General features: G+C 45.1%; 1 protein-coding gene and 1 long non-coding RNA gene across 3 annotated transcripts; one reads left to right on the forward strand and one right to left on the reverse strand.

Annotated features, from left to right (window-relative positions):
• Nucleotides 1-4,475: 4,475 nt before the first annotated feature.
• Nucleotides 4,476-56,489, reverse strand: SLCO4A1 (solute carrier organic anion transporter family member 4A1). The gene is made up of 13 exons (XM_075011420.1): nt 56,061-56,489; nt 31,097-31,992; nt 28,326-28,416; nt 23,821-23,942; nt 22,257-22,368; nt 14,156-14,310; nt 12,842-13,037; nt 12,302-12,385; nt 11,988-12,132; nt 11,161-11,333; nt 10,533-10,597; nt 9,292-9,440; nt 4,476-5,573 (listed from the first exon to the last, which is right to left on the reverse strand). The coding sequence occupies exons 2-13, from the start codon at nt 31,833-31,835 to the stop codon at nt 5,424-5,426; spliced, it is 2,181 nt and encodes a 726-aa protein (XP_074867521.1). The 5' UTR covers nt 31,836-31,992; nt 56,061-56,489; the 3' UTR covers nt 4,476-5,423.
• A 1,146-nt stretch (nt 56,490-57,635) lies between these two features.
• LOC142022019 (uncharacterized) lies at nt 57,636-86,020 on the forward strand. Of its 2 annotated transcripts, XR_012647841.1 has the most exons (5): nt 57,636-57,736; nt 71,516-71,603; nt 74,392-74,483; nt 78,624-78,704; nt 79,004-86,020. It is a non-coding gene; the product is annotated as an uncharacterized LOC142022019 (long non-coding RNA). The 2 variants fall into 2 exon arrangements; XR_012647840.1 differs by lacking the exon at nt 79,004-86,020 and having other exon boundaries at nt 78,624-78,945.
• Nucleotides 86,021-119,167: the final 33,147 nt, after the last annotated feature.

Consider the following 119,167-nt stretch of genomic DNA (forward strand, 5'->3'; position numbering starts at 1 on the left):
TAACAAGTCTGCTCTTTGTCCTTGTAATCAAAATGAACACGAGGAACTACAAAAGCCAAAATCTGACCAAGCGAGTGGTAATTTTAACAAAGGGGGGATTCCTCAGTTGAATCAAAGCATGCTGAGCTTTACATTCGCACAGAGCACTACTGAAGTCAGTGCAGTTCCTCCTAGACCTAGGGCCCTGTGCATACAGCTCCAATTTCAAAAGTGGGCCCTAAAACAATTTATCGGGGGGGGATTACTTTATACCCCCCAAGTGATTAAGAATTCACAGCTTTAATTTAACAAGAGTTTTTTTAAATCTTCTGAAAGTTTCTAAAAAAGAAAAGTGAAATAATGCCTAAGTATAGCTATAGCTATCCCTTAGCTTGAAAAAGAGGGGATACACCTGGTCTGAACTGGAAAACATCGCCTAGGCCAGGGGACACTGGTGAATGGTCGTCAATGGGCTATGCTCCAAGATGTAGGAATGCAAGAGGCTTATGATTACTACTATCGCTATGGTCCAGCGCCTTTCTTCAGTAGATCTCAAAGTACTTTACAAAGGAGATTGGGGCAATCTGACTCAGGAGAAAACTGAGAACATAAGAACGGCCATACTGGGTCAGACCAAAGGTCCATCCAGCCCAGTATCCTGTCTGCCGACAGTGGCCAATGCCAGGTGCCCCAGAGAAGGAGAACAGAAGACAATGATCAAGTGATTTATCTCCTGCCATCCATCTCCTGCCCTTGTACTGAAGGCTAGGGCACCATACTTTACCCCTGGCTAATAGCCATTTATGGACCTAACCTGCAAAAATTTATCGAGCTCTTTTTTAAACCCTAATAGAGTCCTGGCCTTCACAGCTTCCTCCGGCAAGGAGTTCCACAGGTTGACTGTGGGCTGTGTGAAGATGAAGAGATGAAGCAGTGAGGTGACTTGCTCAAAGATTACCCAGCTGGCACAGGAGGAACAGGACATAGGATTTCTGAGTCTCAGGTCACAAAACCATGCTGCTTTGTTTGGCCCTTCACAACTAGTTCTTCCTCCTGTGATTTAACACCTGGTGGATTTTTATCTATATTATTTCATGCAGAGACTCAATTCCATTTGTACAGAGTACAGGATTCTGACACCCAGAGTAACTCCATTACCTTTGACTTGTTGGTCCACACAAGTGTGAGTGAGGTCCTAAACTTGTTCCTTGGATTCTCTTTTGATGAAGAGAGACCTCTTGTTTTGCCCTTGCAAGACAGTTCATCCCGTTTGTGCAGAATCAGGACCCAGCAAACAAAAAGTGCCACAGGTCCATTGTCACTGCTGGAACTCTCTCACCTTCTGACAGCAGAGGATCTGCCCCCCCATATTTGATAATACTGCACTTGAATGCATTAGAAAAATGCAATAATGCATTAGAAAAATTATTTGTTTTCTAAACATAACATTGCACTCCGGCTGGCACAGCACAGAAAAGAAAATGATATAAGTCCCAGCTGGGCTGAGCATAGATGAGAAATCTCTCCTCAAATCAGAAGCACATTGACCATCTGTTTCTTTTAGATGTGCTCACATTCTCCCTCCTCCTGCTGTCCCACCAAGGTCCAAGGAGAGGCTCTTATTTCCTATACCCATTCTTGACCAAATCCTGGTTTCTTAGGTTTCTGTGCACATTGTGATTTTGGGGGATTGCTGTTGTCCATCTACCTGCTGCCTTGACTAGTAATGATTGGTACCAAGTAGAAACCTAGTTGTGTTTGGAGCTCAGTACCGTAAGATGAACCCAAAGAAGTTCAGAAGGTCTAATTCCCATGCCACCACAGCAGGTCTTCGAAAAAGTCCAGTGATCCGAGCTGGTATCACAGTGTACCTTTTTTCTCCCAAAGGTATTAGATGGTAGAAGTCCAGTGTCAAGAAGGGACTTTCTCTGAAACAGAACCAGATAGCTCTTCTTAGCTGTCTGCTTACCCTGAGCCTGATCCAATGCCCAAGTCAGTCAATGGAAGGCTTTCCATTGTCTTCAATTTGTGTTGGATCACATTTCCTAGTCCTACCACTCTTCTAATTGCTGCTTGTGTGAGCTTTCTCCAGGAGGAAGAAAAGAATACAAAGGTGTGGTGCACTGCAACCTCAGCCAGGGGCACCAACAGCCTCTGCGTGCCCCTGGGCAAGGTGATGGTGGGCAGCTCTGTACTCCTGGAAGAGGTGGGGGTCTCGGGTGGAAGGGGCAAGGCCAGAGCAGCCAGGCTTGCATGCTGCCCAGAGTGTGGAACAACCCTACAAGGTATCCGGCCAGTGGCAGCAGCTTGGAGCCCCAAGCTCCTTTGAATCTCTGGACCTGAGACAACAGCCCCCTTTCCCTGCCCCGCCTGCTCACCCCCACGCCTCTAGAAACAGGACTGACTTCAATCACAACCACAAGCATTAGCTGGCACTACACACACATTGTACCCTGCCGTAGCTTGAGCACCCCAATTCTCGTTGGCTTCATTGAGAGCTGCAGGTATCTATACTCCACCTTTTCCAGTCGTGACTATCCTGTAGCTAGGGATAAGTTCATTCATTCAGAATGAACGGAAACTGATCAAGACACCCCATGTACCAGGCAAATAGTGCTTATATTTTTTGGCCGCATACAAACACAATATTTCGTATGAGACACAGGAATGTCCTTTCAAATACCACGTGCACATACATATTTTTAATATACAAATGTGGTCCTAATAGGAACACTGTTATTTTTGCTTTTGAATTAAAGTCAAGGATTTTCAACCCCCAGCAACATAATAAAACACTACTATTTTTGCTCTCGAAATAATACTTTCAAATAAATTTCATTTTAGAAATATTAGTAAAGGATCTGTGACATATATAAACACTTCTAATCTCATAAATACATTATACACAAAGTATGTTCTACACATTCATGCAACTCAGTGTTCTATTGCTTGTATCCCAAAGGTTTATTGTTTGTGATGTCCTGGAGTGGCAGACTCTGGTAGATAGTGGTTGTCATGCTTCCAAATGCCTGAGAAAACTGTTGATGGTCATGAAGAACCATTCACTACTCATGTGTGGTCAGGGTTAATATTTTTTGGGCCTAGTAATGCTCTTTAAATCACTATGGGTGTGTAACTAGTGTGTTTACACTATACGGGGGTCAAGCAGCAGAGTGGGGGAAGCCACACTTCAGAGGACTGCTCTGCAAGGCTCTGTATGCACCACCGAGGAAGGGTTACTCTAGACAAGCAGTGCCAATGTGTCCATGACTACACAGAGCCACTGACTAGGGATCATTCAGCAGCCTTCTATCTCCGCTAAAGAGATGGCCTTTCGGAAAGTCAATGTTCAGTCATAGCTACCATGCTACGATACCAGAGCTGTCACAGTGTTTCCAGGTACTAGTTCTTCTCTCCCACGTTAGGTGCACAAGGCCTTTGGGAACAAGTCTCTGAGTCCAGGTTGCCAGCTGTAAAAACTGCTGCAGAGACAGTGCTTTGAAATTGCAGCTCAGGTTGAAACTCTGGAGTTGTGGGCAGGGCTGAGGGGTGGGTCTCAGAATCCAAGCTCCAGCCTGCACCACAATTTCATGCTTGGAATATGACCATGTTTAATAGTGCTGGCTGGGCCTGGAAACATTTGATTCTTTGAGACATAACTAAAACCAGCTTTTCAACCTTTTACAAAACCATAAATATAAAAATATACAAAGCAGCTATAGAATCTCTTCAAATATTTTGTAGCAAACATTAAATATTGATGAAACAGCTCATTAGTGGCTTTCCTATAATGATTCGCTACAGTTTTATACAGTGCAAGGATGTCAGGGGCCTGCATCTTCACAGAGGCCTCAATCCAAGTGCTGAATTTTGACTTGTCATTTTTACCAGTGCAATCTTTTGAAGACCCACATAATATAATCTTGGCACCCATGTGATTTCATGGGTACAGGTGAGACCAGCACCCATAAATCTGGCAATCAGGCTGCAAATACATTGCTTGTCCTTGCCAGTGGTTTATGGTCAATCCCACAGGGTGTACTTAAGGGGCAATTTTGGCCCAGTTACTTGTAGACAATGGGTCAGATCATCATCTGGTACAAATCTGTGTCATCTGGTTCTAACGACATCACCAGCATTACAGCTATTTACACCACTATTTAATCTTTTCATTAGCTTTATACAATAAAATCAGTCACTATATTAGGTTTCTCTTTAAACTAGCAGTGTAAGAAAAATTAAGTTATTTCTGATTTTTCTGAGTACTTTTTAACAATGTCTTTATCATGCAGCCCAAACAAAACATTGCATAGATCCATATCTTAGATGTTTCTGTGCCGATCCAGCACAATAGCTGATGCACCAGCGCAGCAAACAGTCCATCTGCCTTTACAGCCCATTACAAAAAAGGTGTCCCTCTTAAAACAACGTAAGAAAAGAGGATTGTATCTATACTGCGAATCCAGAGGTGGTGACAGAAAATTGCTTGTGTAGTGTATTAAAAATAACCAGTGGTTTTCAAGTTTCAACACTGTGTTGTATGTGACCTACTGATGAACTCTCCAGGTAATCCCTGATCTCACGTCTTCCATTGCACACTAATACGAACGACTGTAATCAAATATTCGATAGCTGAACACAGATCAATGACAGTGCATGACAAGCAATGCTGCATGTACTAGTGCAACAAAATACGATCTCTTTTTGTTCCTTCCTTTGCGTATTGTAGCTGAAGTGCCCGTCTTCTTTGCAGTGCAAATTGTTAATGTGAAAATAGGAAGTTAATCAGACCTAACAAGTCTGAACTCAAGTGCTTTGCTAGTGATGACTATAATATGTGTGATACAGGCCAGCTTCTCAGTTGAAGTTAATGGAGGCAGTTTCAACCAGCTGAGAATTTGGTCTCACAGTGCTACTCTGGCTTTTTATTGTGTGGTTCAGGTTTATTACTACTATTCAGCTATGGGTAGCCCTTCTTTAGATTAAACAAAGTTAAGTGTCTGGCATCAATGTACTGATCCTCATACACAGAGCCCTGCTGCTCCACAGATATCCACTTTTTATACACAGGTATCTGTAGCCTCAATTTTGTGGACATGGCTGCAGATAAAAACTTTGTATCTAGAACCCTGCAAATTTGCAGCTATCAGCTTTATATCTGCAGGCATCTGGATCCACAGAGGTAGAAGTCCATGGATTGTTTTTTGCAAATGCAGATAAAAATTTTGTACCCGTGCAGGGCTCTACTCATATAGCAACAACGTACACATCCTCTCCTGATTTCTGCCATTCAGAAAATGTTTCACAAACCCAAATACTCTTCTTGAAATGGAACAACGAAAGTGTAAAGCAATAATAACAATTCTCATAAAACCAGAATAGAAAAATATCTCAACAAGGTACTTTGGAGGCTGGGAGACAGTCCCCTTGCAATATTTACAGGGCTATACAGCATCTTGGGTCTGGAGGGGAGACTTGTTCACCTGGAGGTCACAGTTGCCATTTTCTGATGCACCTGAACTCACTGGTTGGGATTCTGCAGGAGGTGGTGTGTAAAGGAAACAGGCCAAGAGAAAAAAGAATGTTCCAACCACCTGTAATCATCAAGACATCCTCTGTTACTCTTAATACCCAACATGACTCTAACATACTTAAAAACCCTGGGCCAGATCCTCAACTCATGTAAATCAGCAGAGCGATCACGACTACAGTGTTGTTGCTGGTGCCTATGGAACCATGCTGATGAACAGGAGCTGAGTTGCTCCCTCCTTGCTTCCCAGCTCCAGACAAAAAGAGCTTGAACATGTGATGAGGGTATTCATAAAGACAATTTGACATGCAGGTGCTCCCTGTGGGAGAATTTGGCTGGATTATAAAGATAAGGAAGAGATGGCAGGAAAATTTATTCCTCTGTGGCTCTCGGAATAGACTCTGGTTGGCAAGGAGCAGGCATGCATGCCTTCTTTGTTGGAAAGTGCATGAAATCCCAGCGAGCAGCGAAATAACCTGCATAGCTCCCTTGAATGTACAGAAGTAGCGAAGCAAGACTGCACTAGGGTGAGGCCCTAATGCCTTATTTTAGACGTGCTTGCTACCATGTGAGTAGTGCTTAGCATGACACAAATTATGAACAAAAGTAAAAAAGCAGTCCAGTGGCACTTTAAAGACGAACAAAATAATGTATTAGGTGATGAGCTTGCGTGGGACAGACCCACTAAAAGACCCACTGGACTGCTTTTTTGTCTTCATAGTCTATAGGCTAGCACACCTTTCTCTCTGTTACTACGAACCAAAGTTCGTATCATTACGCACACTGTTTAAAGCAGTGATGGGCAATCTGTGGCCCACTGGCTGCATGTGACTCATTGAGGCAGGTGGCCCATGGAGCCCCTGACTGTCCCTCTCCCCCACACACCTTTGTGCACAGAGACACTGGAGCCCCACACTTCTACTCTTTCCTCTCCTAGCACTTTTGGAGGAGTTGTGAATCATGCGCTCCTGCCTGTCTGTCTAAGAGCTGGAATGCCATGAATCAGCTGTTCACAGCATTTTAGCTCTGAGATGGAGAGGGAGAAGCAGGGATGGAGCTCCAATCAGGCGATCCGTGTGCTCCAAAAGTTCTGGGAGGGGGAGGCCCAAGTAAGTATGGGACTCTGGTGCCCCAGGGCGCAAGAGGGGCATATGGCGGGGGAGACAGGGTGGGGACTGCAGAGGAAGCCCTAGTGGGACACAGGCTGCGGTGGGCCACTGAGGTGAATGAGGGACATTCATGAGGCAGGCCCACCTGCTATCTTTGGTGGCCCATTCCTGGTTTATAGCCATATCCTGTCCATCCCATGCAGTGCTATGCTGGGGGTCTGGTGACTATCACACCCATTTGCATTAGGCAGGGGGATTCATCCAGACCAAACAATCTCTGACAATGATGAATAGATCTAGGTATCAACTTCACTCCTGGCCCCTGTAGTGAGGTTCAGTGGACTCCCTCTGATTCTGAGGCAGAGGAGGCTTCTCAGAGACATCAGTGCGAGGGCCCAGAACACCTGTGCTCTGCCCCACAGCAAGCAGCACCCGGGGCCGTAAATGCCAGAGATGGGGCTCATTGAAAGGCCAGCCTCTGAGCAGAGTGGAGGCTTCTGGCCAGGCTCCCGCAAGCAGGAGCCAAAAGGCCCATGCCACACAGCCAGACTGGCCAGAGCCACCTGCCAGCCACCCTGACCGAACAGGAGGGCCACAGCCAAGCCTGCCCTTGGCTTGGTACCCAGAGTTCTCAGATCTGCTAGGGCCCTCTGGCTATGGCAAGCCCCACATGCTGAAGACCGGCCTGAGACAGTGAACCTGCCTGCTGCCAGCTACCCTGAGAGCCCAGACCTGCCTGCACCAGTGGCTCCCCCTGCTCTTGGTTACTCCGAGGATCAGGACTGGCATGAGCCTGGGATTCTGCCTGCTGCCAGCACCCCCGAGCCCTCAGACCTGCCAGAGCCCACAATCCTGTGCTGCGCTGTGCCGTGCCCCCCCCCCGCCCCCGTCCACTATCTGAATGACGTGGAGACGCCCAAGTGCCTGGACTTGCCAGCTGCCATGTACCCGGAGGATGCCTGCTTTCCCGACCTCCCTGAGGACTCCGAGTGGGACCAGTCACCGATGTAGGTGGAGGTAGGAAGAGGCCTGGGGGACGCTCCACCACAGCCCATGGTGGTGTGTTGTGGTCTGGATTCCCACTGCCTGGCTTCTGGCGAGAGCTGTTGTTACGGCCTCCAAGTCGGGGTGCAGTGGAGCAGGTGGGCCTGTGCCCCACTACCCTTACCCCTGGAGAGGTCACCCCTTGCCACTCCTGGCCCTTACTGCCATGGTGGTGTGCTTACCACTCTTCCCCACTGTAGGGGAGACCCTGGTGTGCTGGGCTGCTCCACCCTGTTAAAGGGAGCTGAGCCCAATGACTGCCGCCCTGCCCTCCCCCAGAGCGAAGCTTTATAAACTGTTTTGCTCAGCCCTGCTTCAGGACTCTGAGGTCATTAGCTATTGACCCGCCCTGCCCCAGGGTCGGGGCTTATAAACTGTGCAGCCCAGCCCTGCAGAAAGGCTGTGGACCTTCAGCAGAGTGCCGTGACTGTTCTCGCCCCCAAGGTGGGTGGATGCCCTTCTTACACTGACCACTTACAACCCCCCACTGTCATCCTTCTAACCACTTGACTCAGACCCTCCATTTAAACTGCTATAGTTTCAGGAAAGTTCAGCTGTGAATGTGAACGTTGCAGTCATGACTTATCGCATAGCATCAAACCCTGCATGCAAAAAAGACCCTGGCTAGAACTGTGCGATTATCTTGGAAACAAAAATTTTGAGGAGGCAAGAATTTGTTTCCAAATTAAGGAGTGGATTTGCAGGGGGCAGGTCTAATTTTCACCCTGTTCTTGACAATTATATGATACACTTCTCAAGTTGACAACAGGAGAGATCCTGAATACACCAACGGGCAATTCCATGGCTTTGGAGGACTCACTGTCATATGTAGGTAAGTTTGGTGAGTCGCAGAGGGATAACTGGATTGTGGACTTTCAAATTCCTTATGCCAAGGAACTCCAAGCAGCTGTGGCTAGATTCTCTGATCTCCTCGCAGACGGACAGCAGAACACTGGGAACTGGGAGGGATGCTTCAGTCACTTAAAAAATACCTGGAGCCCGGATTTACATGGCTTTAGAGCCACTGAGGATCTGGCTTATATCCTGTTGCTGTGTGTAATTCCACGGCGACACACGTACCTTCTCCCTACAACCACTAATTCCTACTGTGGCCTGCCAGCTACGTGTCAATTTGGACTGAACTAAAATGATGCTTTTGGCTAATAAATACAGAAAACTCTGCCTGCTCACAACATTTTTCAGCAGTGCTCAAAGAATGGCCATTTACTTTTGTTTACAGCACAGTCAGAGGGGCCTGATCACTCTAGCTAACAGTCTGCATTTGTAGACTTCACTCCACTTCCAGTGAGTGATTTTAATAAAATATGGCCTTTGTGGCGCAAAAATTTTAGAGTACAAATCTTTAGCTTTGAAAGTCACAGGGAGTCAAGAGAACAATGGTGTCCAACAATGTGTTCAACCGTGAATCATAAATGGAATACTTGTATTGTGCGATGAACGTGTTACTGTGTTTTCACATCAACAGTGGCGTGAAGATGGGAACAGTGCTGTGGTCAGAACAACACAGCAGAAGTTTCCAAACTTCTGTTACAGTTGATGCTGCTAATCTAACCAGTATGAAGCAAAAAGCACAGGAGATGTGAAAGTGACACAGTGACTGAGCCTTACCTTGTAGACCACCCCAGAAACCAGAATGTATCGACTCATGGCAGAGTTCTGGTAAACGTAGCAAGACCCTTGTTCTCCACACTGGTTCTGCCACACTAGACACGACAGATCAATCATTGAGCCAAAGGCGATAGGACCAGGAACGCTTCCTGCATGACGACGGAATGGAACATGAGTACATATAAAACCTATCTATCATCTTCAAGGTAGCCCAAAACACTTTGGAAACAAGGAGGCAGGTTTTGTAGGTGCGGTGACTAAGCTAACATTGCAACCTTTACGGTAAGGATTTCCAAAAGAGCCTAGAGGAATTAGGGACCCAACCCCTTTGGGATTTCACAAGTTAGATGACTAATGCCCATCAGCGCCTTTGAAAATCCCAGCCTACAAAATCAGCACTAATTTATGTACTTAGCTAGGACTTGGGACAACACAGCCCATTTTCATATTGGAATAAGCCATTGCCTGCTACCATTCTTCACACCTTTGGAAACAAGTTATGGGAGTTTCAGAGATTGTCTACACTTATCTGGAAATTGATGCTCCAAAGATTGATCTATGGAGGGTCAATGTAGCAAGTCTAATAGCGACACATTAACTCAATCACTTGTCTCTCTCCTGCAGACCCTGGTATTCCATAGGGTTGCAAGGAGTGAGGGAAGTCAATGGGAGAGTTTCTCCTTCTGTAGGAATGCTGCAGAAATTCAGCCTAAGGTATGTCAACCCCAGCTATGCCATTCACATAGCTGGAATTGTCTATCTTAAGTCAAATTTCTCCCTAAGCATAGACCTGCCCTTAATTTTCCCTCCAACAGCCAGTATAGCAAAACAAGAGATCTCCCTTCAGCATATGACACTTGTAAGACTTCAAATTTCCATCCACACCAGGATCTGAAGGAACTTTTGGTGTTCGGAGGCCTGACTTTACTAAACTGAAGCTAATGCTATTGTATGAAGCTTTGCTGTTCTGCATTAAGTTCTCTCTAGAGCTGGGCGAGCTATTGGCAGCAAATCATCTAGCTGAAAATTGAGCTTTTTTTTTTCCTGCTTGCAAATGACATGCAAACAGGATGGAATGTTTTTGAATAGCACAGGTAGGTGAGTGAAGCCATCCTTCCCTCAAAGCCACATATCCCCATTCTTCTGCCTTTAAACTGTCTGTACTGGGTCCCTGGACATGCCTGTGGTAAGTATTTTATAAATACAATAGGAAAGAAAGGCACATTCCTGCCATACTATACCTAGAGTTCTTACTAATATCCACTGGATTCCAAGAGCAAAAGATCTCTGTCTGTCGGAGACACACCTAGAATGCACGAAGTTAGCATTTAAAATGTTGCCATAGAGTAAGTAGCAGCTTCTCAGCAGCACAGAGATGAGTGTCTGCACATCTCCATCAACCAATGGACTCTGGTGATAAAGATAGATCTTTTCAGCTAGAATGAGGCTCATTCTCCCTTTTAGTGGACATAATGTGAACCATCAACTTTTGGATCCACACCAGAGTTCCCTGTAACTTGTGTTTTTGGATGACCACCCAAGAGGGATTCAGGTACCACCAGCTGATTAGCAGAGCACCCACAGCCACCTACACATTTATTTTGGTGGTGCCCATCCACACATACCTTGGTGCACATAATAAAATTTATTCCGCTCATGGATGGAAATAATTAGAAGGACCGCTGGCCACACTTCTGGGAACGGAGTGCAAATCTGGGTATTTGCATATCTAACTGCATCCCCAAGGGCACAAATGAGCTACATGCAAGCACTCAGATTGTGCTCACAACTGGACACAATGAAGAATCTTCAGTTACTTCCCACTGAAACAGGGGCTTTGTATGGCAAAGAGAAGGTTTTGCTGCTTACCGTAAAGTTGCAGTCAGAGCAGGAATACTGCAGAGAAATGTAAAGAAAATCACAACAAATGTGAAACACAGAAGGAGATTCTTTCTTTTGCAGGAGGAAGTGCATTTCCCTGCTATCGCCTGAGCAGAATCAGTGGACCCATTCTCCAGTATACAGCTGCATTCATGGTAAACCTGAGGAACAAACAGCTACTAAATTTCCCAAAGAGGCAGCTTTTCTATACAGTCAGTCCTCGAGATAAACCGCTCCGATATAAATTGTTTCGCACTTATACGATGTAAAAATTCCTTGCATTTAAGTCATTATGTTGTTTAGAAAGTGGAAAATTAGTGTATCCTCCCAGCATCCTCTGCTACTCTCCTCTGTCTCATACTGCACAGAGGATAAAAATGTACTTTGAGTTAGGATCATTTCTTTAAATGTTGCTTAAAATGGCTTTGAATGCATGGTACAGGGAAAGAGTGGTACATTAAAGTTTAAATAGTCACAAAGGCAAAATTTATGCTCGCACAGTCCCTATCCCCCTCTATTTGCATTATTTTTTAATGGGGGGGGAAATTCCTCATTATACATCGTTTTGCTTTAAGTTGCACTTTATGGTGCCTATCCTCAACGCATATCAAGGACCCACCTGTAAACATAATTGGAGCCATAACTAGAATCGCGCATGGTGAATCCCAATATGCTTTACTTTGCATTTATCAACATTAAAATTCACTTGCCATTTTGTTGCCCAGTCACCTAATTTTGTGAGTTCTTTTTAGAACTCTACAGCCCGCTTTGGACTTCAGTATTTTTAGCAGTTTAGTATCCCCTTCACGCCATACCTTCTTGCCACTATCGAGGACTGATCGTTTTTTGCAACCTCCATGGCAGGGAGAGTAATACATGATGTTATCACTTCCGCAGACTGGACTGTAGGTCTCCCTTAGACAACCACATTCCGTGTTGCATGCTGCTGTCAGATTTAAGCTGCTTTCCAGGAAGATGGTAAAGAGAACAGTGGATTAGTCAGAAGTCTAGGTTGCCAACTTTGACCGAACAAAACCGTACATCTTCGCCCCACCACTTCTCCTATGCCCTGTTCCACTCCCACCCTCCCCACTCCCTCCATTTCTTTCTCTCCCCCACCCTCACTCACTCGCTCATTTTCATGGCACCAGGGAGTGCTGGAAAGTGGCCCTTTTCGACTGGGTGTTCGGATGAAAACTGGGCCTCTGGCAACCTGGTGGAATACGAGGATAAGGAGAGCACAGGAGTACATGAGAGGGGATGCGAAGATAGTCATACACTTGGAACATGTCTACAAGGTTGGCCTTGCAGCTAGGACATTATTCTGTATTGCATTAACATTAGCCTCAAAGTTGATGACACAGGCTTTGTCTACAGCACCATGGGCTGGCAACCCAACTGATGCAACTTCAGCTACATAAATAAATCCACAGCTGATGCTCTCCTGTTGAATCCTCTTACTCTTTCTCATTCTGGTGGAGTACAAGAGTTGATGGAAGAGTACTCAGTTGTTGATTCATCACATCTATATGAAACATAATAAATTGACCTCCGCTGGACTCATCACTGCCCCTCGACCTAACCGATGGTGAAGACATGCCCACAAATTTTACTTTGTGTTTCTGTCCCATCACAACAAATGACTGAGGAGAATGGAAATTGTAATTACCTTTGCTCGTACATCTGCGTTACTCCCGCCATGGGCATGTTAGGGCAGTGAATGAAAAATATGAAAATAGCCAGAAGACTAGTCACTGTACAAAGTAAACACAACTTGATGATTCCTGAACAGCGAAGCTTAAGCTTATTCACGATAAATCCTCCCAGGAATGTGCCTACTCCCCCTGCTGGCACAACAAGGTAACCTGGGGGGAAAAAACCAAGCCCATAAACATCCAGGAGTTTGTTTGTCTGAAAAAATAAAACAGCAAAATTAGCACAATTTTAACTCCTCCTGGGCCAGTGGCCCATGCTTGTTGCTGGATGGGAATTTACAGGATTTTATGGAAAAGAAAAGAAGAATGTCCATTTTGCCCTCAATAGCAGCTCTTAAAGCATAGCCCCTGTTCTGAGGAAAATAAGGAAATGTTTTCTGCACATAGTACAATTCTGCCCTGAAAAATGACTCTCCAAGAGCAGCATTAAGGCATTCCATGTTTATTGTATCCCACTGAATTCAGATCACATTTCCTCAGTTTCCAGTTCCTCAGCCTGCCTCTCTCTCCCTTTCTGTTTTAACCCCTAATCAGCAGGTCTGCAAACTCAGCCTGTGCGCTAAGACAGAGAGAGAAGCTGGGTGCTTTCCAGCTGCATATTGCCAATAATACAGGTTCTGCAGCTCAGATGCTCTTCTTTTTTGCATTTGAGTAATACTGGCTATGTCTACACTAGCCCCAAACTTCGAAATGGCCATGTAAATGGCCATTTCGAAGTTTACTAATGAAGCGCTGAAATACATATTCAGCGCCTCATTAGCATGTGGGCAGCCGCGGCACTTCGAAATTGGCGCGGCTCGCCGCCGCGCAGCTCATCCCAACAGGGCTCCTTTTTGAAAGGACCCTGCCTACTTTGAAGTCCCCTTATTCCTGTGAGCAGATGGCCATTTCGAAGTTTGGGGCTAGTGTAGACACGGCCACTTAGACACAATTGCTGCCAGTTCTCTTGATGGTGCCCAGAAAGTAAAAAAAAACAAACAAACAAGCAATGTCTCCCTCAGTGTTGGTTTGGTAGGACCAACGCATGGAAAAGCTGGAAAAACATTTCCCACTAAAGTTGGCTGATTGAAATCACAGTGTTCAGGTCTGAGTTTGATGGTGCTATTTATATTGAAGATTACAGCTATACTTTTTACATAATAAGCAAAGGAACCTCAGGAGCATCTCGATTGCATTTGATACTGATAAGAGAGATCATTTTCTTGCTCCAGAGATTTTAGACAATGTAAGATTGTCAAGGGAGCACTGCCAAGGATCTGTTTTCTTACCAAACAAGGTAGCAGCTTCAGAGGCACTTAAACTAAACTGTGACTCCAGGAACTTGGGTCCAAACGTGGACATTCCCGCAATGAGGGTGGCCTCCGTTGCTCCAGCTAAACAGAGGAAGATGAAAGTGGGATTCTTCAGGAGAAGCAAGAATGACCTGGGGAGTCCAAGAAGGATACAGAAAAGACAAACGTGAAATAGCACAAGGTAGTGAGCTTTTACTTCATCATTGTCTCTTGGAATCTTCAGGATTAGACAGGGTCCTTAGGCCCATCCTTGCATAAGGGTGGGGCTGTACCACCTTTCCTTGGAAGAATGAGAAAGGAAACAGCTGCTGCAGCTCTTTAAATAGTGTAGCATGCTGCTCCCATCATGCTGATTCAGTGATGGCATCATAGAGGCAGCACACCTTTCGGACCACTTCCTATCCAGAAAGTTAGGGCGGGAAGTGTGGGGTGAACATTGTTGGGTAGCAGCCTCCTTCCTGGGAGGTGGAAAATCTTTACTTTGCCCACTGAGTTTGATCAATGTTGTAAGGGCTTCTTGGTGTTTCTCCCCTCCACTTGCTTATTTCTCCACATTCCAAACTGAACACCTTACTTCCCCCTGACTTTGTGAATGCCCCTATTGTGTGCACGTAGCTGATGCTTACTTAAGCAAACAAGGACCAGCATATGTAAAATGGATGTTGCAAAGAGAATCATTGATCTCACAGGTACAGCATGAATTAGGGCTTATGCACATACATAAATGGTGGAATCAAAAATTGTGAGGGTGCAATTTAAATGGTGAGTTCTGCAAAATTCAGGGCTTGCCTCTGAAATGTATTGAGTGTCATCAGTTCTCATTCAGGGCCCTAAAATCTGAGGGTGTTCAGTGGCTTTCAGAATTGGGTCAGAATTGAAGGGCAACATATCTGTAAGGTCCTGCTAGCTGTGGAATACAGGCAGTGCTCATTACAGTTTATGGGAATTATACCACTAAACAGTGATTTTAATCTTTGTAACCCTGATCCTAACCACGTGAGTAGGGTCAGAAGCTAAAGCTGTGTCTCATTCTAGCACTCCGGTGTTTGTTCTTCTACAACTCACATCCAAGATGTGTCTTCCCTGCTTTAAGTACTTTCAGAAAGACCTTATTATCCTGCTGCAGAGCAGTAGTCAACCCAAGTCATACAAAGTGGGGCACCATTTAATTTTAACTAGAATGTTTTGCAAATACATTTTCTTTTTGACTGACTGAGATTTATTATGGGAAAGCAGACATTCCAGACAATATGCCATGTGCCATATTTATGCAGGAAGATAAATCAAGAAATGATCTTTCTCTTGGATATAGAAAAAGCCCCAGGTTTGCTGCACAGTCTCAGTTCTCCTCAGTCTTGGATATCGAATTAGGAAATAACTTTCCTTGAGATGTCTTTTGTAACTAGCTTAAAATTCTGGCATCTAATGCGGTATCAGCTGACCTCAATTTCTCCTCTTTCAACCTGTGATGTGTTATGAAAAGTCCTGCCAAAAGCAAACTGGTTATCTCTGGAATGATGCTGAGTGATGTACTCATCAGAGCTCTCCAGAGGACAGACAACTGATGTGAGCATGTGTTTTATGTCAAAAATCACTTGACATGTGCTTATTGTTTTTGTGGTGACGTAAAATGGGGGCAAATCTACTGACATGCAACTAGAGGTCACATGAATGTAGCTGGTCAAAAGTTGTCGGGTGGAAATCTTTTTCTTTGGAAAAGGCTGATTAAATGCAATCAAAGCTATTGATTCTGTCAAAAGTTTTGATGGAAACCAGGCAGGCGTGTCAGCTTCGATAAGTTTTCAGGCAGCTGCCTCCAACTCCCAAGGCAGCTAGTTCCCAGGGGTGTCTGCTCTGGTTCCCTAAGCAGCAGCCATTCCATTCTACAGGTTGAACCTTTCTAGTCTGGCACCCTCAGGAATTAACCAGTGCCAAATGAGAGAATTTGCTGGACAGAGGTGGTCAGTATTGTCTGGCAGCATTACCAATACTTCGACTGCTTACTGGGCTCTTAGAACACTTTTAGGGGTAAATTACAGGTAAATAACAACACAGAACACTGAGAGCCAGGACTGGTGGCTGTAAACAAACTTTATGGGACCACAGAAAACTTGGCCACACCCATAATAAATGATTGTCCATCTAACTAAAATCATGCTGGATTCCAGATGTTGCCGGACGAGGAAGTGCTGGATTAGAGACGTTCAGCCTGAACTTAAAAACTCTGCATTTATGTTAACATCATCTGGGTGCATGCAGCATAGGGTCTTTTTATTACCAAATGAAAAGCAATTAACTTCGTCTATCTCAAAAGCTGAAACAGTTTCAAAACTGCAACAAACACGTCTTGTCTTCACTATGCACTGGATCAACAGGCAGTGACTGATCCAGTGGGGGAAGGTCAAATTATTGCATCCAGTATAGATGAAATAAATTGATCACCAAGCACTCTCCTGTCGCCTCTGGTATACCACCAGAATAAGAAGAGCAAGTGGAGTCAATGGGAGCGCATCACCCATCAATCTACTGTGTTGAAGATCCTGCTGTAAGCAGACTTAAGGAGGGTGACAGAGACAGAACAGAGGCCTACAGGAGATTAGTAGAGGGGAAATGTATTAGCCCCAGATTAAAGAGGTCCCTTATTCCAGGGTAAACCTAACAGAAGTGCATCTAGAACTAGCAGTAACTTGCCAGAATCTGTCAGGGCCATGACACCAATTAAACCACCTGGAGCCAAATGGGAGTTTTCCAGAGTCAGATCAGTCAGATGAATCAGAACACCCAGGGCCAATTAAGAACCCATTGAGACAGGTTAAAAAGGGCTCCTTTTCTGTTGGCTCAGTGAACACATGGAGCTGAGGAGAGAAGGTGCTGTGGAGGATCTGGGAGGAGCAAGCACAAGCAGGAACCTGAAAGAAGAATCTGTAGGTAAGGAAGATGCTGGGGAGAGCCATGGGGAAGTGGCCCAGGGACTCATAGCTGTCACACGGCTATTACTGGAGACATTTGCACGCAGGTGCTTTCACAGGGTCCATGGGCTAGAACCCAGAGAAGAGGGTGGGCCTGGGTTCCACCCACCACCTCTCCCCATTCAAACATGGGGAAAGGATTGGCTTTGGTAAAGAGTTTTGTCCTGCCCTGCCCCACTTAGAAGGGCCACAGAGTCTGTGGAATTTAGTTTCCCCGCTGGCCAGTGATGACAGCAGCTCAACAAACAGCAAGCTGGTACCCTAGAGAAAGTGCCTATACAGAGGGCTGCTGTGAGCTTCTGAGGCAAGCAGTTCACCTAAAAGTGCAGGACCCACAAAAATGGAGAAGGAGCTTTGTCACGGTATGTTGACTTCAGCTATGTTATTCAGGTAGCTGAAGCTATGTAACTTAGGCGAACAGCCTGTGGTAGTATAGACAATGCCTCCTCTGTGCAAGTTATCCAAAGGGAGGACTGTAATGCTGACCTCAGCTCTTCATTCTGGAGCTCAGTGCATGTCTGACATAGCAGTGAGCAATCCTCATAAAACAAGAAGGCTGTCCAACTTGTATTAAAAGAATCCCTTTCTCTGATCAGCCCCAGCAAGTTATTTCTCAAGCATGTCTCTTGACTCTTATGTTTGAATCTCTATTAGACTGACACCAGAGGACTTTTTCACGTGCATGAACAAAATGGAACATGCAACTGAAATCTTCAGACGGAAGTAGAAAGAAAGGCTGCATTTATCAAGTATTTGTGAATTCAGAATCAAGCTTGAAGTCACTAACTGATTATGTCATCATACCGGCTTCATTCCTGGTTGTCACTGGCTGTGAGAACAGCATCCTTTTAGAAGAAGTACATGCTTTCTGAGGAGCAGGTGGGCAGGCTACTTGGACCCCATTGAGGGGTACCTTATTCTATAGGTAATGCCACTTATTCCAGTCATATAGTGGATTCACTCCAGATATCTGAAGAAGTGGGGCTTACCCACGAAAGCTCATTACCCATAAAAATTAATTTTAGTGTTCAAGGTGCTACAGGACTGCTTGTTTTTTGTTTACAGGTGCGATTCGTTTCTCTAGAACCGTATCCCATTAAGGCAGCAGTGGGCAAACTGATGCTTAGGGGCCACATGCCTCCCCATGAGACATTTTGGTTACTTTTGCCCACACGCAGGGTTGCAGGATTCCATTGGTTTCTTTCTAAATAATTTTTTTCCCCTACTGGTATTACAAAAATGACATGCACATAAAGCAAGGGCACGTGAAGTGAGGGCTCAGTGCCCCCTCGGCTGCCAAAGCTTTGCCAATTCTACCTGTGCATGCACAGTTACCAAGACTAAACTCTCCAGGGAGACCATTATGTTTACGACAATCTTGCCACCCACTGAGATAAAGGAGGCACACTCATGCAGCCCCCTCATTGCCCATAGCTGCTTTACAGCATTTCCCCAAACCAGCAAACACAGAAGCATGTAGAGTTGTTGTTTTTTGTTAATCAAAGGGACAACTTACTCAGTTTTTAACAGCAGAAAAATACATTCGGCTCTAGACTGACTTACATTATATGGCCTGGTCTGCTCACCTTTAACTATCTGACATGCGTTCTCTGGGAACTAGGCACGCTGCCAAATGTTCTGGGCCAATGAGCTGCTCCTGCTGCCCTCACTCAGGCAAAACTCCCTGAGGTTCATTGGAGTTTTGTTTCAGCGAGGCCTGCAGCGTGTGAAGCACTGGAGTTTAGATGCAGTGCCTGTCTCAATATTTAAATACAGTTTTTGAATTTAATTTCCGTGTGGTGAGTCATGACCTCTGAAAATGGCACTCAGTCAAGAATTTCAGTTAATAAGAAGGCTGAAATTGGTTCAATACACTGTTCTTCACAAAACCAACTTAACCCCTACTGAACTCCTCTGGTGTTCCCCTATATGATAAAAACTGGCTATCGTATGAGGTAAATTCTACTGCACAATTCTGTCTCAACTTTCTTTTTTCCACGTACAGAGGCAGTTAATGATTCTAAAATTCACAAATGATCCTTAGCATCAGTATGATGGTTCTGCAGCTGCTATTGTTTTTACTTGCATTGTGTTGGTGTAAACTGTCAACTGCAGTTGTACCTAAGAATGATTCTTGGAGAGGTTAAGGAAACAAAAGTACAATCGCTAGTGCTATACTCAGCTTCTATATATGTATATATATAAAAAAAAAAGTATCACAACTAACCCAGAGCATTTCTCCAAGATCCAAGTCTAATTAAAACGGAACTTCAAATATTATGTGCAATAACATCATCCCAGAACTCCCAAACATGAGGTATCTTGTAGTTTCACTACACTCCTCCAGTTCATTGAAGACAGCACTGAAAAATTCTAACTCTTGGTGGTAAGCTGCTACGTGTATCTTACTTAGGTCAATTGTTTGTTGACATTTCAGAAAATAACTGCCAATTAAATTGAATTTAGGCCTGCATGTGTAGCTAAATTTATACTACAAGGGGGCAATTCACTTATGAAGGTAGCGTGAATACAAACAGCAGGTTAGCTACAGTAACAGGGTATTTCTAAATTATAAAATTGGGCCAAGTTTGTTTTTAATTCAACTTGGTGGCTGTGGTCAACAGGGGCTGCATTGACTCGAGGAGTGATGCGCTGTGGGTATCCCAGAGTCCCTGCAGAAGACTGGAATTCTGGGCTAGAGTCCCAATGCTTCATTTGATGAAAACACTGTTGCAAGCAGTTATGAATGCACGTCAGCTTCCTCCCATGTCTGTGGCTCTGAACCAGCCTTGTTTGTGGTGTGCTTGCCTAACCTCCTCTGTTTTCACGTGCCATTGTGGTATGCCCCTGGTGTAGCCTTTATCTATGCCAGAATTGCACGGGGCATGCAATATCCGCACTTCATTGGTTCAGAACTCTGCCTGCACCTACTCTTTCTGCTCCTCCTCCCCCTGCCCCTGTCCCCCCCAGCAATCAGAACCAGTGTCTCCATTATATTCCATGCTGGACACATTTGTGACTCTGGGCATGTGTGAGCAGCTGTGCACATGAGCTCTTCACACTGCTCCAATGGGAAATGAACACACAACTTCCCCAGCTGGCAGCCTGTGTTTCTATTGGGGGTGCACATCCACACATGCCTTGGTGCACATAAAATGTATTCTGCTCAGGGATGGGAAAAAAACAGCAGGAGTACTGACTGGAGGTCAAAGTGCTCACCAATGCATTCACAGTGGAGAACTATGGATCACCACCTGGAGGCCAGTAACTCTGAATTACAATACAAAGTTTACACTGAGCTTAGTTTGAGGCATAAATGTTCCTTCTGACTTTCCTCCCCTAGTTCAGGTAGATTCTAACAGCCGTTTAGGTCAATGGACTGTGTAGACACGCTTATTACAACTTCAACCTAATGCATGGACCCAAGATTGTGGTCTAGATCAGCCCGTACGCAGTGCACAGACTGAGCCATGCTGAGCACCTATCAGCTGGCTTCTGTTGGGTTTGTGCTTCCCATGGCTCAGCCAGCCCTCCAATGCTGCCACCCAGGCTGTCTGACCACCCAGCTATAGTCACATTAGCAGGATGAGCTCTAGCATGAGTATAAGTGAGCAACAAACATGGGAGGTATATCAGTCAGCCACAGCTACTTTCATAGGTGATTCATGGTACCACTCAGGAAGCACAACACACCCCTGTGCTTCTCCCAAAATTCTAAGTGGGGTGCCCCCCTCATGTCCCTTCCCTGTTCCTCTAGGTGGCCCTCCCTGCAACTCCTCCCCGCAGTCACCTGTGGCTACTTTGCAGAAGGGCAGTACAGAGGAAAAAAAGCCACAAAGAAGCTGATTGGTGTGGGAGAAAGGAAATGGAATACAACAAAAAGGAAACAGAGAAACAAGGACAACAGGGAATAGATTCAAGCAAGAGAGCTGGTCTCAGTCATGCTTTGAGAAAGAAAAGGAAACAAAGATGAAAGTTAGAGAGAGGTGGAAGCCAACCTGCAGCTAAAATACGAAGAAAATAAGAAAAGATCAGAGACGAGAAAGATGAGGAAAGACTGGCCCATAACAAGTGAGTAGTGATACAGAACAAAGCAGCAGAAATGAGGCACTTTAAAGACTAACAAAATGATTTGATCCAGGATGAGCTTTTGTGGGACAGACCCACTTCTTCAGATCAATTTCATTTCCAAATGAAACTGATCTGAAGAAGTGGGTCTGTCCCACAAAAGCTCATCCCGGATCAAATCATTTTATTAGTCTTTAAAGTGTCGCATTTCTGCTGCTTTGTTTTGTTGGAGTACAGACCGACCCGGCTACCTCTCTGTTACTATTCAGTGATACAGAGTGAGCAGTTTATAAGCCATTAGGGGATGTACAATCCTGTTTCATTAGTTAACTGGTTAACCACTTAAACCGGGGAGGTACAGAACTCTGCTGGGGGCTGCTGGAGCAGGATGGAGCATCCTTCATCTGAAAAAATGAGAAGTCCTGTGGCACCTTATAGACTGACAGATTTTTCTGGAGCATAAGCTTTCCTGGGCAAAGACCCGCTTTTTCAGATTTTGCAGATACAGACAAACCCTCTGATCCCTTCATCTGAAGCGCTCCTTGGGTCTTACGGTACGTTGTTCTCGACAGGCACAAAACTGTGCTTATGAAAACACTCACGGGTAACAGTTGCTGGAACACACAATGATGCTGGATGAACGACACTATTATCGATCCAGATTTTATTTCAAAGGCTGACACAGGCACAGTTCCACGAATATAAAATGTCCTCATGTTAGTTGTGGAGCTGCATAGGGTGAATAAATTCCTAGGTTTAGTGCTGGCTCTACAACTGAATCTGTAAAATGGGGCAGATGATAAAGGAGCAATATAATATTAATGTCTCTCAAGTGCTTTCGGGACAATTGACTTGATTTTGTGTGGTGCAGTGTCATCGACCCAAGCTGATTTCAGTAGCATCCTTCAGGATCAAGCCCAAGTATTTGGATATTACTGCAGAAAGCCAGAAGACACTGGGGTGGTGGGGGGAGGGGGACAGGGCTTTCCTCTAATTTTGTAGGAGCTCTTGGAATGTCAGACACATCTAAAGCTTCTCACCGTGGAAGATCTTTAACAGTTTTCCCAAAGTCAGGATCCGATGCGGTCTCGTGGCTCCCATCTTTCAGTTGATGTGCTTCAGAGACTCTCATGACGATGTAACGCTGGGATCCTGAAAACAGCGACCACGGAAGTAGAGACTATATGAAAGGCAGGTTTATGTGCCACAGAAGTAGTAAATTCATGAGGGGGAAAAAGAAATCCATCCTAGTATAAACCTGGCGCTAGTAAAAAAAAAATGCTCGACAAAAATGTGTCTATTTTAAAGAAGGACTTTTTCCCTGAAATTTTTTCCCATTGAACATTTTTGAGCAAATGTTTTACAGGCGGAACCTGTCTAAGCTGGAACTCTCTCATCTGGCAAACTCCACAATCCAGCACGGGTGCAGCCAAGTTTCTAGTGGTCCCATAAAGTTTGTTTACAGCTCCCAGTCCTGGCTCTCAATGATCTGTGCTGTCATTTAACTTTAATTTACCCCTTAATGTCTTCTACGAGTTCAGTGAGGTATGGAAGTGTTGGTAATGTGCTTGAAAATCTACACCTCCCATCTGGTAAATTATCTCATCCAGCACCAGTCAGGTCCCGAAGGTGCTGGACAAGAGAGGTTCAACTTGTACCACTTTCCAACCAGCCCAACTCTCACTTAGGTACCCTACTCTCTTTGAAAGTTAATAAGAGTTGATGCCTGACTCCAATTTATACATGTGAAGCTCTCCCCCTCACCCCCGCAAATCCTGAAACTCCTCTGTCTCATTATTTATCCCCACTTTTCCCTCTACTTGTTCATCAGAAGCATAAAGGAGCAGAACAGAGAAAGCCAACAAAACACTTGGAAGACAGGTGGCTATGAAACAGGAGGCGAGAAATCAATGTATATATTACAACTTAAGAGACAAGAACTTTGTTCCCAGCGTGTTGGTTCCTCATTCACTGGCATCCATCCAGAAGAACAATATTTAGTCAGACATATCTCAAAATAGGAGAAGACAGCAAGTAGGCGTTAGTGACAATCAAAGTACTATGCACATGTGCAGGACAGACAGAAAATGTCACGTTATCTCAAGTGTTCAGCAAAGGAGAACAAAAGACAAAAGGACAGAGAAGGATGAACGGAAAGGGTAGAGAGATAAGCAAACAAAAGACCTTTATGGGGAAAAAATACATGGGTGAAATTGTATCCTGTTCCTTCCCCATGTAATGCTGATATGTACACCATGCAAGCTGAGGAAAAATCCCTGAATGCAAATGTCAGTGGCGTGAAAGACAGCATAAACAGCAGGCTAATAGCAACAAAACAAAGCATGGGGCAGAATCCTGTTGGAGTAATTAACATCTAATGACTAAGTTCTTTTCTGCTCGAGCATAAAGCAGGCAATTCGCATGGCCTCATCTATATATTTAACAAATCTACGACACTGAAATGAGAAACAAGGTTTGTACCACTGCAGCACAATGGCTCAGGCAATGGTGTGGCTGAAATAGGAACTAGCAAATCCCAGCCTCCCTTAAGAGGATCCCCATGTGCTCTGCCTGATGTTATTCAGGATTTCATTCTTCACATACCTGGCAGCCGTCGAGGGTAACCCAGAATGGGAATGGCAGTGAGGAGAGCAGCAGCTCCAGCACCCAGAAATCCTATCCACCAGGCCCCAACCCAGAGAGTATTATCTGGGGTTAGATCAATTCTGCAAAAGAACAAGGGGGAAAGGCTGTTACCTCACTGCAACTGAACATTAGAGCAGTGGTTCCCAACCTGGGGTCTGCAGACCTGTAGGGGCTGAGAGGATACGGCAGGAGGCCCATGAAAAAATAAAAGATAAATAAAAATAATAATAGAAAATAAGTTTTAAATAAACTGCAAAGTTACAATCAATTATTATTTTAAATTAAACTACTATTTTTGGTTCTCTGTGCCTTAAATATTGACTCTGTTCTGGTATGGCTATGATCTGCAGAAGTGGGTCTGTCCCACGAAAGCTCATCACCCAATAAATTATTTTGTTAGTCTTTAAAGTGCTACTGGACTGCTTTCTTGTTTTGATTGTTGGAAGATATTTAATTTAAAATAATAACTGATTGTAACTTTGCAGTTTATTTAAAACTGCTTTTTTGTTTTGATAGTATCTAGACTAGCACGGCTTTCTCTCTGTTACTATCTTCCAAAAATGTTATTAATGGCTGATCGAAAAAGCTATGCTGTGGTTTCCTTTTTCAATTAATGCAGTAGCTAGAATTGGCTGTGATGGGAGTCCGTGAATGATTTTGGAGGGTGACTGGACTGCAGCACTAGTGAAAAGGTTGGGAACCACCGCATTAGAGGCTTGGCCCTAACACTGCCATGGAGCAGGTGTAGCAGGTGAAATCAGCAGAGTTACACTGAAGAAAAACAGGCGCATGGCATAGAGCAATCTGACCCCCTAAGTCCATCATGCGCACGTGACAAACTGAAAACTTGGAGCTAAACTCTGTTCTTCCTGACTCTAGCCCACATCTGGAGGAGCTCCCCGGTGACCATGGAGATTGCAGATTTAAACCAGTGCACCTGAGAGCAGATTTCAGTCCTTGGCTTTTGCTTCTTACTGAAAAATAAAACCAGTGTCCACGGGGCTCTGTGCTGTAAGGAATTAGAGGGAATTTATCTTTATCATTCCAACATCATGATGGGCTACATTTGAACTTTACAGCCTCCCATGAGCAAAGGGTCAGGTAGAGCTGTAGTGTCCTAAGGGCAGACCCACGGAATGTACTGAGACCAGTGTTCCCCCAATGCTTTCTGACTGGGGCAGAATAAATTTTGTCATGTGCACCCAGAGATGTGCGGATGTGCACTGCCAATAGAAACACATGCTACCCACTGTGAGTGCTCTGCTAATCAGCTGGATAGCACCTGAATAACTCCTGGGTGGCTGCCCAAGCACTCTGCATAGAGGGAACAATGACTGAGACTTGGAGAGGCACGGCTCCACTATGCTCTACTTCTTTGTGGGAAGAGGTATAGTATTTCCTTCCTTTAAACGGACAGCTTTCGTCCATGTGCCCAGGGAGTGACTCAGGCTGGCAAATGAGGGAGACCCGGATTAACAGCTGAGTAGCCCCTGCTTTCCCCATGTGGCTGCAATAACAACCTGGCCATGGCTGAGCAGGGGAAATTACAGGGCTGTACTTCCCACATCCCCTTGGTCCCCTGTACAGCTGCGTAAGGACTGTGCCAATTCTGTAAAAACAAAATGACATGGCTGAGGGTTCCCAGCCTAGAGTCAGTGCTCAACACCATGGTGCAAACCACTACAGGTCAAACCTCTCTAATCCGGCACGCTCTCATCTGGCAAGATCCATAATCTGGCATGATTTTAGTTAGCCGGACGACCACTTATGAAGGGTGTGGCCAAATTTCCCACAGTCCCATTGTTTGTTTACAGCCATCAGTCCAGGCTCTTAATGTTCTGAGCTGTTATTTAGCTATAATTTACCTCTAAAAGAGCCCAGTAAGCAGTGGGAGTATTGGTAATGCTGCTAGATAATACTGACCTCCCATGTCCAGCAAATTCTCTCCTCCAGCACCGGTGAGGTCCCGAGAGAGCTGGACAAGAGTGGTTCAACCTGCATCAGCCCTTGTCATTTTCCTGTAAATCAGTCATAACAAACCCCAGTACAAAAGGCCGAACGAGCCTTTGTATTCAGAACCCTCAGAATTCTGGAATGGAAGCAAAGGCACCACTCAGGCTCTGCCAAAGGGCTCTTTAGTTCAGAAGGATTATTTGTGCAGTTTATTTGTGAATAAAGGCAAATTCAAAGACCGGGAAGGGTGAGTTCCGTCGGCAACACTACCCCTGGACAATTGCTTCAAAGCTCAGATGTTCCAAACAGTGTGTCTTATCACATGAGACAGCGGCAGAGTAAATTTAGCGCTGGTGTTTCATTGTTGGAAACAAAGGGGAAGGAACATTCTCCAGTTCCTTCCGTCCCTTTCCGCATGTCACCAAAGAGCTGCAACTGGCTCAGTGCACTTGGAAACAGCATGGAACTTAGCTGAGAAAATAACATCAGACAAACTCAAAAGCTCTCAGCATTTGATGCCAGATTTGCAGGACAGCCCAGTTCTGGTCTAGGCAGCTGAGCAAAACAAACTGAATTCCAAACATGCCCACCACTCTGCAGGTCCCATTGAGCCCTATGGAAAGAGCCTTGCAAATCCATGGATATCAGCTTCTTATCCGAGGATTTAGGTGCAGATATCTGCATCTCATTTTTGAGGATACTCATTCAAATTTTATATCTAGAACCCTACAGATTTGTGGCTGTCTACTTTATATCCACAGGTATCTGCATCCACGGCTGTGGATATCTGCAGCTCATTTTTGTGGATGCGGATACCAATTTTTTATCTGTGCAAGGCTCTACCTCTGAAGAGCCTGCCTCTGGCAACAATGTGAGCTGCTTGGAGCACTTCAGAAAATCTGCTTGTTTTGTTGAGGTGCCGAAATGGGAGCTGAGATCTGCTGCAAATCTGGCTACTTCTTTTCGGTGCAGAATGGGGAGATAAAGGGTGCTGATCCTATCTACTGCAACCGGTTCATTAATATTTGGTGCCCTATGATTTGTGCACCACAAGCAGACTTCTGGATGAGTAAGCAAGTTATTTTTACATGACTACCTGAGCCTATGCTCAGATGTGAACTAGCTACCCTAAACCACTCTGCTATATTGGCCAACAGTTTCTCACTAGTACTAATATGGCCCCTTTACTGTAAAATCACAGCTAGGGTGACCAAATAGCAGGTGTGAAAAATCAGGACAACTTTTTTTTTCTTAAGGGGAAGGGGAGTATAGATTTGGACAGTCCCAATAATACAGATTGAACCTCTTCAGTCTGGCACTTTCGGGATCTGAATTGTGCCAAACCAGAGAGTTTGCTGAACCGTAGGAAGTCAATATTGTCTAGCAGCATTACTGACACTTCCACTGTTTACTGAGCTCTTAGAAGATATTTTGGGTAAATTACAGCTAAATAACAGTACAGAACATTGAAAGCTGGGACTGGTGGCTGGAAACAAACTCTGTGGGACAGTGGGAAATTTGGCCACACCCATGAAAAGGAGAAATCCAGCTAACTAAAATCATGCTGGATTACACATGTTGGAAGACCAGAGAGGTCCAATCTGTATCTGGTCATCCAGATCATCATCTTTAATGTCTATATCCTAACCACTCCCCTGTCACATATGAGAATGAAGGTGGTAGTATTCCACAGGGAGGGAAGTGAGGCACAGAGATGACAGGACTTGCCCAAGGTCACACAGGAGGGCCAAGGCAGAGCAGGTAATTAAACCTAGTTTTCCCAAGTGACAGGCCAGCACCCTAACCACTAGACTAGCCTTCCTTGCAGACCTACAGCACGATTGGTGACTATAACAGATCATTCATGACAATGAGTCTGAAAATATGACTTGTTTAAAGCTGTATTTTTCTCTCATCAGTTCCACGTCCCATTTGCATTTCTATTTTGGTCACCCTGCCCTGTGCTGAATAGCAGATTGATTTTTTGCTACAAGGCGTTCTGCCAAAAGAAGCAGTAGCAGCAGTGACAACAAAATGCTCCAATCCACTAATTTACCAAACGTCACAGCAAAATAATGGGCCGAGCTTGCTCAGAAAATGCTTTTGCAGGGCTTATTCATCTGTTGTAAGTGAAAGAAGAAAAAGCCACAGTAAGTCAGAAGCTACAGGATCATTGTGAGGAAGAGTGGAGACGGTCACCAGGCTGCACAGACAGGGGAACTCATTCAAGAAATCCTCTGGCTCATCACAGCTCAGCCACAGCATGTGACCAACCACGAAGATGGTGGCTTCAGGCTTGTAAGTAATTCTTTTCCATTCATGAAAACTCACCATTCTGGCTTCAACTCCACCCCCACGCTGCTCACTTCCACATTCACTGCCAGACTCAATCTCTTTGAAGATGATGAGTATTTTTCCATATAAGGGATTAAAGGTTTCATTTGTGGCATTTTTCAAAGCCACGGCACAGCGTAAAGGAAAAGGAACACATTTTATTTTTACCAACTTACTGTTTGCCAATTTCAGTATAAATATTTAGAAATATTCCTCCTGCCAGATAACCTGCTGCAGGTCCAAGTATTGCAGCAGTGTAGAAAATAGCTGCAAGAGAAAACAAACAGGGTTACATTTTACTGAAATTCCTTTCCCTGCTCTTTCTTTAAGCCAACCCTCAGATGAAAAGCAGTGTCTACACTTGCATTCTCTTTTGAAAGAGCCATGCAAATGAAGGAAATAAAAATGCAAATGAGGCCTGATTTACATATCTGGCTCCTCATTTGCATATTCTCCTTTTAAAACAGCGTCTCTTGAAAGGGGGGGAAAAAAAAACAGTGTGGATGGGGCTCTGAAGCAAAATTGAAGAGCTATTCCAGAATAGCTTATTTTGAAATAAAGCTGCTACACACAAAAATACATTTTGAAATAGCATTTAACCATTTTGGAACACAGCGTCAACCCACTTGGAGCTGTCTTAACTGCCTGTATTTATTTCAAAGTAGCTATTTTGAAACAGGCACTATTTTTTGTAGAATGAGGTTTGCCAATTTTGAAATAAGCCAACTGCTATTATGAAATTATTTAGAAATAGCAGTTGCAACGTGTACATACAGCACAGTTATTTTGAAAAAACGTTGCTGTGTAGACCTACCCAAAGAGTGCAACAGATCTGAGGGTGTTAATAGGCACGGCACTGAGTGAGTGACTGGCATGAAAGTACAAAGATCCTAAGCCCAGCCCACCTGGGGCTGGAAGTCTGGTGGGGTGAGCAGGAGAGCTGGCCCAGATGCAAAGCCACAAGGGCAGAAAAAAATGGAGTGGAGGAACGCCAAAGAAAAAAGTAGCAGGAAATATGCTTGCTTGCCCTGGGAGCTAAAATGTGTAGTGACCGCTTTGGACTCTCACCCACAGCTCTGGTGTCTCAGCTCCCTTCTTCTGGGAGAGGACACAGGCTGCAGACAGCAAAGAGCCTCCTCCATTTTGTAAGGCAGGACTCTGGACTGTTGTGGGGGAGGGTGTGTTGGGATGGGGAGAGACAGAACAGCCTGGCTGGCTGTACTTTATAGCAGGCTCTCAGCTGTGCCATAAAATACTCAGATGAAAATATATTGGTTGTTAAATACACACTCTCTGGGTGGATCGGAAAAAAACAAAACAAAAACAAGATTCACCCTCTGCTTCTTCTGACTCAGGGAAGACAATTTCCTGCATATCCTTACCAGCAACACCACCACGCTCCCCCACACTGTCTCCATAGCAGCAGGATTGAGCAAAGTCTCTGCTTTCCCCCGCCCCTCCCTCCTCACATGCTCCAGCAAGGGAGTAAGCAGGCCTGGATTCCTCCAGCCTTGCATGGGTGTATGGTCCAAATCACACTTTTCCCTGTATTTATCCCATGGTTGTGATGTAGGGAGACGGACAAGTGTGTATCAAAGAGTAGTCCAAGTGCTCTTTAGAGGCAGCGCGTGCACACGTTTGGAAGAGAGGAGGCTACATTAGTTTCAGCAGAGAAAATATGTAATCTGAAGCAGACCTTTTCTCATATTTTTTTACCAGTCCAAGGCTCGATCCCATGAGTAGACTACCAGTCACAGTGCTCACTACTGTGCCGAGCTCTGTGGTCTCTCTGCCGGCCATGGTAACGAACAGGCATGGGACGGCCAGCAGGGCGGGGGCCTGTCTTTTCCTCCACCCCTCAGCACCATTGGAAGAGTGAGATGGGGTACTGACCTAACCAGAGCCTTGACGACTCATGATTGCTCTCTGTCTCTCTCTCTCCCCCACAGCCCTTTGGTATGAAAGTTAAGGCCCTGAGGTCTGATCCAAAGCCAACTGAACTCAACTGGTGTCCTCTGACTGATTCCCAATGAGACCCTTGGCAAACATGTTCCCTACAGCACCAATTCATATTAAAGGTAGGGATGTAAAACCCCGTTTAATTAACTGGCTAAACTTAACATTTAACCAATTAAATGGGGGGGGGAGCGGAAGGGCGGATGGGGAAGCAGCTCCAGCCCAGCTGCACTGGAGTTGCCACAGACAGGGGCTACTTTGGCCGGGCTAGAGTGCTCACGCCAGCAGCAGGCCTGGGACCACCGTGGACAACGGCTGCTCTGACCACTCTGGGGCACCCCCTGGCTGTGGCAGGTCACCTGGGGCTAGAGCAACCCTCTTTCTGTGGAGAGCAGGGGGCTCCTCCAACCCCCACCAATTACCGTAACCAGCAAGCCTCATCAGCTGGTTAGGGTGAGGGTTGGCAGTTAAATGTTGAAGTTGCTATATGACTCGATGTGTAGAAGAGGACCTTTATTATTATCAGTGCTCATTTCATGTAGCCCTGAATGGAGAAATGTGACTTTAAGGACAGCATGATTTGGTGTAAGGCAAACTACCAGTGGATTGTGTTCTAAGTACAGCAGCTGAGCTCAGACCCTTAAATTCATATACTTGGTCAAATTTCAGACTTCTGCACTGTTCAGACATATATGCGCAGGGAGGGAATGACCCTGAAAACAATGCATCTAGTTGCTGGAATATTCAGGCAACTCAAAAAATTCTTCCTGCCTGTAAATAACTGGAGGGAAAATTCAAGATCTTCCACCCTGTTGCTTCCCCTCTACTATTTTCCATCTCTTCTGATATTTGGAGTGAATTACTTGGATTACTCCTGGCGAGCTATACCAGCACTTTGCGCTCAGTGCCAACGCAGGTGCATTTGATTTCCCTTCAGCTAGCGTGACTGATCCAAACACAAGGCTCTTCCTCAGTCAACTACTCAACTTACCGATATACACTGGCGAGTAGTTCGACTTGACATTTTCATCTAAATAGGTCACTCCCAGAGTGTAGAGTGGCGTTGCTCCAATACCATGTAGGAACTGCCCAAGCATAAAGACAAATCTGTAGTTTGAGAGACTCGAGACACTTTCTGCACATTGCATGCTCTGGTTGGAAGAGCACATGCTGATATCTTCCATGACATGTACTTCATACAGGCCAGTGGTGAAATGGGGCAGAGCAAAGACAATGGAGCCGACACCCATAACAAGCACTCCCCATCCCAGCCAATGTGGTTTATGCCCACTGTCGCCAAAGTAACTGACAAAAGTCAAGCAGACACAAGCTGCTATGTCATAAGAGCTTGCAATCAGTCCGCTCTGGTAGCTACGCAGATCAAAGCGCCGTTCTATTGAGGTGATGACGGTATTAATGAAGCCATTCACGATCATGCCTTGCAGAAAAGAAGCCACGCAGAGGAAAAACAAGACTCCCTTCGGTGTGTTGAAGAACTGTAAACAAGCAGGTGTGAAAGCACCCCACCCACACTCAGGTTTCTCTCCATTGGAGGAAACACAACTAACTTTGTTGCCCTGGCTTTTCTTTTCAGACAGGGCATTGCAGAGAGGTTTCACGCAAGAATCTGAAGGGCTATTTGTGTTGGAACATAAAGTATCACTGCTCAGGGGTGTGTTACAAAGCTCCTTTGGGTTTGGTGGATCAAAAGGTAAGCTGTTTGAATCCATTTTCTCCTGTCAAATTGTGAGTCATTTCTATCAAAGGCTTGCTTGGCTGTTTCAGGCTGTTTAACAATGTAGTGATGTCTTGGTTACCAGCATGTTGCCTTTTTTGGCCACTTGTAAGCAAGCAGAGAGTGTATGTCAGGTTCTGGATCACTTCATTCTGTGACAAAAACATCAGAAGAAGTTAGCAAACATGACTTAACAAGCAGTTATCCATTGTCCCTGATTTCTGTACCAAACCATTGTACCAAACCATTTCCAAAACAATTCTTTCCAGGGTTACCAAAGCACTCAGCTGCACTGAGGACTTCACATTTTCCAAGGCCTAATGCTGCCAGTGGATTGAAATGTGTGGAGTCACCTTCAAAAAGGAATAAAAAAATCTCGATCTACACAAAATCATAGTCACGGGCCACACAACTTTCTTAAAAAAGGGGATTTCATGTTAATTCACCAGCAGTGCTGCCCTGTTCTTTTATTACTACAAAAACGTATGCTGAAAGTATCTCTCAGCATTGTCTCGTGCCAGGAGAAATTAGGGAGAATTCTCTTCTCGGATACATATGTGCAAATTCCATGGAGTCTTAGGGCAGAAGGCAGCTGCCAGCCATTACGACAATGTTCAGCACAGATGCTGGAATGTACAGAACTAAATTCAGACCATGCCCAGACTATTTCCCTATTTTTCCTGTAATGTCCAACTGTTTTGTCTTGTCTGCCATGTAGGTGGTGAAACCCTTCAGTCACAGATTGTCCTCCTCATTATTCCTCTGTACAGGACCAACCATGATGGGGCCTGGATCCTATCTTAGAGTCCCTGTGCACTATAATAGGAGATAATAAATAACAACCTTTATGTTACCCACCCTAACAATCCAACTCCCCTACCAAGATACAAGTATTACAGTTGCTCAGTGTTGTAGTATGCCAGATCTTTAAGACAGCGCACCAGGTGTACCACCACTTGGAGACAAATATGGAAGCTGCTTCAGCTGCTAGGCCACAGAAGCACTAACCAAGATGTCCCACTAATGACTAAGAGGCATGGCTAAAGTGAACAGGTATTATCCTACAGCTGGCAGAAACGGGGCGAGTGAAGATAATACAATGTGTATACAATAGTGTATAATACAGTGACTTACAATCAGGTAAAAACTAGCTATAAATTTGACAGTTCCTTCAGGCAGCAGATTTAATTGGCACGGTGACCCCATGCAACAGGTTGCAATTCCACTCTTTCAAATTTAACCCGGTCACTTCTCTGTCATGGTGGAGGGGCGACTGAGCCAAATATGCTGCCATAGGCCTGTGAAGGGGGACCAGCACACTAAAGTTTTGCCTTTGAGCACCAGATTGTCCTGAGCAGCCTGTGGTTACAATTTAAGGTAAAACAATAGCGGTTTCCATTTGGACCCTTGTGCGGCAGGCCAGTAACTAGAGTTAGGTTTTCTCAGGTCTAGTACCATTTCTCCTGGAGACAAATATGGTTTCCAGGTCAACAATGTCTCTCTTTCAGGAACATCTGCAGTAGCTGCAAATCACAGGATGGGATTCTACTTAACATAAATCTGGATTAACACCATTGGCTGCAGCAGAATTATTTTAAGGACTTGTTTACAGTGGGACAAATCTGAACTAACTAAAGCGTGCGACTTTAAAGTGGGTTAGTTAAACTGCATTAAACTTCTGGGTGGGTTCATTCAGAATTACAGTTCAGTTTAGTTTGAATGGAGGCTTAATGCAATTTAACTAAGCTACTTTAAAGCCATATATTTAATGAACTCAGATTAATTTTCCTCCATGTTTCCATGTAGACAAACCCTAAATTTACAGCTAGCTTTAGTCAAATCAGCATCTGGCCCGGGTTGCTAGCCCTTGATAGACAACGTACAGGAAAAGAACAAGAATGACAGAGTAGCAGCAAAGGGAACACAATGTAAGAGACAGAGAGCGTCCAATCATTTCTACGTTTGTAATTGTTTTAATGTGTAAAGACAAGTCACTCATTAACCATGTCTGGGGAGAGGAGCAGGGGTGTGGCAATGGAGGAAAGTCCTCAGAAGAAGTGAGTCTGAAGCTGCAGAGGGCTTATCATCTGAATGTCTGTAAACTGCTCACTGCTTCAGTGGCTCGACGGCAACAGACAAACAGCTCATCCTGAACTCAGCAAAATTCTGTTCCGTATTAAGAAACGTTTTACCAATTGCTACAGCGGAAACCATGAATTTCACATTTTGGATAGTGTTTAATAACACCTCATAGCTATCAGGAAAAGGTTCCTCACTTGGATCACTTCTATTTCAGGCCCCATGATTTATTTATAATTATTCTGTGAAGTCACCTCTCAAACTAATTAGACTGTACATGCCATTTTAAAGCCAGCCAGAGGGCAGAGAGAGCTGACCGTGAAGTGACTGCTGACGTGGACTGCCTACTCTCAAAAAGGTTACTATGCTGTGTATTCTTGTAGCTCCAGCTTCCCCATAGGAGATTGTGAAATACCCTGGTTGAACTATGCAAGATGGGAAGCCCCATTCAATACTGGTGTTAAATAAATGAGAAAATAAAACATTTGCATTGTTGAGTGCAAAATATTTTCAAATCAATCTTTATTTCACGCTGAATCCCTGCATGTCAGACTGTTGATGACCCTGTGACGTGCTGCCAACAGCTTGCACAAGAAGCTCCTCTAAAAACATTTCACTTTATACTGCAATAAACATTAGATGCCAATGATGCCACGCGCTCCCAGAAAGCAGGGGTGAAAGAAAAGAGAAAATGGTATGATTGCTTTCCCATTAAAACAGGGGCCTGTAACCTGCAGCTCATTAAGGACTACTTTGTGGCCCCCAACCCTATAATTGCAAAGTGGGGAAAAAAAAACACCGAACACAAAAACAAAACACCTCCATTACTTTCAACAAACAGTAAATGTCTGAAAGCCCCGAAATGAACGACTCATATCTAAATAGCAAATTATATGTGATCTCGAAACATTGGATAACTCCTTTTAGCATCCTCCAGAGAAAGAGAGAAGGTTCAGGAGCGGAAGTCAGGAAGACAATGGTACAAAACACATGCATGTAAAGTGTGAGGAAGCAGAAAATGTAAAAAGTTTGTGACTGTCCTGCACTAAACATGTACTGCATTACAAATCATTGTGCGCGAGCTGTTCTTAAAATAGGTGTTATAGAAATTCTGGTTTGATGCTATTTAGTAAGGACCGTCTTTGTCTTCACATGCATTGCAGCTCTTGAATTATTGAGTTTTTTACCAAATTGGAAAAAATGGCTCTTCTTGCTACTTTGGTTGCTGACACCCTAAATTAAGACAGAAACACTTTCTGATCATTGTAACCTGGATAAAAGCAATTAAGTGTTTAGGGGAATTTTGCTAGAAACACTCCTACACACACTGACTTCATCAAGTTGGAACAGTTTCACAGCTCTGTGTGTGTCTTAGAATTTGATGCCCAAAAAACCACTGGAATCAATTTGTGCCCTAGGTAGGTATTTGTGGCTGCAGAGTACAGGCACAAATACTGCATGTACAATTTTACACTGCCAGGAAATGCTAGCCTGGGAAAATTCAGGCTTGGTGATGCTACGACAGGTATGAACTTTTTGCCACTATTCCACTGCTGATCATTTGGTGCGTGATCCTGCAAATTGCCGAGCCCCCTGCATTCTAATCCTGCCTTCAAGTTCAAAAAGTCACGCAACTTAATTTAAGGGCTCTTGGATCACAGCAGAAAGTGCCTAGCAACTTTCTGAACTCAGGTCTTTCCCAGGCGTGTCCAGCTACAATACGGGAAGCATGTATTTGTGGCTGGAATAAGGAAGCACCATTATTTTTGTTTTCCCAGTTACACTCCTCTCAAAAGGCTACCTATGAATAGACTATGCAGGTCTGATAATGGAAGGAAGTGTCCACATTTCAGGAGTTATTTTCATGGAGTTAAAATATATATTCTTCAAGAGCTGTCAGTACTAAATCCATCATGCTACTGTTAGCATGGGCTAATACTGAAATTAACCACACTGTGAAATTTAAGTGCAGTGACAAATAAAAAAATCATAAAATGGTAATGCCATAAATATAAAACTACAGTAAGCTCTGGTCTTAACTGGCATTCTATCATCCGGAATACTCAAATAACCATAAGTACAGTATAGTGGAAGTAAATACAGACAAACACAGCAAATACAGTATAAGTTTACAGTGTACAATACTGCTGTTTGTTTCTTAATATCTAATCTTGCTTTTCTTTCATGTTATGTATTGCTAGGTTTATCTCTCTATGATCCGAAATATTTGAATATCCAGCAACCTCCTGGTCCCAGGGCTGCCAGATAAGAAAGAGTTTACTGTATGTGATTTTTTTTTAACTCAGTGGTTTTATTACTGCTATCACCCTTCTATATTTAAAAAAAAAAAAAAAGTGAAAATAAATGAACAGAATGCAAGAAATAAAAATGCGCCAACGGTCCATGTACATTATTGTAAACACATGGCTCCTGGTTTGACAGACAAGAGTCCAATTGTGTGCATGCAGCAGCTCATGGGCCACATGTGACCCATCAGGATTCTATGTGAGGCCTGCAAAACATTTTGTTTACCATTGCTCATGCACAGCATTGCCAGCTTCTGCTGCTTTCTGGCCACGTAGTTTTTTTCCTAGCAGTATTATTAAAGTAATCCACACCTAAAGCAAGGGCACGTAAAATGAGGTGCATGCCAATTTCACACAACATTGATTGGATGCAGAGGCTGCGGACAGCTCTGTTGGTCAAAATACAGCTACAATTCAAACCCCACAAATTTTAGGTACTTAGGGTAGCTTTGCTAACTATGCTTATCTCAGGAGACCCTTTTGGTTGGAACAATCCTGTGGCTCACTGACATGGAGGTCGCTCATGTGTCCCACTCCTTAGCCTAGGTTGCCCATTTCTGATCTAGACTATTGCCAACTCAGAAGTCTGAGGACAAACAGGATTACAGGATTCACTTCAACACAGAGACAGTTAGGGGTAACGTACTTTATTAAGCTTAACTACTCCATGCCACTATAGGCTCACAAGGTACACATTAGAAAGCAAAAAAGCAAAACAGAAAAATGTACCCAACCCGTAAGAGGCACTTTGGAATGTTTACATCCCTTCTGCCATGGGGAGTCCTGGTCCCAAAGTGCCTCACATCAGGGCTGCGGTGGATGTGAATCCAGCTGGGAAGGGCTCACGGCACCTTGATGTCTGAAAGTCCCTGGTAAAACTCACCTAGGGGAGGGGCTTCCCAAGTTTTTAATCCCTTAATTGTTTACTTGGTGTGCACATACTAGCTCAAAACCATTTTTAGCCTTCTCACGAGGCTGAAGCCAAGACTGCCTTGTTCACTGGTTTCCTGGGTTCCCTGGTCAAATGCAGGTGTTAAACACCAGACAGCCATATCAGCCCTGTGTGTGTGGGTGGTAAGGCTGTAATGTGGGGATGAGAACTTGGTTTTACTAGAGGAATGGAAGTTTCCAGGCTTGCTCTCAGGGTCCAGCAGGGTGCTCTTTAAGGCATTTAGGCCTGCACAGAGGCCTGCTGGCATGTTACATGACAGCTATATGCTAGGAGAAAAAAAAAAAAAAAGATCAGAGGACTTTCTATACTAGGCACCAGTTTCTTTAGTGAAGTTTACTTTAGCATAAAAAAAAAAATCCGTCTCCCCAAGTGTATGTATAAATGTTTCCTTTCTCCTGGCATTCTCATTAGACATGCTCCTAATAATCAACTCAAACTATGGATGTGTGGTTCAGTATATGACCCCCACACTGGGCAAACGGGGGTTAAAGAACTGCTCTGGGCTCAGCCATGCCCCTGGCTACACCAGTTGGAAATGCTGCAAATGCAGGAGGAACGAAAGGCAGAGGCGAGCCCGTTTGGAGGCAAGCCAGAGAAGAGATCAGGCCTATGCCTTGCAGCCCCAGCAGTGGAGAGAGGAGGGGAAAATCTGTCCTCAACTATTGCCCATAAGTTCCTCCCTGAGGGAACAGAGGCCCTGCTGCGAGACTGCTTGAGGGAAAAGCTCCGAGATGCATTGACAGGGATGAGCAAAACTCAGAGGCCACATGAGAGAGAGAGAGACTCTCACTTTTAAATTACCCAGCAGGGAAAGCCCTAGGCCACAACTGGCCCAGGAGGATGGATAGATCACACCACAGAAGGAGGAAGTTGTTGCCTGAGAAAACAAATGCGCTCCCTCACTCCCTATGGTTGCTCAAATCTGCCTTGTGGTGAATGGACACCCCCCGCTCCACCTATATGCAGATTGCAACTGTGGGGCCACTTCAATGGGGTGACAGGAAGTGGCCCAGGGACAGCAGCCTTAAGCAGCCCCAGCTACCAGATCACTCATAACTCTCAGAGCCCTGTTTCCACCCGGTGGAATGGGAGGGCCTGGGCTCCCCTACCAATCACAGGCCTAAGTCCTAACCACTGATTCATAGTGTTCTGGTTCTGGGAGGGCACAGGGGATAGAGCACAAATCAGGTGACTCACATGCTCCAAAAGTGCTGGGAAGGAGTGAGGAAGTGTGGGGCTCCAGTGTTCGAGGTGCATGGGGCGGGGGGCAGCCGGGTGTCTGCAGACCACAGGTAGAGCACCAGTGGGCAGCATGTGGCCAACAGGAGGTAGATTGCCCATCACTGCTCTACATCATGGGTTTTTAGGCTAGACTGGGGAAAAAAGAGCAAGGTGGCTGAGATACTTGGTGGGTCGGAGCAGGCCTCAAAGCAAGTGCAAAGCCTGTCCCTGGGGGAACAAGGGCCTGGGACTCAGCCAAGTTGCAAAACCACCTACTGCCCTGTGAAGGCCTGCCCATGTCTTGCTGCCTATTCACCTTCATGCCAGCATGCAGAAAGTTGCCCTCTCTATGGCAACACTTCCTCTACGGGTTCTGCACATCCTTAACTTCACCTGTTCTTCTTCATGTAGTATAACTGTACTGGCATTTGCTCCTGCGTGCAATAGAAATCTCCATTTCCACAGACTCCAGATGCCTCAGTCAACATACATCAGAGCAGAAACTACAGTGCATGGAGCACAGAACAAACATTCAATGAGTATGCACAGCCCATTAGAGCAATGGGTACTGTACTGGTTTCAGGACTTTTCATACTATGTGTGAGTGACAGTCACTGTGTGCTGTTCTATTACGCCCTGAAAAATTTAAACTGACTGGTGACAACATATGGGCTGTGTCTACACGTGCCCCAAACTTCGAAATGGCCATGCAAATGGCCATTTCGAAGTTTACTAATGAAGCGCTGAAATGCATATTCAGCGCTTCATTAGCATGCGGGCGGCAGCCGCGCTTCGAAATTGACGCTCCTTGCCGCCGTGCGGCGCGTCCAGACGGGGCTCCTTTTCAAAAGGACCCCGCCTACTTCGAAGTCCCCTTATTCCCATGAGCTCATGGGAATAAGGGGACTTCGAAGTAGGCAGCATCCTTTCGAAAAGGAGTCCCGTCTGGACGCGCCGCACGGCGGCAAGGAGCGTCAATTTCGAAGCGTGGCTGCCGCCCGCATGCTAATGAAGCGCTGAATATGCATTTCAGCGCTTCATTAGTAAACTTCGAAATGGCCATTTGCATGGCCATTTCGAAGTTTGGGGCACGTGTAGACACAGCCATGGTGTCCCACCAAACGCCAAACACCTCACAATTTGGAAAAGTTCAGATCTTCATCCAAATTTTGCATCTCAGGCCCATCCACCACTCAAGCAAATTCTTCTGGCCACATCTGGTTAAATTATCTTCGTAACGCATACTGAATCATTCCTGGATTACTTGGGTTATAAGGATTATCCATATGATTTCTGTCACTGATAATAAACTCCATATGGGTAACATGTAATCCACTTATAGGTTTATGAACGGCACAGCCTCACAAGGGGCACCACAAATCCACACGATGGTTCTGTAAATTGGCTTTTGCCCTGAGAGTGCTGATTTAGCTAAAAGATAGAGAAAAGAACATGTAAAATATACTACACAGGATGGGATCATTTCCTGGTACACGTGACACTGTAAATAATTTCACTTTCCTTAAACAGGCCACAGGCCTGATGTCTTTTTCTTTATAATCAGTCTGGGAAACGGCTCTTATAAACAGCTAGAGTGGGCCTTAATTGGTCTAGTATGGAGGAGAGATTAATAAGAATGGGTCTTTTCATCCCAGAAAAAGAGAAGACCATGGGGGATATGGTAGAGGTCTACAGAAGCCATGACTGATATGGAGAAAGTAAATAAGGAAAAATTGTTTACTTGTGCCCATAACACAAGAACTAGGCGTCACCAAAGGACATTAATAGGTAGCAGGTTTAAAACAAACAAAATGAAGTATTTCTTCAAAAAAAAAAAAGTGCACAGCCAAATTCCGGAACTCCTTGCCACGAGGTGTTGTGAAGGCCAGGGTTCAGAAAGCAGCTAGATAAATTCATGGAGGGTAGGTTCATCAACGGCTATTAGCCAGGATGGTGTTCCTAGTTTCTGTTTGTCAGGACTGGGAATGGGAGGTCAGGGATTATTGATGATTCCCTGTTCTGCCCATTCTCTCTGGGACACCTGGCACTGACCACTGTCAGAAGACAGGATACTGGACTAGATGGATCTTTGGTCTGATCCAGTATGGCTGTTCTTATGAAAATATTGTGTACTTAATTACCAGCTAACAACATATTTCAGCTGAACTCCCCACACTATTTGACAAAGGCTCACTGTGATTCACTGGAGCTGTGCAAGTTTAATGAAGGGATAAATGTAGCCCTCTAAATGAATGTAAATTATTCCACTCCAAGACCAGATTGGGCCTCTTGGAACAGTCCATACAGTCAAGACCACACTGAAATGGCTTCAGTAGAAAACAAATCCAAAGGGCATCCAGCTAGTGATATGCACAAGGACATGTCTGTGTAAGTCACACTGTAGCTGATGAAGTAGGTTCTTCCACAAAAGCTTATGCCCAAATAAATCTGTTAGACAATGAACAGTCCTGGGGCACCTTAAGACTAACTGACAGTATTTGTGGCGTCTGCTGGGTGGGTTTCTACAAAAAAGTCTTAATATTTTTCACTCTGCTTTTATAAACAAGATAATATACATCCTAAGAGCTATAATTTGCTGCATATTTTGAGATCCCTTACTCCTTCAGCTCCACCAGAATCCCTAGCACTACCTGAAGAGCAGGGACTACTCAACACGTCAAGGTAGCAGGACCTGATTTCAACTGATCACTTTAGCAAGGCTCCATCTTAACAAAATAATATTAATAAATAAAGCTTACCACTAGGAGAGCACTAGATGATCATTAACCAATTTATTCACTAATCCTATTTCCTCACATAATGTGTTTTTGATGGGCTTCAATTAGTTGCTTGAAAAAAAACACACTGAAGATCAACCTGGGTTTTCAACACACAGTTCTTGGAGTTTGTCCATGAAATTATAAAACTGTTTACACAAAGAGCTTGTGTAAAACATTTAGATCTAAAAAAAGACAGTGGCATTTCAATGAAGTAATGTAACGAGTGAACAACATCCCCCCGCCCCAACAAGGCTGGCTTTCAGTAACTTAATACCCAAGCCATACACATTAATACCATTCTCCTCTTCCATTTGAGCAAACATATTGAAAAAGGCATGCTCAATTTTTGCTGTTGCTTTCACAATCCTGTAAAGGAATGGCTCCCAATCCAGTGGGGATGATGCTGACATTCAGAGATAATCTGCAAAGACTATAAATGTCAGTTTAATCCAGATCACTACCTCAGGAACAAATGATTAAGAATTTCAGTCTTCTTCAAATTTTTTAATATAAGTAACAATGTATTAGCCATCTCCTACATGGATCAATCCTGAAGTAAGATCAGGCTCTTCTATGCTATGGATTGACAAACCTGGCTCATTAAGTTGCACTAAAAGAAATTACTGTTTTGTCCACACACTAGGGCATATTAGCTACAGGTTGAACCTCTTTAGTTCGGCACCTGGGGGGTGCAGGTGAGGAGAAGCAGGGCTGAGCTCCTTCCTCACATGCTGGTGAAAATAGTCTCGCATGACCCTCTTGGCATATGTGCTGGGAGTTGCTTTACTCCCGGTCTAGCAGAATCATCAATACTTGCACTGCTTACTGGATTCTTAGACGACATTCAGGGGTAAATTAGAGCTAAACAACAGCACAGAACACTGAGATCCTGGACTAGTGGCTGGAAACTTGACCACACCCATGACAAGTGAACATGTGGCTAACGATAACCCTGCTGGACCATGGGTGTTGCTGGACCAGAGGGTTCAACGTGTGTGTGCATATGGGAGCAGAAGAATGATGAGCCAAAGTCTATTTTTGCTGGACATTTAATGCTATGTGTCTTTATTAAGATTCTGATGAGAGCACACTTACAAGGAAAAATTCCCAGTAGGTTACATATTTTCTAATCTTCAATGTCCATGGCTTTGCGCTGATGGAGCAAAGTTTCAAACTTGTAAAAAATGATTAAATTCCACTGTCTATCTACGAATCCAGTTTCCCTTTTAAAAAGCAAGAAAAGATAACTATATGGGAGGGAAAGGGAGAAAAGGTCAGAAAGATATTCACCCGGGAAGGATCCAGCAAATTTGTTCTCTTTATTCATTGTTCAAAGACTTTTGAACAGACTTCTCGCCAGACTTCCTTATAACTTCCACTGTTTCATACTCAGTGGATTGACTCTTTACTGCTGCCAGTGTCACTGAGAAGAGAATCAAACCCAAGGGGCTTAATTAATTACAATTATTGGTGGCTCAGAAGAAAGGTAATTGCAAGATGGTTAGAGATTTTTTTTTTTTTTTTTAAAAATAAATCTCTTTTAAATATGAGGCCCAATCAGAAGTTCGATTTCTAGCTGAGGTCGGCAACTTTAAATCCACAGATATAAAATAAATTGAGACATGCAACAAGCAAAAACTCCGAAGATGGCAGGGATCCAGGTTCTTGAATTGAAGATTAGCCAGCTCCTTACTGTTCTTTAGAAAAGCTTGCCATTTTCAGTCTATAAACTGGACCCAAGTTAGGACAAAAAGTGGAAATGTCGAGGTTGGCCAGTATGCAAGCCCCCAAAAAATCTGCTGACATCCACTTTTGCATACAGGAACCTACTTGTTTTCATATGCCAACTGAATGGGACTGGTAGAGATACAATTAAGGAGGAGATGGGAGAAAGAAATGATACTTCAGGGATCAGATTAATTTATCAGCTACATTAGCTAGAGTTTCAACAGTAGATGGGTTTAGCACTAATACTAAAACTGACAGTGTAGCTAACATGAATATTGCAGGACCAGAAAGTCCCAGGGCCGGGCCTGCACCAGCATCCACAGGCAGGGGCTGGAGCTGAAACAGTGGCCAGCAGCATGACCAGGGCTGGAGCCTCTATCTGTCCCATGGAAGCATGTGGAGTGGCGAACTGAGCCCCTGCTTGCCCCACAGCAGTGCAAGGGGAAGGAAGAGAGGGTGGAGCCTCTACCTCCCCTGCTGCAGTGCAGGGTTTGAAGCTGGAGACCCTGCCTGCTGGAGCACTGTGGCAGCTCAGGGAGCCCAGCGAGGGCTGGAGTCTGGGGGAGCAAGAGGCTGGGGCCATCTGGTGCAGAAGCCCTGGAGCTCCCCTGGTCTGGCAAATTCTGTCTTTCAGGACTTGTCAGATCTTGACCCTGTCGGACGAAGAAGGTGCAACCTGTACATATGTTTGACAAAATGTATAGGGCAATATTTGTCCTTGGAGTCACTCCAATGATGGGCCTAAAAAGCTTTTACCAAGAACAAATCTGGTATTTTTGCTGTCACGGTGCTTGATAAGAAGAGTTAAATGAAATGCCATTTTGACTCCGGCCTTTCCCTCCCATCCCTCCTTGACGGAGCTATGGCACTGAATGATTTATGGCATTGGCCTGAGCTCCTCAAGCAGAGTATTGGGAATCCGATTTCAGCTTGGCTAAGTGACTGCAAACACAAAGCTCAAAGTTACAGCTATTTATACGCAGGCTGACACTAACCATTCCTTTTTCCACAACCGCCTACTTAAAGTAAACAAAAGCAAAGAGCAATTCAAATTAGAACTTTTCCCTAATCCTCCTCCTTAAAACACACCCCAGTATGCTCTATCTGCTTAATGCATTGTCACTGGAAAGGACTCTTGGAGGACCCAGGGGCCATGTCTCGAAGTGGGGTTTCTTGCTCTCTTCAAACTCTCCTCTAGCAAGAGAAATTTGAGCCAACGGGGTTGCTCCCCTAGTCCTCAGACTCTGCTCCACTGCACTATGAAAACTGGAGCATTGGCCCTTCTCTTCTGTTTGCCTACATTTAGGGAAAGGGGCTTAGTCTGGGAACACAAACACTGGGTTGTTTCCTGTCCTCATCAGGAGTAATGAGGAGCCCAAGACAGGCTAACTCCTGCTGGCTCTTCTCCTCACAGGGACAATAGCCCTCTTCTCTGTTCAGTGGTGGAGACGCTGTTGGAAGTCATGCCATGGAAGGACACTTTTTTTCTCCTTTTGCGGGTGACAGACTTTGCGTCCCATACTGGAGTCCAGTGCATTGGAAAAAGAATTCTAATGCCGGTTAGGAGAGCTGTATGCATTTAGGGAAAAAACTCACATTGTGGTCAGTGTGTTGCATTGAGGACTGTGTTGGGGTATGTCTACAGTGCAGCTGGGAGTGAATTTCTCTGCACTGGTAGACAGACATATGCTAGCTCTGGTTGAACTGGTGTGCTAAAAATAGCAGTGCAGGAGGGGTTGACCCAGGTGCTGGGTGAGGCTGGCCAGGCACACACACATCCTCAGGTAGCAACCCCAACTTGCTGTGCTACCCTCAGCTATGCTATTTTTAGCCTGCTCGCTCAAGTAGAGCTAGTGCCTCTTCCTAGCTGTACCGGGAAGCACATTCCCAACTGTAGTGCTGATGTATCCTTAAAGTACAAACTATTGTTTAAGAGTATGTGAGGAATGAGCAGCAATTTTCCTTGTCCTGCTTGCAAGCTAGGGGACACTGTAATGGAACATGCAATATAGCAGCAGCCAGTCTAGAAAGAACCAACCCAGACTAAGATGTGGGGAGTTTTGCCTATATCTTTAGGAGCAGCCCGCTTTCTCTCTCTGTTTTTGATTACTGTGTGTTATCATTCTGGATGTGAAATGCATCAGTCTTCCAAAAGGAATATTTAATAATTGTATCTGACTTTTCTACATATGAACCATAAATACAAGAGTCAGGTTTCCTGTGGAATAAATGGAGCAGCAGATGTCTTGTTTGTGTGGTTGGTTTTCTGTCTTTCCAGGAGGTGGGACACATGGGGCTGAGTTTCAAAAAGCAATAAAGAATTTCACTTGCCATTGTTGTCAGAAACAACACTTCACATTAGCTCAATTTTCCACTTAAAATATTCAATTAACCAAAAATAGCTGTTCTAAAATCACTATCCGTAAATCTGATCAGAGGCACTTACAGTAGCATTTTGAAAATCATAAAGCTCCTGACCTTAGTCCCACTGGCTTCAGTAAGGCTCTCACCTTGAAATCAAAAAGGTTTTAGAACCATCAGATTGCAGAGTTCTTTAGGTCCATCATCCTTTCAAACAATGTTGGAAAAGTGTGATCTTGCATGCCATGCAGGCTACAGAATAACATAAGCAAGGAGTGGCCTTTCAGGTTTCACTATGCTTAAAGTCCTAAATTCCTTAGATTTTAAGATTGCTTTTGCTGTAAGTGCACTGCGTTCCAAACAGGGTGCAGAAAGGGAACCTATTCCTCTGTCATCACGCTGTTCATGTTCTTCTTAGCTGTCCCCAAAAAAACTAAATAAAGGCTTTATGATACTTCTTGTTACAAGAATATGATGCCTGCTTTTGGCTAATTTACCAGAATGCTGCATCCTGTAAAAACCACTACCTATTGCAAAATCATCATATTACACAGGCTTATCAGATGACATTGCATTCAGAATCAGAAGCAGGGTGACAGCTGAAGTCAAATATCAAAATCCCAGGTTGCATTCACAACTGCAGCAATCACACAAGGAACTCCATTCTGCAGAGCTAGGGAAGAACAGTGTGAAAGAGCAGCACTGAGTCAGCAATAAGAGCTGATGAGCAGGGCATTTGGGTCACTCTACGATAGGGCGAAGTAGAAGAAAGAAAGGAGTGACATGCCAAGAACAGTGTGGCCATTCTGAGTCTCTGAGCAGCAGGTCTGGAATAGTATGGCTTTCAGAAAAGTCCTAGGCACTTTTCAGTCACTGGCCTGGCGACTGTCTCAGCCGTAGCCTTGTGCAGTGGCTCTTGGCTGGGAGCAGAAGATATTGAAAATCCCAAGTGCAGATTTTACACATTGATTGGGTTTCAACTCAAGCACAATGACTTGGCCATACCCTGTCTTCCTCTTCCTGCATGCCCACTTCCCCCTTTGCGAGCAGACATCCCCTTTGACTTCAAGGACGAGAACTGACCTGCCAAGGTACCATTCAAAGGTAAATCAATAAACGACTTCATTTGCCAATGCTGTCAGAGGCAACATTTTGCATGAGCTCAGCTTTCATATAGCAACACCTGGTTAATCAAAAATAGAGAGATTTTATACCACCACCTGTCAGCTGTGTTGTTAAACCTTCCCAAGAAATTAAAATCCATATACACCAGTGACTGTATGCAGATACAGACCCAAGATTTGAAAAAACACCTTTATTCCAAGGGCAAGACCACTGGCTCCATGGGCAACAACTGTTAGCACTCAGGAGGTGGACTGCCTCCCTATGCCTCCGCCAAAATTTAATTGCTAAATTGGGTGCCCTCACACCCCCTTCGCTGCACCTCTTCCCCCCTGCAGGCAACACCCACCCCAGACTGGCTCAAAAGCCTCAAATAAAACAGCATGTAAACCTCCCTGCTTCTCTTAGGTTGTTTCCAAGCCACAGAGTGTCACCGATCAGATCAGCGATATGTTCCAACAGCCAGCTAGCAAACTGCTGCCAAGTGGTATTTCTTCCAGAGATAGGGGAAGAAACGAGTGTATAATGTTCTCATTGTCAAAGCAAACATCTGCTGGCATTTGGGATTGCTTTTTGTCATCTGCATGAAGCACTTAGAAAGTTTGCAGTTCATAGTCTCTGCTCTCTCACACACAGAGAATGACAGTATTACACAGCAGCTGTTGGAGAACACGTTCACTGGGAAATCGAAGAGTCAGCCTTTAAAGGATTCTTGCCTTCCATGAAACAATTGTGGGTTTTTCCATTTATCATTCAAGAACATTTTATTGTTTCCACAAAGGGCTGGTCTATCTCCCTTAGCATCTAGCATATTAAAGGAGATGAATACAGTGAAAGAAATTCTGTCCTCAATTATGAGCATGGATGGGTGTAACGGAGGGCAACATTTGGTCTACTCCCCTTCTTCCTAACAAACTGTGGGTCTGATTCTGACACCCTTAGTACGATTTATTCGTAGAAGAGCCACCCCACCCCTAGGAAGAGGTGGGGGTGACTGTTCCAGGCCCCATGCTTTTGGAGGCCCCACAAAAGCCACCCCATGGATGGGAGGCGGGTGGATTACCTAGGACAGGGCATGAGTTGTGTGGGGGGGGGGGTGTCACTTCGCCTCATGTCTCCCCCCAAACACCACATGCTATGAGCCGCAGCTGCTCAGCTCTACCATTGCCTCCTGAGACACTGAGCCCTGCTCCTCTGCTCCCAGTGGCCTCCACTCCCAGATGCCCACAGAAAAGGGGGGCTCAGCAGAGCAGGCTAATGCTGGTGCTGCATGGCAAGTGCAGAGCCATCCCACCCCACAGCTGCTGCTGTCTGACATGCCTTGCCCCAGGTAACCCCTGGCCCAGCTGGGCAGGGAGGGTGGCAAGGTGGAGTTAGGGAGGACAAGTGTGGAGAAGGGGAGGGGTCTGCAGTTTGGGTGTGTTGCCTGGGGCTCTGTGCCCTGCCTCCCCTTCAGGGCAGGGCTGCAAGAAGTCAAGGTTAATGCAACTTCTCAGAGTAATCAAGTAATCCTCATGAAACAAATAAACAATCAGGCCTACTATGTGAGAAAATCTTGCACTGTTAAAAATATACTGTGTAACACACAATTTAAGGCTGCAACAGAAAAGGGCCTGGGGATTACAGCAGATGAGAGGCTGGATGAGAGTCAATAGCGTGCCCTTGTAGCCAAGAAGGCTAATGGCATATTGGGGAGCATTAGGAGAAGCATGTCCAGAATATCTAGAGAAGTTATTATTCCTCTCTGCTCGGCCCTGGTGAGACCACTTCTAGAGTATTGACTCCAGGCCTGGGCCTCCCAAGTACAGAAAGGATGTGGATGCATTGGAACTTGTTCAGCGGAGGGCAACATAAATAAGGGGCTGGAGCACATGACCTATGAGGTGAGGCTCTGGGGTTTGGGCATATTTAGTTTGCAGAAGAGAAGACTGAGGAGTGATTTGACAGCAGCCTTCAACTTCCTGAAAAGGAGCTCTTAAGTGGATGGAGAGAGTTTGTTTTCAATGGCGACGGACGGCAGAAGAAGGAGCAATGTTCTAAAGTTATGGGGGGAGGCATAGGTTGGATATTAGGAAAAACTATTTCACCAGGAGGGTGTTGAAGCACAGGGATGTGTTACCTAGAGAGGTGATGAAATCTCCATCCCCAGAGGTTTTTAAGTCCCAGTTTGACATGGTCCTGGATGGGATGATTTAATTGGGGTTGATCCTGCATTAGGCAAGGGGCTGGGCTAGATGACCTCCTGAGTTCCCTTTCAGCCCAAGAATTCTATGATATAATTCAAAGCTGGCTAGTGAACATGTGTACTTATACTGCATTATGATTCAAAATTTTAGGCAGCTTTCGAAGTCTCCTCCTAAAATACTTCTTTCCACATTTTCCCTTTAGGTTTTAAGTAAAAGGCCAATCAAACGGGTCAGACTCTGATCCTGCTTACCCTGATGTCAGAGGAGTTAGTTGTTCTGGATCAACACTGGTGTAAATGCAATTCAAATCTGGTTTGAAGTACCCAGAATCTCAGTCCAGAGTAAATCTACTCCAGCAGTGCAAAGAGGACTTAAGGCTACCTACAAGAGGGTGCTACGAATTCCATGGTCAGAGAGGAATTCCTGGGAAGCATAAAGCGCCATGCCATCTACTTCACCCTCAATCATCTAAGGGGTGTATTGGGGCAATAGGTATGGGAAGCGTGCACTAAGCTCTAGCAATTCTGGACCACCAGAATGAGCCCTTTGAAGCCTTTCCAACTAATTTGAGTTAGTGTGGTCATGCACTTGCTCTACCTGGCATCAGGAATCCAGGTTGAGTCCCTAGTCTCTATGTGGCATCTCAAGTGGAAATTTTTAGACAATCAGTAGAAATTAGGAGCCTAAGTTTCTGGTGTTGACACTCTGGCATTTTGCATGGGCACTAAATTCAGTAAGGCCAGAAGGGAGCTAGGACAATTTATACGTCACCTCAGCATTTGGCTCTATATTGCAGTAATAAGAACATCAACAACAAAGATGAGAAATAGAAAATGGTTGAAAGGCATTAATGGAGCACACAACAGCCCTGGCCCTTCTAGCACTAACCTAAAAATCAAACCTCCAACTAACTTCAAAGGCTGTCATCCTGAAATGCCTGTTTAACAGGAATTTGTAACCAGCATGGAATATGATTTTTCTGCTCCACCTTAAAGTAAACACCACTGGAAGCACATGACCTTCTAATATACCATAAAGGTTGCAGGGGCATTAGTCTGCAAAAGGGAGAAACATCCTTAAAAGGAGAACATTTCCATTTATATCATACTCTAAGGAAGCTGAGCACCAAGCCTACAACAAACTAAATAAAACCATTACAGTTCTTGCTCTTTGAACAAGTAGTGTCAGCTCTTCATGAGAGCCTGCTGTGCAAATATTTAGCAAAGCATTACTGTGTTATATTAATCAGAAATCTGCAGGATGGAAAAAGGCTCTCACTGCATAATCATGTTACGCCACACCTGACTCACAGGAAGATGGTGAGACAGTTAAGGAACCCATTGGGAAAAGTGAGATTCTGTTAAATTTACTCCACTGTGTTCTATTCATGCTACTGATAACAGAATTGAAGAACAATGCTCAGCTTTTCCTCCTACAGTAAGTGTGCCTGCATAAATGGTCTCAGAAGGGTAGCTGTGTTAGTCTCAGGTGCAACAGAGCTGCTTGTTATCTGTGAAGCTACAGACTAATAAGTTTATTAGGTCATGAATTTCTGTGCATAGAATCCACTTCTTCAGACAATACCGATGCCTGCATCAGAGGTATCAATTCTGCAGGAATCTGAAGATCTTGTGAGCGAGTGAGGGGTTGCTGAGCATGGGCCTCATAATAGAAGTAAATCAAGGAGACTGATCACTGCCACGTGATGGGCTGACAAGAGCACGAACAGCCAAGACCTTTCCAAAGCAATATGCCAACCACACCACCCTCCTTCCTCTAGGACAACAGGTCCCAGCCTTTTCAGTAACACGGCACACTTCCATGAGACAGGCAGTTCCATGGCACATCCACTTTTTTCAGCTGAATCAATAGCTCATAAAGGTCACATTTACTATGGTTACAGTCTTACTCGAGAGGTTTGCAACGTAGGCAGTGCACACAAGCTAAACAAGAATCAAATGTATTAATGCTTCAAATCCACCACAGAACACACCATCTTTGGCAGGTTGAAAAAAAAAGGTGGGCAAGTGAACGGGCACTAGACTAGAGACGTTAAGTAATTGAGTAACCGTTGAAAATTTCAGTGGTTACTGTCATGGGGCAGGTGGAGGTGGGTCCAAAGAGCAGGCTTCCCTTCTCACCAGCCCATTTGAGCCAGGATGTGGCATTTAAACTGTGTCTGAGCTCCAACAGACTCCTGCCCACCCTGCATCCCTACTTGCCACTGCAGGGAGGGGGAAAGGGCAGGCTCCCTACCAGCCCATTCAGGCTAGGAAGCAGCATTTCAGCTGCCTCCTGGGCACAAATGGTCTTCTGTGGGGTCAGCATTTCCCCTTGCAGCAGCTCTGCAGAGAGCCACCTGGGAGGGAAACTGACCAATCCCGGCCCAGCTGGGACTCAGGCACCCTTGCTGCTTGAGTCCCAGCTGGTGCAGGGTCATCAAATCCTTCCCCCACCCCAACATTGGCTCTGCAAAGAGCCACAGCCATGGGAAATTGATGAAATTTCACAGCACGCTTGTACAGTTCTCACAGCACACCAATATGTCATGGCACACTGGTTGAAAACCACTGCTTTAGGGGATATATGGGGTGGATTAGGTATGAGGAAAATGCACCAAGTGCTAGCAATGATTAATTTATTTAATGTGCTATGGTAGCACCTCGTGATCCCAGCCACAGAACAGGGCCCTATCATGCACATGCAGAGCTTACCTTGGTGTGTCTGCAATCAAAGATCACATGTCACTGCGTAGTTTGATGCTAACTTCTCCGCACCCTTGGGTCTTTTGCCATCAATGATTGACCCTCACCATGTCTCTGCTAAATGCAGCTCTCAAGTGGCAGTGACTATTCCTGGCTAGTATTAGGAGAAACTGAAAATCCCACAGAATGGTTGCTATGCATGTAAACCGAATCCATGGGATTGCACTCATCCTCTTTGCCATGGTCATCATACGGGTCATATTCCCTTATGGTGTAATTCACTGTAGCCCTGGAGACATCAATGAATCTTCCCTGTAATCTGTCCCACGAGCTCAAGATCTGACCTTCCATCTGAACCTTCCCTCCCCACCATGCCCACTCCCCACCAGTCATCTGCTCTTACTTCAGAGCACACACAGTTGTCATCAACTCACGTTTTTAAGCTCACTGTCCTATTCTACCTGAAAGCCTCTCTGCATTTCAGAGGGCTGAATCCTGGAGCTTTGGCTTTGTGCTTCTTTCAGCAGTTCTCAGCAGGCTGCCAGACAGAGCCCTAGGTATACATATACATTCACTGCATGCATCCCAACACTGTGCTGTACAAGCCCCAGACACTTCAGCTGTGTCTACACTACAAAAATAAATTCGAAGTTACTTACTTCGAAGTAAGCAACTTCCAAGTAGAGCATCTACACACACCCTACTTCACAGTTAAATTTCAAAGTAGGGCACTACTCCACTCCTGGGTTGGACTCCCTACTTTAAAGTAAGGAAAAAAAAAAAAAATGTGCGTAGACTCTCTGTTGGCTACTTCGAAGTAGTGCCTAACTTTGAAGTTAGTTCCTAGTGTAGACACAGCCATTGTGTTCCATGCTTCCATTCCCATTATTGGTGATTACCCAAGATGCAGTGCTTTTTTTGTGCCAATACTGAGTTCTGGTGCCTGGGCAGCCCCAACCATGGGGTTGGCTGGAGGTGGGGGTGTGGAGCTGGCTAAGTACCAGCTCCCTGTTTTTAAAAAATAAAAAGCACTGCCAAGATATATATGGAACATAGAGAGCAGTTTCACTATAAAATGTATGCCTGTGTGGCCACTCAGGATAGAGTCAAATGTCACCCAGCTGATTAGCAGAGTGCCCACAGCTAGGTTTTACTTCTACTGGTAGTGCACATACCTCAATAAAAGCTTATTCTGCACTATGATTGAAAAAAGAGTATGTGAGTGGAAAAGATTAGAGGGAGCACTGACAGAGAGGGCTCAGTTGTATCCCCTTCCACTCGATTGATTCTGCATAAAGATTTTTTTTAACAAATTCATATCCAAGCTATCAATGCATACACCAAGGAAATAAGATATGAAAGTGATGAGATTTCCTCAGCCAGGGTGAAAATGAACAATTTGTACAAAAATAATAGAAATGCTAGCTTAACTCTCTAGCAATAGCAGGAAGCTTGCATTGCTCATGCTAGCCACGGAGCTCTCAGGAATGCAAAATATGATATTAAAATAATTATGATCAATAGTATCCCATTACTGCTTATCACAATGAGACACCATTTCCTTCACCTGTTTTCTCTCATATACTTAGTTTGGAAGTTCTCTGGAGCAGGGATTGTCTTTTATTCTGATGTTTGTACAGCACCTTGCACAATGGTTTACTGACTCAGGAGTCAGTAAACCTCTAAGGAACCTCTAAGCAAAATGACTACAACAATACACAGCATAGTTGGAATGAGTCAAAAAATTCCAGTAACTGGATTTTCACTAAAATCTTGCCTTAGTTTTTTTTTGTTTTTTTTTTTTTAAAAAGTAGATTTTATGCAAAATTAACATTGTTCTTTTTTCTTGGGGAAAAACCATCATGCTTTTAGATTTTTTTCTTGTGTTTCAGTCACATTTCTTAAATTTTGAAAATTATTTCATTTTGTTTTCAGTAAATTACAAAAACTGATCAATTTTTCAAGAGAATGTTTTTGATAAAAAAAATGGAGGGAATTTTGATTTGTGAAAAAACTTGGAAACTTTGGAGAACAGAGGAAACAAAAACAACCTCATTTTTTATTTTTGTTCGTGAGAAAATGTTTTTCTTGCATGACCAGATTTTTGACCCCTTCCATTGGAAAGATTACAAGAGGTAGAGGCAAGAAACTCCATGGGATTCAGCTCAGAGAGTTTGTGGCCAATTATACAACTAAAGAGAAGGAGGCTGGGTGAAGTGGAGGGGGACAGGGGTTCATCATGGCCTCCATTTCCAATGGATTCTGATATTCCAAATGGAGGAAGGCAGAGCAGTGTGTCCCAGCGTCACAGGGTAAAAGGCTGGCCTCCCTTTTCTCCCACCAGGGTGCTCTCATGGCAATCACAACTGTAGGGGGCCCAGGAAAGAATTAAAGCCACGGACACAGCATTCATTTTCAGTCAGGTATCAACTCATATCTCTGTGGGATCAGCCAGGGACGCCACTGGATAGTGCAGCCAGCTCACTATTCCACTTCCTGTTTCCTTCAGCAGCTCTAGAATTCAATCAAGTCACATCCTTGAACACCCATTCCAGAGTCTACAACAGCAGACCACTGTGGTTCCACATGCAACACACACAGCTGCCCTGTCTGCCCCCTCCCTGCCTGCAATGAGCCTCTTGTGCACTGGAGCACCAGAGCCTCGCACAGCCTACTCCTCCCTGCTCCCTCCAAGCATGTTTGGAGCGTACAAATCACCTGATTGAAGCTCCATCCTTGCTCCTCCCCCTGCACCCAGAGCTGAAACACCACAACCCAGATGACAGGTGTTGTTGGGGGTCCACATGCCAGAAGCAGAGCCCCCGTGAGCCACATGCAGGCCATAGGCCACAGGTTGCCCACCAATGGTCTACTAGGTCCCAAGAAGGGATGGTGCAGCAAAGCTTTACCTTTATATCTACAAGGGCAAACACAGGATTGAATCCTGTCTGACCATGGAGGAAGAGCAAGTGATCCAACTCACACTCAGTATAAAAATGGCTCTGAAAAGAGAACACCAATAATAATGGATTTTATTATTTACTGAACTACACTTGCTTAAAGTTCACAGGAAACATCATGGAAGTGGGGGGGGAAGACTTTTGACAAATTCTTTTTGCCAGATTTTTTTTGGGGGGGAGGAGCCATTTTTCCAGTTAAAAAAAATGTTGCACAAAACGTCAACAAGCTTTATTAAAAAATAATTTATGATTACAGTAAGATAAAAAGCCTTCATAACTGCACCAAACCCTTTCTAGGAGATCGTATCATTTAATTGATATCAAGCTCAAAGTATGAGGACATCCCGGCATGACACGTGCTGTGCCTGATTTGCCTCCAGTTGCGTCAGCCCTCACACAAGGTAATAAAGTGTTTGGTTCTACCCGTAATGGGGTGAGTTGCAAGGGGAAGTCTAGAGAGCCATTTACTCCCACATGTTGCTTTGGCAATCAGCAATAATACTCTACAAGAAACAGGCAAACGAGTGATATTTGAATGTGGTTTGCACATCATAGACCCGCAAGTTTCCATGTCAGACAATGATCTTTCATGAGTCATGCTCTGGATATTTTTGCTTATGCGACAGGATTAAGTTAAGGGCCAGATGCTGCTGTCACTTACGCCAGTGTTAAACTGGAACTAAACTGAGGAATAGCCTCTACACTTAAAGATTACATGGTCATCCTGTGTAATTTTAGAGAGGAGGTTTGGGGGTAGGGGTCCAATGGACATGGGTGGGGATGAGCAGGGGCAAGAAGAGGCAGTGTGGGGGCAGAGCTGGGAGGAAGGGCTGGAGTGGGATGAGGTATGGGCGGACCAAGTGTGGGGCCTGGGAAAGAGTAGTGGGAGGATGTCCCCGGCCCTTGCGTCCCCCAAAGGAAGGTGCTCACTACATCTACGGAAAACCCCCTTCATCCACGCAAGACACACCTACACTGCAGTCATTTTCAAACTACAGGCACTGGGTAGACTTGTGGGGTGACCAGCATCTGCTCTGCACTCCCTTTGGCCAACGGGAGCTGCGGAGACACTGCATGACAGCAAGAGGAGCATGCAGAGCCACTTGCATACCTCTGCCTAGGAGATGTACCTGTTGCCATCTGCTTCTCACGTACAGAACGATCCACAGTGCCTGGAGAGGCAGAGAGTCTGCCTTAGCACCCCAGCTGCAAGGCCATCTCTACCAGTTCTGCTGCCCTACACAGCCCACGCACCTGCACCCACCTGCTTCCTGCAGGAGGGCTGGTTCCTCCAACTAAAGGGCTGCAGGGCCATGGGACAGGAGGTGCTGGGGAAAGACCCTGAGCTGCAAGGAGCAGGAATATGGCAGGCAGGCAGGCAGCAGGAGTCAGCTCATCGCTGTACTCACCTGCAGCAGGAAGCAGAGCAACCAGCCCCAGACCAATCCAGTCCCCCAGCTTTCAATCACCTAGCTCTGGGGAGGGGGTCTTGCAGAAAAAGAGTGGAATGGCGTGGGGAAGATAGCAGGGGCAGGGGTGGAGCAAGGGGGTTGGGAGTGCGGGGCCGAGACTACGGATGGCCCTGTTGGGTGCTGGGGGTGGCTGGCCAGGGGATGGGGGCTGCCCACCAGAGCTGTTGCTGCTGCATACACAGCACAGGGCTACCCAGGGCACCATGAAATTTGGGGCAATTTGGTGCCCTATGCAGCTTCCAATTTTGCTTATTGGTGGGAATGTCCCTTCTGGCAGGGACCAGCCAGAGATAGCTCACACACCGCCCCCCCCATCCCAGAGCCCTCTTCTAGTACAAAGATAATTACCTGAGGCTGTCCACGCTGACACTTTTCTTCAACAAGGCCACCGGAAAAGAAATTTGAAAGCTGCTGGTGCAGACAGGCCTCCTCGTACTCCCGTATAAGTGCAACCTGGCTCTGCCCTTATCTAAGGGAGCTGGGTAAACTCCTGCCTGCTCTGGTCCAAGCGAAAGCAGGATCTGGCCCTTAGGGGAAGCTTGCCAGTCGAACGTGATCCTTAACTCAAAGGGGTGGAGGCGGGGAAAGGCAGAAGGCAGCGAAAGAGAGACTCATTTCCTGACTGAGACAGGCGCCGCAGGCGATTGGGGTTATTCTCGGTCATGCACCTGCTGTCGCCACAAGCCCGCCAGGCACTCCTTGCTGAAGGCTGGAGCCCAGGCCCCGGCCCCCTCCCTGAAAGCAGCTCCAAAGCCCCAACCTGCGGCGGCCCCTGCCGCCGCCGTGGGCTGCCGGGGAAACAATGCCGCGCGCGCGGCAGAGGCAGGTGCTTTTCAGACAGCCACGTGCTCCCTCTCCCCCGGCTCGGAGAGCGGCAGAGGCCAGTTGCAAACCACGAGGTCACCGCGCTTCATGTTAAACACCCGCCCGCCTCTCCTCCCCCCAGCTCCCCCGCGGAGTTCCGGGTCACAGTGAAGCGAAGCTAGAGCTGCAAGAGAGCAGCACCTGCCCAAGCAGCCCCTTGGCACCCTGCTCTCCCCGCCCCCAGCAGGCATTATAACTAATGAATGCTGCCGGTGGGTTCCCGTTCCCCCTCCCCCAAGATCTCGGCCCGTCCCACGTGCCTTGGGCTCCTTCCCCGAGATGGGGAAAATGGGGTTATTTAGCGGTCAAAACAAACTCAAGACGCCAGGATTCTGCCCGCACAGTGTGACCGGCTCATGCCGCTCCAGAAACAAGGGCGGGGGAGACGGGGATATCAAGTAGTCCTGCTATAACAGCTGCCCAGCCACGCTAAGGCGTTATTCAGATCTCGCTCATTTAAAGGGGGTGCCCAGGCTGTCTGTCTATCTGTCCGCCCGCCCCACGGAGCTCAGCGCAGCGCCGGTGGCTGAAAGCACGCTGCGCCCATTCATTCTACGCTGACGCACGTTGCCAGCCATTGGAAAAGAAGGAATCCAGACTCATCCCGGCCATTGCCTCTCCTCCGCCCGCATCGCCCGCCAGCCCTTCGCTGCCATGCTGCTGCCATCAGGTGGCGGGCCTGGGTCCCCGGGGAACTGAACATCGGAGTCACCAAGCCAGGGGATAAGAACTGTGAGGTTTGCAATAAACCTGGACGCAAAGGGGACCTGGCTGGCAGCAGGTAAGTCTGATCAGGATCGCTGGGACCATTATGATATAGAGATTATGTATTACCTTACCATCTATTGCACTGTCTCTCAGCGTAATTCTATGCACGCAGTGCTGGATGCCCCCTTCTCCCTCCCAGTCATCCACAGGTACCGCCTCCCGGCCTCTGGCAGCTGCTCTCTGCCTCTGTGCATCAGTGCGTATTTATGCGACCTCCTTCCCATTCACAACATCTGAAGTCCTGGCTACTAGAAATGATTGGTTTAGAGTCAGACCAATCCTGGAGGGTTTAAGGGGGGGTGGCCTTATGCCTGATGGACCAATAGGGACCCTACGAACTCAGGGCGGCTTCAAACCTCGGGTGACAGCCAGAGGGGAGCCCGGAAAGAACGGTGAGAAACGAGCTGGGGGGGGGGGTGGTCACTGGGAGAGCCCTGCAGCGGGGCAGGGTGGGGTGGCCCTGAGGAGAGCGGGGTGGGAAAGCTGAGAAGAAAGGGCTGGGGAAAGGGGGGGAGAATGTTGGTGAAGGGGTGGCAAAGGAAGGGGGTGCATTCGTTCAGTGGTGCTCCACCCCCTCCCTTGTGTATGTGCATCTCCCTCTGTATGTGTGTGCATGTTCCCCTTTATGGGCCTGTAACCTCCTGTATATGGTGTTCTGTCCCAGATAGTGGCACCAAGACCACTTACAGAGAAAAAAATGAATCTCCTCCCCAGCCTTAGCTAATAGAGGCTCATGCACTCAGGTGCAGGGGTCCCAATTTGGATTCTGCTTTCACACCAGGGACTGTTGGTGTTACATGGGTGTGTGTGTTCCCCTGTGTATGCACGTCCACCTTTGTGTGTGGGCCAATGCATGGGTCTTTGTTACTTTGGGGGGGGCTCTCCCCTCCCCCTGAGTTTTGTACCAGAACTATTCACCCTAGCCCCAGACAGATCTTTTAACTGCAACACAACCTGAATGTGATCTGTGATGAATTCAGAAGATGGGAGCAGAACACTCTTTACAACAGGGAGTTAGTTTAATGACAAGCCTGTTATCTTAATCACCCAGCCTGTTATCTTAATCACTCATTAGATGATCCCAAAATCATTGTCCAGTTAAAAAATATGAAACAGAGAGGTAACTAATGGTGCCTGCCAGGGGTCTGTACTGGGACCAGTGGTGTTCAACATATTCATAAATGGTCTGGGAAAAAGGAGAACAGTGAATTGGCAAAATTTGCAGATGATACAAAATTTGTTCAAGATGGTTAAATCCAAAGTGGAGTTGCAAAGGGATTTCATAGGGTAATACAATGACAAATGAAATTCAGTGTTGATAAATGCAAGGTAATGCACATCAAAGTATAATCCCAAATATACATACAAAATGATAGTGTCTAAATTAGCTGAATCCATCAATTAAGAGATTTTGGAGTGATTATGGATAGTTGTCCAAAATATCTGCTACATGTCTCGTGACAAAAAACAAAAAAAAACCCTAACAGAATATAGGGACGTATTATAAAGGGGCATATACTAAGACAGAAAATATCATATTGCCATTATATAAATCCATGGTACATCCACATCTTAAATACTGTGTGCAGATTTGGTCACCCCTTCTCAAAAAAGATATGCTGAGTTTGGAAATGTTACAGAGAAGCTCAACAGAAATTATTAGATATATTGAACACAATCCATATGAGCAGAGATTAAAAAGATTGGGACTTTTCAGTTTGGAAAAGAGATAATTAATGGGGAGATATGACAAAGGTTAGTCAAATAAAAATAGTGTGGAAAAATTAAATAAGGAAGTGTAATTTACTCCTTCAATCAACACAAGAACTAGGAGTCACTCAGTGAAATTAATAGGCAGCCGATTAAAAAAAACACCAAAGTATTTCTTCACAGTCAGCCTTTTCCATGAGGAGGTTGTGAAGGCCAAGACTATGACAGGGCTCAAAACAAGAATTAGATAACTTCATGCAGAATGGATCCCTTGATGGCTGTTAGCCAGTGTGAGCAGAGATCCAACACCACATTCTGTATGTCCCTGGCCTCTGTTTGCCAGAAGCTGGGAATGGGTGATGGGATAATTGCAGTATCAATGATTGCCTCTTCTGTTCATTCCCTCTGAAGCCCTCGCATTGCTACTGTCAGAAAACAGAGTACTGGGTAAGATGGACCTTTGGTCTGACTCAGCATGGCCATTCTGATGTTCTTACATAGATCCCAGATGGATCTGCCTCGCTGCAACCCGCTATACCCCACGCCCCTCCCAGAGTTGAACTAGAACCCAGGAGTTCTGATGGGATCTCACTCTCTCTCTCTGCAGAGTTACTAATAACATAAGAATATATATTAAAATTCTAAATATAACAATGTCCCTTAATTCAGGGGTGAGCAAAATGGGGAGCGGGCCCCCTGAAATTTCGCAAGAAGTGGGCGCAGCACGATCAGCTGCTGGGTCTCAGGCTCATCTCATTAAAATGTTGAACTATGTTATTTTTTTTTTGCATTTGTGTATTCACATTTATATACTGATTGATACATTTTTTTACATTCTACAGACTTCTTTTCTTACATGTGCTGAAAGGTTTGTTTTTTTTTAAATATGAACACATCAAAATATCTGTCTTTTTGGATTAAATTATACAGGTTGCAGGAGCAAAAAGTGGGGCCTGAGGTAAAAAGTTTGCTTACCCTTGCCTTAAGGGACTTCCCACCAGATGTCAGAAATGAGATCATATTATTAGAGTGGAGTGGGTCCAATAAATGTCTTTTGTAGATATAGGAATTAGCAATTAGCCAACAGGATCCCTATATCTAAATTACCTGATAGAAAATTAAAATTTTTAAGCATCTAAATAGCCTCTGGAATCATGCGCCTCCTCAACCAAAATCAGAAAAAGCACCCCTGCCTATGTCCCTTTTCGTGTGAGTCTGTGTTTCCTGTCTGCCTGCCTGCTGCTTTGGGTGTTCCCCCATTTCTGTGAGTGTGTCTGTGAGGATGACTCTTTCAGTATGCCTATTTGCATGCATGTCTGGTTACGTGGGGGTCCATGTGTCTCTACCTTTGGGTGTGTTTGTGCATGCGTATGCCGGTCTGAGTTGGTGGATGTCTGTTTCGTATGAAGTGGGTGAGCTAAAAGGCATAATTTCCTGTGCTCATCAAGAAAAAAAAATGCCATGGGACATCTATATTTATGAAGGGATTTTTCCTTTGGTTTTATTCCAGATCAGGCTTTTGGGGAGGGAACTATGAATCAAAGTTATTGCCCAGCAAAAGTCAAGGTGGGGACAGTCTGCAGCTATTGTTCTCTGGGAGTGTCTGGGACACACACTCCAGTGTAGAAAGGATAGCTCCAGCTGGCACATAACTATTATGTACAGTGGGAGAGATCAGAGTCACATCCTTGAAATGTACAGTAGTGGCCTTGCTCAAAAGTGGCAGGACTGCAACAAGCAATAACAGATTTTCAGACTTTATCACTGTAACAGGGTCCGACTCACCACCTCCTACTGGTTACTCTGGGAGTTAGCTCATTCATCAGCAGGGCACATCCTTCTGGCTGATGTGTCACCTGTTGCTGCTCTTGCACTCTCTCCACACTCTGGTCTGGACCAGTGTCACTCTCAGGATCACAGCATCCTCTTTTGGACATTGCCCTCCAGCAGAACCCACTGTGCTCTCTTGCCCACCTGCTGGGGTTTGCAGCAGCCCTGCACCTGCACACCCACCAATGTGGCCCACTGCAGCCTCAGTCTAGCCACTCACTTCAGGGACAAGCCACAGTCTATAAAGGCCACACCTCAGCGTGGCTCGGTGCCATGCAAAAGGGAAGTGCAGGACTGAGACTCATCCACTATTCTGAGTCCCAACCTAGGGACCCTTTGGTGGCAACCTTGTTCTGCCCTCCTCTCTCCCCCTCTATTTCCCCTTGTTCCCTACATCACTTCTCCTGTAATCCCTTGCACCTTACTGAGCTTTGTAGTGGAGCCAGCAGTCTGGCAGGTGTCAGGCTGGGCCTATATCTACCCCTCCTTAGCCTGTCCAGCACTGCTCTGTGTAAGGTACTTCTACCCTGCTGGGATCCAGTCCTTCATCCTCCCTGATCAGGACTCCTACTGAGTCTGCTCTGCTGAGCACCTCCGTAAATACAGGGCTGACCCAGCAAGCCGCCCACTAATTGGTTGTCTATAAGCCTCTCTCCAATTGGCTTGGGCTCTGTGCAGACACTCTGCAGCCTGCTTTGACTCCTTCCCTGCAGGAGGTGGGCAGCTGGTCCACTATATTCACTCTATACTATAACAGGGTTTATATTTAAAGAAAATTTTAAGTTTATTGTTTTTTTTCCACATACAATTTGATTACAGGTCAAACCTCTCTAATCCAGAACTCTCATCTGGTAACATCCGTAATCTGGCATGATTTTAGTTAGCCGGATGACCACTTATGATGGGTGTGGCCAAGTTTCCCATGGTCCCATAAAGTTTGTTTACAGCCACCAGTCCTGGCTCTCAGTGTTCTGTGCTCTTGTATAACTGTAATTTACCCCTAAAAGTCTTCTAAGAGCCCAGTAAATGGTGGCAGTGTTGATAATGTACTAGAAAATATTGACCTCCTGTCATCCGGCAAATTCTTTTGTCTGGCACCAGTCCAGTCCCGAGGGTGCTGGATGAGAGAGGTTTAACCTGTATCACAACATGTATCTTTATGGATACAATAGGGGTGGAACTACACAGAGCAATAGTACCTGCCGAGGAAGATTCCAGCTGAAATACCATCTTACAATTAAAACGGCTGAGGAAGAGGTCTGTGTCTCAAAAGCTTGTCTGTTTCACCAACAGAAGCTGGTCCCACAAAACACATTGCCTCACTTGTCTGGCCTGTATATAATCATAGGAAGAAACAAGAAGGGAAGCCAAAAAGAATGCATCAAATGCCCTGTAGGCAGAATGGGCCAAGTTTTCAAAATGTGCCCTTCCCCACCCCCCTCAGTTGGATGTACGAATAACTTGCATTTGCAATTATTCTGCTGCATTGTCACTTGCATTCACAAGTGATAGATTTTAGACACACAAGGTTCATGGTCCAAATGATTATGTATGTGAGTCCCTTTGGCCTGGCAGTGATGTCCATGTACCCCAGCCCATTCAAGCTATTTACGCTGTTGGCAGGAGTAATCTATGCAGAGAGGTTGTATGCAGGTGAGGCCACTACTAGCCAAAATCACAAGCACACCTCTGGGTTTTCCTTGGCAGCCTGCATGGGCCCCCATTTCATGGGCCATTTCATGTTGTTTAAGATTTTGGACCTGTGGTTGCTTTTTAAAAGCTAAATTGTGCTATAATCATTTGTGCCTGTTTAAAGTAGAAGCATAAAGAGTCAGCTCAGGCTGTCCATCCACCTGCAGGAATATTGGAGAAGAGCAGCCATGCTGCAACAGTACATTTCCCTTTGCAGTTCAGCTGCAGTGATATTAAACAATAGCTTGTTGATGTTCAGACTGCACAAGAAACTGCTGCATTTTTGCTTCACTTGGTTCACTGTGACCAACTGTGGAAATGGATGAGCATCTGTCAAGTTCTGTTTGCACTTGAGAAACTAAATCAGAAGCTCCTTAGGTCAGATGTGAGAGGCCTGCTGTCTGTGATGTGCTGTTGGCAGTAACAAAGGGAAAGATTCATTCAGAGAGTCTGCTACATAATAGTATAAACCAAGATTTGACAAAAAGAGGTCACTACAGAAATTGAGGCCCCAGTGTGTCAGGTGCTGTGCATGCACAAGTTGAGAGACAGCTGCTAAGCCAAGGAGCTGACGCAGTGCATGAAGTTGCTACTTGGGGAGGCAAGCTCCCCAGCCTGTGGCCCCACCCATACCCTACACTTGCTCACCCAGATCCCACCCCCACTCTGCCCAGGTCCCTCCTCACTGACTCTCTTGTCCTTCTGCCCCTGTCTGCTCACTTCTACAAGCCCAATCTTTTAGCCCAAACATAGCAAATGACATTAGGAAAAAAACACACTCTAATAATGGGAAGACTGGACATGCAGAAGATACCTAATAAAAATATGTGAGTCAATTTTACACACACACACACACACACACACACACACACACACACACACACACACGAAGCTGGTCAGAGATTTATTGGCAAAAACTTTGTGGTAAGAGCAAGTCAATTGTCTTGCTGAGTACAACATTAAATATTATGGAACACTTGATGCAGATATTCTCTTTTACATTTATATAAACAGTATTTCTAAACTGATTTTATATTTTAAATGTATTCTTAAGCCTTCATAAATTAATCATTTCAGATTACAGTACTACATATTTAACACACTGAATCAAAGATATTATTTCAAATTAATCAGTCAGAGTGGTTTAGTGTGTTCATAACAAAGTTCATTGCTTTTAGAAAATGGGAACACCAATTAATTTTCTGTGATGTCCATAACAATTAACGTTTGTGAAATTTCACCATAGATTTATGTTAAAAATATGTTTCCCAAGATTTTAGGTGTAACAAAGGATTTTATGCCGAGCTATAGTACTGATTTTAATGGAGAGTTCTTGTAAAACTAGTTCACCAAGTAGTCAGAAGTAAAGAAGGGGATACTTATTTGCCCAGATATCTGGAAGAAAAGGAAAAAAAGCAAGGTTGCCCCAGTTTAAGGGCTCTCTACCACAGAGGCTGAACAAACAGCAGGAATTGCCAGAAAAGGCAGAAAGACTTTGTATCACAACACCCTAGCAGCCTTGATAGCCTTGCAAAGACCAGTGTGTCTGAGCATAGATTTTGGTCATGGTGAGGCTCAGGGCCAGTTGGAAAGAAAGCAATGTGATCTAGAACTAGAAGAGTCGGTGGACAAGGAGACCTTGATTCTATATTGCTGGGTGACCTTGGGCTAGTCAAAATGACTTCATTACCACTGAAGGACTCTTTCACAGGTTCAATGCTATGCTGATAGGGCTAGCAAGCTGGAAGGCTTTTCACTTTAAAAATCCATCGAGGGAAGACTCCCACCAGGCTGCAATAACTGCAACAATAAGAAACAGGGAAGGTTGAGCACTAAGACCCAGGGAAGGTGTAGCCTCCTCTTGCCTTGTATGCCTGTGGCCTATGCAGGTGCCTCTGCATATATTCTAAATAAAGAAGCACAAAGGAAGGAAGGGAGGGAAGGGAAGCAGAAGTACAGAGAGAATGAAATGACTAGCCCAAGGTCACCCAGCAGGATACAGTTAAGGTCTCCTTGGCTGTTGACTCATCTAGTTCTAGACCACGCTGCTTCCTTTTTAACTGGCCCTGAGCCTCATCATGACCGAAATCTATGCTCAAACACCCTGGTCTTTGTAAGGCTGTCAAGGCTGCTCGGGTACTGTACTGCAAAAGCTTACGTCCCATGATGTCCACTTCCATGCAGACCTTCCTTGACTAAGATTTTCAATACAAGTTCTTTTTGAACATGACTTATTTGCAAGTTTTCTTATAGCAGCCGGAATTGGGTTTGGCCAACATAGATTGAAAGCCATGGAGTCTGCCTCCAACAGCTCTGCAAATTACTGTACAATGCGATGCAAAGAGGTGCCACACACAGCAGTGGGGAAGTATATGAGTAACCTGGAGGTGGTAAAGTTTTTATGTAGGGATTCCAGTGAAGAGTGAGTGTGTCTTGGCCAACCCTGTGATACAAGCTCTATTGGTAAAAAACACAGGTTTGTTGATAGATTAACTGCAGTGCAACTAACCTGTGCAGTTCTGTTGAGCAAAGCATGCCTCTGTTCCCACTCCTAACTGCCATACCCCTGCCAGGAAGTAAACAGTGTAAATCAAATACAGGTTGACCCTCTCTAATCCAGCACCCTGACGACCTGACTGGTGCCGAATGAGAGAATTTGCCGGACCACAGAATGTCAATACTGTCTAGCAGTATTACCAACTTTTCCACTGCTTACTGGGCTCTTAGAAGAGATTTGGGGTAAATTAGAGCTAAATAACAGCACAGAACAATGAGAGCCAGGACTGGTGGCTGAAAACAAACTTTCTGGGACCGTGGGAAACTTGGCCACTCCCATGATAAGAGGTTGTCTGGCTACCTAAACTCATGCTGGATTACAGATGTTTCCTGTGAGAAAGTTTCAGACTAGAGAGGTTCAACCTGTATGTACACAAGACTACAAACTAGGTAGCAACCTCAGTAGAAGGGACGCCTGTGGTAGGTATGTTTAATGGCAGAAAGATTAAAGAGCTTACAATTTTAGAAGTCCTGGGTGTCTTTTCCTTCCCTCACTCTGGCAGGTTCCCTGATATCATCTCAGGTTCTGTATGATACACCCTCCATCAGTAAAAGCTCTCCCCTACTCATCCTTTTGGGTTTATGCACCTGTTTACTGATCCCAGTACAGCTACATGCATTAATACCAGCTGATGGTCTGGCCTAATTCTGCAGACATTGAAGAGAGTGAGCTAGAAATGATTGAAGGGGTTTTTCATCCCACATGCCACGTACAGCTCAAAAGCCACAGCATACTGGACTCCACTGTTTTGGAGAAGTCCTGCAGGATTTATCATTGCCTCGGGAGTTTTGGTTTAAATTGCTTTAGCTTTAATAACCTGGTTTAAATAGATGTCTAGAGAAAATCTCTGTCTCTCTCTGTCTGTGTCTCTGTGTTTACAGTGAGAGCTGCGACATGTTTTAACCAATGGAAAATATATTTCATGCCTCATCTGAAGGAATGAAATTACCAAGCTAGATGCTAAACTACAAAACTTGATCCTGCAAGTGGCTAAGCACTCTCATCAGCAAGCTCATCAACATGCACAGGCTAATGAATACAGCTGCACTAGCCAGAGTAAGCCTGGTTAGTGAAACCACCAGGCATAGTTTAGTGAAGTTCTGGATCTGGCTGAATACTGCACATCCACAAAGCTACTTCAGATCCCATAGAAATCAGTGTTTTCCAGAAGGTGCTCAGACCCTGCCAGGAGTATGCCCATAAAATTATGCTTGATAATCAAATTTGATGCTAAAGCATAATAACTGCAAAGTAACAATAACTTTATTGATCGTCATCGCAAAAGATGACAAAATATGAACAAAATAAAGAGTAACCTGAAGAGATGGCTCTTACCCACAAAAACTGAAACACATTCCCATACCCAATAATTAAAATTGTTAGTCTTTAAGATGCTACAAGACCGCTTGCTTTTTGTGAAGCTACCCTTCTAAGAAAATAATGTATAAAGTAAAAATTAAATTAAATTAAATTACCCATTGGCTGTGGCCACACTCGCCCCTCCTTTTGGAGGGGCTATGGTAAAGTGGCACTTTGGAATATGCAAATGAGGCACTGCCAGGAATATGCAGCACCTCATTAGCATAAAGGCCACCGTGCGCGCTTTGAAACTGCTGGTTTTGAAACACATGCACACCTACTGAACAAGGTTGCCAGGAAAGTTTGTCACATTGACTTCCCTACTCCTTGCGTCTTGCAAGTACAGGGGTCAACTGCAACCCCTGAGAAATCAGTTTCACTCATCCCTACTAGATGCATGAAACTGAGTGGGTCAATCTTCTGGGCTAGTGTAGACATAGCCTTAGAAACCTATGGAAGCGGGAAGGTTGAAATGTAAGCAAATGTGAGAGTAGAATATAGAAAATTGAAACTGTGAACAAACTACCATAAGTGTCAGCTGGAAAAACACATTCCCTTATTGGTTCTTCAGTCTCCCTAGGACAGGTAGAAAATCAAAGAATAGGCAGAAGAATCAGCCACTTTTTTTCTGACAGAGAGCTAGATTCTGACCTGGATTCCCTTATGTGACCCTAAGCGATCCCTGTATGCGTGTGCATCCAATGAGGAAAAACTGGCCAAAAGATTGGAATGGCTAGGAGGAGGGCTTCCACCCTAACCCACTCTCTTTATAATCTCAGGTTTATCACTACACGACGCTGATTCAAGTGTGTTTTCTTTGACAACATCTGACTTAACTCTTTCTCACCTTTGCTAATTTTAATTTCGGTGACTATCTCCTGTCTATCCTTGAGATTCCTGTGTCAGGCTTGGCCATTCTGAATGATAGTGTTACTTTTAGCTACCACCACCAGCAGCTGATCTTTAGACAAGTGTTTAAAGGAGACACGATTTCTGGTTGGCTGAGACCTGACCTTCTGTTTATGTGTGCAAATGTTATGCCTGCAAAGAACAAGAGCACAATATGAGGACCGTCCAAGGAATGGAGGGGTTCAAATACTGTCACTTGGCTGGTAGGCTGATGTTTGCCAGTCTGGTCCATAGGGAAACATTCACGCCTACAATTAATGTTTTCCATGATTTCTGGATATTTAACATTGTTCTATGCTATGTGATTTTTTTTTTGATACACTGGACATTTAAACATTTGAACAGAGGCTTCTGAAGCATCCAGACAGCCTACTCTTGCTGTTTCATAAATCTAAATAAACAGTCACTACTCTTGGTGAGAATTTTGTGCTGCCAATGGGTGGCCAGGAAGTTGGAAATATTTCAGCTAGAAGTTGGGAATTGCTCCACCAATAACAATTATTTTAAGCCTTTCTCATTGCATCCAGTAATAGAATTTAGCCAAAGATTGTAAATACATCTGTTGCATTCACTGACTTCCTTTCAACCCATATAGATTATTTTTTCAGAGATTCACAGGAGCAAATCTTTGTTGAGGGTTCTAACCACTCACCAAGAAATGAAAGCAGCAGGGGTATATTCTTCATATTAGGTGCAATCCAGCAACCCTTTGTACTCAAATGTATAATGCATTAACAAACAACTCTTTTAAATTCACACAGTGTGTATGCATGTGTATAAGTAGATATATGGCCTAATGGCTGAGCTGTCATTTCTTCACATTGCTGTTATAAGCACTCATATGATTTCCATCCCCCTGCTGTAGAACAAATCTCCAGTAGGAGGTATGGAATTTGATTTCCCTGAAAAGAAGTAGGCGGGGAGTTGTTTACAGTTAGTAATTATAGCTCAAGTTCAAAGCTGAAAATTATTCGCACCCCCTTTTCCAAAATAGTGTGTAACAAAGAGCTAGTAATGGTCAATAAGTCACAGAGCATAGTAAGTCACCTTTGAGAATTGGGTACATAACTTCAAATGTGTTTGGGAAAACAATACTCTAAGGCTATGCCTACATAACAGCTTACGTTTGCTGAAATTATGTCGTAGGGGCGGAGGGTTGAATATACCCCCTGACCGAGTACATAAATTATACCAGCGTAAGAGCTTTTGTGCACAATGCTATGTCAACAGGAGAATTTTTGTTCTTTGCAGAATTGACTTTATTAAGCTGATGGGAGAATTCTCTCCCATCAACATAGAAAGTCTTCACTAGCTGTGCTGCAGCGGCATTGCTGCATTGGTATAGCTGCAGCACTGCAGTGCAGTACACGTAGACCGTCTCTAAATCACCCTCAAACAGTACGGAGCGCTTCACATTTTGCTGTCTCAGTAAGACCACACTGGTTCTCGGAAATGCAATACTAGAATAAATTCTATTCAAATTCTTGAACTGTGTCCACCACTGTGGTACTAGAGGCTGAGATCCCCCCTGGAGGTAGGTACTCAAATACCTATTAGAATCAAGGTCTCACCTCTTCCAGGAGAACATAAAAGTGCGTGACTAGCAATTATCATCTGTATTAGTATATCTCTGATGATTCTGACAAAGCTCAAGATTTTCTAAAGTCACTAATGGTTCTGCAGGACTCCCTTTTCGAGTGCCCAACTTGTGAAATCTGATTTGCAGATGCTGGGTGCTTAGCACTTTCAGAAGTTTTGGGCCAAGGTCTGGAGGTGCAAAATAATGACCCTGAGTAAAGTAGCACTCTTTTTGCATTACACATTATGTTGTCCTTTATGAGAAGCTCTTGTACACTTTCTTTCACGTTATTCTCTTTAATTGATAAGTATCAGAGGAGTAGCCGTATTAGTCTGTATCCACAAAAACGAGACATCTCATGGCACCTTAGACCTCTGGAATCTCCATTACATTGCATCTGATGAAGCGGGTCTTTGCTTATGCTCCAAAATATCTGTTAGTCTATAAGGTGCCACAAGACTTCTTGTTGTTTTTAACTGATAAGGTAACAAGTACATCCAGCATGACTTTAGTTGTAAATATATAGATTGTGGAACCTCCATTGTTGGTGATTTTTAAAAGCAGGTTAGCAAACACTTTTCAGGGATGGTCTGGATGATACCGAGTCTGGCCATGACTTCAGGGGACTAACCCTTTCAGGGTTCCTTCCAATTCTACAATTATATCATTTGAAAAGGTAAAGAAGATTAATAGGGATAAAGTTTTCTCTGAATGACAGCTCTTCAGGCCCGGCCCCAGGGCAAGACCAATAAGGCAGTTGCCTTGGGCCCCATGCCTTCAGGGCTCCACGCTCCAATTGACTATAGCATCCACAGCCCACTGGCCAGGCCCTGCTGTCAGCCTGCTGTCTTGGGCCCCACCCACCAGCTGGGCTGCACCCTCAGAGTTCTGCCTTGGGCCCTGCCCACAGGCTGGGCCCTGCTGGGCTGGCTCTGCAGCTCTTTCCTATGTACCTGTTATTGGAATCCTTGTTACCTTTACTCCATATGTATGAACTATTGTACTGCTTGACATGTACACGTAGTGGCAATGACCCAGTGAAAAGAGCTGAATGTGGAAGCTTTATCTTTCCTTTTAGATATTTGTTGGTGAGATTCCTCAGGGTCTTGTCTTCTTTTACACAAGTTTTCTATGAAAGGATGCCTCAGGCTCCCACTGTCCAATAAAATAAGGTGAGATGAACATATCAATTCAGCACTTCAGTTGTGCTGAAGAGCCTTATTGGCATTAAGTGTGACATAAAATTGAAAAAATCCCATGGAAAAGTCAAAGGAATGAATCACCCAAGCAACCAAAAGACAATGGAGTTTAGCTCCAGTGCACTAGCAATAAATACTGAATTGTTCAATGAAGTGTTTACAAGATACGGCCATTTGGAGGAAATGTTAGGGGCATTTCCAGCTCTCCTCTGCTTCTTACTGTAGCTCTGTAGACTCTTGATTTCTACCACTGCAGGGGAAACCAAGCACTTAAATTGTTATTAACCACAGCTTTAGCCTGAAGGCAGTCCTGAGCACCAGAACAACACAAAATGAATGGCTTTTTTGCAGACACAAGAAAAGCAATGATCCGGTGGCAAGACCGTTCCTGTTTAAACATTTAAAACATTGGAATAAGCCACATCTGAGACTCCTGTTCACTGCCTTATGCCACATGTTCATTCGATAGACTAACGGGTTTTCCAGGCTGCAAAAGTTTAACCCTTATGAAACACACCTCTGCTTTAAGGCCAGCAAAACACTGTCTTCTTGCACTGGAAAGCAAAAAAGGAGTTGTGAACGCTAATTGTCCATTGACCTTTCTTAATTTTGTTACCTCATCCCCTTTAGCTTCCCCACTCTATGGATCTGTTCAGGCGTCCCATCAAGTCGTTTTTGTCACATATGTCTACACGAGCCCCAAACTTCGAAATGGCCACGCAAATGGCCATTTCGAAGTTTACTAATGAAGCGCTGAAATGCATATTCAGCGCTTCATTAGCATGCGGGCAGCAGCGGCACTTCGAAATTGACGCGGCTTGCCGCCGCGCGTCTCGTCCAGACGGGGCTCCTTTTCGAAAGGACCCCGCCTACTTCGAAGTCCCCTTATTATTCCCATCGGGGACTTCGAAGTAGGCGGGGTCCTTTCGAAAAGGAGCCCCGTCTGGACGAGACGCGCGGCGGCAAGCCGCGTCAATTTCGAAGTGCCGCTGCTGCCCGCATGCTAATGAAACGCTGAATATGCATTTCAGCGCTTCATTAGTAAACTTCGAAATGGCCATTTGCGTGGCCATTTCGAAGTTTGGGGCTCGTGTAGACGTAGCCATAGTCTGGAAGCCCTCTGAGGCAAGATGTGCCTTTTGTTATATGTTTACAAAGGTTCTAGCACAGCTGGACCATGGGCCTTCTAATGAACAAATGCCTGTAAAGGATTAAACCCAGAGAGAGTGGGTTCTCTGTTGGCAAGCAGCCAGGTGAGCCAATGGGAAGAGAGAGAGGGATTTTTTTGAATTTAAGCAATTACCTGCTAAGGAGTCTTTCTTTTGTGTGCCCATAGGAGAGAGTGACAGAGATATTTAAACCTGAGCATGCTTAAGGAATTCAATACATATCCAGGCCACAAGGAGATCTGGGCATACAGATATGTAAGTAGAAAGGAAATGTTTAGTCAGACGTTATCAGGTTACTTTTTTTTTGGGTTTGTTGCAGGACTTCTTAGGCTGGCTGATGTACCCCCCCATACACTAACTTTTAAATGGAATCCCTGGGAAGAAACTTCTTGTACTTTAACCTACTTTTTTTTTTAGTTCTCACTCCAGATGGAGATGTGTGAAAATAGTCTGATCAAATCCAATTATACTTGCCAAAGGTCTAGAAATAAAACTGTAATTCCAAGAACAAGTGCAGAGTATGTACTGACATATAAGGCCTGATCATATAAGGCCTGTGTTTAGTTTGTCTGATTTTTTTTGGGGGGGCGGGGGTTTGCAGGTTAATCTAAAAATTTATGGAAGCAGAAAATATGCTATGAAGTTTGCAATGGCTTGTTGGCACTCTGACAACTAGACCTGTCTGTGTTACTGGATTCCATCCAAAGAAAAAGCTGGAATATTATCAAGTTATTCAAATTTTAATACAATAAGTGCATTTCTTAGGAGTCCCAAACATAAAAATATGCTGGATTGAACTAAAGGTCCATGTAGTCCACCTATCTTTTGTGATAGTGACGAATTCCTGGTGTTTTAAGGCAAACAAACAGGCAATGACTCACCCAACTGCAGACTGTCCTCCAACAAGTCTCTCACTCCTCCCGATCTTTGGTTCTCTTCCTGGGTAATGTCTATAAATCTGTAAAGTCTATAAGGTGCCACAGGACTTTTTGTTGTTTTTGAAGATATAGACTAACTCAGCTATCTCTCTGATTCCTGGGTAAAGTGACATCTGATTGCATTCTTCCTCCCCACATCCTGGATTTTAGGTTACAAAGGACAACATCCATTGCTTAATACAAGCAACCAGAGTAACTTCACCCCAAGGATCTTCGGCTTTTCCTACATTCAATGGTTTAAAGTTCACCACTTCTTGGAGATGAGTAACAGTGCAGGGAGGTGTGGATCCCGCCACTCTAGCCTGGTTCACACACGTGCGTTACAGCGCTGCAGCATGTTGGCTTGAGGTAGGGGTTGTGTGTGTTTTCCACACCCTGAGCCCAAAAGTTACAGAACTGTAATGTGCCCATGTAGACTTGGCTTTACTTCAACACACACCCTTCCTGCTCGCACTTAAAGCAGTATTTATTCAAAATAGCCAAAAATCACACAGACTCACAATAAAATTCTGAATACAAATAAAACTCATAAACCAGAGAATGGGATATTCTGCCATAAAGTGAAATAATATAGAGTGGGATATGAAACTACAGGTTGGGAATGAAGGGTTCAGAGCATGGAGGGGGTCTGGGCTGCTTCAGGGGGCTGGGATGGGGCCTGAGGGCTCTCGTGTGAGTGTGAAGTTTGGAGCATAGGAGGAAGCTATAGGCTGGGGATGAGGGGTGTGGCATTGTGGGAGGGGGCTTTGGGGCCTGGTATGGGGTTGTGCTGCAGTCTCTGGGCAGAGCTTACCTCTAGCAGCTCCTGGAAGCAGTGGCATGTCTCCATGCTGGCTCCTGCATACAGGCCTGGCCAGTGGCTCTGCACTGGCCTTACTCATTGCCACCCCCACGTCTCCCGTCAGCTGCAGTTCCCTGCCAATGGGAGTTTCAGGGACAGCGTTTGGGGCAGGGGCAGCATGTGGAGAACACTGGCTGCCCCTACGCATTGGAGCCAGAGTGGGGTATGCGAGCTGCTTCCCAGGAGCCACCTGGTTCAGAGACAAGCCAAGAGCAGTGCTGAGCAGAGCTACCAGGGTCCCTTTTTAACTGGGTGTTGTGACTGAAAATTGGTCCCCCTAATGCACAGACACATCCGCCACTTTATTGCTTGGAACTTCCTGAGCCCAAGGTCCTGCCTGAACTGGCCCAGATGACAAACACTTGAGAGCCACTGTTGTGACTGGAGATGCAGCAGTCCCTTAGCTGACAACATATTGTTATTTCACTAGGAAGCATGGTGTAATTCTCACAGATGCAGCAGTCAAAAAAGCAAACAGACCATTGGGAATCATTAAGAAAGGGATAGAGAATAAGACAGAAAATATATAGCCTCTCTTTTGTGGTCAACAACCCCGCGGGATGGCTGCCAAGCGTGACACGCAAGCCGGTTTTCATCGGGTCATGAAGGGGGAGCTCAGCCCTGCCCCTCCTCTCCCATGCAACTAGCAGCTTGCTCAAAGTCAGGGCGCCTGTGGATTAATCAAGACCAGCTAATGCTGCCAACCACCACCTAAACAGTACAGCTCTGCATCTTGATATATTTACGAAAGAAGCTGTTGTAAGTAGGATTATTAGGGACTTTAAAAAGTATCACTGGCACTTGGACCATACATAGAGGTCAAAAGGTCAAATTTTGGCACTCTGCCACAGGAAGCTTGCTGAGCTCTGTGCTGTATAAACTCACGATACTCCACATCTTGAATACTGCGTGCAGATATGGTTCATAGGATCATAGATGCTTGCCTCATCTCAAAAAAGATATATTGGACTGCTGTGAAGATAGTCAATAAGGAAGTGTTATTTACTACTCATAACGTAAAAGCTAGGGGTCACCAAATGAGTTTCTTCTGGTGACCCCCAATTGTGGGACCAAAAGGAAAAATCGATTTGCAATATGTCAATGTCAGCTACACATGCACATAGCTGGACTTGCTTATCTTAAATCAATTTTTTTTTCATCATAGTGTAGACCTGGCCTTTAGCATGCTACTTCCTGCATTGAAATGGAACATGTCCCTTAACTGCTCCTTTTTTTCCCTATTGTACATGAAACTTTTTGCTAGGGGATTGGAGGAGAAAGGCTAGAAGAAAGGCCTGTCATCCAGCTGCTAAAGTTTTGCAGTTTGTTTTTGATACAATCTGACAAAAATACAATGTAAGTGATGCATGAATTTTTAATGACTTTGACTCATAGGCTTAAAAAAGTGACTGATCTAATCCAAACTTTCACTTCTTCCAATAACAATCGTAAATATTGGTACTCGAGTCTGCAGTTAATTTTGCTTGCTGAGTCATTCATCTTAGGCCTGCCACAAATGATTTTGAGGAATGTTAACCTTGTAGCATTATGAAATAAACACACTGTTTGATAACCATGCTTGTTTATCCTGACAAATAATATCAATATTTAGCTTTAATCTTTTTCTTTGTTTTTATCAATTTCAAGTTTCAGAGTTTAAAAATCACCCCTGCCACCTCCCATGATTTATATCTATTTAAATCTTCATTGTTTCAGGGAATTATAGGAGAGGAATGACAGATAAGATGTCTGACAATAATTATTTAATGACAGTAGCCATTGATTTAAAAGCTTTATAACCATTAAAAATAAATGGGTAATGTCAAATGTCAAAATGTACAAAGTAAATATCCTTAAACAGATTCTAATGAGTTCTCAAGCAGCAGTTTTCTTACTTTGCCTTTCTGTAAAGTTCAATTATTAGGAACTGAAATATTTTTCATCCGTGTGTGTGTGTGTGTGTGGTGAAAACGGATGTGTATTGACATTTACCAGTAAAAAAAACCCTAATCCTTCCAAGCCTATCTACTATGATATTGTCTATCATTGGCAACAATCACAAGTTTCAAATGCACAACTAGAAATATTCCAGAGTGGTATGCAAGAATTGTATTGAAAAGAGCTGAAAATTGTTATTGAATTTTCAGTTCTACTGTTCACAGATTATGAGGATAGAAAGTATTCCTCTGGAAATCATTTAAATGTTCTTTATCTGTTGTGAAAAAAAAATCACAATGTATTTACCAAAGTTTTACAGCAAAAGAACTTTGACCTTCCAAGAGTTCAATTATATAGCTAATTATAGTTATATATTTATAGTATAGTAGCATATTAGCTATAATATATAGCTAATTGTACAGCTAGGGTCTTGATCTTGCAACTGGATTTATGCAAGTTCAGGAGTCCATCTTCATGGGCACCTTTGTAAGATCAGAGCCTAAATGAATTCTTCCATATTCTAAATGCAGTATTAATCTGCAGTCAAAAGATGTCTGAGATGATGCTGTCCACTGCCTGAGAAGTATCTGTGTAAGGCCCCAAACCACTGCACATTTCAGTTCAGAGAATTGCCTTTAGAAGTTAGATAATTTCCAACCAGTGCAAGTAGCCTTCCCTGACTGGAGTCGATATCATGGTTGAACCATTAAAACAATGTGCCTTTATTCATCAGAAAACAGTGCACTGAAATGCGATAAAGCATCGCCAACATCTGGTAAAGGAGGTGTTGGCACAGGTTACAACTCACAGATGTGTATAGGTCCAGGTATTAAAGCTGGGAACAGAGGTGGAGTGCATGGGGAAATCAGGACTCCCAGACAGGGAAAAGGAATGTGAGAGTGTAGGCTGGGAGTTACTGGACACATAATTCTGAATCTGCTCCAGAAATGGTGGGAAAACCTATGTTGGCTCATTGTGCTGCTTTACTAAACAGTTGAGGATCTCAGTCCATCCTCCAGCATCCTGATAATGTGTACTGTGGCCTGCCTGGTGAAGAAGACCTGGTTCTCCATGCGGTTCTGCAGCTCCTTTTCCAAGCATTTTTCCTGACACCTGCACTCACTTGCCGATTGATTAGGACATTGCAAAACAACTCCTTCCTATTTTTTTCTAGGGTGCACCCTTATCTGTTGCAACCTCTCCGATGCAGTACATGGCAGGGCCATCAGGGTCTCTGCTGCTTAGCACAACACACAAAAAGAGTTTGTTAACATGGAGTCCTACTTTGTAACATTGCACTGACAAACCCCTTTCTCAACATTTCCACTTGCTTTCCTGCTGATCCTTGCAAGGAACACATCTCGGCATGCACTGTAGTCATGGCGCGGGACAGGGTGTGGGTGGCTGGCGGTTGTGCATACAGACAAAAGAAATTCCAGCCAGGGTTAGAAAATTCCCTTTGCAGGAGCATAGTTCTAGTTATGCCACGTCTCCACAGAAAATTTACAAATACCTCTGTAAAAGTTTCAATAGCCTCTCCCTGCAGGATTCCGTTGAGATCACGATGAGCATTAACATACTGCTTGGCCATGTGGATTAGCTACACTAGCCCCAAACTTCGAAATGGCCACTCAAATGGCCATTTCGAAGTTTACTAATGAAGCGCTGAAATACATATTCAGCACTTCATTAGCATGCGGGTGGCCACGGCACTTCGAAATTGACGCGCCTCGCTGCCGCGCGGCTCGTCCCAACAGGGCTCCTTTTCGAAAGGACCCCGCCTACTTCGAAGGGCCATTTCAAAGTTTGGGGCTACCATAGACACAGCCAGGGACACATACAGCTCACAGATGCACAGCCAGCCTCCTACTTTTCCATTATCCCAGCCTTGCCCTCCATGAGCCACAGCCACTTACCCAGCGTCTCATCCCCTGCTTCTTGGTCCCCGGAATGCAGCTGTTATGCTGGCTATGTCCATCAGCAGTGGAGAGCAGTTCCAGACACACTGGCCAACCCCAGGGAGAGTACCTGGTCCTCATCTACCTCAACCTCTTCATCTACAATTTCATCCTCCTGATTAAGTCCTCCGGTGTACTGCTTCTGTGCTCTCCAAGGTATCTACGGGGCCTGTGGAGGTGGGGTGACCACCAGGGATAGCCTCCAGTTTCTTGTAGAAACAGCAGGTCTTCTATGAAGAACCAGAGCATCGTTTCACTTCATGCACCTTTTGATAAGAACTCAGACAAGGCTTAATCTTTGATCTGCACTGTAGCATGTTCCGCTCAGACCTCTTTTTCATACAAGGATCGAGAAATGTGCCCTTTGGAGTTTCCGTTCCTATGGGTCATTCACATCTATGACTGACCAGACTCCTCTCCCCATACACTGATCAGAACTAACAGCTCCATGGCAGTCTAAGCAGGGAGGTGGTTTGATGCAAAGGCCAGGAATGAGCACAGGGGAAGACACAAGGTGAGCCAGCTTCTGGGGAGGGAGGACTCCAGGTGCTTTGGTAGCAGGAAATGGGTTCTAAATTTCCTGGGGCTTGCAAGGGAGCGGGGTGGGTAGCTGGTCACCTGGCTACAGGGCAGCAGAGTTCAAACTGCATTGGGAATTGTGGGCCACTTGCTGGAGGCCAGAATCAGTGACAAAACATCCTGAGGTTTCTATACCACATGCTTGTCAACACACAGGGGCCATGTCTGCACTTGGCCAAAACTTCGAAATGGCCATGCTAATGGCCAAATCGGACAATACTAATGAGGTGCTGAAATGAATATTCAGCATCTCATTAGCATGCTGCTGGCTGTGTCACTTTGAAAGTGCTGCTGGGATAGGAATAAGGGGATTTTGACGTTTGCAGGGGCCTTTCGAAAAGGACCCCCAAGTAGCCAAGCCACGCATGAGCGAAATGCAGCACTTTCGAGGTGCCACGGCCAGCAGCATGCTAATGAGGCACTGAATATTCATTTCAGTGCCTCATTAGTATTTTCCAATTTGGCCATTAGCATGGCCCTTTCGAAGTTTTGGCCAAGTGTAGACGTAGCCATGGAGGGGAAAAGAAAAAGCCCCTCATACAGCTGGAAGTTTTTTATTGACAAACATGGCCATTTTTTTTTCCTTTTTTTGTGACATATGCCACACTGCGGTGTGAAAGCTCATGCATTTTTGTCACTGAAGGGTAGACGGCTGCTGCAAGGGGAGGCGGGGGTCAGGCTGCTGTGCTACTTAGACATTCCTTAGCACAGTGAACTCACAGAGCTACACATGGTGCTGCTCCCAAAAGCCAAGGAGGCTGTAGGAGAACTCGGAGGGTGTCCTAAGATGCACAGGGATCAGCTCTGCCTTCCCACAACACTGCCCTGTGGCATACCTACCCACAGTGCATTGCTCATGCTGTCAGTGATGGTAACCTCAGTGTGGACATGCTCTGGTGACAGAGGGAGCGAGTGTGGACACCTTCTGGTGATTTTTATTTGTCAACTTTTTGACATAAATTTTGTCCACAAAACCTATAGTGCAGACAAAGCCTGAGTGTGACATTCTGTTTTACCACAGGAGTGTCAGTTCCCTCCAAAGAAGTGAAGGCCTATAGACACCTGGCACACCATTGTGGAATATCAGTGGACAAAAGACTTTGTGAGTTGCATTTCCAACACCTATGAAGAGGGTATGTGCATAAGTCCTTGTCCCAGCATAGCCTGAACACTGAGAGAAGGGAATTATTACTGGTGTGCTGCTTGAAATTTGGAGGGGGCAGTATTTCTAAGCATAAACAAAGGACCCCCATGTTACTTAGCTTGGATTTATCTAAAGGAGGTACAGAACTCGTATAGATAGCAGCTACTATCACCTTCTGGAACCTCAGAAAGTAACTAATTTGTGTGAGTTCATTTACCAGCTTTAACTTTATCAATAACTCTAATTTCTTCTCTTAGGTAATCAAACGTACGTTAGTTTATTACATGAGTGATTACAAGCCTTGTCTTTGGTGAGCAATGTGGAGTACACCTGACCTGGTGTAAGTGACTGGTCCTTTGGGCCTGGGAGTAACCTGAACATTGATGAAGCGGGTCTTATGCTCCAAAATATCTGTTAGTCTATAAGGTGCCATGGGACTTGTTGTTTTTGCAGATACAGACTAACACAGCTACCCCTCTGATACTGAACACTGTTGTGATTTTTAGTGTAAAGAATCATCTATCACACACTCCAGTCTCTAAGAGGATGCCCAGTGACTTCGTGATAAGGTTGATACTGTGCTAGTGGAGTTCACGGTTGTTACTGGGGTGGTGAAATCTAATGATAGGACCTGCAGCCAGTTTGGGAGGGAGGGCTGTCCTGCTTCTGGGAGTCTGCCCTGATGTTGGCACCCATGTTTGTGAGCCTCTGGGTGACGAGAAGAGAGCGCGAGCTGGTTCTCTTTTGTAGTGCTCAGAGGAGCCCCTAGATACTGACTCTGGCACTTGTTGCTGCCAATGCCACCTGGCAGAATGGTTCCATCTCTATCCATAGAAATGACAAAGCAGTCATCGCTTCCTTCCACACAACAGGGGGAGTAGGGTCACTGGGATGAGAGGCATTGGCTCAGGTAACACGCAGCTCTCTTCTGGATGTGAACCAGCAAGGATCTTCAGGGCAAAGAGCCTCTTTTTGTCCTGCTGCCCCCAGTTGCCTCCCACTGCCTGTACTCTGCACCCCCTCCTGCACCCAAACTCCCCCCATGAAGTATATAACCACACCCATCGTATCTGTGCACACATGGGCTTCCCTGCCATCATCCTCAAAAAACAGGGGATGGGATCCTGCCTTCTACCCCCTGGGTGGGGCCCAGGCAACCTCCTCCCAGAGTCACAGACCTGGGGTCCTGGGCAGCCCCCTGGGTGCTGCATGCCACACTGATTCCCCACTCCACCCCTCCTCTTGGCCCCTGGCTCACTCCCTGACCAGCCTGGTGGCGGATTACCTCAGGCAGGAGTTGGACAACGTGGCAGCCACAGGGGGTCATTCTCCCACATCCTCTCTGCCTCTTCTCTCACCATGTAGTGTTCCACCATGCCCTCCCAGCCCGCTGAGCCCTGCTGCTCCATGGGCAGCCAGCAGTAGAGGCCTTCCATGGAGGTGGGCCAAGAGGCAGTAGCAGAGCAGAGCAAGCTGCTGCTTGCTCTGCATAGTGAGTGCTGGTGGGGAGGAAGCCAGGGGGAGGTAGCCCCCTTGCTGCCCCCTACTGCCTGCATCCTGCCCCAGGGAATCCTCCCACCTCCTGTCCATAGGACAGCTGGGGCAGACACCCTGGGATTCCCCAAAAGTATGTGGCCTGCGCAGCCACCCCAGCTCATCCTATGGACAGGATGGATCTGCCCCCAAGTCACACATGGGCTTTGGGTGGGGTAGAATCCCCCTGTCTCTTTCCAGAGCTCCATTTGCACACTCTGAGCCCAGAGCTCCTGCTAGCTGCATGATGCAGAGCCCACCTGGAAAGCAGGCAAAGCCCTGGCCTCATTCTTCTCTGTGTTCAGACACCCAGTGTTGCATGGCTGATTCCAGGAGGCCTAACTCTCCATTTGTGCTTTTCAGAAAGAAACCCCCAACTGCCCCATTGTACCATCAGTGATCCGACCACTGTGCACTTGCCAAACACGTACCCTGAGGAAGCTCTTTGGACACAGAGGCAGATTCCAGCTCCTCCAATGGTGCCAGGAGGACTGAAGGTGGCATAAACAGCCTGCTGAAATTCCCCTTCCATGGGGAAATCCCCAGGCAGCCTAGAACAGGTACCACTAGCTCCTGGGGAGCGGCACTTTTGGAGCATGGCCAGACTATTGCTGCAATTCTGGCTGGCCCAGCAGCTTCTTAGGTGCTTACCAGGAGTCCCAATTTAGAGCAGCCTTGAAGCTACTTTAACTTGCAGCAGGGGCTGAACTGGCTGCCCACCTGGCCCTAGGAAAGGGAAGAGAAGAGGGCCAAAAAGGTGCAGAACCGACAGCAGTTTGAGCATTCCCTGCTAAATCCAGGTTTGTGAGCTCAATCCTTGAGGAGGCCATTTAGGGGTCTGGTACAAATAAATAAAAAGTCAGGAATGGTGCTTGGTCCTGCTGAGAGGGCAGGGGACTGGACTTGAAGTCTTCTTGAGGTCCCCTCCAGCTCTATGAGATATGCATATATCTTTGCCTCCCTGCAGTGGGTTCAGCTAAGCTGGAGCCAACATCTTGCTGCATACCATGCATGCCAGAGCTCCTTTGGCAAGGCTTCCTCTGTGCTTGGCCAGCCAGCGTTCCCTGGTTGCTGGGGGAGGAGAGGAGGCCTCTGGCTGACAGGCTGTTCTCTTTCAGCATCTGCTTCACACTTTGCTGAAAGCACATTCGCAAGTCTATGCTGCTTGAACTTTAGACCTCATTTGGCTGAAGGCCGAGGAGTCGCTTGAGGTTGTAACAACCGGGGGTGGGGTGAGGGGAGATTCACTGCACTGGGCTGGGAATTGTTTTCTCCTTTCAACCAGCTGAACTGGAAAGGGTCTGATTTCTGAGAAATTACCCTGTTGTTTTAAGCTCCCCCTCCCCGCTTTGCCCAGCTGCCTTACCCCAATGCAATTGAAAGGGAAGGAGGAACGGCCTCTTCTTGGCCTGCTACGCACTTCCTTCTCTGTGTGGCCTTTTGCTGTAAGGGGCAATGAGTTACATGGGTCTATGGAATATTCCTGGCCGGGGAGTGGGTCTCGGCTCCACCAAATTTCGGGGCTGGTTCTGTCCCCTGGTCCTGCCTTCTGTCCCCCATGTGCCTCCCCCACTGCATCTCCTGGCTCTGCTGCAGCCCTGGGGTGATTTAAAAGGGCCTGGGGTCCCCGCTGCCACTGCCGACCACGCAGTGGTGCTAGAGCCGCTTCCTGTCTTCTCTGGCATTGTGCACTGCTGTCGGCATGTTCCCTGCAGTACATGGGCAGGACGTGTGTGTATCTCCATAGGCGGCTGCTGGCACATGCCTGCAGCCCTAGGGGATAATAACATAAGAACGGCCATACTGGGTCAGACCAAAGTTCCATCTAGCCCAGTATCCTGTCTGCCAATAGTAGCCAGTGCCTGGTGCCCCAGAGGAGGTGAACCGAAGACAATATCAAGCAATTTGTCTCCTGCCATCCATCTCCTGCCTTCGACAAAGGGCTAGGCACCATACCTTACCCTTTGCTAATAGCCATCTATGGACCTAACCTCCAAACATTTATCGAGCTCTTTTTTAAACTCTGTTAGAGTCCTGGCCTTCACAGCGTCCTCTGGGAAGGAGTTCCACAGATTGACTGTGCGCTATGTGAAGAAAAACTTTCTTTTATTAGCTTTGAACCTGCTACCCATTAATCTCATTTGGTGTCCTCTTGTTCTTATATTATGGGCATAAGTAAATAACTTTTCTCTATTCACTTTCTCCACACCATTCATGATTTTATATACCTCTATCATATTGCCCTCAGTCTCCTCTTTTCTAGACTGAAAAGTCCCAGTCTCTCTAGCCTCTCCTCATATGGGACCTGTTCCAAACCCTTAATCATTTTAGTTGCCCTTTTCTGAACCTATGGATGCTTGTCTCCAGGCACTGGTCCCACCTTGAGCTACCCTGAGGCCAGTGGGAGCTGCCAAGGTGGGTCCAGCAGACAGCACTGCATGGAGACCACACAACACCTCCAGACAGCTAGTATCTGCTGCCAGAGGAAGGTGCTCTAGGTAAGTGCTGGTCCCCCATCCTCTCTCCTCACACCAGCTTCCACACCCAAACTTCCTCCCCCCACCTGCACTCTGGATCCTGACTCCCTTCACAGCCAGACCCCCCACCTCATCTGCACCCAAAGTTCCTCCCTTCCAACCTCAATCCCCTGCCCTAGCCCAGAGCATCCCCACCCCTCCCAATCCCAAATTCCCTCCCAGAGCCCACACCCTACACCAGCTCCAGAACCTGCACCCAGCACCCAAACTCCCTCCCAGAGCCGGCACCTCCCCCAAATCCCAACGCCCTGCCCCAGCCCAGAGCCTGTACAGCACCCATAATTCTTCCCAGTGCCTGCACCCCCACATGCTCTCCCACATCCAAATTCCTGCCCAGAACGCCCCTCTTCCTACTCCCTCACAGAGCCTCAGGCAGAGAGTGGGAAGGGACTTGGACCCATTCTGAGCATCACCAAAATATCTTCACGTTGCCCTGGCTGTAAGCACATTCACATGTCTCAGCAGCTTGTGCTCGAGCCCATGTTTTGCTGAAGGCCAGGGACTCATTTGATGCTGTAACACGCCTGGGGTGGGTGTGGAGAGAGATACTGCACTGGCTTTGGAATTGTTTTTTGCATTTCAGTGGAGGGCTGTAAGTGGCCTGATTTCTGAGAAAGGACAGCTCTGTTTTCAGCTCCCCTGCCTGGCGTCTCCCTGCACAATTGAAAGGGAAGGAAAGAAGTTCCCTTCCTGGCCTGCTGTGCTCTCTGTTCTCTGTGTGGCACTTTGCTGTAAGCGGGGGCGGTGAATTAGATGGGCCCATTGTCCCCAGGCTACAGGAATATTTCTGGCTGGGGGCTCTGGTTCCAGCAGAGTTTGCCTGCCATGCCTGTGCACCTCCCCATGTGTCACCCGGCTCTGCTTGCTGCCCCCAGTGACTTATAAGGGCACCAGGGAACCGCCACCACCAGCAGCAGCCCAGCAGGGCTGAAACAACCTCCTGCTGGCTCTGGTTCCGTGTGTGGCTGCCAGCACGTACTTGTGGCCAGTGGGCGAGGTATATGTGCTTTTCTCTGAGCACAGCTGCCAGCGTGCCCATGGGGCCCTGGGGAAAATGGGTATATTTGTCTCTGTTCACCGGCTCTGCCCCCAGTGCCGCTGTGGCCAATGTGAGCTGCAGAGGTGGTGCCTGCAGTAAGCAGTTTGTGGAGATTCCCAGCCACTGCCAATGGGAATGGCCAGGAAGGTGCCACAGCCCCCACCCCTCTGCCCTTCCTTCTTATTTCCTCCAACCCCTAAACTCTCTCCAGCAGCTTGCACCCTGCACTCCTTCCCATACCTCCTCTCAACTCAAACTCCCTCCCAAAATCTGCATGCACCACACACCACCTGCACCAGCCCAGAGCCAGCAACCAACCAGCACCCAAACTCCACTCCAGGACTTGCATCCTCCAAACCTTCTCCTGCACCCAAACGGCCTCCCAGAGACTGATGCCTCACTCTTGCTTCACCCAAAATCTCTCACAGAACCTGCACCCCAAAACCCTCTTCTGCACCCAAACTCCCCCCCAGAGCCTGACTCCCCCCTTCTTGGGCACCCAAACTCCCTCCCAGATACAGCACCCTTTTCTTCATGCCAGTCCTCTGCCCCAGCCCAGATCCTGCATCCAGCAGTCAAAGTCCCTGTCTGTGCCTCTCTGCGCTGCACCCCTCCCTCAACCAAACTCCCTCACCGAGCCTTCAACAGGGAGGGCGTCCCATTCCAGGCACCATCCAAATTTCTTCAAGCCTCCTGCCTCATCTGCAGGCACATGTCTGGCTCCAAGCAGCTTGAATTTTAGACAGCCGTTGGCAGAAGGCCCAGGAATTGTTTGCTATTGCAACAAGCACGGGGTGGGAGAGATATGCCATGTTGGACTCCGAATTGTTTGTCTCATTTCAATTGGCTGAATGTGGATGCTGTCTGATTTCCGAGAAATAATAGTCTTGTTCACAGCTCTACCTCCCAGCTTCCTTATCCTTACACAACTGAAAGGGAAGGATAGATGGCCTCTTCCTGGCTATGATCTACTGTCTCTGCCTGAGACTTTGCTGTAAGGGGCTATGAGTTATGGGTCCATGCTGCCTGGCCTTTAGGAATATGCCTGGCTCCAGCAAAGCTTGGGGCCGGACACCGTAACAGTACAACAAATATGAAGACTGAGGGGCGATTTGAAAGCAGCTTTCAACTTTCTGAAAGGAGGCTCTAAAGAGGATGGAGAGAGACTGTTCACAGGGGTGACAGATGGCAGATCAAGGAGCAATGGTCTGAAGTTACAGCGGGAGAGGTCTAGTCTGGATATTAGGAAAAACTATTTCACCAGGAGGGTGGTGAAGCACTGGAATGTGTTACCTAGACAGGTAGTGGAATCTCCATCCCTAAAGCTTTTTAAGTCCCAGTTTGACATAGGGATCCTGGCTGGGATGATTTAGTCAGGGTTGATCCTGCTTTAAGCAGGGGGATGGACTAGATGACCTCCTGAGGTCCCTTCCGGCCCTATGATTCTATGATACCCATATTGAGAGGCCTGGCAGCTGCAGTCATTAATTAGCAGCAGTAATTAATTGGCAAGATAGAAGTCACATACTCACGTTCCATCAAAATTTCATTACAATAATATCACACCAGGCTGTTAGAAGGAGACCCCATTCTCATGGCACCCACTGTCACCAGATAATGAAAGCAGAAGTCAAGATGGGTAAAGAAAACTTAGATAACAGCATTTCATGTGGCAAGAAACTACTTATCAATAGCTGAGGTTGTGGAATCCCCATTCTGATTGTTCTCACTTTCCTACTGTTTGCCTAAATGAGCTCTGTCTGGTTTGTAATTGTTTCTGTCTGGTGTATCGTTCATTTTGCTTGGTGTGACTCAATTAAGGTGGTGGGAGATGACTGGTTCAGTAATTCTGGTACAGTCGGTTATGATTGGTTTGAAAAATTATACTAAAATAATCGGCCAAGGTATACCTGAGCAAGACTCAAGTTTCACTGCTTACACTGGTGTCCGAGAAGGAAAACAGCAGGAAGGAGGGAAAAGAACAGCAAGAAGAAGAAGGGGGGAAAAGAGCTGAAAAAAGGGCTCACCCCCAAGATTCTGAGGTGCAGCAACCAGCATCCAGAGAGACTGACTTTGTCTGTCCAAGAGGATTGGTGTCAAATGAGCATGGCACTGAGTGCTTAGCATGTATTCTGCTTGCTTGGTAATTGTCAATAAATAGAGAATATGCATATGACTGTGTAAGGTTTTTTCAGTGGCACAGACCCTGCACACCCACAGGGAATTATGCCCCAAACCCTTAGAATTGGGTAAAGGTGTTTGTCCCTGAAGCATGGAAGGGATAAAGACATTTGTGCGGTAACAGCCACCACTGTGTGCCTCCCCGTAAGTGCATCCCCTGGCCCTGCCTGCCTACCTGGGGGATTTAAAAGGCCACCATCACCACCTGCTAGAGCAGCTTCCTTCCTGCTCTGGCTCTGTACAAGACTGCCATTATATCCCTGAGGCCCCTGAGACACCTAGAATGACTTATGCATGGTGCTGAGAAGGAGTCAGTGGCCATGGTGCATGGAGTAAGGATAGAAGAGAGGGGTCTTGGAGACAAATTTAGGCTGTGAGGTAAGAGATTGAAATCCAGGACTTCCATGGTAGCATTCCCTGAAATGTTTCCAGCTCCATGTGCAGAGCCAGGTAGACAGGCAAAACTGAAGGGACCAGAGGAAGGTGCTTACCTAGGTAAGCACTGCTCCCTGCCACCCTCTCTTCTTTCATCTCCTCCAAGCCCCAAATGCCCTCCCACGACCTGCACTCTGCACCCAAACTCCCTCGCAAAGCTGGCACCGCCTTCCCCAGCCCAGAGCCAGCATCCTGCACCCTTCCCTGCAGCCGGGAATGAGTCTCAGGGTTGGGTCATGAAGATTCCCTGTTCTGTTCATCCCTTCTGGAGCACCTGTCATTGGCCACTGTCAGAAGATCCTGGGCTAGATGGACCATTGGTTTGACTCAATAGGGCTGTTCTTATGTAATAAATGGTGAGAATGGAGAGAAGTAAAATAGTGATGTGCCCAGGGGTCTGCAGTGGGACCAGTGCTGTTCACCACGTTCATAAATGATCTGGAAAAAAGGGTCATAGTGAGCGGGCAAAATTTGCTGATGATACTAAGTCTAAAGCAACCGGCAAAGAGTTACAAAGGGATTTCATAAAACCGAGTGACTGGGCAACATGATGGCAGAGGAAACTCAATGTTGATAAACATGGAGTAAAGCACATGGCAAAATAAAATCCCAGATATACATGCAAAACAACGGGGGTCTAAATTAGCTGAACGCATCAATAAAGAGATCTTGGATCATTGTCGATAGTTGTCTGAAAATATCTGCTGCATGTCTAGTGACAATCAGAACCTGAATATTGGACTCATTGAGAAAGGGATAGATAAGATATGGTATTTTCTATCATATTGCCTCTATATAAATCCATGGTACACCCACATATTGAATACTGTGTACGGATTTGATCAACTCATCTCAAAAAAGATATATTGGATTCGGAAAATGTACAGAGAAGGGCAACAGAAATTATTAGGCATATTTCAGTTTGGAAAAGAGCTGGTTAAGGGGGGAGATATGACAGGTAAACAAAATCATGAATTATGTTGAGAAATGGAATAAGGAAGTGCTAATTACTTGATCAAATAACACAAGAACAAGGGGTCACTCAACGACGTTAATAGGAGGCAGATTACAACAACTACTTAAGGAACTCCCTGCTGCTACTCGGGACCTCATTCACTCAGACACACCATCTGAGATGCAGCCTGGATTATTCTATTTACTTCCCAAAATCCACAAACCTGGAAGCCCTGGACGCCCTATCATTTTGAGTATTGGCACTCTTACCACCGGACTATCCAGTTACGTGGACTCCCTCCTCAAACCCTATGCCACCAACACTCCCAGCTATATCCAAGATACCACGGACTTCCTGAGGATATTACAAAACATCGGAAAAATTCCTGATAACACCCTCCTTGCCACAATGGATGTAGAGGCTCTGCACACTAATATTCCACATAAAGACAGATTACAAGCAATCAGGAATACCATCCCTGATGCCACCACAGCCAATCTGGTGGCTGACCTCTGTAACTTTGTTCTGACACACAATTATTTCCGATTTGGGGACAATTTATACCTCCAGATTAGTGGAACTGCTATGGGCACCCGCATGGCCCCACAATATGCTAATATATTTATGGCTGACCTGGAACAACAATTCCTCAGCTCTCGTCCCCTATTACCCCTCCTCTACTTCAGATACATTGATGACATCTTTACGATTTGGACCCATTGTATAGAGACTCTAGAAGAATTCCACAGAGACTTTAACAATCTACACCCCACCATCAACCTATGCCTCAATTACAACAAGCAAGAAATACATTTCCTGGACACTACAATACTAATCAAGCATGGCCTGATCAGTACCACACTCTACCGAAAACCTGCTGATCACTATACTTATCTACACCCTTCTAGCTTCTATCCTGCACACATAACTAGATCCATTGTTTACAGTCAAGCTCTTAGATACAATCGCATTGCTCTGATCCAACTGATAGAGACCAAAAACTACAAGATCTTTACCAAATATTCATAAACCTGAATTACCCACCAGGAGAAGGCAAAAAACAAATTGACAGGGCCAGACGAATACCCAGAGTCCAGCTACTCCCAAGATCGACCCAAAAAAGCCAAGAACAGAACACCACTGGTAATCAACTACAGCCCCCAACTCAAACCACTGCAATGAATTATTAAAGACCAACAACCTATCCTTAATCAGGATTCCACACTCCAGAAGGCCCTGGGTGACATGCCTGTTCTCTCCTACAGACAACCTCCCAACCTTATGAGGATCCTCACTAACAGCCACAGTCTATACCCCAGGAATACCAGTCCTGGAACCTTTCCTTGCAACAAAGCCTGCTGCCAGCTTTGTCCACATATCTTCTCCGGAAATACCATCACTGGACCCAACCAGGTTACTCACAGAATCACGGGCACTTTCTCATGCTCCTCTACTAACATCATATATGCCATCATGTACCAACAATGCCCAGATGCTTTGTATATTGGACAGACTTCTAACTCCCTTAGGCAAAGGGTTAATGGGCACAAAACAGACATCAAAACACTCCAGATCCACAAACCAGTTAGTCAACATTTTAATGGAATGGGGCATTCTGTTAATGACCTAAACATTACTGAAAAAAAACTTTCACATCGCTCTTCAAGGAGAAACAGCCGAGCTGGCTTTTGTATTCAAATTAAGCACATTAATACGTGGTTTAAACTGGGATGGGAACTTTCTGAGTCACTACAGGGGCTCGTCTGCATACTTGTCTTAATCTAATTCTTGACCTTCCCCCGCACACCCCTCCACTCTCTGATTTGCTCACCTTGATCATTTTTTTTTCTGATTTGTCCTCCTTGCTTACTGTTTTTGGTTCTCTGTGCCTTAAATATTGAGTCTGTTCTGGTATAGCTATGATCTGAAGAAGTGGGTCTGTCCCACGGAAGCTCACCTAATAAACTATTTTGCTAGTCTTTAAAGTGCTACTTGACTGCTTTGTGTTTTAAACAAAAGAAAGTATGTCTTCTAGTCAACCTGTGGGAATTCTGCCAGGGGATGTTGTGAAGGCCAAGACTATAACAGGATTCAAAAAGGAGTTAGATAAGAATAGGTCCTTCAGTGGCAATTAGCCAGGTTAGCCAGAGATCCAACACCAGGTTCTACTGTCTCTCACCTGTTTGCCAGAAGCTGGGAATGGGTCCCGGGATGAATCAATCACTCAGTGACTGCATCTTCTGTTCATTCCCTCTGAAGCCGCTGCCACTGGTTACTGTCAGAAGATGGGATACTGACATGGGCCTTCAGGCAGAATCAGTATGGCCTTTGTGACATTCTCACACAGAACCCGGATATATCTTCTCCTGCTGTAACCCACTAGACCCCACTTCCCTCCCAGAGCTGAGCTAGAATCCAGGCCTTATAATAGGCACATTCTGACTCTCTCTCTCCATACTTAGTAACAAAGTAAGGATATATATTAAAATTTGAACCTAACGTTGTCCCCTAAGTGACTTGCCACAAGGTGTTAGAATGTGCTATCATTGGAGCTGGTGGTGAGGTCCCTGGGCCTTTTTAAATCACTTGTGGGGAGCAAGCAGGGCTGGAGGATGCCCTGGTAGGGAGGCACATGGGGGTTGCAGGAGGGGCTGAGGGATAGCAGATCTACTACTATTTTTCTTTTATATAGGAACTAGAGGACCTGGGGTTGTGCCGGTCTTGAACTCAATTAATTTTTGGTTCTTTTTGGAAAAGAAAATTAGAAGTAACATGCTTCAATTAAATCATTGCTGTGGGTGGGAGAGCTGGGGGCAAGGGGTTCAGTAAGCAGGCTGCTCCAGGGAGAGAGGACTACCTCAGCCCTCTCTCACTGCAGAAGCTTGGTACCATGTGAGACATACCTCTCCACCCCCACTGTAGCTCCACCGGGCATACTTGGGGAGGGGTGCACTTCCCCTGGCTGGGGCAGATCCAGGTTCATCTGCCCCCTGCACTCCCAGCCAGAATGAGGAATACAGCAAACTCTGCACTCGCTCTTGGACAAAGGGAAAAGGACAGCAATTTTCCCATACAAATTGGAGGGGGAGCTTCAGCCCCTCTCTGCCCTCCATAAAGGATGCCTGGGGAGTGGGAGGCTTGGGGCTGGGGCTGTCCCAGATAGGGGGCATGCCCCCAAACAGCCCCTTTTGCCTGCTTGGTGATTGTGACTCTTTTATGTCTGGGTTTATGAGAAGCAATCCCATTCCAGGCACATCCCATTTTCCTGGCACTACCGAACGCTTACCTTGCCTTAAGTTATGGCAAGAGGAAGTTGAATAGTGAATATGGTGGTGCTAGCTTTCACCAATTAGGAGGAGTTCTTGAACAGACAGACACATAGACAGACTTTGTCCCAGAGTGCACACTCCAAAGCCTTTCATACACCCAAACTCCATCTCAGAGCTGACCCCTCGCCTTATCTTCACCAAAACTATCGTGCAGATTGCACCTTGCCTCCCACCACACACCAATACTCTGCCCCACACCTGACTCTATACGCCTCCCCCGCAACAAGCTCCCCTACAGAGCCTTAGGCAGGGAAGTGAGAGGTACTTGCAACCAACCACCAAAATTTCTTCCAACCTGCTGCCCGGGCTTCACAAGTTTAAGCAGCTGGAACTTTACACCCTTTTTGGCTGAAGGCTGAGGAGTTGTTTGATCTAATGAGTGATAGGACAGAGTGTGGGAACATTCGGTGTTTTGGCCTTGGAATTGTTTTCTCATTTCAACAGGCTGAATTTTTAGATGTCTCATTTCCAAGAAATAATTGTCTTGTTCTCAACTCCACCTCCCAGCTCTGCCCTGGCTGTCTTGCTTAGATTCCCTCTTTCTCTCTGCTTCTCTCCCTCTTTCAATTAAACCATCTGTGTGCCTTTTCATTTCATTTAGTTTAAGATCTCACCTCTGGTTTAGTTCCAAAAACAGCAGTTTACATCTTCTCTCCCATCCCTCTCTGTTCCCGCGGCAGAAAGAAATTCAAACACTATACACATATGACGCAAAGATTGTGCAAAGCACAGCCAAACTTTCCTATACTTGGCATGATACTTGCCCTTTCTTTGCATTACTTGATCCTTGCATGACTTGCTGTTCTGGTGGGATTTCATGTTTAGAGAGAAATTCAGTTGCCCAATAGGTCTTAATAAATTAAATCAGAAATCATAGGTCAAACACTGTGGGATATCACTTAAACTCCCTAGCTCTACCAAAACAGCAAAATCATCCCAAGCCGTCTCCTATACATTTGGCAGAGGTTAGCTCTCTTTGTCTTGGAAGTAACTTTTTTCTCAATTCTCACTTCATCTCTCAGATACTTAATCTGTGCCCTTGCAGTTCCTCTTCCCTCTTTATTACAAAAATTTTTCCTCCAAAAAAAGATGACTGTGTATATCAGAGGGTACAGTGTCCAGGGGGAAAAGTACATCAGGTGCAAATAGTAGCAGCAAAACGTCATTGCAAAGGAAATACCCTATTCATGTTATATATATAGTTTTACAAACTTACCTACCGAAGTTTTTTGTGTGGATTGATCATTTCACCTCATTTCCAAATGTATTTTAGTTAACTTTTGAAGTTAAGATATTTTGCATTCCATCAAGATGTATCTCAATAGTGGATGGTTTTTAATGTAAATTCCAAAGGGGACTTTGACTTAAAGATTCCTTTGTTCTACCTTGAACTCTGCCTTAGCTTTGCCATGTGCTCTCTGCACCTCACATTTAAACAAATATAAAATGAAGATAATAATGTTTCCTTTTCTTTCAACACCAACATTATCCCTCTGCCGACACCAGTGCTGGTGCTCTGACAAACTATGACAGAACTCGGGACCTTGCAAGTCATCCTTCCTGAAGGAGAAATCAGTGATGTGGAATCCTAGTATATTCTGGCTGTAATTTGTGTTATTTATAAAGCAAATAGTTTCACAGAGCATGCAGACTTTCAAGAACTCTCAGACACATACCAAAGCCTGGTTCCCTGAAAGTAGCTCTCTCCCAAGAATGGCCTCCAAATAGACAAAACAAAGCATTTGGTTCTGACAAGTCATTTCATGATTCCTCAACAGCTCTAATCGTAGCATATGCCAATCCAAGCAGCCCTGGTAGAAAAAGGATAATCCTGTAGTGAAGGCAAAGGACTTGACTTACTTCACTTAAACCCTTGTACTCTGAGTGGAGCATAGGTCACCTACAAGTCTCCTCCACTTCACTCTGTCTTGGGACAAAACTGTTAGCTGACCCCAGGAGTACCCCAGTTGTTGTCCTTCAGCCTCAGTAGATCTTCTCCACGTTTTCCGAGGTCCTCCTCTTTTACGTTTTCCTTGTGGTTTCCATTTGAGAGCTTAACAGACTATGTTGGATGATGGTTTTCTGAAAGTGTGGCTTAGACAGCCCCACTTCTGTCTCTTGATTTGAATGTCCAGTGGTTCTTGTCCTGCTCTGTTCCAAAGCTCCTCATTTGTGACCAAGTCTTGCCATTTGATGCATAGGATATACCTCAGGCATCTGTTTATGAATGTCTGTAGCTTGTGATTTGAAGACTTTTTAGTATGCCAGGTCCCGCATCCATAAAAGAGCTTACTCACGTTACTATCTATTTCAGGAAAAGTGTTCAATTGGATTCTCTTGGAGAGAATGAAGACAGACTGATCGGGGAGAACAGGCCGGCTTCTGAAGTGAAAGATCACGTGTTGACTAAATAGCAGCTCTAGCGTGATCATAGAACAGTTTCTTGATTGGAACTCCCGCAGATACATAACCTTCAAAAGAAAAAAGCCTTCAACAATGCTGATAGAGTCGCTTTGTGACTCTGCTACAACACCATGGTGTCCTATCCAAAATCATTAACCTGATCCATTCAATGTATGAACCTTTAACGTGCCAAGGTTTTCACAATGATGTGTTGACAGAATCCTTCGGCATTCTCTCAGAAGCGCGAAAAGGGTGCCTATTGTCACCTTTCCTGTTCTTGATCACAATGGACTGGATTATGAGCAGGACAACAGATGGCCATTAACAGGGCATTCAGTGGATACTTTTCAAACAGAAGGTACAGGAATAGGGCACAATTCTCAGCTCTGCTACTTAATTCTTATTTCACCTTTGGAAGTCACTTAATTTCTGTAACAGGGAGAATAATCCTCCTCTTCCCTTCACTTGACCTGTCTTGTCTCCTAAAATGAAGGATTTTCTTATTCTTTGTTTGTGCAGTGCATTGTATAAGGGTGCCTGGTCTCAGGGTACCTCGATAACAGTGGAATAAATGCAATAATAATGCTCTTCCCTACACTAAAGAGCCTTTACTGTCTCTGTGGTGTGGCATGGCCTGACTTTATTCCAATGCCATCTGAATGAGTTCATTGGAAACTCCACAGCTTTAGCCTACCCAGAGGGAAATAGTTGTCTCCTTTGAAGACACGGGGGTTGTCCAAGATGAAGTTACTAAAGGCTGAACCTCTCTAGTCTGGCACGCTCTGGTCCAGCAACATCCATCATCTGGCATGATTTTAGTTCACTGGATGTCCACCTATCATGGATGTGAGCAAATTTCCAGTGGTCCCATAAAGTTTCTTTACATCCACCAGTCCTGGCTCTCAGTGTTCTGTGCTGTTTGTTTAGCTGTAATTTGTCCCTAACTGTCCTCTAAGAGCCCAGTAAGCAGTGGAAGTGTTGGTAATAATGCCAAACAATATTGACCTCCCATGATTTGGCAAATTCTCTGGTTCAGCACCAGTCGTGCTGGGGACACTGGACTAGAGATGTTCAACCTGTACGCACTCTTTCCATGCAAAAGCAATAGCCTTGGTGGAACAAATGAGATGATTTCCTTCACAGTCAGTGGACAGTCACATGCAATGATTAAGGCAACCCACATGCATAATGATCCAAACCCCTCCCTACTGAAGAAATGAGCAATCACCCTTTTCAGCTGATAATTCCCCAACAGGCTAATGTGGCCTGAAAGAAAAAGCAAATGCATTCATATATTGGCGAATGCACTCTGCAGTAAGACTACTTACTCCCTCAATAACAACAAGAAGTCTTGTGGCACCTTATAGATGAACAGATATTTTGGAGCATAAGCTTTCGTGGGCAAAGACCTGCTTCATCAGATGCATGGGGGGGTGGTTTCAGAGGGGTATTTAAAGAGTGGGGTCCCAGTAAGAGGGAGGGACAGAGCTGACAAGATCTATTCAGCAAGGTGGAATGGCCCAGTATGGCCCACGTTGCTGAATAGACCTTGTCAGCTCTGGCCCTCCCTCTTACTGGGCCCCACTCTTTAAATACCCCTCTGAAACCACCTCCCAATCATGCATCTGGTGAAGCTCCAAAATATCTGTTAGTCTATAAGGTGCCAGAAGACTTCTTGTTCTTGAAGCTACAGACTAACATGGCTACCTCTCTGATACTTTACTCCATCAATGATTTCCTGTTCCAGACGCTAGATCAGGAGTGACCTGTCCAAATAGACGTGATAACCACCTGCAATAGTCTTGTGGGCATTGTGGTAATGATGCCACCCCTCACAAACTCAGAGGCATCCTCTCACAGTGGCTGGCGGTAAACATGGCTTCAAAGCACCTTTGCACACCTCCGGATCTTGGGACTGGCTGGGCATGAATTGTCTCCAGTGCAGTTTAGAGCATCCATAGTGCTAACTAAGGTATACTGACCAAAACAATCCCCTAAAGTTCAGCCCACTGGTCAGGGATCAATGTTGTGTGTCACATCCCTTAGCATGCCGCCTCCTCCTATCCAGCCCTCCAGTAAGCAGCTCTGACAGCTTTATACATTCAGAGGACTGCTTTGCTTCATGGAAAATGTGGCCATGCAAGACGGCACCAAGTTCACAGACACAGCTTGCAATTGTTAGCAGCCCTTTCAGTGAACCCGAGCTTCAGGTTTACAATGACATACCCAAGAGACAAGGATCCCCTGGTACTGGAATTTCACTGTCATTACACAGGAGCTATGACGGGTGTATTTTGGATGCAGCACAAAGAACCAGACATAGGGATTTGGGTTGGTCCAGAACAAGACTACCAAAGAGCATACATGCGCCCCACTAGTGACTCAGAGTATTACATGTGTCTACATGCAAAATCCATTCAACACACCTCCTCAGAAAAACCCTCTTAGACTCATAGCTGAAGAAGTCGTGCTTAGCAGTTAGAGCAGTGGCAGTCAGAGACCAGGATTCAGATACATGGGACAGGGATGGAGTCAGGAGGCCAAGAGCACATCAAAAGGCAGGTCTCATCAATGCAGATGAAGGGATCATCTGGTCTGACCTGCATGTTGCAGCCACAGAACTGCCTCCATCCACTCCCGTGATAGACCCACAGGAACTGAAGTCCTCAAATCATGGTTTAAATATGTCATAGAATCACAGAATCATAGAACACTAGGACTGGAAGGGACCTCGAGAGGCCATCAAGTCCAGCCCCTTGCCCCAATGGCAGGGCCAAGTACTATCTAAACCATCCCTGATAGATGTCTATCTAACCTGTTCTTAAATATCTCCATGTCATGTCCTGGAGAATCCACCATTTACACTAGTTGAAACCAGCAAGCAACCTGAGTTTCCCTTATACAGTGCAAAAGACCACAATGTCCTAAGCAGTTCTGAGAACAGCCCTTGCAGCCCGGGCCCTGGCACCAGGAGGTGAACACCAAAAGGCTGCTGATGAGAGACACCAGAGAAGGAAGTATTCTTAAGGCTCCTGGACCCTGCATATAGAAGTATCAGAAGGGTACCCATGTTAGTCTGTATCCACAAAAATAATGAGAAGTCCTGTAGCAATTTATAGACTAAGAGATTTTTTGGAGCGTACGCTTACGTGGGCAAAGACCCACTTTGTCAGATACAGATGCATGATGCATCTGATGAAGTGGGCCTTTGCCCATGAAAGCTTATGTTCGACAAATAGAAGTTATTCATATATTCACGACGAGGCTGGAGTACGCATTTCAAACATGAATTTCCCTCTTCTCCCTCCCTCCATACTGAGATGTTCCTTCATACTTAGGGCTTCTGATTTTTGATTTTATGCAATAAATACTGACCAAACACCTCCCCCACCAACAACATGACATCAGTATTTATTCAACAAATGCCAGAAAAACACTGGAAATGTTAACTTGTATCTAATGGCTTGTCTACAGGCAATAGTAATACAGATTGAGGGAGCATGATTTCTAAAGCACACTAACATGGTGCATATTGCTTGGTCCATGTAAACTCAAATGTTCCCTTATTGCCTTAAAACATGCTAGGGTATTTTATAGAGAGGTCACTCATGACAGTATATAATATGCATTATCCTCTGCAATATATACCAAGAGAAAACCCTGCCTTGTCCTAATTTTCGAACACCTACATAAAACTCAAAAAATGCTAAGAAATCGACCCTGAGAAAATGAAATCAGCAAACCCTGAACAGAAGCCCCATCCATAACCACCTTTCCTTAGTGAAAATGAAACTTATTTAAAGTACCTGCTGCACCCATGTGTAGCTGACCAAGGCAGCAATTTTCCCTTCATAATTATGCCCTTCTGCAGATAGGTGCTCAATTTCTGAGGTCAATAGCCTAGCCTGCAAAATATGCATAGCAGTAGAGCAGGAGGAAAGGAATTTCCCAGGGGAGGTGGTTGAGGAGCTTATTTGTCACCCTGTCTGGAGTGGCTCACCCCTCTTTGTAATCAACTAAAGATTCATTGACTAAAGAAAGAAAGAAGAGGTTTTCACCTAGTTTAGTGGGTTAAAATAGGAGACCCCCCCACCATACACCTGAGCTACAGTCAGATTTAAAAATTGGGTGAACAGATGTCCCATTTTTAAAAGGATCAGAGAGAGAGCTGTGTTATCTGTATCTTCAAGAACAAGAAGTCCTGTGGGACCTTATAGACTAACAGATATTTTGGAGCATATGCTTTTGTGGGCAAAGACCCACTTCCTCAGGTGCATCTGATGAAGCAGGTCTTTGCCCACAAAAGTGCGGGTCTTTGCCCACAAAAGCTTATGCTCCAAAATATCTGTTAGTCTATAAGGTGCCACAGGACTACTTCTTGTTCATTTTAAAAAGGGACCAACAAGAAGTCTTATGGCACCTTATAGACTAACAGGTATTTTGGAGCACAAGCTTTCGTGGGCTAAGACCCACTTCATCAGATGCTCCAAAATATCTATTAGTCTATAAGGTGCCACAAGACTTCCTGTTGTTCTCAAAGCTACAGACTAACGCTGCTACCTCTCTGATATTTTAAAAAGGGACAGTTTCCTATTTAAGCCCTGGTGCCAGAGTCCTTACTTGTCATGGAATCATAGAGAGTGAGCAGAGCCCTGTGCACTTCTCTGAAACCTGTGCAAGTTACTGGTGCGTTCCAAACCCGAAGGCCCTCCTGGGTACTTTTTTCTCAATGCTCCTCTCAGCTTTGATTTATAAAGTAAAAGAGGAAAGAAGGGAAGAGCAAGTCTCACAGCTCCATCTAGGGGAGGAAAAAGGGAAGTTGGTTCATTTCAAAACAAGCCTAGCTTTTGGAGAAAAGCAAAGCAATCTGAAATACTCTCTATATTATTATTATTATTATTAGAAGTACTCTGAGGAGCAGAATTAATACCTGAACCTTGAACACTTTTCTGCTTCTGTTGGCCGAGTTCATTGTGCACACCAAGGCTCCTTGCATGCCTCTTTTCTTCTTCACAAACTCCCTATGAGTCATCTTCTATTTCAAGGATACCCTAACTTGTTCCTCTCTTTTCCCTTCCCCCACCATTCTTCCATTCCCCCCATGTCAGAGGTTGTTGATAATTATTAAGTCTAGAAGCCCTCATCAAGATGTCAAGCTTAGCCCCAACTGGGGTGCTGTGCAGTGGACTATCCTGGACTAAGTCAAGCATATGTGAGCGTAAGGTCAGCTGTCAATTCCCTCACCCACCTGATTGAGCTGATCATGATTTCTCAGGAGATCCCATCCTTTGAAACAGCACAACCTAGCTCAAATGCTGGCCTTCTTGTGATGTCTGTATGCCAGCTCATCTTTGGAACGAGCCCTACTGGTACACACCCTGAAACACACCCAGTTGGAAATGTAAACATTGAATGCCATGAGTCATTTGATAAATCCCCTCACTCCACGCCCAAAGTTACTTAGTTACCTGGAAAGAACACGCACACAATCCAACACAATCCAGGCCAGTGAGAAAAGTCCGCAGTGAGACACCTGTGATTTGCAAGTCTATGTTTAAATTTAATGCAGCCAGTGGAGCCATTGAAAGCCACCCACCACTTTCAGGTTACAATGTTTGCTAAAACAGAGCAGTTAAGAACACACAAAGCACATTGTTCTAGGCTCTAACATCACAAAAGTCAGGGCAGCAACCTCCTTCCTCTTTCCCATTGTTTATATTAACAATTATTTATGCAGCAGGGTAAACTGGCAGAGTGCTTTACCAATAGCCTCTGCAATCTCTGGACCTCACCCTGGAAACTCTTGTCCACATGCTGTTAAGTCTGACTCATCTACATATAGTAGGGAACAAAAGCTGGGATCATGGAATGCACATTAGAAATGGCCAAACCTGGTTAGATTAGAATGAGAACTAGCATCACTGGTAAAGACAGGACCAGCCATTACTCTTTTGGCATGACCCACATTCCCCCAGCCACCACCACTGATAATTTAGCAAGCAATGTGCCAGCAGTTTAGACTGTGAGCTACACTTAGGTAGCTACTTATTAGAAGCAGAGATCACCTTTTTGTCAAGAGTTTGTACAGCACCTTGCACAATGGGATCTTGGTTGATGGCTGAGATCTGTCACAAGATAGCTGGTCCCCATCTGAGGGAGTGAGGCATCCAACCTACCCTTGACAGGCTCCTCTAGGGAGAATGAGTCAACGCAGATACCCCTGTGTCTACTTAATTGTGGGTGGCAGTTAATTATTTAAAGAACACCTGGGCCTAGGAAAGGGTTATGAGGGCTCAGTCCAGAGTATCCTGAATAAAAACCTGAGGAAAGAAATTTCTCAGGGGAGCTGGTTGAGGAGCTTATTTGTCACCCTGGCTACGTCTACACTTGAAGCCAACATCGAAATAGCTTATTTCGATGTAGCAACATTCGATGAATAACGTCTACACGTCCTCCAGGGCTGGCAACGTCGATGTTCAACTTCGACGTTGCGCGGCACCACATCGAAATAGGCGTTGCGAGGGTACGTCTACACACCAAAGTAGCACACATCGAAATAAGGGTGCCAGGAACAGCTGCAGACAGGGTCACAGGGCGGACTCAACAGCAAGCCGCTCCCTTAAAGGGCCCCTCCCAGACACAGTTGCACTAAACAACACAAGATACACAGAGCCGACAACTGGTTGCAGACCCTGTGCCTGCAGCATAGATCCCCAGCTGCCGCAGAAGCAGCCAGAAGCCCTGGGCTAAGGGCTGCTGCCCACGGTGACCATAGAGCCCCGCAGGGGCTGGAGAGAGAGCATCTCTCAACCCCCCAGCTGATGGCCGCCATGGAGGACCCGGCAATTTCGACGTTGCGGGACGCGGATCGTCTACACGGTCCCTAATTCGACGTTGAACGTCGAAGTAGGGCGCTATTCCGATCCCCTCATGAGGTTAGCGACTTCGACGTCTCGCTGCCTAACATCGAAGTTAACTTCGAAATAGCGCCCGACGCGTGTAGCCGTGACGGGCGCTATTTCGAAGTTAGTGCCGCTACTTCGAAGTAGCGTGCACGTGTAGACACAGCTCCTGTCTGCAGTGGCTCGCCCCACCCTTGTAAACAAGTAAAGAGTCATTGACTAAAGAAAGAAAGAAGAGGTTTTCACTTAGTTTAGTGGTTTAAAACAGGAGACCCACACACACACGTGAGCTACAATCAGATTTAAAAATCGGGTGACCTCATGTTCCATTTTAAAAAGGGACAGTCTTGTGTTAAAGTGCTGGTGCCCATGTCCCTACTTACCGTAGAATCATAGGGCTGGAAGGCACCTCAGGAGGTCATCTAGTCCAGTCCTCTGCTTCAGGCAGGATCAACCCCAGCTAAGTTATCCCAGCCAGGACCTTGTCAAGCCAGGACTTAAAATCCTCTAGGGATGGAGAATCCATCACCTCTCTATGCAACGAATTCCAGTGATTCACCACCCTCCTGGTGAAGTAGTTTTTCCTAATATCCAACCTACTCCTCTCCTTCTGTAATTTCAGACCATTGCTCCTTGTTCTGCCATCTGTCACCACTGACAACAATTTCTCTCCATCCTCTTGAGAGCACCCCTTCAGGAAGTTGAAGGCTGCTATTAAATCACCGCTCCGTCTTCTCTTCTGTAAACTAAATAAGCCCAAATCCCTCAGCCTCTCCTCACAGGTCATGTGCTCCAGCCCCTTATCATTTCTGTTGCCCTCCACTGAACCTGTTCCAGCACATCCATATCCTTTTTATGATGGGGGCCCAAAACTGGACACAATATTCCAGATGTGGCCTCACCAGTGCCGAACAGAAGGGAATAACTACTTCGCTAGAACTGCTCCCAGTGCTCCTCCTAATGCACCCTAATATGCCATTACCCTTCTTGGCTACAAGGGCACACTGATTACTCATATACAGCCTTTCATCCGCCATAACCCCTAGGTCCCCTTCTGCTGTACTGCTGCTTAGCCAGTCAGTCCCCAGCCTATAACAATGCTTGGGATTCTTCCATCCCAAGTGCAGGACTCTACACTTCTTGTGGCACCACATCAGATTTCTTTTGGCCCAATCCTCTAATTTATCCAGGTCACTCTGGATCTGTTAATTTCCTCTGGTGACCCCTAGTTCTTTTGTTATGGGAACAAGTAAATAACTTTTCCTTATTCCCTTTTTCCACATCAGTCATGATTTTATGGACCTCTATCATATCCCCGCTTAGTCTCCTTTTTTCTACGCTGAAAAGTCCCGATCATTTTAATCTTTCTTTACATGGCACCCCTCCCAAAACCCCAGTGCCAATACATCTTTTTTGAGAGTAGGTGACTGCATCTGTGTGCAATATTCAAGATGTGGGTGAACCATGGATTTATAGAGAGGCAATAAAATATTCTAGCTCTTATTCTCTGTCCCTTTTTAATGATTGATAGAATTCTGTTTGCTTAGTATCCGTTGTGATCATGTCAGTGCACAGGGAAGCCACTCTGATTTCTTGTTATGCATTCACAAAAGTTCAGTGAGGTCCAAGGACCTTGGTATGAGCTGGCATCAGCATCAAACTCACCAGAAAAGGGAACTCAGGAAGGATACTCCTAGAGGGCAGATGTTCTCAAAGGGGAGCGCTATTTCTCTCAAGTCCCTACATGGAACTAATACCAGCAGAAGGTCCTCACCAGCTAGCAGCATGCAGTCCAGCTCAGAGGAACTACATGCTGATCCAGAGAAGAGCTGCAGTGATCTGACTTGGGAGGAAGCTGAGCCCAGAGAGGGAACACATCCCTGAGTCCAGAAGAGGGCCCACATCAAGAGGACTTTACTGTATGTCCGGCTTGAACCCACAGAGGTGTGAGAGATACTGAATCTGACTGTGGGAAAGATAAAGTTAAGAGGGTAGGGAGTTCTGTCATTGGGTAGCAGGTCCTCTGAGGGGTCAGGCCCCCAGCTGACATGTGACAGGCTTTATTAAAGCAAATGAGCCAACCCAGACCTGCCTGTGAGTAGCTAAAGGTGTACTGAGTTTTGGCCTTCCATGAAGTAAATCAGATCCCTGAAGGGATGCTGTTCCCTACATTAAAACCTCATTGAAAGCCTATTGAGGGAAACTGAGGCAAGGATGCACTGGACTGTCAAAGGGTGCTCCAGGAAAAGATGAAAGGAAGATGGTGGGCCTTGGTCACAGCTCCAGCAAGAGCTGGCTGAGCTACAGCAAAAGCCAGCAGGGAGCTGGCAGGAACCCAGGTTGCAATAGGACAGTACCTGTAAGAATTTTTAAGTTACTTCCACCCCTGGTTCCAGGTATCTGTCTACACCATAGCAGGACCCATAAGGTTAATGCAATACAGACTAATAATAAGACTAGCAGCAGCATTTGGCATCATTAATTCAATAGTTTGGTGAAAGCTCTCCAACTGCAATAATGAATACTTCAAATAATCCATAATGCCAGAAGAGGGAGCCCTTGATTACAGATGGCACATTCATTGCTAGACAATGTATACCCCAAGGACATCCCAAGGAAAGCAGTGAATGCCTAAGACCCGTTATCTGGGGCTGTAAAAATAAAACCACAATCACAGCTTTGAAGAACTTGCTGTAATGTTTTCTCTCCATTTAAAAATGATAGCTGGAAGGAAACAGTGGCGTGGGCAGCAAAAGCACTGGCATAAGATAGTTAACTTTCAAAAAAACACAAAGTCCTTGACATGGATTAACTATTCTCTAACCCAAAGCCAGGAGGAAGTTTGGTAGAAGGAAGTAATTTATTGGATTGTGTGGCAAAGACAGCACTTTGTAAACCATCCTAGAGGTAGTCTTCTAAGTTGTGTAATTAAAAAGCAAGACTGTGCTTAAGATAGAGGAATTTCTTTCTTCATTTTCTCACGCATTTTTGTAAGCTATTGTATTAGACCCTCATCACCATGCAATGATCCAAATCTCTTCCAAGCTCATTACAAATAGGTTGCATAGCATTTTTCTTTCCCATTTTATTTGTCTCTTCTCTGCTCTTCACTGTCACACTCTGAGAAAGAAAACGGGTGACGTAATATCTTTTACTGGACCAGCTTCAACAGAGTTGGTCCAATAAAAATGTTATCTTACCCACCACGTCTCTCTAATATCCTGGGACTGACACTACTTCAACTACATGCACACACAACAATCTCTTCTTGTATGGAAATCTCCCTGTACCTCCAATGATTTTGGGACCTCTCCCTTGCCCCCTGCTATTCCCGTTCTCTTTCTTTTGAGATAGCATGACCAGGAATAAATAAGTAGTTGTATAGAAGAAAGCAAACCATCACTATATACAATGATGAAGACAATAGGCATTCTGATATCAGCTTTTCAAGCTGAATGCTTGCTTTCTCTCCTGTTTCTGGCTCTTCTTTGAAGAAATTCACGTCAAGACAATGGCTGTGTCTACACTACAACGATCCTTTGAAAGAAGTTTTTCCAGAAGAGATTTCCCAAAACATTCTTTCAAAGTTTGCATCCACACACAAAAAAGCAGATTGAAAGATCCATCCACTCTTTCTAGAGAGAGCATCTGTACAGGTCCTGCTCTTTTGAAAGAATGGGCCAGGGATCAAAAAATCCAGTGCCATGAGAAACAGGAGAGAAAGCAAGCATTCAGTCTTGAAAAGCAAATATCAGAATGCCTATTGTCTTCATCATTGTATATATAGAAAGAGTGGATGGATCTTTCAATCTGCTTTTTTGTGTGTGGATGCAAACTTTGGAAGAATGTTTTGGGAAATCTCTTCTGGAAAAACTTCTTTCAAAGGATCGCTGTTTTGTAGACACAGCCATTGTCTTGACATGTGAATTTCTTCAGAGAAGAGCCAGAAACAGGAGAGAAAGCAAGCATTCAGTCTTGAAAAGCAAATAGCAGAATGCCTATTGTCTTCATCATTGTATACAAGCTTTTTTTGTTTGTTTGCTTTTTGAAAGACTCTTTCAGAAAAAGGTGCTTTTCCTCATTTGGGAGAGGAAGAGGCCTGCTGGAAAAAGGGCCACTTTCTTTTGATTTCATATTGAAAGAGTCATTTTGTGGGTAGCTGCTTCGCAGGTGTTTTTTTAAAAAAAGGCCTGGCTTTTGTGAAAAAAAAAAACTTGCTGGTGTAGATGCAGCCAAAGTGAATAACTATGGCTAGAAGTTTAGAGCTTTTAAATCTAGCAGTACCCGCAATGAGAAATCAAATTGCTTTTCCTCTTGCGTTCACAGTCTGAATGCAGTTGTTGTAAGGCACTCAGATATACAACCTGGCAGAAAACTGCTTTCCCATCCTTTGATAGCATTCAGGGTTTCTGGTTTTGCCTGTTTTGCACTGGGATGAAAGCAAGGCCTTTTGAACATTTCCATGAAAAACATGTGCCCTTTCTCTCATGATAGCTCAGTGGTTAGAGCACTCAGCTAGGGTGTAACAAGTACAAGACCTAAATCACACTCTTGTCTGATTAATTACTCTTCCCCTATGGCCTAACAAATGTTTAATTTTTCACACAGAGTACAACAGCTCCAGAAGAACTCATGAACTCTATTGCTAGGTGATTAGGACACTGAATCAGACAGAGCAGGGATATAAACTCTTGGTCCCTCACATCCTATCTGAATGTCCTACCCACAGGGATGTTCTGGGGTGGGTGTCGTTGGTTCTCTCACCCTTCCCTCCCAGTGCTGAGCAGAAATTCCATCCTGGAGTGGAGAAACATCCCCAACAATATTGTTTTCTCAAAAAAATTCCCAACCAGCTCCTCCGAGATGTCAGAGACAGGCCCTGTATAGAACACTACGCAGACAAATAAGTTGCCTAATAGGTGGCAAGTGATTGGAAGTGTACGGGAAAGAAGATTCTTTTTAAACATTTCAACAGTAAAGAATGATAGCAGACTAATAATAGACTACGTTTATAAAACCTGGGCTCCTTTGGGAATTGTGGGTATGGTTTGGCATTTAGACCTCCAAACTGACCCAAAACTGGGTCACAAACACTGGTAAGATAGAAAAATGGAGGCCTAGATAAGGCTACGTTGAAAATTGCATTTGCACAGGGCTCATCATCCTGATGCTCCCAAGTGCTTCATAAATTACACATAATTCTCTGCCTCTGCCATTATTATGCTTTCTTCTAGTGTGTAGCTCAAGCATGTACAACAGCCCACTGCTGACTTGCTGACTTGCAACTGACGTGGTTGCTTTTTTTTTTTTTTTTTAGCTGCTGCATTACAGATTTGCAATTTTGCTGTGAGTTCCCATGGTGACAATATCGGTCTTTCCAAAATGGCATGGGACTCAAAATCCTACAGACCTTGGCTTCTTGGGATGAGCGTTTTCTGAAAAAAGACACGTGATGAATGGGCTTGGTCGTTACATTCATGTCTCTAGCTGGTGGAGAAGACCAGGCTACTTAATAACATTTAATGCGGCTTCTCCTTGAATTCAAGTGGCAGGAGCATAGGCTTTTCATGTAAAAGACCTCATGTTCCATACCTGTGCGCACTGCTGTAACATGTTACAAACAATGCCACTGAAAAGCAGCCACTTCTGGCAGGGAGCGTAGCCACTAAAAACTTAGCATGTGAGAGGACAGTTGGCCAGGGCAAAGGCTACAGATGAAAAGTTCCAGAAAATATCCAATCTCTACACAGAGCAGACAGGAGCCTTCCTCAAGGCTTCTTCCCCTCCCCCGCCCAGCCTGCCACTGCTGCTCCTGTCCCCTTCCTCCAACCATCTCAATGGTACATTCAATTTCTCTGCTTCCAGGGCTGAAAGGGTAGAGTCAACCCTACCAGGATTCTAGCCTACCTGGTTCCAGGGAGCATAGGGAACTCCAGGCCTGGGCTAGCATAAGAAATTCCTATATCCATGGTAGTCAGAGGGATTAGCTGTTGTTTTGCCATTTTGTACTGTTTGGTACGTGTGTTTCCATCCATGTCTCCTGTGTGCCCCATTTACCTGGCTAGGGAGGAAGGGAATGTAGCCATGAGGGGGCTAAGGCCATTAACCTACTGCCTTGTATTGTCCACATCAGCTATTCCTCTTGGGCTGGCTGAAGGGCACCTGAAAACCTGAAACATCCTTTGTCTCAGCAGCTTGAAGTTTTCAGGGACTAAATCTGGGATCTCCTAGTTTCTACTCTCAGATCCATCACTGGCGTCCTTTGAGCAGGAGGGCGGTGCTAACACAGAGATGAAATGAGGGGCATGTCATAAAGGCAGGAGCAAGCTCCTTAACAGCCCCACACTGGCTGGGCCCATAGGAGCTGGTAGGGACTCCTAGGCGTGGAACACTTCTGTTATTTTAATGGCCTGACTTAGGATCATGGAAGGAGTAGAAATGCAGAGTCATAACGAAGTCTGTGCTGCCAGCTAGGACTGACTGCCCCAGCGGCTGTGGCCTGGGATTGGAGCTCTGCAGGACTGGCTGGGGTTCTGTGAGGCTTAGGGTCTGACTTTTCCAGAAATCCTCACCCCTGCAGCTACACCGCTGCCATTCCTACCTTTCTACATGGTGAAGGCCCATATCAGAGAACCTTAAAGTCATTGGGAGCTTACAAAGATGTGTTCTGAGACCTTCAATTCCCACCTGCCCTGCAGAGAGCGTTCCACTGACAAGCACTTAATTCCTGCAGAAAAGATACCCTCTCACCATAGGACTGTGGGATTTGAAGACCCGCCTAGAATCAGATTTATTCACCACTGGTAACTTCCATGGAGCAATTTGTATCTGTGGGCTGGAGGATATGACCTTAGGATCCTTCCTTTTGCTGCCAAACAGACTGGGATAGAGCATTGGAAGGAAGCCCTAGCCATCAGCACTTCCCTACTCTTTCTATTTCAGAGGCACAACCCTCTCGGAGCCCCATCTTCTGTCTTACAGACACTTCTTGTTAGTTATGGGCCAATCAGAGTTCCCATTGTTTTTCTGTGGTCATAACATGATTTTCCTTTCCCATCACAGCTCTTCTACTGATCTTCATAGAACATGTACATGCTGTAACAAGAGCAAGCTCCGATGTGCATGCATTGTGGATATGCAGGAGGGTGGACTGGTAGGCGTAACCCAGATGGGACAATGCTGGTCTTGGAACTCTGGCTGATGGAGCTAAGCAGTCTGTTGGATTCAGCTATCAGAACATCCCTCCATGAGCTGTGACGCTGTGGACATGGCTATCTCCATAAACAATTGGATTCAAATGACATGCTGGCAATCAGTCATTCTCCAGCTGTTCTATGTCCTTCAGGCTGAAAAAAAAAAAGAGAGATGTCCTTTTGCTTCCCAATAAAGACAACATCAATGACACTGGTCTTCTTCCTCTCCAACCATCATCACACAGTTTCTTTTTCAGGTTGCTGCTGACTTGCTCCTAAAGTCCAGCTTTTTGCAGAGGACAGTGTAACACCAGGGAGATGTGCAGTTCCTGGAGAGGAGCCCCAAATCCACATATCAGGATTAGCAAACAACACATGGAAAAACAGGACTTACTTGGAAAACCATGTGAATGTTCTTAATGTATGAATAGCTAATGAAGATCCTTTTAGCAGTCTGTGCACATACTTCTGCTGCAGGGCATGTTCATTGATTCTGTGTCTCCAGCTACTCTATTCTTCTTCGCTTATTGCATCCAGGTTAAGTTAAACAGACAAAAGGCCTCTGCTGAAATGCTGAGCACCAAAAGGGTTGCATTAATGGTCACCAATTCCAACTACAAAATGAGTACTTGTATTTTTATAGCCCACCATGTAGAGCTATTTTATCCAGCAGCAATAGGTAGGTCACTTCTAATTATCAGGGGTGAAATCCAACTCATTGCCGCCTTGGTCTGTCTCATTAATAAGGAATGAATATGAAAATTCATAGCTGTGAGTTTTCCCTTAGGAAAACATCTAGGCATACATATCTATGGTTTACTTACAAGTACTTACTAAAACTAACTTTGGAGTTATAAGCACATTGATTTAAACTCTGACCAGATGAATCTGATGCTGGAGTATCCCGCAATAACTAGTAACTGAGAGGTAGCTGCGTTAGCCTGTACTCCAACAAAACAAAGCAGCAGAAATGTAACACTTCAAAGACTAACACAATGATTTATTTGGCGATGAGCCATCCACGAAAGCTCATCACTGAATAAATCATTTTGCTAGTCTTTGAAGTGCCACATTTCTGCTGCTTTGTTTTGCTGCAATAACTGGAGCATCCAGACAATGGTTGTTTTGAGTCATGGAGGATTTTTGAAACCTGCTTTTCTTCTGACTTGGAATGAAAATCAACCAGTTATAAATGATTGGTGAAAGGCAAAGGAGCTTTGACACCAGAACTGTTCACTTGGCAGGCTGCCCCGGAGATGTGGACCCATGAAGTGCTGACTGTCTGGGCTGCTGCGAAGTTGCAAGTCATGAGTTTGGGAGTCCTGGCTTCCAGGCACGGCACGTCATGCAAGCCAGGCAGCTGATCTAGCAAGATGTCTGGCAAGTTTCAACACTGGCCTAGCAAGCAGAACTCTGTCCGATTTTCACTGAAATGGACCTGTCTTCATGGAATGTCTTGATTTCAACTTGTCCCCAAATGAAGATGAAAAGGTGTCATGAATGACTGCTTGTAAAGGGGTAAGCCCTGAATGAGTCTGTTAGCTGTGGGAAGTGTCCAGGTGAGCCAGTGGGAGAAAAGAGGGTTCATCTGAATTGAAGCAGTGGCCTATTGAGAGAGTGTCTCTGTTCCATGGCTGGAGCAGGAAGAGGCCAATATACCTGATTAATCCAGTAAGTACCCTGGTCCCATCATAATCAGAGCGTTGATATGTAAATAGAAAGGAAATGTTTAGTTAGATGCGATCAGGTTATTTTTATTTGGGGTTTGGTATGGGATGTTTCTAGGCTGGTTGGTGTATTTTCCCTCAGTACTCTGTAACTTCTAAACTGAGTCCCAAGGAAGTAAATCTCTGTGCTCTAACCCTGACATTTTTAGTTGCTTTGTTAAACCCAGCCTCCAAGTATGCTTACTTATGTAAGACTGGTTTGACTAGTTCTCCCCCCACTGTTCAAAGGTAGACCTAAACATGGGTCTATAGTTATTCTGTGAGAATCCACCTTGGTGGCTACTGAGATGCTGTGGCTTGGGTGCCCAGAGCTGAATGCCACTATGAGCTGAAATCACTGAGGCTGGAATCACAGGGTTTTGCCTACAGCAAAACCCAGAAGACAGCAGCGAGCGACCAGTGGATAGCCGGTAGGAGGAGCAGCAGATGGCCGGCAGGCAGGACCAGCCAGTGGGGCAGCTAGCAGGGAGCAAACGGAATGCTGAACCAGCGTAAAGGGGGCATTGCCTCAGGTTCAATGAGGGAATGCATCAGGGTGATGTGTCAGGGCCTGCACAGACTGGACTGAGTTGTAAGTGGGGCATTTGAAAGTGGGGTACGAAGAAAGTTTGGGTGTGTGGATTGGCTGGTTACAGTATTGGACTGGTGAGCCTGAGAGGCAAAGGACAATGCTCAATCCATTTGAGCTGGGACAGTTACTTGAGGATTCGTTATGAACTCTGGGTGTAGGATTTCCCAAACTTTTACCATATGACCTTTCTGCCTCTTTCATTAAAAGTTTCTTTTCTACACTCACACATTGTGCTTGCGAGTGGGGAAGCATTGCGTCACCAAGGTGTCCAGGAGTGTGTGAATTTCCCAGGCTACTGGGTGGGGGCTCGAGCTGGTTCTGTGTGAGATGGATGAAAAGGAACCCCTAGATGTTGAACCCAGCCCTGGTTGCTGCCAACTCCTTCCAGCAGAAGGGTTACATTTTCTTTCTTGGTATTTTTCATCTTTTGTATTGTTAATAAATTACTTTTTAAGGCAATAATTTGGATTCCTGTGTCCCCAAGGAGTGTCTGTGTATATTCATGCCTAGATCAAAAGGTCAGCTATCAGATTACATCTTAATTTCTTTCTTTCCACGTCTCTCTTAAGGGAGGGTTAAGAGCTTGGGGTTACCCCACAGGGAGATATCCAAGTGTATTTTCCTGGGTTTTAAGTGGGGGGTGTCTCTCACTTGATGGTGGCGGCACTACCTCCCCCACCCACAACCCCGGGTCAGGGAATCTGTTAGCCTGGGGAGATTTTCTAAGATGAGCCTATAAAGGCAAGGTATTCTTAAGGGTTTTGCAGGCCCCCACTTCCTGCATTTGAAGTGTCAGAATGGAGCCCTGACAAGAAGTTCCACTGGGATTTTTCCAACCAGCTCTAATCACTGCTGTTTGTATTACAGTAGAACCCAGAGCCCAGGTCAGATCAGGCTCCAGCACACATGGTTCTGTACATGCACAGAACATGCTAAACAGGCAAAGGGCAAGGGTGGGAACAAAGGTGGGAGATGACTTGTTTCTGGTCCCACAGCAGATCAGTGGCAGAGCCAGGCCTCTTCATTCTCACTCCAGTGCTCTATGCGCTGGGCCTTTCTGTCTTTCCTGCAGAATAGGGTTCTATTCAGAACTGCCTAGGTGTATAGATTAACTAGGTTACCCAAAGACATTAGCGAGACTAAATAGACAGACCGTTCTTTAGGGAAGAAAATGACTCCTTGTATATGTTTGGACATATCCGAGCACAATGGAGTCTCAAACATGAAGAAAGCTCTGAGTGCCAAACTAATACAGCTATTAAATAAATGAGATGGAGCCTCTGGAATTACACTGAGGCTGAATTTGGCCTCTCCTGGAGTATACTGAAAGGGTCCTCATCTCTGTGATATAGGCTGAATGGCTGGTGAGACAGAAACTATTTGGTGCACATGGGGCTCTTGTTAGCTGCACTTACCCCTCTCATGGAGTGATGTGGCATCTTTTTAATTGTATTGGCCCTGGTCTATAATTATTTCACCAATAAATGCCATGCACTTGGATCATAACATTTTTCAGAGCAAACTCATTGGTTCATTGGACATAGTAATATTTGAACCCTAGTGGAGCCCCCAGTAAATCAAACTGCCATGACAGCACCATTGACTCTGGTACTCCTAGGAGTTACAAGGAGTGAGGGAGAGGGTTTCCCATAAATCTCCTACTGCAGGGACTGTGGCAAATATCCATTTGCTCCAATCCCTAAACGGTCTCCTCAAGGATTAAGCTCACAACCCTGGGTTTAGCAAGCCAATGCTCAAACCACTGAGCTATCCTTCCCTCCAAAAAATATGATTGGAGATACACATCTCCTAGAACTAGAAGGGACCTTAGGAGGTCATCTAGTCCAGTACCCTGCCCTCTTGGCAGGACCAAGCACCATCCCTGACATCTAATCATATCGATTTTAGATACGACAACTCCACGTACACAATTCTCATAGCTGGATTTGCATATCTAAAATCATTTAATCTCCTAGCCTAAGCACGAACTGCACAATAGGCGTGCAGGTTCATTTTACTAGGTTGGTGTCAGGCAGTCCGGGCAAATCAGAGGATGACTCTGGCTTATCATACCCAATATTCCAAAAGAAGAAAAAGCACACAAATTGACAGAATGTGAGGAGAATGTCAACACAAAAGGAGAGTTTCTGGGAAAATTGCTTTAATATATTTATTAATGAATTTGAAAAATGTAGGGGAGCAATAGGATAGCAAAAGAAAGGGGTGAGGTAATATGAAAACATTTTCCACACTATTGATTATAGGGTTAATTAGCTACAAGATCAATTAACTAGAAAGCTTTCAGCTGCAAAAGCTATAATATACAGAATGTAATGCTTACAGCTGTAAATATATTAACCTGCAATGTAATGACTCACTGTCCTGGGAATGATCCCATTCAACTCTTGTGATATATAAGGATCTTGGCAGTACACAGAATCAGGACCCAATTGCAGCTTTGCACAATTACTTTCAACATTTCTAATAAATCACCAGTTACTGTTGCCAAAGTAGAAGCAACTGTGAGAGGAAATACGCTTCTCTGCTCTTAATATCACAGAGCTGGGATATGTGCATTTGGCATTTAATTAAGTCAAACATGAAATGACTGGAAGTCTTAGAACTTGGAAAGCAAACACTCCACAGGCTTTGATTTTGATGGTGTGTAGACACATGACTCTTGGCAATCACTTGGTAATGAGTCACCCTCCTATTTGTGAGTTTGTTGATGGCTGATTAGTCCAGTTCTGGAGCTGCAGGTCTTATCACAGAGGGGGCAGGTGTTGGTAGCTGTTGGTAGCACATTATATATGTAACAGGTTCCACCTCTGAGCTTTTTCAAGTCAACTGCTACACACCAATGGCATAAAGAGAGGGTGAATACTGAACCAGGCCACGAGAAAGAAATCAGGCGACAGTTTTCAGGAGGCAAAACCTGAAGTAACATTTTTAATTTCATACATCAGTTTGTCTGGGTATGTCTACACAGCAAAGTTATTTCAAAATAACAGCTGCAGTTTCAGAACAACAGTGTGAGTGTCTACACAACACAACTGCTATTTTCGAATTATTTTGAAATAGTGGTCAGCTTATTTTGATATTGGTTAGCCTCATTCTGGCTGTGTCTACACTTGCATTCCTCTTTTGAAACAGGCATGCAAATGAGGGAAATAAAATGCAAATGAGGTACAGATTTACATATCTGGCACCTCATTTTCATATTCTCCCTTCAAAAGAGTTTCTTTCAAAAGGAAAAAACACAATGTTGATGTGACTCTTTCAAAAGTAACCCCATGTTCAATAGAACCCTACTTCCTAAAAAAATAGGAAGAAGGGTTCTTTCGAAGAAGGGGTTTACTTTCAAAGGAGCTGCATCTACACTGCTTTTTTTCTTTCGAAAGAAGCTCTTTCAAAAGGAGAACATGCAAATGAGGTACCAGATATGTAAGTCTGCACCTCATTTGCATTTTTGATTTTCCTCATTTGCACGCCTTTTTCGAAAGAGGAATGCAAGTGTAGATGCAACCTCCATGAGCAATAGTGCCTATTTTGAAATAGGTATTTCGAAACAGGGGCTGTGTAGTCAGGAAATACGGGCTATTTCAAAATAAGATATTCCGGAATAATTTATTATGACATAAAGCTGCTGTATAGCCATAGTACTTCAGACTAGAGCCCCAGGAAGCATTGGTGCAGGATCAGTTAGCAGTGCTTCCAGGGGCTATAATCCAAAATAGGCTCTATTGTGTGTTGACACACTTTCAAAACAGGTTTTGCTCATTTTGGGGCTTCTCTGCAGTGTAGACACATTATTCCAGAATAGCTTATATTAGAATAACAACTCTGGAATAAGCTATTCCAGGATAACACTGCAGTGTAGACATACCCTTTGTGTGCACGTGTTTATATGGGGAGTCCTCCTCATCTTCAGTGAGGTCTGGGTCAGTGTAAAAATGTGTGTAGCACGATATTTTCACCCATAGCTGGGCAGATGATCAAGGTCCAGGTGATTACAGGAAAGCAGTTGCCAGTACAATGAATGCAGACTGTTGAGGAGAGCAATAACACAGCTGATCTACAGGTTGGATGTTGAAGTGATCAGCCTCCAATCTCGCTGAGGCTTGAGTCTACTAGATTGGTTTTGTATGTAAATACAGTAAATTAATTACAGAAAAGATATGCCAGTCTTTGTAGGATTCCAGCAGGAGAAACTGGCCAATCCTTAGGAGGGAAAACTATAGGTATCCCAGGAAGGATAATTCCAGTAGTAATAACAACCCCAAGGTCTTGTGTTTTATTTTAATGAATAAGACAGAGACAAAGGATCTTGTTCTTTGTCTTCTCCGTGTAGACAGAACTCAGGTACTTCAGTGCAGGGATTCTAAGAATATCTGTGCTGCTGTAGTACATCACTACCATAGCAATGGCAGGGTTTGCTAGCACTCTGAAAAATCTATTCCCTTGATCCGTGGATGTAACATTTTTCACACCCTGAGCCATGTAGCTGGGTTCACCAACGTTTTAGGTATAGACAAAGTCTAAGTGAACATAAGAATGGCCTTGCTGGGTGAGACCAAAGGTCCATCTGGCTAATTAACCTGTCTGCCGACAGTAGCCAATATCAGGTGCCCCAGAGGGAGTGAACCAAAGAACTCCATCACCTGCTTCTGACAAACAGTGGCTAGGGCCACCATTCCTCACCCCTCCTGGCTAATAGCCATTACTGGACCTAACCTCCATGAATTATCTAGCTCTTTTAAAAACCCTGTTATAGTCCTAGCCTTCACAGCCTCCTCTGGCAAGGAATTCCACATTTTGACTGTGCGTTGTGTGAAGAAGACTTTCCTTTTATTTGTTTTAAACCAGCTGCCCATTAATTTCATTTGGTGTCCCCTCATTCTTATGTTATGGGAACAAGTAAATAATTTTTCTTAGTTCACTTTCTCCACACCACTCATAATTTTATACCTCTATCATATCCCACCTTCGTCTCCTCTTTTCTAAAATGAAAACTCCTAGTCTCTTTAATCTCTCTTCATAGGGAACCTGTTCAAAACCCCAATCATTTTAATTGCCTTTTTTCTAACCTTTTCTAATGCCATTATATCATTTTTGAGATGAAGAGACCACATCTGTACACAGGATTCAAGATGATGGTGTACCATGGCTTTATAAAAGGACAATTAGATATTCTCCATCTTATTCTTGATCCCTTTTTAAATGATTCCTAACATCCTGTTTGCTTTTTGACTGCCATTGCACACTGCATAGGTGTTTTCAGAATACTATCCACAAAGACTCCAAGATCTCTTTCCTGGTGAGTTGTAGCTAAATTACTCCCATCATATTGTATATATATTTGGAGTTATTTTTTCCAATGTGCATTACTTTACATTTATCCACATTAAATTTCATTTGCCATTTTGTTGCCCAACCACTCAGTATTGTGAGATCCTTTTGAAGTTCTTCACAGTCTGCTTTGGTCTTAACTATTTTGAGCAGTTTAGTATCATCTGCAAACTCCCCCCCACCCCTCACAATTTACTCCCCTTCTCAAGATGATTTAAGAATAAGTTAAATAGAACTGGTCCTAGAACTGACCCTTGTTACCCCTCTCCATTCTGAACATTCGCCATTTATTCCTGCCCTTTGTTTCCTGTCTTTTAACGAATTCTCAATCTATGAAAGGATCTTCCCTCTTATCCCATGACAACTTAATTTACATAAGAGCCTCTGGTGAGGGACCTTGTCAAAGGCTTCTGGAAATCTAAGTATGCTGTATCTACTGGATCCCCCTTCTCCACATTTGTTGACCCCTTCAGAGAATTCTAATATATTAGCAAGGCATTATTTCCCTTTGCAGAAACCATATTGACTTTCGCCCAAAAAATCATGTTCTTCTATGTGTCTGACAATTTTATTCTTTACTATGATTGCAACTGGCTTGCCTGGTACTGATGTCAGGATTCCTGGTCTGTAATTGCAGGATCACCTCTAGATCCCTTTTTAAATATTGACGTTACGTTAGCTATCTTTCAGCTATTGGTACAGAAGCTGATTTGAAGGACAGGTTACAAACCACAGTTAATAGTTCCACAATTTCGCATTTGAGTTCCATCAGAACTCTTGGGTGAATGCAACCTGGTCCTGGTGACTTGTTACCGTTAAATTTGTCAATTTGTTCCAAACAAGTGCCGGTGCATTACCTCACACAACAGGGCCTACTCCCATGTAGGGCTCTACTAGCCACTAAATATGACAGACAATTTCTGTTCTATTTATTATTTATCTATTTATTCTATTCTAGCTTTTGGTGATAAACTATAAAGGTCCTCAGGCAAGTCACTGAACCACTTACTACCTCAGTTTCACATCTGTGAATGGGGATAATACTACTTCATAGGAGGCTTAATTAATTCCTATTTATAGAGCACAGTGAACTTTGATGGTAGGTGCTATACAACAGACACCCAGGCAAAGATTATGTAGTAATGATGCATGTGGTTTCCTACAGTCCTTGGTGCAATTATTCTTTGTGGTGCATCTCATTGCAGCCTCTCTAGTCCATGCTGCTTATGGTCTCTGACACGGTCTTATGGCTCCTCTTTGCTGTAGCTACTCATAAGTCCTTTACTATCCACTCTTGGTTTATTTCCACCCATCCCCATCAGTAAATTAGTTATACTTTAATCATTTTGTTGGCCATTTGAAGTCACTGAGGAACACGTTGCTATTACTCCACATCTAGTTTATGTTCTTTTAATTACGTTCACCTCTGCGATTACTCTAATTAGCTAGCTGGTTTCTGATGGCCATACAGTAGCCAGGATTACATTTTCATTAATCACAGTGTTAAACCTGTCTAGTTAGAGTCTGTGATTTTGTGCATTATGATTTGAGATAAGTCAATACCAAAGTAATCCAAAAAGGAAAAAAATCCATACAAATAGACATTATATTAGTCAGGAGGTTGGCTGAGAGACTAATATATTGAGAAATGTTATGATTTACAAGAGCAAACAAGCCATTTATTTCGCTTTTATAATAAAGATAAATCAGAAGTCACCATTCTTCCTTAAGGTGGCTTCTTGGATCCAGGGCAGATGATTGACATATTAAAATGAGATTAGAAATAAGGAACCTGACAATACATTTCCTTTATGCCTATAGAGACAACAAAGAACTGTGCTTCATATACAGTTTTTCTTTGTCATACGAGAAACACAAGACCATGCAGAAATGAAAGTTTCCTTCATCATTGTGAGACTAATTCTTCTCAGGCACTGCCAACCATGGAGGGTGTGAAGCCATCCTTCACAAAGTACATTGCTGTTTCATATCACCAGTGCTTGTTCTGTGTCAGTACAGTACCAGCACCTTGGCAGCCTAATCCGCGGGATTGGCTGCAGCATGGGGGCAGGGAGCGGGCTGAGTACCAGCTTTTTTTCTTTAAACATAAAAAAGGCTGAGCTGTAGGCAGAGGGAGGAGCTATCAGGGAGGCCGAGCACTTAAACCCTGCTAGTAAGCGACCAGGGAGCTTTGCGACCGGGTGCTGGCAAACAGGGTGTGTGCTAACAGGAGGGAGTTTGGAGAGGGGAGTTTAGAGGGGGAGCTTGGAGGGAGCCAGTGACTTCTGTTGCCCTTAAACTAAATCCTTTATAACAACCTCTATCTGAAACATTTAATTAACCCTCATATATAACTAGAGTAGGAAATGGAGGCAGAAGCCCAGCAGCAGAGTGGGGGCTATCCTGTTTATTGTGTCGAGTGCAGTATGTATGACTACCTACCCTGTGGGCGGGTGGCGTATGTGTGCGCTCGATGCAAGGAGCTCCTGGCCCTCAGAGACCGAGTGCGTGCTTTGGAGGCCAGGGTGGCTGAACTGGAGGAGCTAAGGAAGGCAGAGGTGTTTGTGGATGAGACTTTCCGGGACATAGTAGGGCTGTCCCACCTCCAATCTGACAGTCCTGAGGCTGTTACGGAGGATGAAAGGCTCAGGGAAGGAGAGCAGTCAAGGGGAGCAGAGGGAAACCATCCCGTAGTTGGGACCCTCCTTCCAGAGGGTGATGTTGTATCCTCTCGTGCCGAGGATACTTCTCCGGGGGAGGGAGCGCCAGCTGTTAGGAAGAAGCAGGTTTTAGTAGTGGGGGATTCGATCATTAGAAATATAGATAGTTGGGTTTGTGATGACCGGGAGAACCGTATGGTGACTTGCCTGCCTGGTGCGAAGGTTGCGGATCTCTCGAGGCATCTAGACAGACTTATGGGCAGTGCTGGGGAGGAGCCGGTCGTCGTGGTACATGTTGGTACCAATGACATAGGGAAGGGTAGAAGAGATGTTCTGGAGGCCAAATTTAGGTTACTAGGAAAGAGACTGAAATCCAGAACATCTTTGGTGGCATTCTCTGAAATGCTTCCAGTTCCACGCGCAGGGCCAGATAGACAGGCAGAACTTCAGAGTCTCAATGCGTGGATGAGACGATGGTGTAGGGAAGAGGGGTTTAGATTTATTAGGAACTGGGGACACTTTTGGGGTAGGGGGAGCCTATACAGGAAGGATGGGCTCCACCTAAATCAAGGTGGATCCAGACTGCTGGCATTAAACATTAAAAAGGACATAGAGCAGTTTTTAAACTAAGAGGTGGGGGAAAGCCGATTGGTGCAGGGGAGCACCTGGATCGGATGGAGACTTCTCTTACACGAGGCTCCATAGACAGGGATTCCCTAGAAGTTAGTCAGATAGGGAACGTGGGAAATAATATATGGGCAAGATCAGATGTAAAACAATCATGCATAAAAAAATCCACCGTGTCTGTGAAAGGCGGACATATAAATAGTGGTAGTTTTCTAACATGCTTTTACACTAATGCTAGGAGTCTGTCTAATAAGATGGGTGAACTGGAGTACCTCATATCAAAGGAGGAAGTTGACATAATAGGCATCTCAGAAACATGGTGGAATGAGGACAATCAGTGGGACACTATCATACCGGGATATAAATTATATCGGAAAGACAGAACAGGTCGTGCGGGTGGCGGAGTGGTACTATATGTGAAGGATAATATAGAATCAAATGAAGTAAAAATCCTAAAGGAATCAAAATGTTCCATAGAATCATTATGGATAACAATTCATTTCTCTAATATGAATATGGCATTAGGAATATATTACCGACCACCTAACCAGGACAGTGATAGTGATGCTGAAATGTTAAGGGAGATTAGAGAGGCTATCAAAATAAAAAACACAGTAATAATAGGAGATTTCAATTATCCCCATATTGATTGGGTGCATGTCACCTCAGGACGGGATTCAGAGATTAAATTTCTTGATGCCTTAAATGACTGCTTCTTGGAGCAGCTAGTACAGGAACCCACAAGGGGAGAGTCGGTTCTCGATCTAGTCTTAACTGGAACGCAGGATCTGGTCCAAGAGGTAACTGTTACTGGACCGCTTGGAAATAGTGACCACAATATAATAACTTTTAATATTCCTGTGTTGGGAAGAACACCGCAGCGGTCAAACACTCTGGCATTTAATTTCAAAAAGGGGAATTACACTAAAATGAGGAAGCTAGTTAAACAGAAACTAAAAGGTAGAGTAATTAAACTAAAA

The sequence above is a fragment of the Carettochelys insculpta genome, chromosome 17, assembly GCF_033958435.1.
Source record: "Carettochelys insculpta isolate YL-2023 chromosome 17, ASM3395843v1, whole genome shotgun sequence".
NCBI classification, from domain to species: Eukaryota; Metazoa; Chordata; order Testudines; family Carettochelyidae; genus Carettochelys; species Carettochelys insculpta.

What these genes read in the sequence shown, in the direction of transcription:
- SLCO4A1 (XM_075011420.1), bottom strand. Translation starts at nt 31,835, where the DNA reads ATGGATTCAAACAGCTTACCTTTTGATCCACCAAACCCAAAGGAGCTT. An exon ending in ACGCAGATGTACGAGCAAAG is followed by an intron (nt 12,386 to 12,841) that starts GTAATTACAATT and finishes GTATTCCACCAG; the next exon opens with GTTGCCAGAGGCCCAGTTTT. An exon ending in TCCTCGATAGTGGCAAGAAG is followed by an intron (nt 11,334 to 11,987) that starts GTATGGCGTGAA and finishes TTTGTTCCTCAG; the next exon opens with GTTTACCATGAATGCAGCTG.